The sequence below is a fragment of the Mauremys mutica genome, chromosome 20, assembly GCF_020497125.1.
Source record: "Mauremys mutica isolate MM-2020 ecotype Southern chromosome 20, ASM2049712v1, whole genome shotgun sequence".
NCBI classification, from domain to species: Eukaryota; Metazoa; Chordata; order Testudines; family Geoemydidae; genus Mauremys; species Mauremys mutica.
In genome coordinates, this window is record NC_059091.1 from 18,793,846 (window position 1) to 18,911,524 (window position 117,679).

A 117,679-nucleotide genomic window follows, 5' to 3' on the forward strand; every position below is an offset into this window, starting at 1 on the left:
AAAACTCTCGTGGGGCCTGGGCCCCCAGAGCGTCTTCCGCTCCGGGTCTTCGGTGGCAATTCAGTGGCTGGGGGTCCTTCCGCTCCAGGACCCACCGCCAAAGTGCCCCAAAGACCCACAGCGGGGGGTCCTTCCGCCCCAGGACCCACCGCCGAAGAGCTGGGTCTTCGGTGGCAATTCGGCAGCGGGGGGCCCCCGCCACCGAAGACCCCAGGCCCCCTGAATCCTCTGGGCAGCCCTGGTTAGGGCTTGGCTACACTACAGGTTATGTCGGTATAATTTATGTCGCTCAGGGGTGTGAATAAGCTGCGTTGCAGATTGGCCACTAGTGTAATGAGTTTCTCCCAGAGTTCTCAATTAGCGTAAGTTCTAGACATGTGTGAGTGAAATACAAGCACACAGCCTGCATCCAGACAGCTGTCATTCAGGTCCAGGTTCTCAGCAAAGCCTTCAGCAGGGAGAGATAGCTCAGTGGCCTGAGCATTGGCCTGTTAAAGCCAGGGTTGCAAATTCAATCCTTGAGGGGGCCATTTAGAGATCTAGGGCAAAATCAGTACTTGGTCCTACAAGTGAAGGAAGGGTCCCTTCCAGCTCTATGAGATAGGTCTAGCTCCATATTTATATTTAGCTGAACATAACCAAATCATAGAATCTCAGGGTTGGAAGAGACCTCAGGAGGTCATCTAGTCCAACCCCCTGCTCAAAGCAGGACCAACACCAACTAGTCACTACTTAGGGAACCAATACATGGATAAACATTGTTTCGCTACATCTCAGTTGGAGCTGGCAGGGTGGGCTGCCTTTCAGGGGCACAGTTGCAATGACTCAAGATTAGAGCTGGGTATACATTTTCAACCAACCCTTTTTTCCAGCAAAAAATACAAAGTCAGCCACAGCAAAATGTTTCAGAAATTCATGCCTCCTCCTCCTCCTCTTCCTCCTTGGTGCTAAAGGTCCTGGAGGTTTTAAGCAGCTCTCAGAATCTGCCCCAACCTCTTGGTGTCAAGGGCGTTCGGTCAGGAGACAGCTGATCTGCCTTCCCTCCCGACGTGCTGGAGCTGGGATTGCACTCTGGTTCCTAGACTTGACTTTCCACAGGCTTCCTGCAGTTCCCTATAAGAGCTTCTACACACCTGACTCACCCAAGAATTCATCTCCACACTTCCTTTTGGAAGGTGTTTACATGGCTTTCTTTCTTCTTCCTCAGTGCCCAGGTCTCACATCCAGAGAAAACAGGCCTCATGTAATGGTTGGGTCTCGCTGAAGCTTGGTCTGTTCTCAGTAGCTGTCTGGCACTCAGGTTTCTCTCGAGAAAAGTAACACAGTTTCCTGCTGCTTCAGATTGTTTCAGGACCCCCCCCCCCCATCCTCCCCGCCACCACCACCACCACCAAAAAAAACCCTCTAAAAGACAAACTCAGAATGTTTCGTGTTGACATGGTCTAAATAAAATCTTTCAATTCTTTGACTTAAAATGACTTTTCATGTCAAAACGTCCTTTACGTGCCTTAAAAACAACCAATCCAAACCATTTACAAATGGTCAGAACAGAAACAAAACCTTCCAGTTTTGTGGCAATGAACCATTTTGTTCAGCCCTGAAATGAATTTTTTGCTACTTTTCCATTTGCGGAAAATTTCAAAACAATTCCGTTTCCGTTTGACCCAAAAGGATTTTGTTTCAGCTGGAATTGGCGGCTAAATGAAAAGCCATTATTTGCCCAGCTCTGCTTGACACAGAAAGTCCCTTTGAGTGATTCACTCAAGGTGTACATCTGGACTCTCTATGCTCTTCTCAGATTTCACAGGGGTCTTCCTAGATTGGACTTTGAAAGACAGAGTTAATTGGATGCTTTTCAGTGACAACCTTAGTTGCTACCCAGCAGGGGGCAGTGTCTCTGGCCAAGCCACGATGGTCCTGGTCACAGGGTCTCTGGTCCATGTGTTTTGGTTTCTGAAAGCAACCTGTTGAGCAAAACAGGGCATGAGGTATCCATTTCTGGCAGAGCGCCTGGTTCCTCTTCTTGGCCAAGCTACTGTAAGCCAAGCAGAACGTGGCCCTGGTGAAGATCTGAAATGTCCACCCAAGGTATGAGTTGTGTCTCTCCTCAGAGAGAAAATGAGCTACCTCCTTTGTGGCTTCTTGCAACATTGTGTTTGAAAGATTCCACTATTGCCATGAAAAAATTCTCGGTTGGTGTAAGAGTGTTTGACCACCCGTTGGACGTCTGCTGACTAAGCTCCAGCCAGTAACTGATTCCCACAAGTTACTTCCTGTGGGCCCCTCTGCAGTGGGCTCCTTTGGCCAGCTCTGCACAACTCTGTGCTTTTTCCCCAGCACTCCTGGCTGTCTGCAGATGTGGTCCCGTTTGAGGTTAGCGGGTCTCCTCCCACTCCTGGATGGTTCTGTCTTGGTTTAGTAGCTCCTCATGCAGCCACATAAAGTCATTCGACTCATTTGTTTCATCAACAACAGGAAATAACAATGAGTGAAACACAAAACAGCTCTTCACGCCTCTGTACCAGTATGCGAGGATTCCCTCTGTACCCGTATGCCAGGATTCCCCCTGTACCGGTACGCCAAGATCCCCTACACCTCAGTGTTGAAGTTAGTAAGTTCACTTCCTATATGAAATTCTCTCTGTGCAGCTGCCAGTCATACAGATCAGGCTGGATAACGTTTTGATGGGGTCACCTTTAAATATTTACACTTCACCTTGGCTTTTCGACATACTACTTGACTGTATCGGCTTCTTTAATACCAAACAAACACCTTTCTGAAATCTCTCTCTATATATACACACCTCTGATGAAAAGTAGCTACATCTCGAACTGGATTCGTTCAAACTAAGCTTTAACCAAGGTGTGGGAATATATAGACATTATATATATATGGCAGCTGTCCAGGTCACTTAGAATGTCCAGCTGCAGCATCGCAAGTGGCTAAAAGGTCCGATTCTCGCGTGACAGCCTGTGCCCCGAAACGAGCAAGCGCAGGGCGCAGGGCCAGCGGATGAAGCCGGAGCATCCGAGGGCTTGAGGCCTGTCACACTTTCCTCTGCTCCCTTCACTTTCCTTCATCTCATCCACCTCTCCTCAGCCTCTTTGTGGCCGTGGTGCAGCTCAGCACTCCGGTGGGGCCTGTGGCTTTACATCTAAGGTAGCTTATTGATCACTCTTCTATTGCAAACTATTTGCAATCCTTTTTGGGATCAGGTTGCCTGGGAAACTAAACTTCCCTCCCACTGACTGGGTCTGGTACTGTCGAGGATGCCTTTAGGCAGCCTTAATTTCTGATGTAGTTTCTTATATCTTAATGGATTCCTTCTCAATTGATTTTATCTAGTAATAAAATGACACCTGATGATGCTCACTCGGCACCGCTCGGCCTTCTGTATCTTTATTACACATTGATGGGCACAAAGTGTATAAAACAGAAGAAAAAGGTAACTGAGGAAATTTCTTTCCACTTTAGCAGGAGTTTGTGGTTAACCCCAGCTATTATAGTCACCCCACCTACAGCTCCTTGAATCCCTTCTCCTGGAATCTGGGCCAGGTTTTCCCTCCAGGCAGCCACATACATGTGCAGTTTAGCCTCTTTTCTGGAACATCTGCCCTGCCATATGTCTATGGGGTCACCCAGGACTGGATTATCCTTAATCCCTTTATCTGGAGCCCAATCTCCTGGGACCCAGGCCTGGGTTTGCCTTCTCCCAGCTGCCAGTCCTGCGACTGTGCAGGGTCTATTCCTTAACAGAGGTATCCAGTCCGGATTTTGACTCCTTTTCAGCACTGATGAGCTGTAGTTTTCCCATCCATTCCCATGTTGTAAAATCCAGATCTGGTTTTATCTCCTCCTGGCTGCTACTCAGGGGTATCTGCCGCCTACACTCCAGCAGGTGGAATCCAGTCCAGGTTTTCTCTCCTCCCTGCCTCCCTCAGGTGTCTGTGCAGTAGGTCTCCAGGGCTGGGAATCCAGGCTAGGCCCTGCCAGGAGGAGTCGCTTTCTTCTTTGTCCATTCCCATGCTCAGGAATCCAGTGCGGATTTTGCCCTTTACCTGCTACAGGTGTATTTCCCATATCCCTGGTTCTGTGTTTTGTGTCCCTCCCCCATCCCCACCAGGTGTATTGCTCCTCCCTCCTTCCAGAGATAGGAACCCAGTCCGAGTTTTCCCTCCTTCCCCTTCCCCCCAGGTGTGCCCCTCCCCTCCGTCCTCCCTCAATCCACCCCAGCTATTCCTCTCCCCCAGGTGTGCCCCTCCCCTCCATCCCCTCCTCCATCCACCCCAGCTCTTCCCTCTCCCCCAGGTGTGCCCCTCCCCTCCATCCCCTCCTCCATCCACCCCAGCTCTTCCCTCTCCCCCAAGTGTGCCCCTCCTCTCCACCCCCCTCAATCCACCCCAGCTTCTCCCCTCCCCGGGTGTGCCCCTCCCCTCCATCCCCTCCTCCATCCACCCCAGCTCTTCCCTCTCCCCCACGTGTGCCCCTTCCCTCCATCCCCCTCAATCCACCCCAGCTATTTCCCTCCCCCCTCAATCCACCTCAGCTATTCCTCTCCCTGGGTGTGCCCCTCCCCTCCATCCCCCCTCAATCCACCCCAGCTATTCCCCTCCCCCCTCAATCCACCCCAGCTACTCCCCTCCCCGGTGTGCCCCTCCCCTCCATCCCCTCCTCCATCCACCCCAGCTACTCCCCTCCCTGGGTGTGCCCCTCCCCTCCTTCCCCCCTCAAGCCACCCCAGCTATTCCCTCTTCCCGGGATGTGCCCTTCCCTTCCATCCCCTTAATCCACCCCAGTTTTTCCCTCCCCCCAGGTGTGCCTCTCCCCTTCCCTTCCTCCCCCCTTTCCCGGACTCCACTCCGGCTTTTCCTCCCTCCCGTCTCGCTGAGCCCTGGCGCTGAATGAAGCCGCTGGCTCCTCATTGCTGCCCGGTGCCCGGACCGAGCCGTGCCGCGGGGCGCTCCGCAGCCGCCTGGCCGAAGGACGGAGGGGGAGGCAGAGGGGCGCTCGCACCCCACCGTACGGCCGGGCCCGGCTGGCGGCTGCTGCTTGGGGCGGAGCAGGCGTGACCTTCCGGCCAGCCTCCCATCGCTGCCGCCCGGCACCCTGCTCCCAGCCCCGCCCGGGGGACCGGCGGCGGAGAGGCACCGATCGCGGGGCTACCGAGGGGGCGGAAGATCGGGGCGCTGCGCCCCCATCCCGGCGCTGGGGGGACGGTGGAGGAGCCCAGCGGCTGCGAGGTCCCGGAGACGGAGACCCCCGGAGGAAGATTGCCGAGAAACGCCCCCGAACCTCCCCCCCGCTCCGTGGAATTGCGGGGTCCCCCCCCCACCCCGCAGCAGCCCCGCGTGTGCGCGGGCAGGGCTGGCGGGGCTGATTTCGCTTGCACGCTGGCTCCCCAGCATGCCCGGACTGCCTGTCACGCGTGGATCTAGCCAGAGACACCCCCTCGCCGCGCTGGAGCGGACTGGGCGCCCGGCGGAGACCTCCTGAGAGCCGGGAGGGTTTGAGGGGGGGATCGGGGTTATTCGGAGGGGGGAGCCGGCTTGGACTATTTTTCTCCCCCTTCCTCTGTTGTATTTTTGTGGGGGGGAGGGGATCCGTTTGGAGAAGCATCCAGCGGGGAGGAAAACAAGCCACCCGAGGACACCCCCCCTCCCCCGCCCCTGCACACTGCAGGGCAGAGGATCCGGAGCGATCCGCACCAGGTTGGAGCCGACCCCCGGATCCAGCCCGAGCTCGGCAGACGCTGCCCACCGGTCTCCATCGCTCGCTCCGATCTCGTAACACCTTGTGGGGGGAGGGCGTGGGGTGGTGGTGAAGGAAAGCGAAATGGCTGGAGCCGGAGTGGAATAGGACCAGCTGAATGGAGCAGCCCGCTGGAAGGAGACCCGAGGCTGGATCGCTAAAGGTAAGTCACTGGCTTGATTGTTTCTCGACTGGTGTGTGTGTCCTGGGTGGGGTGGGGGGGTTGGTGAGATCTGACAGGCCCCCCACCCCCAGGTAAATAACCGATCCATTGACCCTCTCTCGCTTTGGATTCTGTGCTAAACTGCAGGGAGATGGGGAAGGCTGGGGGGGGGGGTGAGATGATCGGGGGGGGGCAGGAAAAGGGAGAGAGGGAGGGTTGGGGAGACGGGAACGGCAGAGCGTTCAGATCTCTGGAAATATGGACCCCCCAGCGCTCAGACCTGGAATGGGGGGGGGGCTGTCATCTGTTTGGTGTTTTTTTCCCTCCTCCTGTTTTCCCAGACAGGGATCGTTTTGCGCCAGTCCCCGGGAGAGGGAAGGTGGGGGGGGGGGCGGGCACACATGCTTCCTAGCAGCGATGCTCGCAGGAAGGGATGCATCCAACCCCCCCTCTTCCTCGGGAGAATGGGTAGGAGGGGAGGGGGCGCCCCTGCGTCTGATCGGTGGGTGCAGCAGACAAAGCCACCTGCCCGGCACCCCGCGATCCGCTCCTACTGCAGTATTTTCTGTGTGTGGGGGGGGAGGGGGGCAATTACCCCTGAGTACCGTAATCTCTGGAGGGGGAGGGCAGGGATAATTCTTCCAGCTCTGGGTGGCTCTCGATCCCCTCTCGCTGCGGGGAGGTGGGGGGGGGGCAGGGGTAGATGTAGATACAGAACAGCTCTGACAAGAGATTGGGGCAGACCACCCCCCTCCATACGTGTCTTTATGTAACGGGCTTTATCACGGGAGAGGGGACACATTTTTTTCATATGTATCCTTCCAAGATGGTAGGATGCGGGCGGAATGGCTAATAAGGGAGGGGTGGGGGCTGTTGCCAGCCATGGGGTGGGGGAGAGCTGTGCCCAGCACCCACCTCTGGGGCCAATCCCGACTGGGGGGGCGTTGATTGGCCACCCCCTTAAAATGGGGTGGGGGCGCCCCTTTATTCCCCCCCCGACCGCCCTGTGTGGCTGAAACCGGGGCGGCCTCACCTTTTGGAGCGGGGGAGGGGCCCGATCCTGCTCCCCTTACGGGTGGGGGGCGCTGGTTCTGCTCTCTTCCCCTTCCCCCACGCCCAGAAAATGGGGAAGGGACTCCACGGTGCGGGGAAGAGTCGTGTCAGCCCTGGGAAGGATTCGGCCCCCTTGGCATGTCTCAATCCGGATTGACGTCGGAGTCCAGCCGGATCCGGCCCAGAGAGAAGTAAACAAAGCGAGGAGGCGGTTAATAGAGAGCGATCGGAGCCCCTCCTCCCCCACTGCACCCGCAATTATATCACCTCCTTTGCCCCCCACCCCGTCACAAAAGCCCTAGACCCCGGTGTACGCCCCCCCCAGCCTTGGCCCTTGGCGCGTCCGACGTGGGTGGGGTGCGGGGGGAGCGACTTCTGCGGCCGTGGCCGTGGCTGTGGCTGTGTGTGGTGGGTTTTTTTTAAAGGATCAAGTCCAAAAATTCCGCCGGTGGTGGGGAGGGGGAACGAGTCCTGGGTGGCTTCTTTAAAGCCCCTTTGGGTTTGGGGGGAGAGGGTCCCCGGATCTCGGGCTCGGTCCATGGATCCAGTGCACCCCGCTGGGCCGCCTCTGCTGCCTCTCTCGATTTGGGGGGAGGGCAGGGGGGAAGAAATAAAGCGGGGGGCGGGGGGGACGCTCTCGGGGGGGCTGAGCCCCAGAGCGAGGAGGGAGGGGGAGATGGATGGAGGGAGATGGATGAGTGGACAGAAAAACCTGTTACTATGCTCAGCCTCCCGATTCCCTCGCTCGCCTTGTCAATTTCACTCCCGTGCCAGCCCCCCACCCCCGCCCCAGGTTAATGTCATTTCCTGGATTTCGCCCCCATCTAGGATCTCAATCCCCCTCCCCCAATTGCAAACGCCCCCCCCTTCCCACCCCAAATCAAATTCGCCCTGGGTTTTCATAATAAAATGGCGATTTGCTGGCGGATGGGGTGGGAGTAATTGCTTCGGAGGGGGGGGAAATTGAGTATGGGGGGTCATCGTGGGGGTCCCTGGAGGTCTCCCCCCCACACCAACGAGGAGAAGGAGGGTGTGGGATGTTGCAGGAGGCAGCTGGTTGTGGGGGTTGTCCCTCCCCCATCTGCTGGGAAGGCGGTGCACCCCCCCATGCCAATGTGTGCATGGGGGGCTCCCCCACTGCACCCCCCGGTGGAGGGGACCAGTGCCCCAAGATGGGCACAGTGTTTGGGGGGGGAACTTCCCATTGCCATGCATTGGTTTCTCTGGCTTTCTCATCCCCCCCCCTCCAAAAAGCCTTAAAAATAGCCCCTGGCTTCTCCAGCCCCAGGGTGGTGGCCGGGGGTGGGCAGATGCCTCTGGAATATTAACCAGGCAGCAGGGCTGGGACCCTACAGCCGAGGTTGCTGCTGGGGGGAGGTTCCTTTGGAGGAGAGGTGCTGACTTTTGTCCCACGGGCCTGGCCACTGATCAGCCCCCACTCGTGTCATGCCCCCCACCCAAGCTGTCCAGCTCTGGGCAATTTGCTTTCTGCCCCACAGGAAAATTGTGCAGGGGAGGGGCTTCTGGGCCAAACTCCAGCTTTACCCGCCCCCCCAAAAAAGCACAAAGCCCCCCCCACCCAAGCTGGGAAGTGAATATTAAGGCAACCCAATAATTTGCTCCTTGCTTCAGAGGTTATTGCTGGGTCTCAAGGTGCCCGCTGAGATTGGGGCTGGCTCACCCCATTGCGCCAGTCCCTGCCCTGAAGAGCTCTCAGTCGGAACAGACCGGGAGAGGACAGACACTTCTTCCCATTTTACAGATGGGGAAAGTGAGGCAAGGAGCTAGCTGCAGGGACTGGCCCAAGGTCATGCAGGGAGTCAGTAGCAGAGCCAGGATGTGAACCCACAAGTCCTGACTCCTTGCCTGGGATCTTCCTCCCCCATCCCCTCCTACTAAGGCTTTTGGCATGTGGGGACCTTGGGGGAAGGGGTAACTAGAGCCTCCCCCCAGGAGGTATAACTCACAGACTACCACCCCCACCCCTGTGGGAAAGTCCCATCTGGCCTGGCAGAGCTGTTTGGGGGAGGGGTGGGGAGGCTCTGACCTTGCCAAGCCCCCCTCCACCACATCTGGATCAGTCCCACTGCTTTGGGGGGTGGGGAAGAGTTCATAGGAACCGGGATCTGGATCAGAACTGAGTCGGGTTCCACAGAACCAGGGAGGGAGTAGAGGCCTATTTTATCCCAGAACTTTGAGTAGGGAGGTGTCCAGATAAACTGGTCCCCAAGCACTGTCCCTGCTAGTTCTGGAGTCCCAGCTCCAGGCAGCCAGGACTCCTGGGTTCTCTGCTCCCCACTCTGCGGGGTGGGAGGAGGGGCTGAGGGTTAGAACAGGAGGAGGCTGGCAGCCAGGACTCCTGCAGTCGGTAGCCGGGAGGGGCAGGGTGGGTGCAATGGGTGCAGCCCCCAACTGGCAGAGGAGTGGGGGTGCCAAAGCAGTGGGGTCTAGCGGTTAGAGCGGGGGGCTGGGAGGCAGGGCTCCTGGGTTCTGTCCCCAGCTCTGGGAAGGCAGTGGGGTCTAGTGGTTAGAGCGGGGGGCTGGGGGCCAGGACTCCTGGGTTCTGTCCCCACCTCTGGGAAGGCAGTGATGTCTAGTGGTTAGAGCACTGGGGCACTGGAAGCCAGGGCTCCTGGGTTCTGTCCCCAGCTCTGGGAAGGCAGTGGTGTCTAGTGGTTAGACCAGGGGGCTGGGGGCCAGGACTCCTTGGTTCTGTCCCCAGCTCTAGGAAGGCAGTGGAGTCTAGTGGTTAGAGCACTGGGGCGCTGGGGGCCAGGACTCCTGGGTTCTATTCCTGGCTCTTCCGAGGCCACCCCAGCAAACTCCCATGACTGCCAACCAAAGGGCTGCACTTCCCCTGGGAAAAGCAGAGGAAGGGAATGCAACTGGCGCATGCCTGCTGCCCCCCCCTTTGAATACACCCCCAAACTTCCTTCCCCTTCACGGATGCCCCCCCAGCCCCTCAGTGTTTAGAACTCTCCCTGCACCGAGTGACTCAGCTGTGAGGGCCAATCTCTGCTAATCCCCGCCTGGCGCTGCCTGCGAGTGTAGCTGGGACCCCCCTGTGCCAGGTGCCCTGTGGCAGCCATCGGACTCCCCCCTCCCCCGCCGGGTCACTTTCCCTTGGTACCACGAGCCGTGGCCTCTTGTAGCAGGGGCCCACTGCACAGCTCGAGGTACCAAAGCCTCCTGCTCCCACTAGTGGCATAGCCAGGGCACGGCTGGGTCAGTCACTGATGAGGCTGCTGGACACAGACAGACCCTGTGGGCCCCTCTGGCTGCCCAGCCTGTGCTGTCTGGTGTCGCCATTAGGGGGCTCCCCTAAATCCCAGTCTGGACTCAGCCATGGAGGGTTACACTACACCCCGTCAGGTCTTTAAGGGACAGGGTCTTGCTTTCATGGGCGGGGCTAAGATTGGCTCCTCCTCTTGGGAACTGTCCTCTGGCTGGGGAGGGAGGTGAAAACACCCCCCCCCCACACACACACACTCCTGTGGGTTGAAGTAGGCAGTGCGTGTCCTGCTGCCGCCTCCTACCAATCATGTCCATCCTCCATGCCTCAGTTTCCCCTCGTGGACTGTGAGCTCTTTGGGGCAGGGCCTGTCTTTCACTCTGCATCTGTGCAGCACCCGGCACAACAGGGGCTCTGATCTTGGTCTCTCTAGGAGCTGCTGTAATAATAATAATTCCAGCTGTGGTGGCAAAGTGTAAATGAAGCAGAGGATAAAAGCCCTACTACTGCTGCAGTGAAAGGCAACTCCCCCATTTAGCTTGGGCATCTCGATAGGGCTGTGTTCAATGCCGGACGCTTGCAGAGCAGCCCACCGAGCCACATAAGGTGGCACTCGGAGTTGGGCAAACATCGCCACCTCCCTCCCTGCAGGGGGATTAGGGGCTGAATTTCCAGTGGGAGCTGGGAAAGGGGGGGAGCCCTCCAGCGCCCAATGGGTTAATTGAACAAGAGAAAGGAAGCTTGGTTGTCTGGTGCCAGTTCACATGCAGGAATCGCCAGCCTGCTTTAGATCAGGGGCCCGCCTAGCCCGGTATCCCGTCTGTGATGGTGGCAATTCTAGGACCGCCTGCCCCCAGGGAATATTTCCCCAGGTAGTAGGTAGCAGTTGGCTCAAGGCTATAGATCCCTGCCCAGTAGCTTGGTTCTATTTTAATCCTCGTTATTGTACCCCTGGAGAGTCTCCTGTTCTGTATAATTGGCCTGTTCTTCTTGGAGCGCGGCGTTCTGGTGGCAGTGAGTTCCACAGGCCGCCCCCCTCCAAGTTCCTGGGCTCCACGCAGGAGCTCCTGGGGGGATTCTCTGGCTTGGAAGAGGTCAAGAGGTCAGACTGGCTGGAAATCTAGGACTTGTTTGCCGAGGCCTTGAGAGTTTCATCCCCTTATAAAATGCACTGGGTGTTTTCGTCACAACCCATGTCCAGCTGTACGGCCTGACGCGTGGGGAGGGGGGCTCCCGTGGGGCAGGCTTTGGTGTAGCAGACAAGCGGGCCAGGCCCCCAGATGGTGTCAATCAGCCGCCACACCGGGTTTACATGGCCGGAGCGTCTGCTTTTCGTGTTGCATCCGCCCAGGCCGGGGGCTGTCCTCCGGCCAGAGCCTGCGCCCTGTGCCCACGGCCTGTTGTAGTGAAGCTGCCCCCACCCCCGGGAACGCCCAAAACAGACACCGCAGAAAGGAAAAAAAACCCCCCAGGAGCTGAGAGCCCTCACCCTCATCTCAGCCACCTTCTGCCCTGGCCCTGAACCGGCTGCACTGGGAAGCCAGCCCCGATGCCCCGCACGCCGGGCCAGGGTGGGGTGGGGTCATGCCACAGTCGGAGCAGGCCGTTAGCACCCCAGAGCACGGGGAGCGGAGGGATCCCAGCTGGTTACCAACCCCCACCCCACCCCAACACCTCGAGTCCTCATTTCCGGGGGAGACATTTGATGCTTTTCTACCCCTCCCCCCCAGCCCCCGGTGGCTGCCATCCAGGGGTGGTTCTGCAGACAGACAGGGCCAGGAGAGAGGAGATTTTGGGGTGTGGTTGGCAGAGGCGGCGATTTTTAGCCCCAATTCTGGAGCCCGGGGGCTGATCTGCTCCTCCCTGCTTTTCATTGTTATTATTTAGCCGGCGACAGAGCGGGGGCGTCTGCCACCGGTTTCTGGAGCCGCACTACCTGCCTGGCGCCCAGCTCCGGCGCACGGCGAGAGACGGGGGGGGATGGGGGGGATATTTCCCAGTGGGCCTTCTGCGGTAGCACTGAATGCATTACGGCCACCTCATCTGCTCATGCACGCACATCTCCGGGGCGGGTGGGGGTGAGCTCCCTGCCCTGGCAGATGTGCCCGGGGAATCACAGGTTTGGAACCACATCGGAGTGCGGTGCCTGCGGGGGGGTGGGGGGATATAGCATCAGACCGCGGGAGAGAGACAGAAATTAGGGATGGGAGAGAATTGCTGGGCTCTGCCTCTCCACTGATCTCCCCATCGCCATGTTATCGGCTCGCTCGCTCCGTCACTCCTGGGTGGGGGAGGGGCTGAAGCTAGGGGGGCTGGGGGTGGCAGCGCCCCTTGGCTTGAAGTGATTTCCGTCGAGTACAGGGTTTACAGTTCGGTTCAATGGCTCTCAGCACCTCTGCCAATGCCACGGCCCCCCATCGATCTCTGTATCTATCCATCCTCCCATCGCCCCCTGCCCCTCGATCTCTGTATCTGTCCCTTCCCCTAATCCCCCCACACCCCTCGATATCTGTGTCTATCCGCCCCCCTAATCCCCCCATGCCCCTCGATCTCTGTATCTGTCCATCCTCCCTTTTCCCCCCCACACCCTCGATCTCTGTATCTATCTACCCACCTATCCCCCACCCCACCCTGTCCCTGTATCTGTCCACTCCCATCCCCCCCACACCCCTCGATCTCTGTATCTATCCATCCTCCCATCCCCCCACACCCCTCGATGTCTGTATCTATCCATCCTCCCATTCCCCCCACACCCCTCGATCTCTGTATCTATCCATCCTCCCTTTTCCCCCCCACACCCTCGATCTCTGTATCTATCTACCCACCTATCCCCCACCCCACCCTGTCCCTGTATCTGTCCACACCCATCCCCCCCACACCCCTCGATCTCTGTATCTATCCATCCACCCATCCCCCACCCCACCCCATCTCTGTATCTATCTACTCACCCATCCTCCCCCACACCTCTTGATCCCCCACCCCACCCCGTCTCTGTATCTGTCCATCCCATCCCCCCCACACCCTGCGATCTCTGTATCTATCTACTCACCCATCCTCCCCTACACCCCTTGATCTCTGTATCTAGCCACCCACCCATCCCCCACCCACCCCATCTCTGTATCTATCCATCCCCCACCTCACCCCATCTCTGTATCCATCCACCCACCCACCCATCCATCCCCATATACCCCCATCAATTGCTGTACCCAGCTAGGGTGCCCAGACAGCAAGTGTGAAAAATCGGGGTGGGAGTAGGGGGTAATAAGCACCTATATAAGACAAAGCCCCAAATATCGGGACTGTCCCTATAAAATCGGGACATCTGGTCACCCTAGTACCCACCCCCCTGTTCTGTTGGGGGTGGGCATTGTCTACATCGGGGGGGGGGGGTGGAGCAAGGTGTGGGTCATCCTATTACATCAGGGAGAGAAGGAAATGGGGGGCTTCACCCCACATTTGCTGATGGGGATCCCCCCCATCTCTCCTCTGGTGCCCATAATCTGCTGCCCTCAGGTCTCACACTCTCCCCCCGATAACGCCGGTAGCCAGGACGAGGTGGATCCGAGCTCGGGATCGGATCTCCCGGACACAAGGGGCTCTTTCAGAGAGCAGGATCCAGCAGTTTACCCCAGCAAGGGATCTGCCCCATTGACTCCAATGGAGGGGGAGGGATCGCTCAGTGGTTTGAGCATTGGCCTGCTAAACCCAGGGTTGTAAATTCAATCCTTGAGGGGACCAGTTAGGGATCTGGGGCAAAAATCTGCCTGGGGATTGGTCCTGCTTGAGCAGGGGGTTGGACTAGATGATCTCCTGAGGTCCCTTCCAACCCTGATAGTCTATGATTCCATGACCCCAGCCGGGGATCTGGACCCATTGACTTGGGATGAAACAGAGCCTTTCTGAGCTCCTATCCCCGTCAGCGCCCCGTGCCACCCCCTCGAAACCTGCCGCTGGCACAGCGTCTGGGTGTTATTTAGATTTCTGCAGCACTTAGGTTCCAGCTGAGATTGGGGCCCCGTTGTGGTGCCAGGCTCTGCACGGAGCCTGATCTTGAGGGCCCCGCTGGGCGGGGCGCTGCATGGACACACAATGAGAGACAGTCCTTCCCTGACCCAAAGAGATTCCAGTTTAAACAAAGGGAGGATTATCCCCCTTCTGTAGGTGGAGAAACTGAGGCACAGAGCGGTGAAACCTCCTGTTCAAAGTCACTCAGTGAGTCAATGGCAGACCCAGGAGCTGAACCCAGACGTCCTGAGTCCCAGCCTAGCACCACGAGACCCTCCCTCCTCTTTTTCTGAGCACATGGCCCTGGCAAGATGCCCATTGTCTTTCCCGCCTCCCCCTCCGCAGCCCCATGGAGCAGAGCAACGGGCCCATCTTGCCCGGTATCTGGTCTCCACGATGGCTGGGGCTGTCGCCTTTCTCCCAGCAACTGCTTCAGGCTCTCTGCAGACTCAGGCAGGCACTGACACTGGTGATCCTCAGGTCTCCTGAGTCAACCGTGAAGGCTAGATTCTGGTGGCGACGTTCAGATTGTGACACTGAGTCACCCCAGAAGTAGAGGCCCTGGGAGCAGGCCCCCAGCGGGGGATCTGGCCCATTGACTGCAGTGGAGCCAGGGCTGGGTTACGCCCGCTGGGGAGCAGGCCGGGGGCACTCCCTGCTATGTACGTCTAGCGGTTGAGATGAGCAGCACTGGAGAAATGGCTGAGATGATTCTTGTCTCTCTGCCATCTTCCATCATCTCTCGCCGCTCCTAATTCAATCATCCTCCCCTCCCCCTCTCTGTTTCCCCCGTCCCGTTCCCCCTGCCCCTCTGTAGTTCCTCCACACACCCCTCCCGCCCCCTCCCTCCAGCCGCGGCAACCCCTGCCTGTCTCGCAGCCCAGCCCCCGTCCAAGGCGGTGGCTAATTGATATGATAACCCAGCGCAGACTTGATTAGGGAGATAATTGGCTGGTGCCGGGCCGGGGAGCACGGTCCCTGCTTAATTTGGTCGGAGTCCGCAGGGGCCGTGAGAGTTTGGAAAATGCCCTAATCGAATTTCCGCCCCAGCAAACCCAACCCCCGCCCCGGGCACCGCGCTGGATTCGGCCGCTCGTGCCTGGGCCCAGCAGCGCCCTCTAGGGGCGAGGGCTGTGGGGCCAGAGCTCTGGGAGTGCCGCTCCCTCGAGGACGACTCACCCGCTCGGGGACTAGGAGACTCAAGGTTCAAATCCCCGTTCCGCACTTGGGATTTTTCACCTGCCAGCTGTGATTGGCAGAGCTTCATTCCAGCTTCCTTTTGGCCACTGGTGTGTTGTCCCAATGCCAAACGTGGAGGTACAGCTGGGGAGAAACCCAGGAGTCCTGATTCCCAGCCCGCCCCCTCCCCTGCTCTAATCATTAGACCCCACTCCTCTCCCAGAGCTGGGGATAGAACTCAGGCATCCTGACTCTCAGCCCCCCCGAGCCAGGGGAGAACCCAGGAGGTTCACATAAGAGGATAATAGCCTACTACTGCTGCCAGTGAACAGAGTTACTCCTTTAGCTGAAGCAGTAGAACCCCGCTGGGAGTGCTGGTTGGCGTTCAGGGCTCAGATCTTAATATTAGGTGTATTGGGGGGTGCCAGCCAAGAGTGGGGTGCCAGGTGCTGCATAGACACTGAGCGAGTGAGTCCCGGCCTCGAAGAGCTGCCAGCCTGAACAGACCTAGGGTGGGAGGAGAAACTGAGGCACAGAGAGGGGAGGGGCTTGCCCTAGGTCACCCAGCCAGGCAGCAGCCAAGCCAGGAATAAACCCCGGGTTTCACGGCCTAGCATCTCCGCCCACTAAGCCTCGCAGCCACGGCCTGCGTTGTCTCAGCGCTCGGAGGGGTTAAGCTAAGGCCAGCAGCAAACGTAAATGCAGCCTCCAGCGCACACAGATCCTGGTGTCCCCCCCCAGCCCTCCCCACCATTCAGCTGGGCCTGTGTGTGATGCTGGCCCTTTAAGACTCCATGGGTCATTGAGTGGCACGGAAGCCTGTGAAGCAGGATGATAAAAGCGAGGGGAGTCCCCGCAGAAGCCAGCCTGGGGCTGGGTGTATTAACGATGGTTAATTAGCGGCATGTGGCCCATCGGAGGCTTCTTGGATAGGACTGAGCCAATCCTTGCGAGCTCAGACTCAATGCTGTCGCACGGGGAGGGAAACTGAGGCACGGGATGAGGCAGTGACTTGCCCAAGGTCATGCAGCAAGGTGCAGCTGGGGAGGGAACCCAGGAGTCTTGCTCCCCAGCCCCAAGCACTAAACACCACTCCCCTCCCGGAGCCGGGGACAGAACCCAGGAGTCCTGGCTCCTCCCACCACCACGACCCACTCAGCTTCATTCACATTTGCTATTGGGATAGAACCAGCAGCTCCTGGCTCCAAGCCCATCCAGATCTAACCACTAGACCCCCTCCCCTGAGGCGGGCATGGAACCCAGGAGTCCTGCCGGCCAGCCCAGCTCCCTCTGTGTATTCCCCGCAGGCCACCTCTGCCACTGAATCCCAGACCCTGGCCCCACATGGCTGCCTCCCAGCTTCCCACACCCAGATGCCACGCGAAACCTGGGAATTTTCCCACCATGTTTGAGGCTGACGTGAGAGACCAAATTCCCCCAAAGCCCATGAGCCCTTCCTCTCTGAGCGGTACCGGTGTCTAACACACCCCAAACCCCTCAGCTGAGAGCCCCAACACGTGGCCCCTACTAGCTCACTTGAGCTAAAGGAGGAACTCCACCGGCCAGTAGGAGCTGTAGGCTTTTATCCTCTCTGTGGAGCAGCCACTAGGGGGCAGACTGCAGGTTCTGTGCTGGGCTCTAGAGCTTTTCTAAAGCCGCCACAGAATTCTGGGGGTGTCCCAGAGCAGGGGGCACCCAGCTGGAGACCCCTGGGCCTGATCTCTCAGGGTGCTGACGTCCACGGGAAGCCCGACCCATGGTACGTTGGTTGGAGCAGGGATGAGCTGGGCCCAACCCCCTGGTGCTGAGCGTACCAGCCAGGAAGAGACACAGGGAGGGGGAGGCACAAAGTGCCCCAGGAAGGGGGGGGGGTCACAGCTCAGGTTGGGAACCCCATGGTTGAGGCACCCCAGGATCCTTTACCCCGTGCTCCCCCCCAGCAAAGGGGTGCAGTTGTCCCTGTTCTGTATCTGTAGCCATTAAAACCATTGTTCAGAGCCATGGCTCCTTTGTGCCCCCAGAGCAAGCTGGCAGTGGAAGGCTGGGCTTGGGAATAGGCTCTGGACTGGGATCCAGATGATTTGGGGGCAGGTCCCAGATCTGCGCCACCCTGGCTGGGTCACGTCATTGCTCTGTGCCTCGGTTTCCCCATCTGATAAATGGGGAAACTAATCCCTCCTTTGCCTGTTGAGATGGGGACGGACTCTCGCTTCCAGCGGCCCGGCTATCACAGTGCTGATGTGGCCACGTTATGCCAGCGGGAGGGAGCTCCCCCCAGCGACATCATAAAACCAGCTCAACGAGTGGGGGTAGCTATGCCAGGGGGAGAGCATCTCCCGCCGACATGGTGCTGTGCAAACAACCGCTTATGCCGGCAAAACGTATGTCTGTCGGGGGTGTGTGTGTGTGTTTTTCACACCCCTCAGCGACAAAAGTTTTGCTGACATAAGTGCTAGTGTAGACATGGCCTTAGTCTGTGCAGTGCCTGGCACAACAGGGCTCTGATCTCAGTCGGGGTCTGTGCAGCGCCTGGCACAAGGGGGCCCTGATCTCGGCCGGGGTCTGGGCAGCGCCCGGCACAAGGGGGCCCTGATCTCGGCCGGGGTCTCTGCAGCGCCCGGCACAAGGGGGCCCTGATCTCGGCCGGGGTCTCTGCAGCGCCCGGCACAAGGGGGCCCTGATCTCGGTGGGGTTTGTGCAGTGCCCGGCACAAGGGGGCCCTGATCTCGGTGGGGTCTGTGCAGCGCCTGGCACAGTGGGGTCTTGGCCCATGACTGGGGCTCCTAGACATGCCCCAGCACAAAGAATCACTAATAATAACAGCCCAGAGAAGGGGTGGGGCACGAGGGGCTCCGTGGGGGATGGGCTCCTGGGCCCTCAGTCTGGGAAGCTGTCACGTCCCCTGTGTGATCATTTCAGCCCCGGCTCCTCCGTCGGTTCCCTTTGCTGTGGCTGGGGATGGTGGCGTGGGGCGCTCGTCCCGTCTGCGCTGACGATGGCGGGTCTCTGAGTCAGGCTGTTCGCAATCCAGTCGCGCCCCCGCCCCAGAGCATGGCTCACCTGCCCACGCCCTCCTGTGTCACAGCCACGGGGCCCTGCCACGGGCCTGGCCGGGCACCTGGGTGCAGGTTCGCTCCACGGCAGGGCGGGTTCCGGGCCCTGTCGCTGGATCAGGAGCTAGGAAGGAACCGGCCAGATCTGCAGGGTTGTTCCCCACTTCATCAGTGTTTCTAGGAGCAGTGGAGACGTTCCCCCCTCGTGACTTCCCAGGACATTCATTAGGTGTATTATGGTAGCATCTAGAGACCCCAGCTGAGATTGGGGCCCCCTTGTGCCAGGCGCTGCCCAGACCCCGGCCGAGATGAAGGCCCCCTTGTGCCGGGCCCTGCACAGATTCCAGCCGAGATCAGGGCCCCATTGTGCCAGGCACTGCACAGACCCTGACCGAGCACAGACCCTGCCCCAGAGAGCCGACAGTCTAAATAGACAAGTGGTGGAAGGTGAAACTGAGGCACAGAGAGGGGAAATGAATTTCCCAAGGTACCTAGCAGGTCAGAGATGGAAATAGAACACAGGTGTCCTGAGTCCCAGGCTACTGACCCCTGGTGTCTCCTTTTGTGAATGGAGGGAGAATCTCTGTGCCTCATCATGTCAGTTTCAGCCCTGTTGCATCCTGGGGTTTGTAGTTCCCAGGGGTTCCAGGCATTAGGTTTCCAGCAGGATGAGGACAGTGCAGAGGAAGGGCAGAGTTAAGGGTATCTGGGCAACCTTTGAACACCCCATTTCCACCCTTGGCCTGGAGCATATCTGTCCACGGGCAGCTCAGAGTTCTCTGCCCACTGCAGCCACTAAGGGGATGGGCATTTGCCCAGTGTCAATCTTCAGTCCCCTCTAGTGGCCACTTGGCACAACAGGACAAGAGCCTACTACTGCAGCTGGGTGGAGGCACCTATCTGTTTCCTCGTGACGCTGGCGGCGCTTTTGGAGTTCCAGGCTTGCTGACGGCCCAAGCAGGGAGCAGCTTGGCATCGGCAGAGCTAATTAGACCCTCTTCCTTCCCCCCCGGCCTGTGAGCTGAAAGCAGGTATCCCGACCTCCCAGGCCCTCGCCACCCGCCCCCACCCTTAATGCCAGATTCATTATTTAAAAGCAGGGTGGAAAGAAGAAGGAAAGCAACCTTCATTATCATATCGAGAAAATTACCCCCATCCCCCTAACTAGCAATTTTCCTGCCACATAGTTCAGCGCTGACTAGCCCATTAATTATAGAGATGAAAAATCATTTGGAAACCAGGAAAGGAAACTAATTGGCTCTTCCCCCAGCTCAAATGAGCCGGTGCTAGTGGGAGAGGGGAGCAGGGATCCCGGTCACGAGAGGGTCCAGACGGGGTCTCCTCCTTGGGAAGATTTCTCGAGACTCTCCCTTTGCTCGGAGCAGTCTAGGGAGTATGGCATGTGGTCAAGAGGAAAGAGGGGCCTGTGGTTAAGGTGTGGGGCTGGGGGAGATCTGGTTTCACTGCCCTGCCTCAGGATGACCTTGGCTGAGTCAAGTCGCCTCTGTGCCTCAGTTTCCCCATCTGTAAAATGGGGATAATAGACCTTTCTTTGTGTATTCAGACTGTGAGCTCTTCAGAGCAGGGGCTGCCTCTGACTCTGTGTCTGCAGCGCCCGGCACAACGGGGCCCTGATCTTCATTGGGGTTTCTAGATGCAACCATAACGTGCATAACAACAGTGGATCTGAACGAGCGTCTTGGTTTTAAGACAGCTGGAGTCTAGGTTACTGAGCACTGGCTGAGGATCCAGGACTCCTGGGTTCTACTCCTACTCTGGGAGGGGAGTGGGGTCTAGTGGCTAGAGCAGGAGGGGGCTGGGAGCCAGGACTCCTGGGGTCATTCCCCAATCTGCCATCGACGTGCTGTGCATGCCAGGGCCTGCAGCGTGGTTTGCCCACACCCCAGCGCCGAGTGCAGATGCTCACCCCACAGAGCCAGCTCCCCAGAGCGGGGGTGGGGCAGCACATGCCCTCCTCCAGCCCCCCAGCGAAGGGGCCTGGCTGGCAGGGCTGCTCTCCGCTGCGAGGCCCAGGCCCGCGAGCACCAGGGTCATTACAGGCCAGGACCAAGGGGCATTAGCAGGGGTGGCTCTAGGGATTTTGCCGCCCCAAGCACGGCAGGCAGGCTGCTTCCGGCGGTTTGCCTGCGGAGGGTCCGCTGCTCCCGCGGCTTCAGCGGACCTCCTGCAGGCGTCCTCCGACACCGCGGGACCAGCGGACCCTCCGCAGGCAAACCGCCGAAGGCAGCCTGCCTGACGCCCTGGCGGCGCCGGCAGAGCGCCCCCCGCGGCTTGCCGCCCCCCAGCACGCGCTTGGCATGCTGGGGCCTGGAGCCGCCCCTGGGCATTAGCAGAGCAAAGCCCAGCGAGGAGGAGCCTGGTCAGCACGAAAGCGCGTCAGCAGCGCAGGGATAAGGGAAGGGGCTGCGTGTCGGGAGTGAGGAGCAGCGGCTGAGCTGGGGGAGGGGTTGGGGGGAGTCCCAGGCTGGGAACAGGGTGCTCCTCACTCCCGACCCGCAGCCCCTCCATCCCAGCCCCGGGCGCCCCTGAGCAGGGGACAGGTCCCTTCTCCAGCCTGACCTTCGCTCCGAGGGAAAGTGCTGAAGCGAGAGAACCTAACACCGGGCTGGGGGGGCCGAGCGCTGCCTGATCTCCACTCCCCTCCCCTCCTTGTCTTCCAATCCCTCCCCTGGGGGAGCCGCAAGTCAAGGGCATCCGGGCTCCTGTTTCCTGCTGCCGTGTCCCGTGGCCAGGTGAGGCGGCTGGGGTGATGGCCTGGCTCCCCTGGGGGCACCGCGCGATGACTCAGCCCCTCGGGGCCAGGCCTGCAGCTCTGGAGCTGGGGGGGACGGGACGGTCACTCAGTGTCCTTCCCAAGCTGCTGGGGTTTGGGCCAGGGGAGCAGCGCAGCTGGGGAGGAGCGCGTCTGGGAGCTGTGCACAAGGGGCCCCCAGGCTCCTGGCCTGCAAAGGGGGCCTGGATTCCTGGCCAATGTAAAGGGGCCAGGTTGGGCCCTGCTGGCGTAACAGGGATACAAGCCATGCGCCGCGTCTCAGGCGCCGCCATTGTGGCTGCAGCATCTGTAGGGGGCGCTCTCCCCCTCGCCGTCAGTGCTGGCCCCAGCCCAGCTCGAGGGGGTATTGGGCTGGGGGCCGCGTGCTGAGGTTTGGGGGTGGTAAAGCCAAGGGGTCCCCTCCCCCCACCTCAGGGTCTGTCTCAGAAGAGGCTTCTGGCCCCCCCCCCGGGATGGGCCCAAGCAGCTTTGCCATCACTCAGGGGGAAGGAGTCTGGTGGGGGGAGATGGCGGAGGAGTCTGGGAAAATGGACCCCAAATGGGGGAGCTGCCCCTATTCCGGCTGGGGGTGGGGGGGGTCCTGCCCCTGCTCCCAAACAGTGGCCCCGTCTGACCCAGATCAGAGCCTGTGTGAGGGTGTTGGATGGAACAGGGGCTTCCCGTGGGGGCTGCGTTCCTGGGGGGATCCCCAGGGGGCATGAACAGTGCCAGGGGCTCCCCACAGCATGGGAGGGGCCAAGATCTTGCTGGAGCAGGTCTGTCCAGGCGGCCCCCGCCTCCCCCCATTTCAGCACCTTTCTGGGCAGAGCCAGGTAATTGGGGCCGGACCCTGGGCCCGAAGCAGTGGCTGGAAGGACTTTAGTGGGCTTGGGCTCCCGTTCCTGTGGTGGAAACACAGGCGTGGCCCAGTGTGCCCATCTGCCCCGGCATCCTGTCACCACTAGCACCAGCTAGTCCAGTGGAAGGGGAAATACCAGCCCAGGGGAAGCGACTGCCTGACCCCAGTGTTCAGCTCCTGCCCAGAAGCAGGTTTATATCTCTGACCCCTGCCCCCCGCATACCTCCCTGCCAGGTGACACATTCCCCTTCCCACGTGAGCCTCCTTTCTGAACCCACCGTGACACCCTGCAGCAGGGAGTTCCACAGGTTGATCAAATGGAGCTGCTTCCAGGAGAGGCCACTTGGAGGCAGTGGCTCGGGATACCTGGGCTCTGTTCCCATCTGACTCGTTTGCAACCTCGTGCAAGTCCCTGTGCCTTAGCTTCCCATCCATTGTGTGTAAATGATTTGTCAAGGACTGTCTGTCTCACTGGGGGTCTGTGCAGCGTCTGGCGCAGCGAGGCCCTGATCTTGGTCCAGGTCTGTGCTGTGCCTCCATCCCCAAGGTGCTGCTGTGATATAAATAACAATGAGTTTGAAATGTGTTGCCTTTTTGCTGACGCTGTCTTCTCCTGGTTGCTTGCGTCTCTGGAAAGGCACCTTTGCTCTGCCTCCATCCGATTCCAAGTGGGGTGAGATCTGTTCCTGATGGGAGGGAGCATTGAAAATCAGCTGCCTCAGTTGTGTTGTTGTTTGAAATACGGGTTTACCAAAAATGCCAGCGACTCGGTTTCCTTTGTCCCGAGATCCCTGCTGAAGAGAGACAAGAAGTCAGGTGGCATTTTTAGGAAGAAAAAAAATATCAACATCTCATCCAAAAAGAACATTACGGTGGCAAAATCAAAGGGCTACAATGTTGGGAAATGCCAGAATTAAGGTTGCCTGGGTAACCTTAACTCTGCCCTCTGCTGTGTCTGCATGATAAGTCGCTCTTTCATGACATCCAAAGCTATTCTTTTCACAAGACCCCTGCCTCATCCAGTGCACAGGACAGGTGGCGTTCACTGGATGAGCAGTTATGCCAGCTTTCTTTTTGTCATCCTCATTCAATGTGTGGCCCCAGGCCCCATTCACTGCCACCGTCCAAACCCAGAGTTATTAACGTCCTCATTGACTTTTCTGTGGCACTCATCCTGGAGGGCTTCTGGGATATGAATGAATTTCTCTTCCCAACACCCCGCGAGACGAGTAGTATCCCCACTGCCCAGCTGGGAAACGGTGATGCAGAGATTGAGGTCGCCCCTCGCAGTCCCAGCACCCCAGTGCTAGCGGGTGCTGGGATCCTGTCATTCAGCTGAGTTCTGCAATCCTGGCCCCCCCCTTAACCATAAGACCTTCCTTGCTATTCCTACCAGCCCCTGCCTTGTTCACTCCACATCTTCCAGCTTCTGCAACAGATGAGGCAGGGTCCTACCACAGCTGCCTTCTCTCCCTGCATAACATGGATCCAGGCCCGGGGCAAGGCCAGCCAGTGCCCTGACTGGGACAGGGTCCTGTGAGTAGAACTGATGCGACTGTGTCACTAAAGAGCGTCTCTTAATGCAGATGCACAAGGCAGCAGTTACGGGCGCCTGGGTAGCCTCTGTTCTGGTGTTCCCGATTCATGGGTTGCTGCAGGGAACGGGGTGGAGGCTCAGCAGGGAGCGCTCTCCCCTGGCAGTGCTGACCCCAGGGCGGCGCTAGGGGACGCTGTGCTGCAGGGAGCGGGATGGTTGCTCAGCAGGGGGCGCTCTCCCCTGGCAGTGCTGACCCCAGGGCGGCGCTAGGGGGTGCTGTGCTGCAGGGAACAGAGTGGAGGCTCAGCAGGGGGCGCTCTCCCTGCACGATCAGGGACCCCCGTACCCCAGTGCTAGGGGGCGCTGTGCTGCTGTCTCCACGTGCAGCTCTGGACGAGAGGTTCTGGTTGCTCATGGTCATTAGAGATCGGGCTGGGGGTGGGGATGGAGGGGGACGAAGCTGGAGTCTCGGTTAAATCCGGCCGGGGTGATGGACATTCCAGCTGCAGAGAACGGCCCCAGCCAGAGCTGAGAATGAGCCACGACTGACAGTCCATCCCCATAGCCTCCTCTATCCGTCTGTCTGTCCACCCCCATCGCCCCCTCTGTCCATCCGCCTGTCCACCCCCATCGCCCCGTCTGTCTGTCCACCCCCATCGCCCCCTCTGTCCATCCGCCTGTCCACCCCCATCGCCCCCTCTGTCCATCCACCTGTCCACCCCCATCGCCCCCTCTGTCCGTCTGTCTGTCCACCCCCATCGCCCCCTCTGTCCATCCATCTGTCCACCCCCATCGCCCTGTCCATCTGTCCACCCCCATCACCGCCTCTGTCCATCTGTCTATCCACCCCATCATCCCCTCTATCTGTCTTTGTATCCATCCCAGTCACCCGCTGTGTCTATCTGTCTGTCCACCCCCATCGCCCCTCTGTCCGTCCCTCCGTCCACCCCCATCACCCTGTGTCCATCTGCTCTGTCCAACCCCATCACCCCCTCTGTCCATCTGTCTGTCCACCCACTATGTCCGTCCATCTATCCATCCCCGTACACCCCCTCTGTCTGTCTCTCTATCCATCCCATTCACCCCCTATGTCTATCTGTCTATCCAGCCCCAGTTACCCCCTCTGTCCGTCCGTCTGTCCATTCCCAGGCACCCCCTGTGTCTGTCTGTCTGTCCACCCCCATCACCCTCTCTGTCCATCCACCCCATTCACCCCCCTGTCCATCTATACATCCCATTCACCCCCTATGTCCGTCTGTCTGTCCATCCCCATTCACCGCCTCTGTCCCTGTGTCTATTCATCCCGTCACCCCCTCTATCTATCTATCTATCTATCTATCTATCTATCTATCTATCTATCTATCTATCTATCTATCCCTATTCACACACCCCTCACTGTAGGCTCTGGTCAGGGCCCCCCACCCTCAGCCCCATACGATTTCTGCGCCGCGGTGCTGCCCTGACTTGCGGGCTGGGCGAGGGGCACCCCCAAGCGCCCATGTGCACCGATGCCAGCAGCTGCCCGTGGCAGTGACTGTTACTCATCCCCATCTGCCAGGGACGCTCCGTGAGGGGGTTCTCAAGCCAGGCCCTTCCCACCACCGGCCCCCACCCAGCTGGACCCATGCTGGGCACTCAGCACCCTCAGGACAGTCACACAGAGCAGGGCAGGGACCAGGCAGGAGGACACAGTGGGGGGCTGCGGGTCGGGATTGGGGGGCACCGGCAGAGCTGTGATGGAGGAGCCGAGGCTGGGCTAACGGGGGGCTGTGGGTCGGGACGGGGGCACCGGCAGAGCTGTGATGGAGGAGCTGAGGCTGGGCTAATGGGGGGCTGTGAGTCGGGATTGGGGGGCACCGGCAGAGCTGAGATGGAGGAGCCGAGGCTGGGCTAACGGGGGGGCTGCGGGTCGGGATTGGGGGGCACCGGCAGAGCTGTGATGGAGGAGCTGAGGCTGGGCTAACGGGGGGCTGCGGGTCGGGATTGGGGGGCACCGGCAGAGCTGAGGGTGGAGGTTTCTCACTCAGAGCCCCCCCCCCCATTCTCGGGATTAGCCGGATCCCATTTCGCCGGGGGAGGCAGGGACATGTCGCTCGTGCTCAGATTTGTGATTTACGCTGCTCGCTGCTAATGAGGACACGGAGAACGGCCTGTTCCCAGCGAATTCGGCTAATCCTCCCGGCCGCGCTGCGATGCCCAAACAATGGCAGTGCGGCGCCGACAGGCCGGATCCCCCCTCAGCTCCTTCCCGCCCTGACACCGAGCAGCTCCCTCCAGCCCAGGCCCCGGCCCCGGCCGCGGGGCGTCCCATGCCATCTCTGTGGGATCGGCAGAGCAGGGGGGCAGGGCTGCAGGGGGCTGCGGGTCGGGATTGAGGGGCACCGACAGAGCAGGAGGGGGTGAGCCCAGAACCCAAATCCAAAATGTGGATGTGCCATTAACCCCCCCCCCCCCCCCCGGCTCTCGTCAAACTCTGGCCTCAGCCACAGATTGGAGGGTTATAAAGAGCCCCCAGCTGGGGCAGAGGTGGGAGATGGAGCAAAACTTCAGAATTTCTAATCCCCACTCGCAGCCCCAGCCCTGCCCCTGCCACAGCTCTGCCGGTGCCCCTCAATCCCGACCCACAGCCCCCTGCTAGCCCAGTCCTGCCCCCCTCCGCCCAGCTCTGCCGGTGCCCCTCAATCCTGACCCGCAGCCCCCTGCTAGCCCAGTCCTGCCCCCCTCTGCCCAGCTCTGCCAGTGCCCCTCAATCCCGACCCACAGCCCCCTGCTAGCCCAGTCCTGCCCCCCTCCACCCAGCTCTGCCGGTGCCCCTCAATCCCAACCCGCAGCCCCCTGCTAGCCCAGCCCTGCCCCCCTCCGCCCAGCTCTGCCGGTGCCCCTCAATCCCGACCCGCAGCCCCCTGCTAGCCCAGCCCTGCCCCCCTTCGCCCAGCTCAATCCCGACACGCAGCCCCCCCACCCATCCCTCCACAGCTCTGCCGGTGCCCCTCAATCCTGACCCCCCAGTCCCCTGCTAGCCCAGCCCTGGGCTCTCAGTCAGTCTGAAGCTGTCTGGGGCTGCAGACATTAACCCTTTCTGTGCCACCCACCAACATCTTCCCCACTTTAGTCTGCCCCGGACCTGGCTCCCCGCCGAGCTGTGCTGGAGGGCTGGGTTCCGGTGCCCATCTGCAGTGGCCTTTGGATGGTGCCTGGTGGGTGAAAGGCTGGGACCAGGAATGGGTCCCTGAGCTGAGAGCAGCGTCCCAGCTGCCCCACAGGGGTGCTGATAACAGGGGAAAATCCCCCCCCCCACGGGGCCCCGCTCCAGAGGGGCCGAGCCAGAGCTCTGTGCGGCCCTGAGGGCCTTAGTGATCTTTGCAAAGGCCTTTTGCTCCAGTCCGGTGGCTGCTGAGGCTGGGGGCAGGTGCAGGGAGGCTGCTGGGAGATCCCAGGCCTGTAGCTGAGACAGGTTTGTGCCCCACTGCTGAGGGCGCTGGGGGGGTCTGCATGTGACACGGTGCTGTGGGATATTGGGGGTACCTGCCCCCTCCTGCACTGCCTGGGGGCCGCTGCCTCTAGCTGCATGGAAAGATTAAAGGGAACTACATTTCCCAGCAGCCCTCTCTCCCTACAACACCTGGACAACCACAGCCCTGCCAATCACCGGCTGGGAGCTCTGAGCTGGCAGCGTAGCTTAGTGGGTAGGTCTCTGCCTTGGGACTCCAGACTCCTGGGTTCTCTTCCTGCCCTTGCTGGGTGACCTTCAGCAAGTCCCTTCCTGTCTCTGTGCCTCAGTTTCCCCTCCATTTAAAGAGTGAGCTTTTGGGGGCAGGGACTGTATCTGTGCAGCGCCCGGCACAAGAGGCCCTGATCTCAATTGCAGCCTCTAGGAGCTCGAGAGAGACTCATTGTGCAAATTGCCCTTTGCTTGGCTACTGCTTCAAGGCCAGTTACAGACATGGATTTCCCCGCCCTCCCCCCCCCCCACGTGGCACTGTTTGGCAGGAAGATTACAGCCTCGTGGAGTAGTTGGCAAATCCTGAGAAAGAACATTCCCACAGGGACCAAAGGGGATTGGCTGGACCATGGCGAGTGGGGCCAGTGCTGCATGGGCAGAATTGAAACTGACCAGCAGCCAAAAGTCCGGGGAGCCCTTCACAACCTCAGGGGCTGCTCCTGGGCCCTTCAAAGCTGCCCCAGCCTGTCCTGATGCTGCAGGGAAAGGTCTCTGTGCTCAGAGCGGAGTGCGAGGGGATGGGCTAAAAGGATCTGTAATAATGCCAAGTGGGGGGGGGGCGGGGAAAGGGGATTAGGAGATTTTGTTCACTGAAAGGGGCAGATTCAGAACTGACCAAAGAAAATCCCCTTTTCACACCAGGTGGCGTTAGCCTCTGGAACTCTCTGCCACAGGATGTTGGCGAGGCCGAGAGCCTAGCGAGCTTCAAAGAGAGGTTGGACATTTTTTGGAGAAGGAGACTATCCAGAGTTAATCAGTCCAGCCGGCAGTGTATTGGCAGGGAGATAAAACCTCCTGATTTGATGCTTAAGCCGATCTCTGTCTATTAGTGCCCAGGCTAAAACCTGATGTGGGCGCAGATTATCTCCCAGCTGCCACTGCAGGGTTCTTACACCTTCCTCTGCAGCAGCTGGCTCCTGTCGGATGTGGGACGCTGGGCTAGATGGGCCGTTCCGGGCTGGAAATGTTTCTATTCATCTCCACAGGAAATTGAGTCATAGGTTCCCAGGCCAGAAGGGACCATTGTGATCATCTAGGCCGACCTCCTGCATAACCCAGACCCTGGGGCTTCCCTGGATTCATTCCTGTTGGAACCGGAGCAGGGCTTTTAGGAAACCAGCCACCCGGGAGCCTGCTAGTGTAGACAGAACCTGCACAGGCCAGCCTCGATCAGGGCACTACAAACCCGCCAAGGGTCTTGCTGGGGGATGCCCCTAGCGGGTGATGGGAGGCTGATGTCACTGCCGAGAAGGTTGGGTAGCGAAGGAGAATGGGTGGGGAAGGGATGGCCCAGCAGCTCTGCTCCCAGAGCACGAAGCAACGTGACTCTCATCTGTCCTGTGTGGTTCGGTCTGTCTCCAGGGCTAGAGCCGGGTGTGCCGTGCACTGGTTTGCTGTGGGGGGGGGGTCTGTTTTATATGCCTGCGCTGCACTTACAGGAGAAGGCTGGTTGGAGGAACGCACCCGGCTCGTGCGTTTGGGCTGGTCCGTAGTTCATGTGGCAGGTAGTTCCGCTGTCCCAACCAGCCCCTGAGAAAGTTCTGTCTCCTGCAGACACCAGCTTTACCCTGAGGTTAGAAAGTTCCTCTCTGCTAAGAGCAGTGATCATGCTGGAGGGCGGAAACCGTGTGATATTCCAACAGCAGAGTTGGGACATACAGAGATTCCCAGCGGCCAGAAGGAACCATTATAATGAGATGATCTAGTCTGGCCTCCTGGATATCACAGGCCAGAGAATTTCACCCAGTTTCCCCCTCGATTGGACCCAATAACTAGCCCAGTTCCTAGGTTCCCAGGCAAGAACAGCCAAGGCCAGAGACTCCATCCCTGGGCCACTTGTTCCAATGGGAAATTCCCCCTCCCTGGTAGAAATTCACACCCAGTTTGGCCCGTTTCAGGCGTTGGATCGGGAGTAGCACAAGCCGGGTGTGAGCGAGCCCTGAACTGGTGATACTCAGCATAGCCAAGCGTGTGACACGCTCGTGCTTCACGATGAAAAATATTGGAGACCACATATCCAGACGAAGCCAAATGCGTAGTGGCTAAAGACAAAACAGCACAGTATGAAAAGGCCTCCCCAGGGCCAGATCGGCGCTGGGGGCTGCAGCCCGGGGCCTCGGATTTTGAGGACACCCCCGAAATACCCACCATTCACTGCATTGTTCTTCAGTTCCTCTCTCGCAGCATATTCCCCGTGCGCGGAGGATACGCTCCCTAAACCCATGCGTATTTACAGGACACGTTAGCAAGCGCCTTACGCCTCATCTAAGATCCGGCCCGCCAGGTTGTACCAGCTCCTGACCCTGTTCTGGGCTGGGCCTGTCTCCGCTGTGCTTTGGCTGATGCATGCCGGATACCGGTCCGTGATGGTTGCGCCGGGGGCAGGATATTCACAGATTTAGCCTTTGCAAGTTTTCCTCTCCGCTTAGGTCAAATGCTGAGCTGGCCGGTTCCAAGGTATTGTGGGAGATGCCAGTGAACAGCATTGTGGGAAAAAACAATTCAGTTGGTGTAAGTGGCCAACAGTCGTTCCTACAATATTCATGCCGGGCACTTACCGGGCGGTAATGGGGTGTGAGTGCTGCTATGTACGTGTGGTTAACATGGCCCCCATCACCCCAGGTCTGGGCACCTCACATTTTGTGGTGTATTTGCCCTTCCAACACCCCTGGGAGGCCAGGCAGTGCTAATAGTCCCGTTTGGGGAAACCGAGTCACAGGCCGACTCATTGACTTGCCCCAGGAGGCTGCGGCTGGGCAGGAAATTGAACCTGGGTCTCCCACGTCACAGACTCACACTCCAGCCACCGTGTCCCTTTCTCCTCTGAGATGTGCTGGCAAATGCTCTGCCAGCCCTGAATTGTTATTGCGAGGTAATGCTTCCGGGACCCTGCCGTACCCAGAGCCAGCTGCACCGTCTGCGTGGTCTGTCGTGAGTGGGTTTCTGGCTGCACACAGAGGCTCCGGCGTGGCAGGTACTGCACAGAAACAGTCCCTGCCCCAGCAGCTTTCAGGGAAACTGAGGCACAGAGCCAAGAAAGGACTTGCCGTAGGTCAGGTTTCGTAGGAAAAGCACATCGCCCCCTAGACCTGTTCCGGAGGGAAAAGCAGCCCCTTCCAGAGCCCCCCGCCCCCTCCTTTTCCTCACTCTCCCACCCAAGCACTAACCCCACCCAGCAGCCCCCAGCATGTCACAGCGACAAGAGCGGGGGTCGTCTGCTGCGGGTGACGGCCCCGACCGGGGATCCAGAGACAGGCCGGGGCTGCGAGCAGCCAGGCAGAGATGAGACAAACACAGGCCGGGCCATGTGCCCAGCAGGCCTTGCCTACAGACAGCCCCCAGCCCCCCAGATTTCGATGGACCCAGCTGATTCACAGAAGGACCCACCCCTGAGTGGCTGCCTGGGAGTCCTGGGCAGGGGCGGATCTCCTGATCCTGGTAAAGGTGATTTGGGGACAGTGGCTCTCCGGGCTCCCGGAGCCCATGGCTAAGTGTGGGAAGGACGGCGGAGCTGTGCTTAGACTGGGGGAGGACCTCGGAATCAGGACTCCTGGGTTCTATCCCCAGCTCTGGGAGAGGAGTGAGGTCTAGTGGTTAAAGCAGGGAGCTGGGAATCACGACACCTGGATTCCAGTCTCAGCTCTGCCACCTACTTGCTGTGAGACCTTGAGCAAGTCACTCCGGTGCCTCAGTTTCCCTGTCCCCCCAGCGCCGATAAGGCCTGGTTGCAGGGCACTTGGAGACCCGTGTGAGTGCTCGGCACTAATCCTGGCCCCCGGGGGCACTTTAGCAGCTCACTGAGGTGATTCACTGCCTTTCATTCCCGTTCCAGGAGATTTCATTTCCCTGAGTCATGGCTTTCAGTGAGACAAAACCCCCGGGTGGGATAGGAGGCAGCTCTCTTATCTCACCATGGGGTCCATGGTCTGGCCTCAGCTGGGGGGCAGAGGCCCAGAGTTTCCCAGCATGCACCAGCACAGCCAGGTCTGTAGTGGTGCATTGTGGTAGACTGCCTGGGGTGCCCTGCAGTCACCAGGAGGCCAGGCCCATTCCCTGGGCTGTGAACGGCTCCCGCCGGTGGTCAGTCGGCCATAGCCACGTGGCTGAAGCAGCCCCTGGCCAGGCTGTGGCTCCTGGCATGGCCGGCTCAGAATAGTCGCTTTCTGGGCACGAACCGCGGCGGGTCCAGCTGGGGCCGGTGGGTGCAATTAGAGCAGCAGTGGGAGGAGGGATCGCTCAGTGGTTTGAGCATTGGCCTAACCCAGGGTTGTGAGTTCAATCCTTGAGGGGGCCACTTAGGGATCTGAGGCAAAAATCTGTCTGGGGATTGGTCCTGCTTCAGCAGGGGGTTGGGCTAGATGATCTCCTGAGGTCCCTTCCACCCCTGATAGTCTATGATTCTATGGGACCCAAGGCCGGTGCCACTGTCTCGGCCCTGACAGCTCCCTGCACGCTGGGCGGAGGCATCCCAGAATGCATCGCATCTCCCCATGTTGTGGATATGGTGCCCTGCGGTCACTGGCGGAGGATTTACCCAGGATGCATTGCTGCCCCCCATGGCTATGGGACCCTGGGTGTGTGCACTGTGGGACGGCAGCTGGCATGCGGACAGACCCGCCGCCCCACACGCCGGAGGAGAGCGCTGGGAATTGCTGAGGCAAACACTGGAACCAGGACCCGAGGCCGCCCGCCCCGTTGTGACAGCTCCCTGGTGGTGGCTGCAGCCAGGGGGCCCTGCCTGGGGCGATCTGCAGTGCCCGGCGGGGGCTGCAGGCCAGAGGGCAGGGAGCAGCTGGCAGCAGGGCTGTGCCCGCCCGCGGGCGTGGGGGAGAGCAGGCGGCCCAGCCTGCAAATAGCTCTCGCCCGCTTCCGTAAGAGCCTCAGCAGAACATTATGTTTCCTGCATAATAAGGAGACTAAATCCAGCCCCAGCGACTCCTCACCCTCCTGCGCTGCATATGGGAGCAGGGAGCACTGGGAGGGTAGCGGGGGGGGCAGCGCCACACCTCCCTTCTAACGGCTGTGGGGCACCCTGCCATGGGGGAGGGCAGCGCCCATTGGCTTGGCAGGGGATAGAGGGGCCGGAGGCATCATCGAGACGTGCTGAGGGGAGTGAGGAAGGGGGGGCTTGTATCTACCCCTGTTCACCACCCGTCTGTCCCTGTACATCCCCCGTCTGCCTACTGGGCTGGCAGCCTGTCAGGTCCTATCAGCTCAGCAGGGGGCGCTGTGCTGCAGGGAGCAGGGTGGGGGCTCCGTAGGGGGCGCTCTCCCCACGCAGTCAGGGCTGACCCCAGTACCCCAGAGTGGTGCTAGGGGCGCTGTGCTGCAAGGACCAGGGTGGGGGCTCGGTAGGGGGTGCTCTCCCCACATAGTCAGGGCTGACCCCAGTACCCCAGAGTGGTGCTAGGGGGCGCTGTGCTGCAGTTTCTGGTTTTCGCACAAAGGGTCAAAGCAAAGCTGTGACTGTCGTTAAAGAGCCCTTGCAATAACCCGGGTGTAAAATTCTCTCCTTCTGGAAATCCTCAGCCCATCCCTGTCCTGCATGATAGCAAATAGGGCTGAGAGCCAGAACTCCTGGGTTCTATCCTGGCTGCGTGAGGGGAGTGGGTCCTAGAGGAAGCAGAAGCTGGGAGTCAGGGCTCCTGGGTTCTAGCCCAAGCTCTGGATGGGTTGTCCCATTTGAGGAGGTAACGGTCTAGGAGGCTGGACTCGTGGGAGGGGAATGAGATTTAGTGGTTACTGCAGCGGGCTGAGGTTCTGAACTCCTGGGTTCTGTTCCCAACTCCGCTGCTGACTTCCCTCGGGGCAAGTCACTCCGTGCCTCAGTTTCCCCATGGCAGTAGGAACCCGGGCCCTCTTTACGAAGCCGTTGGAGCTGTGCGGATAGATTATTATACACCGCTCTAGTTAAAATGGTGCAACCCCCTCCTGCAGATGCAGTCACAATAGTGTAAATGTGCTTAATTCAGTGTAACTCTTCCTCTTCCGGGGGGTGAATGGTACAAGCCAGTTTAACTGCGTCCACAGTAGAATTTGGATCACGATCACTGTCAGTAAAATAATCACATTCCTAAGTGCCCTGGCTATGCTGGTGCAAACTCTGTCTATAGATAGCCTGGGACGGATTCCATTTTCATCCATAAATGTTGGCAAACGTCCACTTCTCCGGACACACACGAACCCACGACCCCCCCCCCCCAGCGATGATATTTATGAGAGAGGCGGAGTAAGAAAAGTGCCGCTTGCGAACGTTTGATTGAAGGCAATTTACTTGGTGTGTTTTGAGATGTGACATTGACAATGTGCATTTGAATGGTTAGAAACCAGTTTGAATCTCAACCTCTGCTGTCATCGGAGAATGAGCATCTTTCACACACCCCCATCATTTCCCGTGAGTGTGAAAACTGAAATTGATAAAACTGGGGGGGGGAGGAAATGGTTAAAAATAAACATTGATATTATCTGTCGAAACGATAAAAAAATGGACTTCTGTTGTAGCCCAGGATTCACTGACACCTTCTGTAGTTTGGCCAGACAAAATCATTGTAAAAACCCAGCGATAGCTGCGATTGGCACTGGGGTTTTCATTTGAGTTAAGCTAGCTGGAGGGAGCTAACCTGACTGCAGGAAAGCTACCTGCGCCCTCCTCCACGTGGATTGCTAGCCAGATCCGCTGCGTTGGCTACGGCAGCTTGTTTTGTGGTGTAACCTAAGCTGTGAATTTATTGTTCTCTGGATCGAAATCCCTAGGGGAAGAAGCCCCGACCTGGGACTCTATTCCCAGCTGTGCCACTGGCCTGATGGGTAACCTTGGGCGAGTCACTTTCCTGCCCCCCCTGCCTCAGTTTCCCCATCTGCAAATTGATCCTGTCTCCTTTGTGAAGGGCTTTGAGGTCTACGGATGCTGGGTGATGGATGGGAGCTGGCGATTACTGTTATTCTAAGAGGGGCGGGGCAGGGGTAGGTGAAACCTACTGTAGTTTTTGCACCAGTATAATCAAGTCGCTCGGCGTGATTTGTGACAGAGAGAGTTATATCAACGCAGCCTCAGAAAACCCAGGGCCTAAAACGGGTGTGCACAAGACAATGTGGATTTTCAGCCCATGCTAACTGGTTGAGTAGGAGCAAATTCAACTCAACTAGCTAGTGCAGGGATGGGCAAACTACGGCCTGGAGGCCGCATCCGGCCCTCCAGACATTTTAATCCAGCCCTCGAGCTCCCGCCGGGGAGCAGGGTCCAGGGCTTGCCCTGCTCCGGTGCTCCAGCCGGGGAGCGGGGTCTGGGGCTTGCTCTGCTCCGGTGCTCCAGCCGGGGAGCGGGGTCTGGGGCTTGCTCTGCTCCGGTGCTCCAGCTGGGGAGCGGGGTCTGGAGCTTGCTCTGCTCCGGTGCTCCAGCCAGGGAGCGGGGTCTGGGGCTTGCTCTGCTCCGGTGCTCCAGCCAGGGAGCGGGGTCTGGGGCTTGCTCTGCTCCAGTGCTCCAGCTGGGGAGCGGGGTCTGGGGCTTGCTCTGCTCCGGTGCTCCAGCCAGGGAGCGGGGTCTGGGGCTTGCTCTGCTCCGGTGCTCCAGCCAGGGAGCGGGGTCTGGGGCTTGCTCTGCTCCAGTGCTCCAGCTGGGGAGCGGGGTCTGGGGCTTGCTCTGCTCTGCTGCTCCAGCCGGGGAGCGGGGTCTGGAGCTTGCTCTGCTCCGATGCTCCAGCCGGGGAGCGGGGTCCGGGTCTTGCCCCGCTCTGGTGCTTCAGCTGGGGAGTGGGGTCTGGGACTTGCCCCACTCCACATAGCTCCTGGAAGCAGCGGCATGTCCCGCCTCTGGCTCCTACGTGTAGGGGCAGCCAGGATGCTCTGCAGGCTGCCCCTACTCCACGCGCCACCCCCGCAGCTCCCATTGTCTGGGAACCGCGGCCAAGGGAAGCTGCAGTGGCGGTGCCTGTGGAGGGGGCAGTGTGCAGAGCTGCCTGGCTGCACCTCTTCATAGGAGCTGGAGGGAGGACATGCCGCAGCTTCTGGGAGCTGCTTGAGGTAAGTGCCACCTAGAGCCTGCCCCCCTGCCCCCCTCCCGGGCCCCAACCCCCTGCCTCAGCCCTGATCCCCCACCTGCCCTCGAATCCCTCAGTCCCAGCCCAGAGCACCCTCCTGCACCCCCAACCCCTCATCCCCAGCCCTATCCCAGAGCCCACACCCCGAGCTGGAGCCCTCACCCCCTCCCACACCCCAACCCCCAATTTCGTGAGCATTCATGGCCCGCCATACAATTTCTGTTCCCTGATGTGGCCCTCGGGGCAAAAAGTTTGCCTACCCCTGAGCTGGCACGTCAGAGCTGGTCTAGACTAGGTGTATTTTAAAAACGGGTTAGCTCCCATGTTTTAGAAGTCCAGTGTGGACAGACCAGGTTGTATTTTAGCTCCTGCTCTCTGCTTTGCTATCCTAGGCTTCATCCTGACTAGCTAATGTCGGTAAAAATACAACTTTCCCAGTCTAAAAGATGTTAACTAACATGGGTTAAAACAAGCCTTCTAGCCCTGTCTAGACACGCCCTTAACTAACAGATATTAGTGAACACGTTTTAACAACAGAGATTGAAATCAGAGAAAACAGCTTTAACTGGAAGGGCAAGGGGGGTGAGGTGTTGCTTCTTTATCAGGGACTTATTTTCTCCCAACTGCTCCTTGGGTGTTGGAGTTCAATAAACATCACCAATACTAAATGCAGACTCTGCTCCTGGTTTATCCAGGACATTGGGAGCTCACTTGCACCAGTGTAAGGGGAGTGTGAAACTGTTGTGTTTCATGCTCACCAGGCCCTGATGTAAAGGGGAAAAGCCGTGGGAGCGTCAGACCCTGGGATTTTAAACAGCTCAGATGTTTTTTCGAACCCTCTCACTTCCCGGCGTGAATAAGCTGAGGTGTGCGTGGAATCACTGCTCTCAGAATCCGGTCTGATCCCTAGTTTTCCATAGAGACGCCCAGAGTGGACGAGACTTGAATTTCAAGCAGAAAAAACAACCATTTCAGGCTTCCTGTGCCCCAGATAAAGGAGCAGGAATGACCCTGATTTCCCAGCTCAGTTCTAAGGCTCCTTCAGTACACGGTAACCAATGGCCCGGGGCTGTCGATAGTCCCATGCCAGGATGCCGGGCTAGATGGGCCTGCCGGCAGCTCAGCGAGGTGACGCTGCCATTTGCACAGGCTGGGAGAGTACGTTTGCGGGGCGGGGGCAGGCTCTGCAACTGGGCCGGGATGCTGCTGACAAGGGCTCGGCCAAGGAAATGGGTCATTTCCCTCTGGGCACCCCCAGATCTGGGGGCAGGGTGGATGCAGGCGGGTTTGATTGTGCCTGATGAGCAGCCGGGGGCTTGATTGCTGATTTCAAAACCATCCCGCACCCCCTGTCTTTGTCCCCCTCCCCCCTTCACCTCCCCCCCACCTAACATGGATCTGAGTGTCAAGGAGCTCCGAAGATGAGCTGTTACCATGGAGATGCGTCACGGGTTCTAGAGTAAGGGCCTTTGTCAGTAAAGATCCCACTGTCAAAGGGAAGGGGGGCTTGCCGGGGAGCCAGGACTCCTGGGTTCTCCTCCCAGGGCTGAGAGGGGAGTGAGGTCTGCTGGGTAGAGCTGGGGGCGAGGGGATGAGAGTCAGGACTCCTGGGTTCTCTTCCCGGCTCCAGGAGGGGCATGAGGTTGTGGGTAGAGCTGGGGGTGAGGGGCTGAGAGCCAGGACTCCTGGGTTCTCTTCCCGGCTCCAGGAGGGGAGTGAGGTCTGGTGGGTAGAGCTGGGGGTGAGGGGATGAGAGTCAGGACTCCTGGGTTCTCTTCCCAGGGCTGAGAGGGGAGTGAGGTCTGCTGGGTAGAGCTGGCAGTGGGGATGCTGGGAGTCAGGACTCCTGGGTTCTCTTCCCCGCACTGCCACTCACTCACACACAGGGTGAGCTGGTCCCCCCACCCTCCCCGGGAAAACAGGGAGCGCGATCTGGAGCCCTCCCACTAAAGAGCTCGGCATGGTGAAAGGACCAGAGCGAGAGCTCCTGCAGGCTACCGAGGCCGGAGGGCCGGCCACTCACCCAGGGCTGGCCAGTGGCCGATAGCACGGTCTGTACCCTGCGGCTTTGCTGTATCGTGTGCCCCATTCACGCAGCATCTCCCCGCCCCCTGCTTCGCAGCATTACATCGGCCCATTAATTGCGGCTTTTAATTGCAAACCCTGGTGGAGCTGCAGGCGCGAGTCTGCCTGGCAGGCTGTGCTGTGCCCGCTGGCCACATGGCGAGAGCTGCGGTGGAGGAGACTCTCTCGCCCTCAGAGGAAGGATGGTGGGTGGAGCCATGATCCACAATGGCCCCTCCCCCAGGAGAGGTCATATCCAGTGCATGTCCCCCAATAACCTCTCCCCGATGTAACCGGGACACCTAAATGTTGCTAAGCGACACTGGTTCTCCTTGGCTACCCCCTAGAGATGGTGCCACCCATGGAGTGGGTGTGCCACCCAGCCTCAGAACCACACAGCTGAGTGCCAGAGCCCCCACACTGCATAATGTCCATGGGGATTCCCTCCTCCACCCCCGTGAGGCTCCAGTGGTGGGGGTGGCAGTCAGCTCTGCTTGTTTGGCCAAGATTAGCTGCCCTGCTCCCTGCATACATGACTCCCATGTGGAATCGGGCTGGGCTCGGGGGGGTGCCGTCGCACCTGTCATCTGCAAGAGACGCCATGGGTTTGATTCTCAGCACAGAGCCAGAGTCATTTCTAGTCCAGAGACTGGACGTAGACTGTCGGCTCTTGGGGGCGGGGCCAGCTTTGTGCTCTGTGTCTGTGCAGCGCCTGGCACAATGAGGTCCTGATCCGTCACGGGGGCTCCTGGGTGCTACCACATTACAAATGAATAATTACTCTTAATCAGTCTTTTTCATCAGTCGGGCTCCAAGCACTTTACAAAGGAAGGTCAGTAGCATTATCCCCGCTTTACAGCTGGGGAAACTGAGGCACAGAGCGGGGAAGGGACTTGCCCCAGGTTATCCAGCAGGCCAGCGGCAGAGCCGAGAATAGAGCCCAGGGCTCCAGAGTCCCAGTCCAGTGCTCTCTGCACTAGGCCACTCTGCTTCCCCGAGAATAATAAAAAATGGCACCAACTGAGCTCGGCACCCGTTGTGCCAGGGGCTGTACAAATGTAGCGAGAGATGGCAGCATTGCCAACCTCGGACGTGAACCGGGCCCCCAACACTGCGAGATGGACTTAAAATCATGAGATTTGTTTTATTAGATAACAATGAATTCAGGATTCTTTTTTTCTCCTCTGAAGCCAGCTTTTCCCTGCTGCCCCCAGGGCCACAGGTTCTTCTGACTCCAGGAGCTGGGCCTTGAAACCCCCCACCACCGTGGTACTGAGGCAGTGCCAGCCCCTAAGAGCTCCCTTCCCATAGTATCTGAGCCCCCCGTGCGGTAGGGCAGGGACTGTTCTCTCTGTGTTACCTATGGGGAAATGGAGGCACAGAGAGACTCCCGCAGGGGTCACACACAATATTTGCAGCAGAGGGGAGCTGATTTCCCCATAGCCCATCTTAGTGCCATAGCTGCCTTCCTCTCTAAGCCCAGCACCGTCCTTCTAACAGACCAAGGGAGGATTTGCAGATTGCAGGAGAAATGGGGGTACAAAGCAGTGAACTGATTCACCCGGCCTGCTGGTGTCAGGAGTGGGATTCGAGCCCAGATTTCCCACATCCTGCCCCAGTGCTTTACCACATGACCACGCCGCACTTGAGTTTAACGTCTCCTCTCAAATAATTCCCCTCCCACCCCCCCGTTCGATATTTACATCCTTCAACTACTCCCAGACAATTATCTGAGTGCTCCTTAGCCGCCGTCTAGCCAAGCTAGTCGTATTTAGTTCTTTTAATCTCCCCTTGTAATTTAATCCTCCGAGACCCTTAATCATTTTCGCTGCACTGCTCCAAATTCCCTCTCATTTGACGGCAGCTTCCGTGCCCCGGAGCGCAGAGGCAGGATCCAGGCCGGAAGTGTCCCTGGAGAGCGGGTGGGGACCATCCTGCCCTCTGGGCACTGGGATATGGTGTGTCCTAAAATAGCCCCGGCCCTGTGGCTGGAGCAGCCAAATGGGCACACAGGGGTGCTGCAAAAGGCCCGGCCCGTCTCTGCAGGGCTAACAGGTCGTGACCCACTGATGCAGGATGGGCTTGTGGGTCAGATGCTGGGACTCAGGAGAGCTGAGCTCGATTCCTGCTCTGCCACTGACTCCCCATGCAGCCTGGTGTGAGTCACTGCATCACCTGGTGCCTCAGTTTCCCCTTCTGTAAAATAAGGGGGACCAATCCTTCCCTTTGTTTCAATTGTGAGCTCTATGGGGTAGGGGCAACCTCTCGCTGTGTCTGTGCAGCGCCCGGCACAAGGGGGCCCTGATCTCGGTCGGGGTCTGTGCAGAGCCTGGCACAAGGGGGCCCTGATCTCAGTTGGGGTCTGTGCAGGGCCCAGCACAAGGGGGCCCTGATCTCAGTCGGGGTCTGTGCAGCACCTGGCACAAGGGGACCCTGATCTCGGTCGGGGTCTGGGCAGCGCCCGGCACAAGGGGGCCCTGATCTCGGTCGGGGTCTGGGCAGCGCCCGGCACAAGGGGGCCCTGATCTTGGTTGGGGTCTGGGCAGCGCCCGGCACAAAGGGGCCCCCCACATCCTCGTCACAACCTTAATGTGGATAATAATTGTACGTCTTCTGCTGTAGAAAGGAGCCTCCTGTGTGTGCAGACTTGGCAGCCCTGTTGCTTGGGCGCTGCCCAGCGGATGGGCTGTGGGGAGTTTCCAGGGAACCCGCTGTTGCTGGGTCAGGAATCCAGGGCTCCGAAGGCCGATAAATCTGTTGGCGCTAGAGCAGGAGATTTCCAGATGCTTGTTCATCTTACTGCCCTTTGCTGTGGCTTTCCAGGGAGTTGGGAGGCACCTTTGCGAGGAGACGCTAAACAGGGACATGGCACAAGCAGGGTGTGGGGGTTTCAGCCAGTGTATTGCACCGTAATGGAGCTGGGGCGCTTGATAAATTGAGCATTGCAGCCAGCTCTGGGGTGGGGCGCGGCTGCTCTTTAAGAGCCATGCGGCCACACTGTACGCAACTCGCCTGCCCAGCGTCGAAAGGCAGCCACCTCTGGTGTGGAGCATGGCAGCTGCTTGGCAGCACACAGAGACCCCACATGGGGATCATTCAGCCAGCACTGAGGTTCCAGGGCTCAGCAGCTGTTTAGCAGTCACACAGTATTAGCACAGGGATCCTTCACCCAACCCTGAGATGCAGCCACTTCTGGGGTGAGGCGTGGCAGCTGTTTCACTGTCACGCACCATCACTGTCAGACACTTTAGAACAAGAGCAAGTGGCTAGTCCACGTGAAGAAGCTCCAGGAGGGAAATGAGGTGACCAGGATTGTAGAATTAATGCTGGAATTTGGCCCGGACCCCTCAGTTCCTGCTCCGACTCGCTGGGAAAGGGCTCTGATGCAGGGCCCTCAGCTGAGCGATTCACCTGGCCCTAGCTAGGTCATTTCGCCCCACAGCGACCCCTGCAGTAGCGGGAGGGTCCAGTTCTGGTTCTTCCTGATAACGATCAGGACCCGACTTGCATCTAGCAAGGGTCCCAAAGTGTTCGCATCACCCAAACCTTCCAGGTCGTCTAAGCGTCGGGCCCACCCTCATTAGTTCCATTCTACACATGGGGAAACCGAGGCACAGAAGGGGGCAAAGCACTTGCTCGTGAGTCACACCAGGATGTAGCAAGGGAATCCAGGAGGCCAGATGCCCAACCCCCCCTGCTGTGACCACTAGACCCCGCTCCCCTCCAAGAGCCAGAAATAGAACCCAAGAGTCCTGGCTCCCAGCTGCCTGCTCTAACCAATAACCCCTACTCCTCTCCCCGAGCTGAGGCTAGAGCCCAGGCTTGTGGATGAGCCACACACCAGACCCCTCCCCTCCCGGCTGATCTGCCATAATTTGGCAGTTTGAGATGTAATTAGGCAGTTTCTTAAACCGCGGTGTCTTCACCCAGGAGACCGAGCCGCCTCCCGGAGAGACCAGGAAGCCATAATTAGGAGCCTTGGAAAGCTCCGTTCACATGTGCTGCCTGCGCTCCAGGCCCAGCTCCTGCAGCCGGGCGGGAGGGAGAGATGTGCGGATGGCACAGCCGGGGTCCTGCTGGCCAGGGCTCCAGTCCACGGGGGCATCCCAGTGTCCGGGATCCCTCGACAAACCCAGCGTCACTCAGCCTGGCCTGTTCTCACTGCTACGCCCAACCCCCATCCCAGAGCCGGGAAAAGAACCCCGGAGTCCGGACTCCCAGCCCTTCAGCTGTCACCACTAGTTCCCACTTCTGGCTAAGCAGGGGTGAGCTGGGACCGCAGATGGTGGGGAGAGCTGCAGTCTATCACTAAGGGGTGAGGCCAAGGGCTCAGCAGGGGGCGCTGTCCCCTCAGTCAGTGCTGACCCCAATGCCCCAGTGTGGCACTAGGGGGCGCTGTGCTGCAGGGAGCGGGGTGGGGGCTCAGCAGGGGGCGCTGTGCTGAGGGGAGCGGGGTGGGGGCTTAGCGGGGGTCGCTGTGCTGCAGGGAGCGGGGCGGGGGGGCTCGGGGGGGCGCTGAGCTGAGGGGAGCGGGGTGGGGGCTCAGCAGGGGGCGCTGTGCGGTGGGGAGCGGGGCAGGGGGCTCAGCGGGGGGCGCTGTGCTGCGGGGAGCGGGGGGGCTCAGCGGGGGGGCGCTGTGCTGCGGGGAGCGGGGGGGCTCAGCGGGGGGGCGCTGTGCTGCGGGGAGCGGGGGGGCTCAGCGGGGGGCGCTGTGCTGCGGGGAGCAGGGTGGGGGCTCAGCAGGGGGCGCTCTCCCCTCACAGTCAGTGCTGACCCCAGTGCAGTGCTGCGGGGTGCTGGGTGTGGGGGGGCTCATTTGCCACCTCCCTGTGCCCAGGGGCTGGGAGATGAGCGGCTAGGACGTGCTGGCAGCAAGACCTACCCGGGGGGCCCCCTCCTTCCCAGCACCCGCTGTTCTTCCCAGGCTGTGATGGGGGGGGGCTGCAGCAGGGTTTCCCCCCAGCCCCACCCCCAACCGGCCTCCTTTGTTCTCCGCTGAGGGGCTGGGAAATTTATGAGGGGCTCAGCCACCCCCCGGCTGGCCCCGTGCCCATTGCTATGTGTTGGCATCCCTGGCTTGGCTCATCCCTGGGTGAATGACTAGAACCCCTGCTCCGGGGGGGGGGGCTGCTGGGGCCACCCTGTCCTCAGTCCCCCCCCCCGCCGCCTCCATGCCCCCAAGAGCTGCCTGTCTCTGACCTTCCCCCCATCCACCCCCTCTCCTGCCCAAGTGTCCCCCCCCGCACCCCAGTGCAGGGCTCTGGGCCCCCAGCCCCATTCAGTGCTACGAGGGGGGGGACACAGCTCGGGAGACAGCTCTAGTGTTACGTGACTATAGAAGCTCTGAGCGCCCAATCCCCACCCCCACTGGAGCTGGGAAGGGCTGTTCTTCCCATATCAGGGATGGGGAAACTGAGGCACAAGGGGCCCTGGACTCAAGTTCACTCAGCCGAGCTGGGAGTAGAACCCAGGTGTCCTTAGTCCTTATTCATCTTCCCCCCCCCCACCAGCCAGGGATGGAACCCAGGAGTTCTGACTCCCAGCCCCCCCTGCTCTCCGCACTAGCCCCCCCTCCCCGAGCTTGGGGGGGCGGGACCCAGGAGTCCTGTCTGAAGCCAGCTCTATGATCCAGCTCTGCTCTTTGCCCAAGGTGGTTCCACCTTCATGGCTCAGCTGTTCTCCCCCAGGGCCCCCCTTGAGTGCCAGGGTCCCCCAGAGCCCCCAGGCTGCTGCGCTGCGCTGGAGCTGTGACACTGATGAGCGCAGAGGCCCCGGCTGAGCTGTCAGACAGGAACCTGCAGGGGCTTTGCCAGCCGGGGCACTGGAGCCTGGCGCGCAGGTGTCAGCACTGCCCTGGGGGAGCTGGTATTACCCGCACGGCTGGGCCCCCGGGCCGCGTCCCCGGGGAGCCGCACTCACCACTAAGGCACAGGAACCCCCGAGCTGGGGAGGGAACCCAGGAGTCCTGGCTCCCAGCCCCCTCTAGTACCACTACACCCCACTCCCCTCCCAGAGCTGGGCAGAGAACCCAGGAGTCCTGGCCCCCAGCCCCCTCTAGTACCACTACACCCCACTCCCCTCCCAGAGCTGGGCAGAGAACCCAGGAGTCCTGGCTCCCAGGCCCCCCGCCCCGTTACCCCTCCACCCCACTCTCCCACGGAGCTCACAGAGCTGGGTTAACCCTTCCCGTGCCAGGGTTGGTCCTAGCTGGCGGTGGACTAGGGAAGCCAGTGGGGCTGGGTGTTGTCAATCCCTGCCCTGGAGAATAGAAGGTCCTCGAGGGGGGGGGGGCACCCGTATTGGCCCTGGGTCAGAGGGGGGAATTCCCCTCTCCAATGGTGGTGCTACTGGGCTGGGAGATAGAGGAGGGGGCTCTTGCCACACATGGGGTGGGGTGAACCCCGCAGCCCCCCCAGCTTGTTTCATGGCTTCTCCCCCCTCCCTCCCCCAGGCTTGCTGTCTACCGGATCGTCCCTCCTGTGTGATGCCGGGAGAGGCCCCGGGCTCGGGCCGCTGAGAGCCGTGCCAGGGAGCGAGCGTGCCAATCGCCCGGCCGGCACCATGGCCCGCCTCGCCCACGCCCTCTGGAGCCTCTGCGTCACCGCCATCCTCGTCACCTCAGCCACACAAGGTAGGACGGGGGCTCCACAGCGGGCGGGGGGAGCAGGGGGTCTGGGATCTCCAGGGGGCGCCCGATCTCCAGCTGCACCCGGGACGCAGATAGACCCTGGGTTCCCCCTGGGTCTGCAGCCTGCATTGCCCAGCGTCACCACTAGGGGCTGCGGAACAGTCTGGGCCTCCACCCTGCAGCGCCCCCCAGAGGGGAGACGTGTCCCCCAGTGCTCGCAGCGATAGGGAGAGGGGGGCGCTGCAGGCTGCGAGGGGGAGCGGAGGGACATGCCTGGCTCTTTTGGGGGTGGGGCTGTGGTCCCATGGGGGTCTTGGCTTCTCAGATTCTACCATCCAGCTTTAGGGTCTGACAGGGCCAGTGGGAAGAATATTGCCAGGGGGCCCCCCAGCTGTGCAGATCCCCTCAGCCCGACCCGCAGCCCCAGCCCTGGGCTCCCCCTCTCCCCAGCTCTGCCGGTGCCCCTCAATCCCGACCCGCAGCCCCCTGCTAGCCCAGCCCTGGGCTCCCCCCACCACAGCACCTCTGTAAGGAAGAGGCAGATGCAGTGAGGAAGACTCTCTCGTGATCCACAACTGGCACCATAGGGAGCCCCGATCTCGATCAGCATCTGGGCAGCACGTAGGGTTGACAACTTTCGAATTGCAGAAAACCGAATACCTTTGCCCCACCCCCTGCCCCGCCCCACCCCTTCTCTGAGGCCTCACCTCCCCGCTCACTCCATTCCCCCCTCCCTTTGTCCCTTGCTCTCCTCCACCCTCACTCACTCGCTCATTTTCACAGGCTGGGGCAGGGGGTTGGGGCGTGGGAGGGGGTGAGGGATGCAGGCTCCGGGCTTACCTCAGGGGGCTCCCTGGAAGTGGTGACATGTCCCTTGGCACCTAGGCAGAGGCATGGCCAGGCGGCTCTGCGCGCTGCCTCTGCCTGCAGGCACCGCCCCCACAGCTCCCATTGGCCATAGTTCCTGGTCGGTCCCCACTGATCTCAGTCCAGGTCAGTGCAGAACCTGGCACAACGGGGCCCTGATCTCATTCAACACCCTCAATAGCCTCCAACCTGTTACCTTGAGTCCCTGGCGGGTATCTCTGGCTCCGTGCTGTTCAGACAAGGGTCAGTTATTATCATTAAGCTCTTGTGCCTGGGTTGCCCATGCTCTGCTCAAGGGTGATCTGGGGGCGCTGGGTTCCCTGTGCGGGTGGGTCCTGTTGTCGAGCTGTTAACCCTTTGGGGTGCAGCTGAGCAAGGGGGGAGCTGGCGGGGAGCCAGAGGCGGCATCTTTGGGGGGCTCCCCTGGGGGGATTGAGATCCCCAGATGCTGCCATCCCCTGTGTTGTTCCTTTCCTCTACTCCTCCATTTCTGGCTGACACCCCGTGAGGTGCTCGCCGGGCCTGCCGGAGCAGGAGCTCTGGGCAGGGCATCAGAATGGGGGCAGGGCGCTAGGCCAGGAGACTTCAAAGAGGGCACTGGGAGGGGCACATGGGACCCAATGGTTAATCTGGTCCCTCCCCAGCTTCGATGGGGGTGTTGAGCAGAGGGAGCTGAATGCAGGGGTGACAGGGGGAATATGGGAGAGGGGCGAGCGATGACAGGCTGCAGCCCAATGTCGGTTACAGCTGGCTCAGGGGAGAGCAGGAGCTGGGCTTAGTGGAGTTCCTCTGGATTTACACCCCAGGGAAACTTCAATCCAGCTCTATCCCTGAGGCTCCGAGGTTCTTGGGTGACATTAATGAGAGCCACCAGGTCTGGTGGTCGGGTGAGTCAGTAGCACAGCTCTGTGTAGGCAGCCCAGCCTCAGTCACACTCACTGCCAGCTGCCTAGGGAAATGTCAGGGAGGGAGGAGGTGGAAATCATAGATAGAATCATAGATTATTAGGATTGGAAGGGACCTCAGGAGATCATCTAATCCAACCCCCTGCTCAAAGCAGGACCAATCCCCAAATGGCCCCCTCAAGGATTGAACTCACAACCCTGGGTTTAGCAGGCCAGTGCTCAAACCACTGAGCTATCCTTCCCCCCATTCATTTTTTTTCAGGGTAGTGGGGGATGACTCTGTGCTCAGAAAAGCGAAATGGGGAGCCCTGGGGCCCCAATGCTGGTGGGGCAAGGGACAGACATAGGACAGGTCACCACAGAGAAACGTCCCCTTCCCCTAGATGGTGGCTCAGGTTCTGGTGGTGTGTATTGGATAGAGGGTGGGGAGGAGTCAGGACTCCTGGGTTCCATCCTCGGCTCTGGGAGGGGAGTTGTGTCTAGTGGTTGGGGAGTGGAGGCTGGGAGTCAGGACTCCTGGGTTGTATCCCTGGCTCTGTCACTGTCTTGCTGTGTGACACTGGGCAAATCATTTCCCATCTCTGTGCCTCAGTTTCCAGATCTCTTTAGATTGGGGTAGGGACTATCTCTTGCTGGCACTGGAGGAAACCATGTTATGGGAGCTGGGGGTGGGGGGCTTGTTAAGAGGACACAGCAGAGATGGAAGAGCATGGAGGGGGCTGCAGCGCTCAGTACCCGCTGAGTGCGCTTTGCACGGGACCCTTTGCACAGACTTACGGCTGCCCCGTCCCCCCACCCCACCCCACCCCATGGGTAGCATCGTCATGGTCCCCACGCCAGGGAGTGGGGGAGATTCCTGTTTAATCTGATCATCTCAGCGCTATCTGCTTCCATTTCTAAAGTTAGATCAGGGAAGAGACGACGGGGGGGGGGGGAGGAGATTTAAAACAAGGACTCTACTGTGAGTGAGGGGGGGGCTGGGCCCCAAGGCTTGGCTTCCCCCAGCCCCACGGGAGAGCAAAGGCAGGACATAAGGCTGATTGGACTGATCCACCACTAGGGGGCACCACTCTGGGGACTGAGCTAAGTGATCAGTATCACGTCTACAGGGGATGTGGTCCTACACACCACACACGATGGTGTGTTCATGTATCTCAGGGGCAAAGTGCACCACAGATATTATTGTTATTCCCATTTCAACCAGAATCATTGGAGAATCCCCCTGGCTGGGGGCAGTGTAGGGCATAGGACACACAGCCAAGCAGTTCACATTGTGCCCACCTGAGGGCAGTGTTGTGCAGACACAAATGCATGCTCCCTAACCCCTACAAGCCCATGGACACACAGCCCAAGGCACACCCATGCCCAAGCACATACACATAAGTACACACACTCATATCCAGGCAAATGGACACACACACAGGGACTCACAGACACACACATGCATGCATAGGCGTGTTATGCCCAAATGGGCACACAAAACACACTCGCACACACAAATGGACAATTGCAGACACACACACACCTTTGCACACACAAACATGCATGCGCACACACACAAACACACTTGTACACACAAACACACACCTTTGCACACAGAGACACACGCTCCCCCACCCCCACATCACACATTCACAGAAAGATACTCACATGCCCCAGCCCCACCCCTCCCCATTCACTCGGCCTGTCCCCCCCACTTTCCCCCCGTCAGGCCCCGCGCTCGCCACAGGGGCCGTGCCGGAGACGGCTCCATTCTCCGCTCCCCTTTGAGGGGCAGCTGCCAAGGTCGGGAGAGCGTGAGCAAATCTCCCATAATGCACCTGCCATCCCTTTAATCACCTGCCTGGCTCTGTGTCCTGCGGCTCCCGCGTCAGTCCCTGGCTCCTGGCGTTTCAAGCCCCGGTTCAAAGCCGCCGACGCGGGGAGACGGGGGGGGAGGGGCTCACACTATGGCCCATGGTCTGCGCTGCCCCCTGCCCCGCTCCTCAGGATGCTGCAGGGCCTGGCGCCCGGACCCATCCTCCATCAGTGCCGTACAGGGGCTGCACATGGCCCCCTGAGAATCCCACCCCCGGGTGCGGAAATGTTGGGGGGGGGCCCTGCACGTGCCTTGCTCCCAGCCCCTGGCATAGGGGGCGGATCAGGGCGCCCTGCGCTGTGGCAATTCTCTGCCCCTGGGACAGGAGCACTGGGAATCAGGCCCCAGGTCTCTGCCTTGGGCTTCAGGAACTGGGATGGGGGCAGTTGTGGGGATCGCAGACGACAGGCGTTTGGGGCCGAGGTTGTTCCAGGGAGGTAACACACTAGCTAAATGCACTGTGCTCCCTCCCCATCAGGGCAGCGGCTGGTCCACATAGGGGATAACAACCTCCTTCAACTGCCAGCTAACAAAGCTGCTCTTTTAGCTCACGTGCTTTTAATGCTGGAGGTCCCAGGTCCAACCCCCTCCTGCCCCATTGGCCAGGGTGGGCCCCATCCCCCTCCCTGTCTGCCCATATTGGGCAGGGGACAAATCCCAATTCGGAAGGTTCCACCATGACAGGAATGGCCAGAACAATGTGGGGAATTTCAGGCCAACCAGCGCCTCCTGGTGGTGGGGTCTGGAACCAACAGCAGCCAGGGCTCCCCGAAGTCCTGGCAGAGGGAGACTGGTCTCCTTCCCGTACCACTGCCAGGGCACGAACTGCCCGCCCAGCTGCACCAACCTGGAGGGAGGGGGCCCCCTGCTGTGCACCGCCTCTGCCCTTCCCCTTCTCTGCTCACAGCACTGTGCGGCAGCAGGACACCTGGGTTCTGTCTGCAGCTCTGGGAGGGGAGTCTAGTGGTTAGAGCGCACCCCAACTCTTAGACCTTCCTTCACCCCCCTCTCTCTGCTTCTGCCTCAGCTGTGTATGTGGGGAAATTACATCGGCAGCAGCCATGTTGGTAGCCAGTCCCCACCTTCCCTTTGGGGGCACAGTCCCCCCTCAGGGAACCTCCCAGACCCCCCCAGCAGGACTTGAACCCACAGCCTGCAGCTCTGGAAAGGCAACACCCTCCCCAAGCAGCCACTGGAGGCAGCGCCAGACGCTGCCTCCAGGGGGCAGCAGCATGTGTCTGTGCAGCCAGCCGCCCCTTAAAGCAGCGCCCCCTGGTGCATGCATCAGGCATTGCATTTGTGTCTTCCTGTTCCACAGTCTGCCTCAGGGTCCCACAGCAAGTTAATATAAAGCCAGGAACAGAACCCAGGCCCCCTGGCTCCAAGCTCCCCCCAATCTCCCTGCTCTAACCACTAGACACCACTCCCCTCCCAGAACTGGGGATAGAACCAAGACCCCTGGCTCCCAGCCCCCCTGCTCTAACCCCTAGGCACCACATCCCTCCCAGAGCTAGGGATAGAACCAGGAGTCCTAGTTTCCCCTTTAAAATCCCTCTGGGTGGTTTTAATTCTCCTCTCTCCTCCCGGCTGGTCCTGGTCACATGGGAGATGGGGGGGGGATTCGGAGGGATTGCAGGGAATTTGCTCAGCACATTGGCGAGACTGTCGGCTCAGCCGCTGCCTGGAAAGTGGGTCACGGGCGGTGCGGGGAGCTGAGCGCGTGGTGAGAGACGTCTGGATCTGGGCAAAACATCCAGCCACACGTGAGCCTTTAAATGCAGCCCTGGGGCAAGGGACCAGATTCCCTCCATGAGGGGCCTGATCCCGTCTCTTTATATGGGCAGCTACACTCCCCACCCCGTTATCTGGGAAAGACAGAGGAACTTGCTCTTATATTATATGGATTACGGTAGCGCCTACAAATCCTAACCGATACTGGGCCCCATTGTGCCGGGTGCTGCATAGACACCCAAGCGACAGCCCCTGCCCCAAAGCCTAGCTAACCAAAGGGTGGGGGGAACTGAGGCACAGAGAGGGGAAGGGACTTGTCCAAGGTCACCCAGCAGGTCAGTGGCAGAGCCAGGAATGGAACCCAGGTGTCCTGAGGCCCACACCAGTGCCCCACTCACTAGATCACACTGCTGCTCAAACACTGGCACCGTCCTCGGCCTGTGAAGTCCTGGCAGGTGTTTCATTTGGACTCCGGTCCATGGGAACTAGACTGGACCCACGGGTCCCCTGCCACCCCCTGCTCTGACCACTAGACCCCTCTCCCCTCCCAGGGCTGGGGATAGAACCCAGGAGTCCGGGTTCCCAGTGCCATGATCTGGCTTCTCACTCCATGGGCAGATGGGGAGGTGAATTACAGATGCCACCTGAGCTTCAGAGGGTGGGGAAACTGAGGCAGTAGATGGGGGGGAGGAATGGGGAGCCGACCCACTCATGCCTCTCACCGTCTCCGTCTGTCTCTCTCCCCTAGGTCTGAGCCGCGCCGGGCTGCCCTTTGGCCTGGTGCGGCGGGAACTGGCCTGCGAGGGCTACCCCATCGAGCTGCGCTGCCCCGGCAGCGACGTCATCATGGTGGAGAACGCCAACTACGGGCGCACGGACGACAAGATCTGTGACGCCGACCCCTTCCAGATGGAGAACGTGCAGTGCTACCTCCCTGACGCCTTCAAGATCATGTCCCAGAGGTGAGCGCGCCTCACCCGCACCCCATACGGCACCCCCCGGGCAAGGGGACCCCTGTCTCTCCTGGGTGCCCAGGGCTGCACCTTGTTCCCCCCTGCCTCCAGCTAGAGGAAGAATCACTTGTGTTTAACTGGGTGCCAGCTCCTCACCGCCCCCAAGCCTGTTAGCCCCCCAGGTGCACCCCAATCCCTGAGCCCCTGTGACATCACTGGCTACCCCCCGAAATCCCCACGGGGGCAGTGCACACGCCAGAGTGTTTGAGTCACCTGCCCCTCAGCAGTTCCCTGCCCTCGCAGCCTGGAGATCTAGTCAGAGTGAAAACAAGCAGGTTTCCAGCTGGGGAACAAGGGTGGGGGAGAGCAAAGGTTCCCCAGAGAACGAAACCAAGACACGCGGGCTAGAGGCTGCACGTAACCTAAGCAGGCGAATTCACCGTCCACAGCCATCGTCTGTCTGTCTATCCCCATCCACCACCCCCACCTATCTGTCTATCTCTCCCCATCTGCCCCATCCAGCCATCCATCTATCTATCTACCTATCTATCCTCATCCACCCCCTCTATCTATCTATCCCCATCCATCCCCTCATCTATCTATACCCATCCACCCATTCTATCTATCTCCATCCACTCCTATCTATCTATCTATACCCATCCACCCATTCTATCCCCACCCACCCCATCTATCTATCTCCATCCATTCCTTCTATCTATCTATCCCCACCACCCCCTCTATCTATCTATCTCCATCCACTCCTTCTATCTATCTATACCCATCCACCCATTCCATCTATCTATCCCTATCCACCCCCTCTATCTATACCCATCCACCCATTCTATCTATCTATCCCCACCCACCCCATCTATCTATCCCCATCCACCCCCTCTATCTATCTATCGATCTATCTCCATCCACTCCTATCTATTTATCTATCCCCATTCACCTGTTCTATCTATCTCCATCCACCCCTTCTATCTATCTATGTCCATCCACCCCTTCTATCTATGTATCTATCCCCATTCAATATATCTATCTCCAGCCACCCATTCGTTCTATTCATCTATCTATACCCACCCACCCATTCTATCTATCCTGTCTATTTATTTATCTGTCCCCATACACCCTATCTATCTATCTATCTATCTATCTATCCCCATTCACCCGTTCTTTCTTTCTTTCTTTCTGTCTGACTCCATCCACCCTGTCTATTTATCTTTCTGTCTCCATCCACCCCTTCTATCTATCTATCTATCAATCCCCATCCACCCATTCGTTCTATTTATCTATCTATCCCTACCCATTCTATCTATCTATCTATCTATCCTCATCTACCTGATCTATCTATCTATCCCCATACACCCCTCTATCTATCTATCTATCTATCTATCTATCTATCTATCTCCATACACCCGTTCATTCTATCGATCGACCCCCATCCACCCATTCATTCTATTTATCTATCCCCACCCACCCACTCTATTTATCTATCCCCATCCACCTGATCTATCCACCTGATCTATCTATCTATCTATCTATCTATCTATCTATCTATCTATCTATCTATCTATCTCCCCATGCCAGGTCCATATGGCATCTGCCAGCGAGGGTTGCAGGCATTCCACACACACACACATGCGCCCCATGCTGTACACCTCAGTAGCCAAGGGGCTGTGGGGGAGGGGGTGCTCCAAGGCAGGCTAGCTGGGGGGGGAGTGGGGGGCAGTGAGATCTGGGGGTGAGGGCTAGGGGTGGGTGGAGGCCAGCAGAAGAAAGGGCAGGCCGGCGGGCATTGGGCGGGCACAGGCAGCGTGTGGTCAGAGGGCACACTCCGATTACCAGCATTTCTGGCTTTTCCAAAGAGGGTTTCCTTCCTGGGTACTGTGTGGCCAGGTCCTGGACCACCGCTCAGCCCCCAGGCTGGCAATGCCCCTGCATCTGGCACAGCTCTGCCCTCCCCCACCAGCCTGACACAGCCCCCACGTCTGGCACAGCTTCCCCCCAACCTGGCTCCACCCCCGCCCCCCCAGCCTGGCACAGCCCCGTGGAGAATGGCTACTTGGCTGGCAGAGGGGCTGTCTGCTTTAGGGAGGACCCATCTCTACAGCAGTGAGACATCCACAGAGATTGGGGGAGCGGGGTCTAGTGGTTAAAGCAGCAGGGGGTGTGGCTGGGAGTCAGGACTCCTTTGTTCTATCCCTGGTTCTGGAAGGAAGACGTCTGGAGCAGCTCAGAACTGCGGGTGCCAACCTCAGGGCAGAGACTGTCGCAAACCGGGCAGACCCCTCAAGCTGGTGGAGTGTTGTATAATGAGATTTCACCCAGCCAGTAACAACTGTGAACTCCCGGATTGGTCGCAGACACTTCCCGTAGTCTCTCCAGTCTATCCTGCCGCCCGGACACACAGGACTTAGTGACAAATGGTCACTCACACCCAGGAGCGGCGCCAGGGTTTCTGGCGCCCTAGGCAGAATTCGGGGTGGTGGCATTTTGTGTGCTGCCCACAGGGCGCGCGGGAGCTTCCGGTTCCACTCCCGTCGCGCCGCCGAAGAAGGACCCTTCGCCGAAATGCTGCAGGCGACAGTGGCAGCCATTGAGTTGTCAATTGCCTGCCGCTGTTTTCCACGGCACGTTGGCAGAAGGTCCTTCTTCAGCGGCGCGACGGGAGCGGAACCGGAAGCTCCCGTGTGCCCCGTGGGGAGCGCACAAAATGCAGCTCCCCGAATCCTGGCGCCCTAGGCGATTGCCTAGGGTCACCTAATGAAAGCATCGGCCCTGCTCACACCAAAACTCACCACGCTCGGGTTGCTTCCAGCCCTAAGAGGCCAGTCACTGACCACAGATCATTGGTACTCTAGATCCTACACCAACGACAGCGCCCGTAGCCAGGCCTGGACCAAACTAGCTAAAGGTTTATTAACTAGGGAGAAGAAATCCGAGTTAGTGACAGAGTAAAGCAAGCGAACATACACACACCCGTGAGTTCCCAGCTAGCTCCTGAGGGTTGTCGTGATCTGTCAATTCGAGGCGTCTCTCAGGGCGGACCCAGGAGGCAGCCCCTGGGGAGCTCTGGCTTCAGTTTGCTTTCTCTGACCCCCCAGAGTTCAAACAGCCAAAGAGATGGAAGATTTTCCTGTGGCTTTGTTAAAACAAAATAAATTTCCTTCATTCAGCTTCCAAGCAGCATTTCCCAGGTGCCAGTAACCAGCCTTTGTACTGCGATGGTCCTTGATGGCCCGGCTGATCTGGCTAGTCCTGCTGGATGGGTGGCAGACCAAGGCAAACATTTTCACCGTTATAAAGCAAAGTCAGGACTCCTGGGTTCTAGCCCCGGCTCTGGGAGGGGGTGGTGCCTAGTGGTTAGAGCAGAGGGTGGCTGGGAGTCAGGATGCTAGCTTCAATTCCCACCATTGGGCCTGTGAGCCAGACTCCCAGAAGCCCTTGCAGCAGGAACAGGAGTGTTGCAGGGTGGGGTGGGTGGAGAGATCACTACCTTCCTCCTCCTGGCAATGCCACCCCCCATCCCTGCTGCCAGGGAGCTCCGACAACCCCCCCCATACCCACCCCCCCGATCCCTCCCTCGTTAGCTCCTGCCACCTGCTCTCCCTGGCAAGGCTGATGCAATCGGAGAAGGGGTGGACGGGGCCGTTCCCTGGGGCCGTCGGCTGCTAGAGCAACCTGGGCTCGTGTCCCCGGGACCCAGGCAGGGCTCCCCCGGGGCGGGGCAGCTGCCGCCTCATTAGCCACGGCTGTTTGCCAGAGATGGGCAGGGAAGGGAGGGGGGCCCTCTCCAGGCTCCCACCACCTGCTCCCCCAGCTGGTTGGCACCAGGCAGCTCCCAAATCCGCCCTGGCTCCAGCCTTGGCTAGGGCTGCAGGAACTTCCGGGGGGTCAGGGTGTGGGAGCAGGACTCCTGGGTTCTGTCCCCAGCTCTGGGAGGGGAGTGGGGCCTGGGGGTTAGTTCAGGGGGGCTGGGTCCCACACTTTTGCTGTGGAGGTCACAGGAGACTTTGAACCCCCTTACTCCTGCCCCCCCCTCCGATTTGATGCATCCCCCAAGGGGCTGGGCCATATGTTCATTCATTTCCACTCTCTCCCCAGTTCTTTCCTCTCCCTTCCATTAGCCGCCCCCCACGACCTCTGACGGGAGGTGAGTTGGCCAGTCCTCAGCTATGACCTGGGGGCAGGGAACAGAACCCCCCACCCCCACCCTGGTATAGGCAGGTCAGGGGTTCAGCAGCCTGGGGCAAAGGCTGCGGAGGGGGGATGAGTGGAGCAATGTCGCCCTCCCATGGCCGTTCTCCGCAATGACAAGAGCATGCTTGACTCCCAGCTCGGGGAAGCGACTCCGGGGGCTCAGCTCCAGCTGCCTCTGGACTCTGCTCGGTCCTGAACACTGACCCCTCCCCCAAGACCTCCCCCTCCCCCTCCCCCCCATGGCCTCCTCTTGGACCTGGGACATCAGACTGGCCAGGACACCAGGGTTCTTTCATCTTTGACACCAGAGGTACCCTCAGGTTAACGTCTGGTCAGAGAACTCCCAGGAATCACCCCCACACACACACAAGGGATCTGCTCCCTGGGGCACAGGCACCAGGAATCACCTCCCAGCCCCCCGAGGGGTCCATGCCCCAGGGCACAGGCGCTAGGGGGAGGAGGGAGTGGGTCTTCGCCCTCCCACTGGGAGAACAGAGGGAGTCTTTGAACCCTACTTAGCTTTACTGGGTGACTCCCCCGGCCCCTCCCCGCTCCCCCTTTGGGGGCTGCTCGCTGGGTCCTGAGCCCCAGGGGAGTCCCAAGCAGCCGTGAGCTTAGAACCCCCAAAAGGAAACGTGTTGCCTGTTACCCTGCGGGACTCCCTGCCACAGGAGGCAGCACGGCCAAGGGGAGCTGGGCAGGGTGGGCCTGAAGGAGGGTTCCCTAATTCCCCTCTTCTCTCTTTATACCCCTCCTCTTGCCGTCCCACCTGTCCCACCGCTCCCCCTCCCCCTCCCGCCTGCACGCTCGCCTCGTTCGTTCTTACATCCGTTCCTTCTTTCCCGCCCTGCTCCTCTTTCTTTCTTTTGTTCTTTCTTCCCTTCTGGCTTCCTTTCATGCTGTTCTTCTTTCTCTCTCTCTCCCTGGCTTTGTTCTCTCCCGCTCTCTCTGCGGTTCTAGCTGTGGGACTGAGCCGGAGAGGCCGTTAAAGGTGAAATACCATCAAGGAAGCAGCTCTTCCTGGATATTTATTACTCCACTCTTGGACTTTCAGCCTCGGCTCGGTGACAATAGCGAGCCGAACAATGAGGGGCCCCCAGCCCGGGGCTCTCAGCCCCCCAGGAAACCCCCTCCACAGAGCTAATGTAGTTTGGGCAATTATCCTGCAGTGCTTGCCGGGAAAAATACCCCTGAGCCAAACCTCCCCCTCACCCACATGCGGCCTGCCACAGAGACGTGATTGTAACAGGCAGCGTGGCGGTGAGAACCCACAACCCCGAGTGGGGGGGGGGGGGGAGGGGGGAGGGGGTGTAGATGGGGCCATGCTGACATGGGCGTGCATGGAGGGGGGTGCAGGTGTGCGGGGGGTGGAGCTGTATGTAGTAAGTGTGGGGGGGTGAATCTGCACACATGGGAATGAGTAGGTGTGTGTATGTGTGTGGGGGTGTGTTTGGAACACAGGAATCACCCTCCCGATGGGCCCATCTACCCTGGTCTCCCGGCTCCAGCCACTCACACCAGCAGCTTCAGAGGCTGGTGCAGGGAGCCCCCTAGAGGGCAGTGATGGAATAACAAGCCTAGGTGGGGCCTTTTACCCCTTCGCTCAGGGGCCAGGGTTCCAGCCCTGATTTCACACTTTTTTCTCCTGCCTGGGATGCTCAGGTGACCCAGCCAGGCCCGACCTGGCCTGTTGCGGTTTTGGCCCCTGTCTCATTCTGTGGCAGTGGGTTCCACAGGCCAATTCTGCCCCCTAGCTAAAGCAGCCCCTTCTTTCAGCCTGGTCGTGGGTGCCCTGTTTTACACTGGGCTCAGGCTGAGATACTCAGTGGGAGGGGGTGAAAGGCGAGACAGCCCTGGGGATTGTCTGCCCTGGATTGAGACCCCACAGACACAGGCCGATGTACATCCCGCCTTGCAGACGGGGCTTCTTCGGTGCCATCTCCACATTTCACAGTGGTGGAAACTGAGACACCGGAACGGGAATGGGTTTCTGCACGCCAACTCTGTGTCAAGGCCGGGAAGAGAACCCAGGTGTCCTGACCCCCAGTTCCCTCAGCCTCACTCTAACCCCTAGGCACCACTCCCTAGATGTGGGACTAGAACCCAGGTATCCTGACCCCAACCTCCCTGCTCTAACCCCTAGGCACCACTCCCTAGACGTGGGAATAGAGCACTGCTGTCCTGACCCCCAGCCCTCCCCGCTGTAACCCATAGGCACCACTCCCTAGACGTGGGACTAGAACCCAGGTGTCCTGACCTCCAGCCCTCCCAGCTCTAACCCCTAGGCACCGCTCCCCTGAGCTGTCCAGACTCCCAGTCTGAGGCTTGAATGAGCTGCCTTTAGGGCAAGACATAAAACCAAGGCCCTGATCCTCTGAAGGTCACTGAAGGACCCCCCGCGCCCTCCCCATGTTTCTCACAAAAGTCAGGGCATGAAGCCCAGCTTCCTGGCCCCATCCCAAGGCCAGCCATCTCCTCGTCGCTTCCCGACATCCCTCTCCTGCCCAGCCCTGCTCCTGTTTCAGCCAGGGTTCTGCGCTGCCCTGACACGCCCCAGAGGTGGCCGCATTTCGGCACTGTTATGTTGCATCACTCCGGGACTGTCTTTAATGTATCGGCCCCCCGGGCCCCCTCTCTCCCCCAGGTGCAATAACCGGACGCAGTGCGTGGTGGTGGCTGGATCGGACGCCTTCCCGGACCCCTGCCCCGGAACCTACAAGTACCTGGAGGTCCAGTATGACTGTGTCCCATATAGTGAGTCCCATTCTCGTTGCTCTTTACAACCGTGTCCGGGTCCGATTTGTTCGCTTCCCTCCTCGCTGTGAAAAACCTCCCACCCAAAGCGGGGGGAGACCCCCCAGAACCGGCTCCCTGATCCCTGGCGCTGGGGGGAGGACTGGGGGTGGGGAATGACTGGGACCAGGGCTAAAGGATTTGGGTGCCTCGCTTTGGCTCCATCCTTTGGGGGAGAACATGCCCCGGGGCTGGAGGGGGAGATGCTAATGGAGGAGATGTCCCTGCCCCCCGCTGTCACTGCTGGCCCCAGTGTGGTGCTAGGGGGCGCTGTGGTGCAAGGAGAGGGTGTGAGGGGCTCGGTAGGGGGGACCCCCCGCACAGTCAGTGTGAGCCCCTAGAAGTAATAGAGAAGCCAGCAAGCCCGGGGGGGGGGGGGGCGCGTATCACACGTCTCGCCACTGAGGCTGCTGGACACAGACAGACCCTGCGGTTCCCGCCGGCTCTCCAGCCAGTGCTGCCCAGCGTCACCATGGAGGTCACCTCGCGTCCCAGCCACACCTAAGGTTACACTGCAGTACCCTGCCCATCCCAAGGGGGCGCTGCGGAGCGAGGCTAGGATGAGGACCTGCCCTGCTTGTTCCGGGGTGGGGGGGATTGTACCGGTCCCAGGAAGGGGCTGAGTGGGGAGAAGTGATTGGCGACCCACGTGTCCCCATGCGGTGGGAGGGGAGTGGGGTCTAGTGGTTAGAGCAGTGGGGGAGGGTGGAGGTCAGGACTCAGGTGGGAAGGATCCTGGAGCTACGTTTGAGAAGGGAGCGTCCTTCTGGGGCAGGTTTCTGGCAACGGGGGGCCCTGGGTTGGGCTGGGTTTGGGGAGCACCTGCCCTAGGCCAGAGCGGGGGGAGGAGCAGAAGGGAGATCTGGAGTTGGGGAGGGAAGAGAGACTCTGTGTGTGTGTGTGTACATGTGTGTGCTCCACATGTGTATGCATGTGCTCCCTATGTGCTGTGCGTGTGGATGTGGGCACATGCGGGTGTGCTCTGCATGTGTGCACACCCCTCCGCCCCCACTCAGCTCCCCTTCCCAACACACACCCAGCAGCAATCGGAGCCGCAGGTGTGTTGGAAACAGGACAGGCTGACAGTCCCCTGCTCCTCTTGGGCCTGGGAAATTCCCTCCTGAGGAGCAGGTCCTCCTGTGTGGAAACAGGAAGTGGGGTTCAAGGAACAAACAGGAAGTCAGGGTTGGAAAAAACAGGAAGTCAGGTCTGGAAAAAACAGGAAGTCCCACCTTGGCAGGCTGAGCTGGCTCTGTGACAGCTCCTTGGCCTCCAAGGGAACCAGGTCTAGGGTTACCAATTTTGGTTGGACATATTCCTGGAGGTTTCATCACATGACATAATCTTTAATTCCTGGAGACTTCAGGACAATCCTGGAGGGTTGCCAACCCTAGCCAGCTCCCAGCATAGAAAGCAACAGGAGGCGCTCTGCCCCCCAAATCCTGCCTCTGTAGGTTGCTCAGTGCCTGCCCCCACTGGGTTCCCCCAAACCAGAGGAACCCCAAAAGGATCCCGGGAGAGTGATCCCAACTCTGGGGTGCACAGTAGGATCTTTGCTCCAGCTCATCCATGCCTACTGGGGATCAAAAGAGAAGGAACAGCAGGCTGGGGGGGTGGGGTTTGAAGCCAGCGCTGCTGTCTAAGGGAGCCGGTTTTGGAGCGCCTCTCTCCCTCTGGGTCTGCAGCAAACACCCCCTGTCCCCTCCCTGCCGCTTTGTGTAGCGCGAGCCAGGGCATGTCATTTCAGGGGTGGGGGGCGTTGCTTCCTGTTGTTTGACGCACTGTCTTTTTCTGGGGGGGCTGGGCTGGGGGGAGGGGAGCCCTGGTAACACCCCCTTTGGTTTCTCCTCGCAGACAGAGCCGGAGCCGAGAGGACGTCAGAGTCCAGCGCATCCTCTTAACCGTTTTAACTCCGATTCCTGTTCCTTTTCCTTTCAGCTCCGCGGGGGACGTGCCCAGACAACCTCCCTCATCTCAGGATATAACTGACTCTGCCCCCCTCCCAACAGCACGGGGGCACCCCGCTGAGACTGGGCTGGGATCTCAGACAGGCTGGGCTGCGAGCGGGATGGGGCTGCAGAGAGGGCTAGGCGGGAAGGGTGGAGGGGCCAGCACAAGGGGTTGACGGATGGCAGGGGGAGCGACGGAGCATGGAGAGGAGAGAGCTGCAGAGATGGAGGGCTGGAAATTGGAGCCTGCCGGGCTCTGCTGATTTCCCCCAGCTAAGGGCCTGGCCCTGAGGTCCCAGCTGAATGAGTTTTCACGCACACACACACACATACACAGATGCAGGTGTATACATCGCACATGTGCGTACACTGCACACACACATGCACACAGATGCACACATTGCACACGTCTGTATCCCACTCACACACATGCACACAGATGCACATGTATGTGCATTGCACATGTCTGTAGCATGCCCGTAGCATGCACACATATGCATACACCTGCATAATGCACACATCTGTACACAGCACACACATATGCCTGCACATTGCACGTCTGTATCCTTCACACACACATGCACACAGATGCACATGTGTGTACATTGCACGTGTCTATACACAGCACACACACATGAACACAGCTGCACCTTGCCTGTACACTGCACAGATCTGTAGCATGCACACATATGCACACGCCTGCACATTGCACATGACTGTATCCTGCACACACGCATGTACACATATGCACACCCCTGTACATTGCACACGTCTGTATCCTGCACACTTGCAAGCGCACAGATGCACACGCCTGTACATTGCACACATCTGTACACAGCACACATGCATGCACCCAGAGGCACACCCATGCATGTTGCACATGCCAGCACTCACACCCGGTATCCGAGAGGCAGAGCATTCCTGTCCCTGCCTCCTCACCATGTGGCTGCCTGTGTCAGCTGGGCCAGATCCAAGGCGTTGTGATTCGGCGTAGGGTTTATCCCTCGCCCGTTTACACCAGCTGGGCCCCTCTGCCACTCCCCGATTTCCATTCCCATCTGCCGCTCCTTCCTTGGGAGAAATGGAAATTGACATGTCTCCCCCCCCCACACTCCCACCCGCTCATGCAACACATTTCAAGGCGACATACGCACTGCCCAAATGCTTGCCGGGTGGCATCGCTGCAGCGGATTGGCCACCCCTCTCCTCACATTTCAAGGCGCGGCTGTTCTCCTGGCGCTGGCTCGGTGCCCACCATCTGCTCTCCCCCGCGCTGCCACTCACCCAACAGCCAACGTCAGCAAGGGACAGGCGAGGTTCGCGCCGTGGGACTAGCGACGAGAGAGAGAGCGGGGGTGGAGCTCAGCAACGCTGGCATGACGGTGCTGAATCCAGATCTGGCTCTCAGTTATGCTGCGGTGTAAACCCAAAGTGGCTCCCTAGAAGTCCAATTCTGCTCCCACCGTGACCAGCGTGGAAAGCAGGAGTTAGCGCCACCAAAACTGGAGCGTACATCCAGAGTAACTCGGATGAAGCAAAATCCCGCTCTTGCTTACACCAAGGTGTAGATCTGGAGTCACTGCCAGGAAGCTGGACTCTGATCCCAGTTACACCAGGGTATAAAGCAAGAGTTAACTCCATCCAAACCGGATTCAAACCAAAGTAACTCAGATGAAGCAAAATCCTGCTCTCATTTACACCAAGCTGTAAATCTGGAGTCACTGCCTGGAAGCTGGACTCTGACCTCAGTTACACCAGGGTGTAAAGCAAGATTTAACTCCCGCCAAATCAGATTCAAACCGGAGTAACTCAGATGAAGCAAAATCCTGCTCTCATGGACACCAAGGTGTAAATCTGATGTCACTCTCTGAAAAGCAGATTCCCAAGTGGGGAATTGACTTTAATGGCTCTACGCCCGTTTACACCAGCTGGGTGTCTGCACCTCTGATTTCATTGACTCGGGTGTGTAAATCCAGAGCTAGCTCACCGTGGGTCTGGCAGGACAGGCCAGGGAGCGGCTTTCTCAGCTCCAGAGCCCCCTGGCTAGGGTCAGAGGCACTTTCTGGGCCTAGTGCTGAGGCAGCAGCCAGCTGGGAATCACTGGGAAGTGGGCGCGTGGGCCCCAGGTTTTCCCATAGGGAAAGGAGGATGGCCAAGGCGGTGGGGCAGACCGAGGGATCTGGGGCAGAAGGGGCCAGATCCAGAGCTGGCGTAAAGCGATGCCACTCCATTGGCGTCACCTGTCTGCTCCGTCCCTGCTCAGGAGGGTCCAGCCAGCCCAGGCCGGGGACCAGCCCATCCTGGAGTCCCCAGCACGAGGAGCTGAGACCCGGCTATCAGAGGGGCCTCGGTGTCTGCTGTTCCCCATTGCGAGGGGGCAGCCCTCCCGGGTCAGACGTGGGGCTGGCAACCTCCGATGTGGGACAGGCAAGTCCTGGGGTGGGAGGACCCCAAGGTAACCCAACAGGGCAGGCTGATGGCTAGGATGTAAGATTCACTGCCAGGCCTTGAACCGGCATCAAACCCCCGCTGGAGGAAGAGGCAGCGGAGCCTCTCCTCCACCCTGAGTCGCCCAGGGCTCAGGGATGCGCCAGACCCAGGGTCAAGCTGCTGCTGTGAATCAGGCCGAGCAGGACCTTGAACCCGGGTCTTCATCTGCCAAGTGACGGCTCAGCCACAGGGCTCTTGGCCCTTCTGGGAGCTCGCCCGAGTAACCGTCCCGACCAGGTTTTCATCATAACCGAGCCGGGCCCGTGCCATGGGCTCATTTTGACCTCCCTGCATTTTTTAAATGGCGGGGGAGAGATTTGGGGAAAAGCTTTCAGCCAGCTCGGCTGCGTGTGCAGGGTTTGGGCCTCTCCCCAGCCCTGGGCATAACACTGCGGGGGTGGGCATCGGCCCCATGCTGGGCACGGGGGAGTGGAGAAGGCGACAGCACAGGCCAGCGAGCTAGGAGTCAGGACTCCTGGGTTCTGTTCTCAGCTCTGAAAGGGGAGGGAGCCAGGGCTAGATCCCAGGAGGCCAGGCCCAAAGCTGGGCACCACCACGGCATTGTGGGAAGCAGCTGTGATTTCACACAGCTGCATGCCCAGCATGTGCCCCCCAACTCCCACTGCTTAACCACAAGGTGGAGCATGATGGAAGTCGTGCTAACATGAAGCAAAGCATGATGGGAGTCACACCAACCCTGCCAGGCCTCATTCAACTCACCACGACAAAAACGTGCTTCCATCCCGGAGCGCGTCTGGCGCCTTCTAACCCACAATGCTTTGCACCGGGCCGGGATAATCAGCAGCCAGACCTCCCCCCCAACCATGCAGCTCCTCCTCTCTCTCTGCGCTCCATGCGGCCCCATGCCATCCGTCTGTCCCTTCCTGCTCTCCCAAGGGGTGCCCCAGTGCTGTTGATCTTTGGGGGTTGGGGCAGGGCAGGGGTTCAGAAAGCGGGGAGATGGGGGAGGGGGACGGAGGGTGTGTGTGTCAAACTCCCCGCTTTCTTCCTTTGCAGCTGCCTCCGTTCTAACCAAACAGCCTATTTTCCTTCTTCAGGTGCCAATTTTCCTTGCGTTAATTGAATGCCTCTAATTTTGGTTGGGTCTTTTTGTTTGTTTTTTTCTTATCTATTTAATTTATTTTGGAGGGGGCAGGATTATAAAACTATAACTGTTATAATTGTGCAAATAGAAAAAAAACCCAACCCTTTTTCTCAGCCCCCCCCCCCCGCCTCTCTCTTTTATTTCCTGTCACATTGTTTCTTTCCCTTCCTTCCCCCGGGATCTCGAGGGGGCGCCTCTGTTTTTTCCACAAGGGATTTGTTAGTCATTGACAGCAGCTGTGTATATTTCAGGCCAGGCCCGGGCTGCCTTTACTCAGTTGGATGAGCAGTTATTCACTAGTTATTATTATAGCAATGCCTGGAGGTCTCAGCCAAGATCCAGGCCCCCCACCCTTCTGCCGGGTGCTGCACAGACAGAGAAGGGGACGGCCCCCCTGCCCCAAAGAGCTTCCTGAAGCAGCCAAGAAAAGGGGCACAGGCCCATTCTGATTCCTTTGCTCTGCCCCACCCCGCCACCCCCCCACACCCCGCCTGGTTTACAGCATCATCAGCCCTGACGGTCAAAAACCCAGACCCCAAAAGGCGAGATCAGCTTAGAAATCATTTGATTTTAAAACCGGAAGGAAGCCTGGCTCTGTCTAGCTGCCGTCGGCTTCGGGAGCCTCCCCGTCTCCGGGGCTTGTTTCTCTGCAGCCACAAGGGCTACACGTCGAGGGGCAGATTCTCCGCTGGGGTTAGGGCGCTCTGAGCTGTTGGGCCGGCCAACGTGACGGGGGCTGCCCCGGGGCTCTTCAGAGCTACGGCCCTAGAGCTAGAGAGCTCGTTGGCCTGGCCACAACAGACTCAGCCCTTAGCAGAGTGGCACGGGGGAACCCGTCACTCTCAGCCAGCACCTGTGTGGACCAGCCGACAATCTCGCCCCAAGTTTTCCATATTTTTTATCCACCCATCGTCACGGGAGCCGGGTTAGGGTTAAGCCCCAGGTCTCATGCGGCTCCGTTGGCAGCAAGGCCGTTCGCGCCCCCTCCTCCCCCGCCTCCGACCCCACAACATCCCCAGGGTGGGGCACCAATTTGCCTCCCGCCCTGGCACAAACGCATGTGGCTGGAGACTGTGTCACTAAGGCCCCTGCTGAGCGGATTGGCGGATGTTAATTTCCGGCTGGAGCTGTTTTTTCCCCTTCCCAAGCACTATTTTTAACTCGCTTCCCCCTGTATTTAATATCCCTCCCCCCCCCCAGTTCCCTTTCCACAAGTTCGCCAGCTTGGCGTTAGTGCTGCAGCAGGATGCCGAGGAGGCCGGGCCCAGGCCAGCCCTCGGGGCTCCCATGGAGCAAGGCAGGGGGCCACCTCGCTCCGCACCGCCTTAGCCCCGTGCCCTTCCGGAGCCATCTCCAGGGCAGGAGTTCAGCCGGGCCGGCTGTCAGCGCCGCCCCACAGAACTCGCCGCCAACGGCCACGGTCTTCTGCACTGGGGAGAACGGCCGACCCCAGAGCCAACCAGGGAGGGGCAACGAGGGGGTGAGAGTCAGGCTCCAGCACTACTAGATTGTCAGTCTGTCCATCCCCACACACACCCCTCTGTCTGTCCATCCAGCCCCATGCACACCCCTGTCTGTCCACCCAGCCCCATGCACACCCCTCTGTCTGTCCAGCCAGCCAGCCCCATACACACCCCTCTGTCTGTCCATCCAGCCCCATGCACACCCCTGTCTGTCCACCCAGCCCCATGCACACCCCTCTGTCTGTCCAGCCAGCCAGCCCCATACACACCCCTCTGTCTGTCCAGCCAGCCAGCCCCATGCACACCCCTCTGTCTGTCCAGCCAGCCAGCCCCATACACACCCCTCTGTCTGTCCATCCAGCCCCATGCACACCCCTCTCTCTGTCCAGCCAGCCAGCCCCATACACACCCCTCTGTCTGTCCAGCCAGCCCCATACACACCGCTCCAGCCAGCCCCATACACACCCCTCTGTCTGTCCATCCATCCATCCATCCATCTCCCCACACACCCCTCTATCTGTCCACCCAGCCCCATGCACACCCCTCTGTCTGTCCAGCCAGCCAGCCCCATACACACCCCTCTGTCTGTCCAGCCAGCCAGCCCCATGCACACCCCTCTGTCTGTCCAGCCAGCCAGCCCCATACACACCCATCTGTCTGTCCATCCATCCCCATGCACTCCGCTCCAGCCAGCCCCATACACACCGCTCTGTCTGTCCATCCAGCCAGCCCCATACACACCGCTCTGTCTGTCCATCCAGCCAGCCCCATACACACCGCTCTGTCTGTCCATCCAGCCCCATGCACACTCCTCTGTCTGACCATCCATCCCCTCGATCCAGCCAGCCAGCCCCATAGACACCCTCTGTCTGTCCATACAGCCCCATGCACACCACTCCATCCATCCATCCATCCATCCATCCATCCCCCATACACACCTCTCCATACAGCCAGCCAGCCCCATGCACACCCCTCTATCCACCCAGCCCCATACATACCCCTCTGTCTGTCCAACCAGCCCCATACATACCCCCCGGTCTGTCCATCCAGCCCCATACACACCCCTTTATCCATTCATCCCCCCCTATCCATTCATCCATCCCCAGGTGCACCCACCCATCCATTCCATACACACCTCTCTATCCAGCCAGCCCCATAAACTCCCTATCTACCCTCAAACACCCCTTCTCTGCATCTACTCAGCCCCATACACAGCGCTCTGTCTATCCTCACACACAGCTGGTAGCCATCTGTCTATCCCTTTTCTCCCCCTCTGTCTACCCAGCCCCATGCAGCCCCCGCTGTCCATCTGTCAGGCAGCAGTAACCTCTGGTGGGGCACAGTTCCATAAGCCCAGCCCAGGCCCAACTCCTCACACCGCCCCCCCCTCCCGGGTCACATCTCACACCCAGGCCTGAATAGACGTGTAGCTAAGGAGCCCCTGGCAGGTTGGGGTGTGAACCCCGGTGTCTGTCCTGGCCAAATGCCAGCCTGGAGAATTCCCTCCTCTCTGCCTGAACGGCGCTGAAAGCTGGCGCCAGACAGAGAGGGATCAAAAGTGGTGCCCCCTAGAGGGGACAGGCCCCGTGTCCCATTCCCTGCCCCCCTGAGCCAGCTAGTCCCCTGCCCTGGGGTCGGATCAGAGCCAGCGCCCCCTAGAGGGGAAAGGCCCCATGTCCCATTCCCTGCCCCCCTGAGCCAGCTAGTCCCCTGCCCTGGGGTCACATCAGAGCCAGCGCCCCCTAGAGGGGAAAGGCCCCGTGTCCCATTCCCTGCCCCCCTGAGCCAGCTAGTCCCCTGCCCTGGGGTTGGATCAGAGCCAGCGCCCCCTAGAGGGGAAAGGCCCCATGTCCCATTCCCTGCCCCCTGAGCCAGCTAGTCCCCTGCCCTGGGGTCACATCAGAGCCAGCGTCCCCTAGAGGGGAAAGACCCCGTGTCCCATTCCCTGCCCCCTGAGCCAGCTAGTCCCCTGCCCTGGGGTCACATCAGAGCCAGCGCCCCCTAGAGGCGAAAGGCCCCGTGTCCCATTCCCTGCCCCCTGAGCCAGCTAGTCCCCTGCCCTGGGGCCACATCAGAGCCAGCGCCCCCTAGAGGGGAAAGGCCCCGTGTCCCATTCCCTGCCCCCTGAGCCAGCTAGTCCCCTGCCCTGGGGTCACATCAGAGCCAGCGCCCCCTAGAGGGGAAAGGCCCTGTGTCCCATTCCCTGCCCCCCTGAGCCAGCCAGTCCCCTGCCCTGGAGTCAGATCAAAGCCAGCGCCCCCTAGAGGGGAAAGGCCCCATGTCCCATTCCCTGCCCCCCAGAGCCGCCCTGGGGTCAGATTGAAGCCAGCCCCCCTGCCCTCCCTCCCCCCCGCAGAGGAGGAAGTTTCCATTCAAAGTGTAGTTAAAAAACAAGGTAATTTGTATGTAGTTGGAGGCAGAGCTCTCGGCACAGCGCCGCGACCAGTGCAGCTCACAGTGCCCCCTGGATTTCGGTGGAGCTGTGTGCTGCTTCCCCAAGCTCTTCAGTGGACCAAGCAGACACTGGAGGGCTCTGTGGGCTCTGAGCTAGGAGGGCACCAGTCCACTGCTAACAGGATCAGGAGGGCAGCGTGGTCTAGTGGCGAGAGCACTGCACTGAGGCGCAGAAGAGCTGGGCTCTATTTCCGGCTCTTCTGGGTGAGCTGGAAGGAGTTGCTTCCCTGCTCCGTGCCTCAGTTTCCCCACTGGTATACCGGGCGGGGGGGCATTTAGGATGCTGACCAGGGATTATCGTCACAGGGTGGAGGCATCAGAGAGCAAGGAGCAGATGGAATGTGGTCGAGGTGCAGTGGGGCTGGGGTGACCAGATGTCCCGATCTTTTAGGGACAGTCCTGATTTTGGGGTCTTTTTCTTGTATAGGCTCCTATTACCCCCCACCCCCTGTCCCAATTTTTCACATTTGCTGTCTGGTCACCCTAAGTGGGGCGTGGGAGGGCTGTGTCTGAGCAGGGGATGCGGGACAGGCCCGTCAATCATGACAGAAACAATCCTGGTTTACGGAGCACAGAGGGTTTTCCTCAGTGGGGTAGGAGCTTTCAGAGGCGATGAGAAAGGGAGCCTGGATTCCCAGCGCGTCTGGGAGTGAGAGACAGGGGCTTTGGGACAGGGACGTAGGGGTGTGATGGGTCTGTGCTTAGGAACTGCTGAGCAGCGTGCTCGAAATACACCTTTATAGACAGCTGAATGGGGGCAAGGTGGGTGGGGATAGATAGGCAGTGGGGGGGGTGGAGAGAGAGAGAGGTGTATAATCCAGGGCCGCCCGGGGGGGGGGCAAGGGGGGCAATTTGTCCCGGGCCCAGCAGGGGCCCCCACAAGAATTTTTCGGGGGCCCTGGAGAAGGGTCCTTCACTCGCTCTGGGGGCCCCGGAAAACTCTCACGAGGCCCGGGCCCCCGGAGCATCTTCCACGGCAATTCAGTGGCAGGGGGGTCCTTCCACTCCGGGACCCACCGCTGAAGACCCCAGGCCCCCTGAATCCTCTGGGCGGCCCTGGTATAATCCACGGTGCCCCCACATCTTGGATATTCCCTGCAGTTCCGGTCTCCCCATCACAAAAAAAAAATACATTAGAACTGGAAAAAGTACAGAGAAGGGCAACAAAATTGATCAGGGGGATGGAACAGCTTCTGTATGACAAGAAAGTAAAAACCCTGGAAGTGTTCAGCTTACAAAAGAGACGACTATGGGGCACATGATAGAGGGCTGTAAAATCATGGCTGGTGTGGAGACAGTGACTCGGGAAGTGTTACTGACCCCTTCACGTAGCACAAAAGCCAGGGCTCACCCGACAAAACGAACAGGCAGCAGGTTTAAAACAACCCTAAGTACGTCTGCAAGCCCCACCCAATCAGCCTGTGGAACGCACTGCTGGGGCTCTTGGGAAGGCCAAATCGATTGGAGGTGTTCCTGGAGGATAGGTCCATCAATGGCTATTAGCCAAGCTAGCCAGGGACGCAGCCCCATGCTCTGGGTGTCTCTAAGTAAGCTTTTGATGGCCAGAAGCTGGGACTGGATGACAGGGATGAGTCACATGATAATTGCCCTGTTCTGTTAGTTCCCTTTGAAGCACCTGGAACCAGCGTCTCTCAGAAGACAGGACACTGGGCTAGCTGGACCATTGGGCTGACCCAGCCTGGCTGTTCTTATGGGATAGATAGATAGATAGATAGATAGAAGGGGTGGATGGGGATAGATAGATAGATAGAAGGGGTGGATGGGGATAGATAGATAGATAGATAGATCTGATCATCTACTCAGACCTCCTGCATGACTCAGACCAGGGAATACACCCATTTAGATCTAGGGTGATGAGTGGGCTGATATTGACAAGAGAGGATTGGTGTCACCTTGAAGCTAAGCAACAGAAGATCAGCAGTTGAGGGTGGGGGCGGATGCAGGGCTGACAGGGCCGGGGGCGGGGGGGAAAGCTGGTACAAATTACCGGGGCCTGGCGGTCTGGAAGGGGGCCTGGGGCCCGGCTTCCCCAGCTTCGTCTGTTTAGCTGGGGGGCCCGGAAAATTTTTTTCACCGGGGCCCAAACACACTCTCAGCGGCCCTGGGCAGATGTCTATGGGCCACCTGGGCCTCTTAGTTCAGCTGAGATCCCAGAATTCTGGATCCTTTGACTGATCGATCAATCTGTCTATCCCCATACAGCCCCTCTAGCTATCTACCTGTCTATCCCCATACACCCCCTCTATCTAACTGCCTGTCCCCATACACATCTATCTATCTATCTATCTATCTATCTATCTATCTATCTATCTATCTATCTATCTATCTATCTATCTAACCCCATACACAATCATCCATCTGTCCATCCCTATCTATTTCCTACTGTCCTTTCTGTTCCTGGGGTGCTCAGAGTTTTGCATTTGGGTTTTTTTTTAAATTCTTATAATTTTGGGTTGTTGCAACATTTCTTATTATTTTATTATTTACATTGGGGTGGGGGGTGTCTTGATGTTTCTCTTTCCAAGGGCGTCGCTGCTGGAGCAAAAAAAAAAAAAAACCCGTTGAATCCCAAAAGCAAATCAAACCTGATTTATAAAATCCTCCAACAAAAACCCAACGCACGTTTCTCTCTCTCTCTTTGCCTAAAAGAAGCAACAATTTTACCAATTAAAAAGGGCGGGGGCGGGCTCTGAAAAAACGGGGGTCGGAAGGGCGGGGCGGGAAAAGTTGCGGTAAAGAAAAGGTTTCTTTGGGGCGGGGGGGAAAAGCAATTTAATCTCTTCTCTCTTTTTTTTTCCTTCTTCCCTTGCACTTTTTTTTTTTCAATCTATTTTTTTTCTTCTTTCTTCCGATGCTTAAAGTAGAAGTGGAACAAAAAGGTAAACAGAACATTACCACTGACCCCCTAAACCTAACACCTTGTTATATTCTCTGTGGCCATATTAAATGTGAACTCCATCTCCTCTGATCCTACCCCGGTCCCTCTTTTCCTAACTTACCTTTTTCCTCCCAGACCCTTCCCTCTCCCCCTCCTCCCCCCCCCCCCAATTTTCTCTCTCTGGTCTTGTTAATTCCAATTGGCCTCCCGAGCTAAAATACAGGCCCTTTCGCCACCTGCCCGATGCAAAACACAGGCCAACCAGCTCCAATCTGGAAAGGATTTTTGTAACCAAACTGGAATCCAAAGTCTGATCCATGATTCCTTGGCTCGTCTGCTCGTGGGGGGCTGGGGGGGCAACCATTAATGTCTGCTCGACTTTTTACCTCCTTCAGGGGAACTAGTCATGGGGGCTTCCTCTCCGTCTTTTTTTAATCATTCAACTGAGTTTCTCTGCTCCTCTGTTCATGTTTCCATGGCAACCAGTCGGGTATCTACCTCAGTCACCGGCTTTCTCTTTCTCCTCTTGATTTCGGTTCTGTCTCTTTTTTATGATTATGATTTCCTAATTCCTTCTTCCCCCCCTCCCTTAACACGGGATTTTAAAAAACGTGCTTAATATGAGCGGGGAGGGAGCTGACAGGTCAGATGGGCTTATTGATTGGTTTAAAAAAAAAATTCCGTCCATTTGATTTCAATCGGCAAATTCCCTTTTTGACTCCCTCTGCTTCGTGGCCAGGCGGTTGGCCAAGGGAGGGGTGGATCTCCATGGATTTGGGTGCTTACATTGGTTCAGCATGGGCGTGCAGCTATCCCTGTTTGGGACAGCGCGTGACCCTGTGTGCAAATCCCCATGAAGTCAATGGGACTTTCACTCCCACTGAAATTTATTTCATTAATGGTAGTGTTATTTATTGTACTGATCATTAGTACACAAGGAGACTTCAAACATTAGAACAGAAGCACATGCTTAAAGTTAAGCACCTGCTTTACCAGGGTGCCAATTCAGAATTCTTTCCCACACCCCAAGCAGGAGCTCCTAAACCTCTTGGGTTCTTTTAGTAAAAGCCTGGCTTAAAGTGCCCACTTTCATTTCCTTTGACTTTGTCTCATTCCTCCCGGCTTGTCCTCTCTGTTAACCCCTGGAGCGCTCTGCTAACGAGACGACGCACAACTAAAAAACACAACCCCGATTTGTTTATATATATATTTCTGTCTACACACATATATATAAACCAGCTTTTTAACACTTAGCAGTAGTAATTTGTTGGGTACGTTTGTTTGGTTTTAGTTTGTTTTTACTAACCACTTTAATATGGAATTTTATGTTGTTTCTTTTTATTCTTTTTTCGTTCCTTTATTTCTTTTCTTCTGATAAATCCTGGGTTTGGGATTCTTCTTATTTTTTTCCTGCCTGTTAAAAGAAATTAAATTAAGCAAAAGCTGCACTCATGGTCTTTAACTCGATCTGTTATTGCCAGAAGGGGCGGGGATGCAATTGATTTTATATACACCTCTACCCCTATATAACGCGACCCGATATAGCACGAATTCTGATATAATGCGGTAAAGCAGTGCTCCTGGGGGAGGGGGGGGGGGCTGCGCACTCTGGCGGATCAAAGTAAGTTCGATATAACAGTTTCACCTATAACACGGTAAGATTTTTTGGCTCCCAAGGACAGCATTATATTGAGGTAGAGATGTATATATATATATATATTTTTTAATTTGACCATCTTGGACCTTTGTGGAGGTTTCTAGTTCAACGTAAGTACCAGGAACGGCAGGGAGAAAACGAGATTTTTCTAACGAGCATTGGGGCTGTCAGAGGCAGCAGTAGGAAGCCAGTAAATTAACAAATTGATAATTGCTCAAGAGACAACAGAAAAAAAAAAAAAAAGCCAGGCTTGATTCTTTCCAATCCATGTTTTTCTCTCTTTCTCTCGGCTTATTTTGTATTTCCAAGTGCACTGGGGTGGGGGGGGGCAGATCTATATTTATTTTTGCTGGGGGGCTAAACATGCTTTTTTCCCACAGGTCCAGCAAGGATCCCATGGTTCTGGGGCGTTAAAAACCTTCCTGATGTGGCTTTTTTTTGTTTGTTTTAAGTTGATTGTTTCCTTGTCCATTTCGGCCCCGGCTGCCTCAGACTGTGGACAGCCCACTCCCATCCCCTGTGCGCCCAGGAGGGATAGAAACCAGCTAACCCCCCCTCACCCCATCTTTAACAATGTGTTTCTCCTCCTCCTCCTCTCGCCAGGAGCCCTCCATCCATCCCACCTCACCACCCCCAGCCTGGGCCGTGGGGCCAGCCCGACTGAACCTGTGAGTCTCAGAGAGGAGTCTGTGATCACCCCGAGTGGGACAGGAACGGGGTCAGATCACACAGCTGGGGCGAGAGCCCCCAGCCTTGAGTAGCAGCATGGACCAACCCCCTCCACCCCCCCAGCACCCACGCTAAAGAGCAACTCTGCTGGTTTGCACCAGCTGTCGATCCTTTATCCGTCCGGGGCCTGGGCCACAAGAGGGCAACGCACACAACTGCACACACATACTCAGACATGCATGCGCAGAACACAGGAGACCCTGCTCACATATGTAAACATGCATGAACATGGAACATGCACACGCACGCCAACAGGCAAACACAGATGCACCCACCCCCATGCATGGCCATGCACACACATAGGAACATGAATGCTAACATGCCCACATACATGGGAGCACATATATGTACCCATGCACACACACTCTCTGATTGCATCGCCCAGTGCAGCTCTCCCTCGACTCTCAGAGCATTGGCCTGGATTTACCCCTAGCTCCGGATCTGGGTTCATCCCAGGCCCCGGGAAGCTGGGCAGCAAAGATGGGCCGAGGGTGGCACCAGGTGGGTGAGACGGGAGTGGGCGTGGGACAAGTTTCAGAGCAGGTGCAAACACTCCGGAACCAGCGCTGGCTGGCTGCCATCAGGGACTGAGGCCATCCCCAGCACTGGCCTCGGGGCAGGTAGGGGATGGCAAAGGCAGGAACATCTCCCCTCTTCCCCTGGGCATGAATCCCTGTCTCTCTGCTGCCCCTGGCTGGCAGGAACTGGGCAGTGCACTAGGCAGGTGGGATGGGAGCCCCTCTGGGGCAGCGCAGGGGGCAGGTGGGGCTGAGAGCAGGGAAAGGCCTAGGACTGCCAAGGGCATCAGGATGAGCCCAGAGGGTCCCCGCAGCTGGAGCTCACAGGTTCAGGCGGAAAGGTCCCACGTCCCGCTCCAGCTCGTCCTACCAGGCTCCCTCCCAGCTCGATAACGACCTGCTGTGCTGGCAGAGGAACCTCGGCTCGGATCCCGGCTGGTGACGTGTGTGTGTGTGTGTGTGACACACACATCGGGGTTCAATGGACACACCGGCCATGCTAATGCAGGAGAGATGTGGGCGGGTGCTGGGAGAGACACCCCCAGCGTGGGGCCTGAACTTGCCTCCCCCCAGCTGTGATGATTCCATGCAGAGGGGGGGACGGGCTTCGAGCAGGTTAGCTCAGACCTCAGCCCCATGCTCTGCACTTTGGGGGACGCGGGGAGCTGGATCGGGGTCCTCCCGCTGAGTCATGTGGAGTAGATGGATCGTCATCTCCCAGCTTTCCCCATCCTCCAGTTAAATGGGAGTTTGCAGCTGAGCACAGAGGAGGGTCAGCGGTGACTTGCTCATAGCACATGGGGAGACGGGCGCCAGGGAGGAAACGTGGCCCAGTGGTTAGAGGCTCGAGATCAGGGCCGGCGCTTCCATTTAGGTGACCTAGGCAGTCGCCTAGGGCGCCAGGATTTGGGGGGGGACGGCATTTTGCTGGGAGGGCGGCAGGCGGCTCCGGTGGACATGCCGCAGGCGTGCGGAGCCCCGGGACCAGCAGACCCTCTGCAGGAACGCCTGCAGCATGTCCACCGGAGCCGCGGGACCGGCGGCGAAATGGGTAGAGCCGGCCCTGCGCCTAGGGCGCCTCGAGATCCAGGATCAGCTCCCGCCAGACTCCCTGTGTGACAGGGGGCAAATCCCTCAGGCTCTCACAAGTGTAGTGGGAGGATCGATCTATTAGTGATTGTGAGGTGCTCAGATACTATGTGAATGGAGCCACAGAGTGTAAGTAGAGGGATGACGTGTGGGGATGGCTGGCTAGAGAGGTGGGGTGTATCAGGATAGGTACATAGAGGGGAGTGTACAGGGATAGGTAGATGGGAAGTCTGGGGATGGATGAATAGGGATAGGTGGGGGTGTTTAGGGAAGGCTGAATAGAGGCATGTGTACAGGGGTATATGGGGGGTATATGGGCATGGTTGGATAGAGGAGCATATACAGCAATAGGTAGGGGCTGTCTGTGGATGGATGAATAGAGGGGTGTGTACAGGGATAGGTACGGGGTGTATGGGGATAGGTGGTTCGATGGGCGTGTACTGGGATCAGTGGGGGTGGATGGGGATTGGTGGATGGGGGTGTGTACAGGGGTGGGTAGGTAGGGGGTGTATGGGGATAGATGATTAGAGAGGTATGTACAGGGTAGATAGGGGGTGTATGGGAATAGGTGAATGGGGGGTGTACTGGGATCAGTGGGGGTGTATGAGGCTAGGTGGATGGGGGTGTGTACAGGGGTGGGTAGGTAGAGGGTGTATGGGGATAGATGGTTAGAGAGGTGTGTACGGGGTAGGTAGGAGGTGGATGGGGATAGGTGAATGGGGGCGTGTACTGGGATAGGTGGGCGTGTATGCGGCTAGGTGGATGGGGTTGTGTACAGGGGCAGGTAGGGGGTGGATGGGGATAGGTGGATGGGGGGTGTACTGAGATCAGTGGGGGTGTATGAGGATAGGTGGATGGGGGTGTGTACAGGGGCAGGTAGGGGGATAGGTGGTTAGAGGGGTGTGTACAGGGGTAGGTAGGGATGGTTGGTTAGAGGGTGTGTACAGGGGCAGGGAGATGGGGATAAAGGGGCATTTACTGGGGTAGATCTGAGTCCTTCAGGAGCCTGTAATCTAGCACTGGCTCTGAACAGCATGGAAGCTCGTAGTGGAACCAGAGCGAGGTGAGTCCCCCGGGTTGCTGTGACTTATCAGGCCCAGTGTGAACCCTGCAGCAGGAGCAGTGAGTGAGGAGCTGAGCAGTGGATTCCCCTGGGGGCAGCGTTGGTGGGGCAGACAATGGGTGTCGTGTCCAGTTGCGGGGGCCTCGTTGGAAAGAGGAAGGGAGGCAGGGAGAGATGCCAGGACGACGAGGCCTGGAACCCTGCCTTGGCGAGAGCGTGGAGGAGCTTCAGCTCCAGGCTTATGGGAGAGCCGGGCCGAGGTGACTCAGTCACAGCCACGGGCAGAGAGCAGGTGGCTGGTCAGTCTCCCCGACAAAGGCAGAGCAAGAGCCAGCGGCTGGAAGCTGAAGCTGGGGAAATTCAGACTGGAAACACAGGTCTTGTTTTTAGCGGTGATGGGGAATTAACCGTTGGCTCAATGGCGAAAAGGCTGGGGTGGGTTGTCCATCACTGGAGCTAGACAGCTAGATACTGTGTATAGGGAGAGATGGGGGGTGGTGACTGGGGAGAGACTGGCCCAAGGGCAAGCAGCAAACCCAGATATGGAGCCCAGGGGTCCTGATTCCCAGCCCACCTGCTCCATTCACTAGCCTCACTCCGGAGACTGTTTTGTGCTTAGAGCAGGAGGGGCTGGGAGCCAGGACTCCTGGGTTCTCTGCCTGTCTCTGGGAGAGGAGTGATGTCTAAGTGGTTAGATGGGGATGCTGGGAGCCAGGACTCCTGGGTTCTACCCCCAGCACTGCCACTGAGTCCACGTGACCTTGGGCAAGTCCCTTCCTCTCTCAGTCCTTTCCCCTGTCGTTAGACATGAGGTCACAGGGCAGAGTTCGATGGAGTCTGTGCTCAGCAAAGGGCTATTTATTACTCACAAGGCAGTGGGTAATGAGCATTGTGGCAAGCCAAGTAGAGGTGTATTGTGGGAAGGGGCGCTGGGGTGACCATGCTTCGAGAGGTTCAGAGACCTCCCTGGGTCCTGTTGCCCAGTCCCCTCATGCCAAAGGCTCCAGTTGTGATTCTCATTGGTACAAACACCCACAGCAAGGGGCAGGCAGCAGGTGCAGTGACCAGGAGGGGGTTAATTCCTCCGGGGGCCAGCAGGGGGCGATGTAGCTGGCAGTCTAGTCCCGCCATGGAATTATTGCTGGGAGATTCCTTCTGCCACACGTGCCAGGGCGCAGGGCTCCCGGCTTGGTGTAGCCAACTGAGCCTGCTGGCACCACGGGCACTCGGCCCATCCTGCGCGCTAAACCCAGAGCAGAGGATTCGCTTGGCACTGGATCGTGCCCCTCTAAGCCCCAGCGATGCCAGGATGGCTGCCAGCCATGGCCCTTTCCCCATCCCCCCATGCCACAAGGTGGTGTCTGCAGCAGGCGAGGGATAAATGGCCCCTGTCTGAGGGATGCAGATGGGAGATGGGCTGGGCATGGATGGGGGGGTGACGTGAGGCCCCCAGGACCAGCCGCCCCACCCTGACAGGGTGCTTGATCCCCCCTCACACTCCCACCCCCAAGGGAGGCGGTGCCATTCATACTGACTCCGCCTCCTGTTGACTCTGTCTCCCCCTCTGGCCGCCTGGGGGTTTGCATCCAATCCCGCCGTGTTCGGCACCTGCAATCTCTGCTGTGGATCCTCTGCTCTGGCCCGTGGCTTCATTTCTCTCCTTGCAGCACTAACCCTCCCCACCCCTGTTTTCTTCCCCAGCCTCTCTCCAGCTGCCCCAACACACCCAGAGGACGATCGCTCCTGTCCCCTCCACCACCTTCCCTGCTCCATTTTCCTCGCTAACAACTTTTTCCTCTTGGCTCGGAACCCAAGTTCCTCCCAGGTCATGTCTGGGTCAGGAGGGGAGGGGAGGGGGTTCTGCTCGCTGTCTCACCCCACCCCCTGCCCTCCATCTCCCCTGGCTGTCACTTCACCACCCCACCCCATGTGCACCAGTTCTCATGACTCATGCTGATCTGAATCAAACCTGGCTGTTAAGGTCACTCCAGAGACGTCCAGGGTGGGGCGAGATGTGGGAGCGTGGGGGGCCTGGGGGTGGGGAGCAGACCAGACTGCTTTGATCTTCTGTCCTCCTTCCATCAGCTGTTCGTCCCAGGAGGGAATCCGGCACCGTCTGCTAACCCCACAGGCTGCTGATCCCAGAATCTTTCCAAGGGGCAGGATCTCTCTGCAGGGCTCTACACTAACCCTTCCCTGCCCCACAGGGCCACGGGACACCCCCTTAGCTCCCCCACACCCAGCGAGACGTCTGCTGGACACAGGATCCCAACCGGGGCTCTGCTGCTATTCCTTTTGAATTGGCAAAATGTTGGATCTTTTGCTTTGCTTATTTTTCATTCCAACTGTGTGTTCCCACCCTCAAATCGGTGTCACTCCAATCAGTGTGTAGGAACAGGGGCTAGAGGGGGACGCATCTATTACCCCCTCATCCCACCTTCCGAGGGGAAAGGATTTCTCGCCTGAAGAATATCTGGTGACAGCGGGAGAATCTGGAAGAATGTTAACCAGAGGGGAGTGGGGTCTGGTGGTTAGAGCAGGGCTGGGCGCCAGGACTCCTGGATTCTATGGAAGTTCTGTGGGAGTGTAGCCTAGTGATTATGGTAAGGAGCTGGCCATCAGGATTTCTGGCTTTTATTCCTACCTTCTCAAGGAAGTGGGATCCTAGTGGAGAAATTAGAGGGGCTGGAAGTCAGCACTCCTGGGTTCTATCCCCAGCTCTTCCTCTGACTTCACTTTGCTCTGCCATGCCTCAGTTTCCCCACCTATTAAGATGCAGATTATAGTGCTGACCTGGCTACCAGCCAGGTGGGAGAATCAGCTAAGAGCTAGGCAGGGTCCTTCCAACCACTGGCTGATTGCTCCCTGCCTTTTCACCAGCATTCTTCATTTACCGGAGCTAAGCTGGGGTCCCGCCGAGAAACCCTGCATCACAAAGCCGGGGCCCAGACTTTGTGCACCCTGCAGCCTGGGCAGTCACTGGCAAATGGGCCAGATCTCATCGCTCCATTGGAGTCCATTGGAGTCCATGGGATCCTGCCCAGCCGAGGGTCTGCCCCTCCCCCCAGCCCTTTCTGACACGGTGACATTTCACCCTCCCTTTGTGCCAGTGTAAATTAGTGAAACCAGACCCAGTTCCAGCAGGGCCGGCCCAGCCCGTGCCACATCTCTCACCAGCTGGGCGGCTTTACCAGCTCTCCGGAGCAGGTGCCCACGCTGCCTTTATGCTGAGATCAGGCAGGCCACACCCTTCCAAATTCTTTTCTTTCTTTAGATCTGGGTTCCCCCCCAACCCTTGTCCTTCACAATGCCCCCCTGCCTTCCAACGCCCCCCCAAAAGTACCCCCCAAGCACTCTCTGCCCAGTAACAGAGATGAATCACCCATGACTGCAGCTGATCTCCGAACCGAGCATTGATTTTCATTCCTCCAGCCGACAGCCTGTTACAAATTTATTCTTTCTTCTCTTTTCTCTCTTTCTTTCTCTCTCTGTCTCTCATTCTATCACTCGCTCGCTCTCTTGATCCTCCTCCCCCCCTCCCCACTTGCCCCGATCTCCCTCCCCTCTCTGCTCCCACCCCCCCACCCCAGTATTCGTTTGCCCGGGGACCCTACAGAAGGTGCTGGAGGCCACGTCCACCCACGAATCGGAGCATCAGTCGGGCGCCTGGTGCAAAGACCCGCTGCAAGCCGGTGACCGGATCTATGTCATGCCGTGGATTCCCTACCGGACGGACACGCTGACAGAGTACGCCTCATGGGAGGACTACGTGGGCGCCCGCCACACCACCACCTACCGGCTGCCCAACCGCGTGGATGGCACGGGCTTCGTGGTGTACGACGGGGCCGTCTTCTACAACAAGGAGCGGACCCGGAACATCATCAAGTACGACCTGCGGACCCGCATCAAGAGCGGCGAGACGGTGATCAACACGGCCAACTACCACGACACCTCGCCCTACCGCTGGGGAGGCAAGACCGACATCGACCTGGCCGTGGACGAGAACGGGCTGTGGGTCATCTACGCCACCGAGGGCAACAACGGGCGTCTGGTGGTGAGCCAGCTCAACCCCTACACCCTGCGCTTCGAGGGCACCTGGGAGACGGGCTACGACAAACGTTCAGCCTCCAACGCCTTCATGGTGTGCGGGGTGCTGTACGTGGTGCGCTCTGTCTACGTGGATGATGACAGCGAGGCCGCCGGCAACCGCGTGGACTACGCCTTCAACACCAACCTCAACCGGGAGGAGCCCGTCTCGCTGGCCTTCCCCAACCCCTACCAGTACGTCTCCTCGGTGGACTACAACCCCCGCGACAACCAGCTCTATGTCTGGAACAACTACTTCGTGGTGCGCTACGCCCTGGAGTTCGGGCCCCCCGACCCCAGCACGGGTGAGCGCGAGGCCCCACACACCCCCACTGGGCACCGCCAGCCCCGCGGGGGGCAGGGCTTGTGAGGGAGCTAGGAGAGCCACCCCCAATGGTGGGGTCACAGCCCAGCCCCACCAGCGGGGGAACCCAAATGTCTCCTCTCCTCAGGTGGGGGAGGGGGTGCAGCCCTTCAGAACTTGGGTTTGGGGGCTATTCGGAGGGAGGCTCATAGGGTGGGCTGGAGATGTCTGGGGGTTGGGGAGGGCTCCTGGGAGGCCTCAGAAGGGCTCGGAGCTCTGTGTGGAGTTCAGGGGGTGTAGGGTCTCAGGGGGATCCTGTGAGGGGGTTTTCAGGGGGCTGGGGGGGGCTCCAAGGGAGTCATAGTCATGGGGGGGGGCTCTGTAGGATTTGTGGGGGCTCAGAGGAGGCTGTAGAGGGAAATTGTGGTGGATCATCATTGGGGGGTGGGTCTCATGGGGAGGGACCCACAGGGGCTCATGGGGGGTGTCTCAGGGACTTGGGTGTGTGGTGTCAGGGGGCCTGAGTGGGAGGGAGGGTCTCAGGTGTGCGTCTCGGGGGCATCACAGGGCTGGCGGAAGCGTCAAACGGGGGTGGAGCCCAGGGGCTGGCAGAAGGGGTCCAGGTGGGGGGGGGTGGGATTACCAGGGGGTTTATGGGGACAAAGGGGGTGCATGGCGGGACATGGGGTGTGGGGGGGAGGGGGGAGTTCAGGGTTGTGCCTGATCGTGTCAAGGGGAGGGAAACCAGGCGTGTGCACAGGGTCCATGGAGCCAGGGGATGTCCAGATTGGGGGTTCCCACAGCTGTGCATGGGGATAGGGGACTTACGGGGGTGGTTCCCAGGGCTGTGGATGGGAGTGGGGGACTGGGATAGAGGGTTCCCAGGACCATAACGGGGTGGGGGGAACGGAGGGCAGGTAACCAGGGCCATGAGGGTGTGGGGGACTCAGGGGGTTACCAGGGCTATGGGGGGAAGGACTAGGTGGGTTCCCAGGGCCGGAGGGAGGGAGGGGGAGTGGGGGGGTTCCCAGGGCATAGAGTGAGCAGGGCACTGGGGGGATTCCAGGGCCATAGGGAGGGAGGGGGACTCCGGAGGGTGTCCCAGGGCCGTAGCAAGGACGGAGCACTTGGGGGGGTCACAGGGTCATATATGGGGTGTCTGGGTCTCTAACATCCCTCCTCTCACCCCCAGGCCCCGTCACCTCCACGCCGCTCAGCACCACCACCACAGTGCGGCCCACCACGGTCACCACCACGGCCTCGCCTGCCGCCACCACCACGGTGCGCAGGGCCCCCCTCACCACCCACCCCATCGGCGCCATCAACCAGAAGGGCACGGAGCTGCACCCCATCACGGCCGCCGCCCCCAGCACCCGCAAGCCCCCCTCCTCCAACCAGCACGTCTCCCCTGAGCTCTTCTGCGAGCCCAAGGAGGTCAGACGGGTCCAGTGGCCGGCCACGCAGCAGGGCATGCTGGTGGAGCGGCCCTGCCCCAAGGGCACCAGAGGTAACGGGCAGCTGAGGGGCAGCGGGATGGGGTGGCAGGGGGCATTGACCCCCCTCAGAGTCTGCCGACCAGCAGGGAAGACGAGAAGAGGGGGGGGGATAGCTCAGTGGTTTGAGCATTGGCCTGCTAAACCCAGGGTTGTGAGTTCAATCCTTGAGGGGGCCATTTGGGGAACTGGGGCAAAAAATCTATCTGGGGATTGGTCCTGCTTTGAGCAGGGGGTTGGATTAGATGTCCTCCTGAGGTCCCTTCCAACCCTAATATTCTATGATTCTAAGAGTGGAGTCTAGTGGGTAGGGCGAGGTGCCAGGACTGCTAGGTTCTCTCCCCATCTCTGGGAGGGGAGTGGGCTGTAGTGGTTACAGCGGGGTCTGGGTGCCAGGACTCTGGGTTCTCTCTCCTGCTCTGCCCCAGTTTCACTGAGCTGAACAGCATGGGGCTGAGTCTGCCCCGTGTGGAGAATCGTGGTGTGGGAACTGCATGGTAACTTCCAGCCTGACCCCTAGAGGGCGACGGGGCCACACAAAGGGGGAAAATGCCTCTCCAGGCACTGCACCCCCCCTCCCAAGAGCAGAGCCCCCCCAAAGCCAGGGGGCATGGATGGGCCCTGCCTACACTGGGGAATCTGGGGCTGGGCTAGGCTGACAGGGGGCCCCCGACCATCTCCCTTCTCCCCTTCTCTGGTGCCTCCCGCCTCCCTCTCTGCCCGCAGGAATCGCCTCCTTCCAGTGCCTGCCAGCCCTGGGGATCTGGAACCCCCGCGGCCCCGACCTCAGCAACTGCACCAGCCCCTGGGTCAACCAGGTGGCACAGAAGGTACCGCTGCCCCTGCCTTTCCCCCACCCTCCCTGTGCCCACCATGCCTACTGTGCCCTCCATACTCGCCTCTCTGCTTTGGAGGGGCACCACTCGTACCCTATGTGGGAGCTGGGGGGCATCACTAGTACCCTACAGAGTGGGACCCAGGGCATGGCTTGTTCCCTACAAAGGGCCTGGGGGGAGCATGGTTCCTACCCTATGGGGCAGGATCTGGCAGGTCGCTTTTACCCTGCGGGGGCAGGGCAGGGGGCACTCCTACCCTATGTGGAGAGAACTGGGCCCGGCACCCGGCTCCCCTGGGCTGATCGGGGTCTCTTCCCCCTGTCCCGGCAGATCAAGAGCGGGGAGAACGCAGCCAACATCGCCAGCGAGCTGGCGCGGCACACGCGGGGACCCATCTACGCCGGCGATGTCAGCTCCTCCGTCAAGCTGATGGAGCAGCTGCTGGACATCCTGGACGCCCAGCTGCAGGCACTGCGCCCCATCGAGAGGGAGTCGGCTGGCAAGAACTACAACAAGGTGCAGGCGACTGGGATTCAGGGCTCCTGGGTTCTATCACTGACCAGGGCCAGCTCCAGACCCCAGCGCGCCAAGCGCGCGCTTGGGGGCGGCATTTTGCCGGCAGGGTGGCAGGCGGCTCCGGCAGACCTTCCGCAGTCATGCCTGTGGGAGGTCCACCAGAGCCGCGGGACCAGCAGACCTCCCGACTGCGGAGGGTTCGCTGGTCCCACGGCTCCAGTGGACCTCCCGCAGGCATGACTGTGGAAGGTCCGCCAGAGCCGCCTGCCGCCCTCCCAGCGCACCCTCCGCAGGCACGTCTGCAAGAGGTCCCCCGGAGCCGCGGGACCGGCAGTGCGCCCCCTGGGGCATGCCGCCCTGCTTGGGGCGGTCAAATTCCTAGAGCCGCCCCTGTCACTGACAGTGACCTTGGGCGAGTCACTTCCTCCATTCTGTGCCTCAGTTTCCCCATCTGTAAATGAGGATAATGCTCCCGAGGCAACAGGCTGTAGGGAGGTGTCCGTGTAGGTTAGTTCTGGGGTGCCCAGGCTGTGGGTGCTCTGACAGGGCCTGTGTGGTTAACCTCCTAAGGGGGAGCCCTATGGAACCACCCCACCCCATATGCCAGGGCATCTCTCACATCCCATCACACAGAGAAAGGTCCCTTCAGGGCATCTGCATCCCGGTCTATTCCTCTGTGCCAACCCTTGCAGTGTCCCCATGCGGGGCCATTTCTGTATGATATCATCATGACTTCTTAATGGCATCATCATGATGTATGATGACATGAGAGGTCTTTGTGATGTCATCACATGGTGCTGTGATGGGAGGGTGCCCACCTGTGATGTCATCACATGGTGCCGTGACGGGAGGGTGCCCACCTATGATGTCATCACATGGTGCCGTGACGGGAGGGTGCCCACCTATGATGTCATCACATGGTGCCGTGACGGGAGGGTGCTCCTCTGTAGTGTCCTCACATGCCATCAGGACATGAGGCTTCCTACTGGAGCCTCCTGCATTATGTCACAATGTGATGGCGGGTTTTGTGACGCTGCGTCACGTCACGAGATGACAACTCTTCATCCGACGCCATGACGTGGTGACGTTCCTTCACGATCTGCTGTCCCACTGTCGCGGGGGGCCGGCCCGCTGGGTCACAGTATGATGCCCTCTCTTCAGGGGGTCGTTCTCACCAGCCACTGGCCGCTGGCTGGCTTTTGAAAGTCTGGGCCCCCCACTCACTCAAGGGGTCACAGCTGGAATTGGTGACAGGCTTCATTGCACTCAGCCAGTTACCCAGTGGTCATCGGCTAGTTATCAGCTAGTTATTGAACAATCGTTGGCTAATTATCAGCTAGTTAGCCAGTGGTTATTGGCTAGTTATTGGCTAGTTATTCAGTGGTCGTTAGCTAGTTACCCAATAGTCATTGCCTCTAGTTATCAGCTAGTTATCCAGTGGTTATCAGTTAATTACCTAATGGTTATTGGCTACTTATTGGCTAGTTACTCAGTGGTTATCAGCTAGTTACCCCGTGGTTACTGGCTACTTATTGGCTAGTTACTCAATCATTAATGGCTAGTTACCCAATGGGTATTGGCTCGTTGTCAGCTAGTTACCCAATGGTTATCGACCGGTACTTGTGACTGACACTGGGGCTAGCACGGATCTGATGCAGGAAGCACAGATTTGGCTCCAAGGCCCCAAGGTGGGAACGTATCCCAGAGAATCAAAGCCCGGACCCTCGGTGCTGGGATCTGGGCCTGACCGTTCCTTCTTGTCTGTTCCCCTCTTCCCCTCCTGCTCTGCCTTCCGCGTGTCTGGCGCCTTCAGATGCACAAGCGAGAGCGGACCTGTAAAGACTACATCAAGGTGAGTGGGGGGCTCCTGGGCTCCCCAACCCTAATCAGCCCTGCATCTGGCCCCCGCGAAACCGCCACAGATGGGAAGCTAGTTATGGGGCTCTCGGCCTGGAGAGTGCAATGCTCTTACACCGGGTTGCCAGCAACATAACTGCTTTCAGGAGGGTTACTCCAGATTTACACCAGGGACTGAGCAGGGAGTCGCCCCCCAATGGATTTAGAGGCACCAGCCAGTCACCCCATAGCCCAGACTTGCACCCCAGAAATATACCATCTGACACTGCTCAAGGCTCCCTTGGACAGCGCAAGCTCATTGGTCAGTTCACCACTCCAGCCAAAGGGTAGTGGATCTGCAACAGCCCTTGTTAACCTGAGCTGAGATTCCCCCAGCACTTCAGCCAAAACCCCACTGTTTTAGGTCAAATTTAACCCGATTTGTTAACGACAGGGAGCCCGATCGTAAGTGATTAGAAGTAGCAGCCATAGAGCTCAACGTCAGTAGCCGGCATCGAGATCCAAGTTTGTTACCTAAGAAATAAAAACAAATGTTCCGTCTAAACACTAGAGACTGAGCAAGATCGTCAGTCTCCCAACCCCAGCTTGGCAGAGGTGGAGCCCCGGTTCCAGGACTAGCTATTGGCCAAGGCAGACATGAAGAGACACCTCCCCTAGCCCTGAGCCAAGGGGCCAGGAGGCCGAGCGGTTGCTCCGGGTGGGGTGGGGGTAGCTCTGGTGCCCTGGGGCATCGGGGCAGGCAGTCTGGGGGGCTGCGGTTCTAGAGGGGAGCTTGCTCCACCCAAGGGAACCCCGGGGTCTGCCTGAGAATCCCCGTTGGCTCCCGGTCCCGGCTCCCCTCTCGGGTGTGGGGCCCAGCGCGGGGCTGAGCCGTGTCACCCCGGCCCCCCCCAGGCTGTGGTGGAGACCGTGGACAATCTGCTGCGGCCCGAGGCGCTGGAGTCGTGGAAGGACATGAACGCCACGGAGCAGGTGCACACGGCCACCATGCTGCTGGACATCCTGGAGGAGGGCGCCTTCCTGCTGGCCGACAATGTCAAGGAGCCTGCGCGCTTCGTCACCACCCGGCAGAACGTGGGTGAGTGCCCCCCCCCGACGCCCGGATGCCTGGGTCCTCCAGAGATCCGTGAGAGTAGTGATGGGGGGCAGGAACGCTCATCCTAGCTCAAAAAGGCAGAGACCCCAATAATCCCCTTCTATCCTCAGCATCCTGGTCCCCAAGAGGCAGAGGGGAAAGCTGATTTTGGGTCAGGCCTCTCACCTGGATGCCTGGGTCCTCTAGGATCAGGGAGGTGGAGGGGGATCCACAAGGCTGATCCTGACCCAGAGTAGCAGAGACCCCACTATCCCCAATACCAATAGGCAGGTGGGGAAGATGAGCTTGGGCTTGGCCTCTTGCCCGGATTCCTGGGTCCTCCAGGGATTGGATCGGTGGATGACCCCGATTCACAGCATGGCAAAGGGGAGTCTGGTGGGTGGCTGGGGCAGCTGATGTTTCTCAGAGCAAACTCCACCCATGTGCGGGACAGATGTGTGTGCAATGCATATGCTGGATGGATGCATGTGCAAGATGGATGGATGTGCGGGACAGATGTGCGTGCAATGCATGTGCTGGATGGATGCATGTGCAGGATGGATGCATGTGCAATGTGTGTGCAGGACAGAGGCGTGTGCAGGACAGATGTGTGCACGGGTCAGCTGCATGTGCAGGATGGGTATGTGTGTGTGTGTGTGTGTGATGCGTGCTCAGTATGAATGTGTGTATAGGATGGATGCATGTGCAATGTGTGTGCAGGATGGATGCGTGTGCGTGTAATGAATGTGCAGGACAGCTGTGGGTGGAGAATGGATGCATGTGCGGGATGGATGCTTGTGCAGGATGGATGCGTGTTCAATGCATGGGCAGGACGGATGTGTATGTGGGGTGGATGCAGGATGGAAGCGTGTGTGGGGGATGCGTGTGCAGGGTAGATGCGTGTGCAGGACACATGGGTGTGCGTGTGATGTGTGTGCAGGACAGATGCATGTGCGTGCAATGCATGTGCAGGACGGCTGCAGGTGCAAGACGGATGCATGTGCGGGGCAGATGCGGATGCAGGAAGAATGCATGTGCATGCGATGTGTGTGCAGGGCAGATGTATGTGCATGTGATGCTTGTCCGGGACAGATGTGTGTCCGGGGCAGATGCGGATGCAGGATGTATGTATGTGCGTGCAATGTGTGTGCAGGATGGATGTGTGTGCGGGGCAGATGTGTGTGCATGGGATGCATGTGTGGGATGGCTGGGCTGCATAACTGAGGCAGCACGTGACCCCCCCCACGGCTCTCCCCCCGCAGTGCTGGAGGTGACGGTGCTGAACACGGAGGGGCAGGTGCAGGAGCTGGTCTTCCCGCAGGAGTATGCCAGCGAGAACTCCATCCAGCTCTCAGCCAAAACCATCAAGCAGAACAGCCGCAATGGTGAGTGGGGGTCTGGGGCACGGGGGGGGGGGACCCCAGGGAGCAGCACTAACCGCCCCCTCTCCTCCCCAGGGGTGGTCAAGGTGGTCTTCATCCTCTACAACAACCTGGGCTTCTTCCTCTCCACCGAGAACGCCACGGTCAAGCTGAGCGGGGAGGCAGGCGCTCCCAGCCCCGCCCTGGTCGTCAACTCGCAGGTCATCGCCGCCTCCATCAACAAGGAGTCCAGCCGTGTCTTCCTCATGGACCCCGTCATCTTCACCCTCTCCCACCTGGAGGTGAGACCCAGCCCAGCCACCAGGGGGTGCTGTGCTACTGGGGTGCTGCCCCCACTGCCCTGGCTGTGCCCTGCCCCCATACACACCCCAGCCTGGCACCAGGGGGCGCTGGGGTGCTGGGGTACTACCCCCACTGCCTGGCCTGTGCCCTGCCCACACACCCCAGCCTGGCGCTGCCCTGCTGGGGTTCTCTCAATAAGAATCTGGACGTATGAATTCCAGTGTATCCCTCTGTCCTTCTATGCCCCCCCCATACCTGGGTCCCCTGTGATTCTCGTGCTCCCGTCACCCCCGTCGTCACTGACGCGTCCCCCCCGGCTGCTCCCCACAGGCGAAGAACCACTTTAACGCCAACTGCTCCTTCTGGAACTACTCGGAGCGCTCCATGATGGGCTACTGGTCGACGCAGGGCTGCCGCCTGGTGGAGACCAACAAGACGCACACGACCTGCGCCTGCAGCCACCTCACCAACTTCGCCGTGCTCATGGCGCACCGCGAGATCGTAAGGGCCTGGGCTCGGGGGCAGGGCGGGCACCTGCTCCTGCAGCCCTCGGCTGGTCTGAGCACAGTGTCCCCCAGTAGCGTAGCTAGTGGGGTGCAGGGGAAGCAGCCACTTCCCCTGAGCACATTTTCCAGAAGCAGAGCACCTTAGTTAGGGGTTACTGGTGCCGAACTCCTGCAGGCAAGGAGGGGGGCAGGGGCTGGTCCCTGCGGTGGGGCGGGGCGGCGCCGCACCTGTCAAAGGAAGCGGAAAGCAGCGGCGCTAGCAACTGCAGCAGCGGGGCTGGTACTGGGAGCAGCATGGAGCGGCCATGAGAGGTGGGTGCAGGCAGCCCAGCTCCCCCTGCCTGGGGCTCCCCTCGCCCGCCGCGGGGCGCGGGCTCCTTCTCTGCAGCACTGCCCGCCACGGGGCTGGGGCTCTGCCCTGCACACACCCAGCACCCCCGGGGCTGCTCCTGCCTCCCCGGGCTGGCCCCAGATCCCCTCCCCCGGGGGGCTGGGGTCCTGATGCAGCTTGCGCCCCTCTGCCTCCTCTGCGGGGTAGGCAGCCCCAGGAGGTTGAGGCCGTGTCACCCCTTCACCAGCTTCCCCCTCCAGCAGCCCCCGCACTGCCCTGCTGGGCCTGTTCAGCTCGGCCCCACCGGGTCCTGCCCTACCTCATGCAACCCGCCCCTACTGTGGGGCGGCCCGGCCCGGGGGCACTGGGGGAGCCGCAGCAAAGCCCCACCCGGAGCTGGTGCAGGAGACGAGCCTGGCTCTCAGCCAGGCTCCGGCATCAGCCTGCAGCGGGGAGCGGAGCCACCCCCCGCCGGCTCGGCTCAGCCCAGCCCCACTCTTAAAGGGACACGGACCCACCGCGGCTCGGCCCGGCCCAGCCCGGGGCACGTGGGGGTGTCACCTCACCCCCCACCTGGGGGGCCCGGCGAGGGGGGTGCTCGGCACCATAGCAGAGCAGAGGGGAGGCCAGCGTGGAGTGGACCCCATGAGGAGGAGCCAAGGGGGGCGTGGCCAGAGGAGGAGGAGCCAAGGGGGTGTGTGGCCAGAGGAGGAGCCAAGGAGGGGTGCCTTTTTTATGTTTGCTCCCCCTGCTCTTAGAATCTGGTTATGCCACTGTGTCCCCCGCCCCCCAGTGGCTGGTCGGTGTGCACTGTCCCCTCCCCTCCCCGAAGAGATTGGTCTGGGCACACTGCCCCCCTCTAGTGGCTGGTCAGAGGATAACAGCCTACTGCTCTAGCTCAAGTTGCAGAACGTCCCAGCTCCAATCCCAGCTGATGGCTCCTGCTGGGGCGTGGGGGGAGGATGTCGGCAAAGGGGCAAAGAGGAAGGAGGGGGAGGGGAGGCATTGCTGGAGCAATGGCAGAGGTGGGGGGGGATGCATCTTTGAACTGTCTAGGTTAGGAGGGGAGGGGGAGAATCCCCAGGGGGATGGGGGAGGGTGTGCCAGGAGTGGGGAGGATCCCTGGTGAGATGGAGGAGGGGTGCCTGGAGGGGAGCACCCCAGGGTGCTGGGGAGAGCTCCAGCTTTGGGCAGGGGCTCCCCCGCAGCACAACAGCCCCGGGGGCGCCCGTCCTAACCCCCCTGCTCCTGCCGCCCCAGTACCAGGGCCGCATCAACGAGCTGCTGCTGTCAGTGATCACCTGGGTGGGCATCGTCATCTCGCTGGTGTGCCTGGCCATCTGCATCTCCACCTTCTGCTTCCTGCGCGGGCTGCAGACCGACCGCAACACCATCCACAAGAACCTCTGCATCAGCCTCTTCCTTGCTGAGCTCCTCTTCCTCATCGGCATCGACAAGACGCAGTACGAGGTGGGGCCCAGCAGGGGGCACCCTGCCCTGGCCCTCACGGCTGACCCCAGGGCCCCAGAGTGGCTCTAGGAGGCACTGTGCTACAGGAATGGCCAGCAGGGCATTCATTCCGCCTCCCCTAAAAATTCCCTGCAGTTTCATTCTGGTGTCCCCTCTTTCATTACTGTGTTGCTGTAAGGCTCTTAAACAGGTCCCGTACTCCACCCCAGAGGCAGCTGTATCTCAGCACCGGGCGAGGGATCCCTGTATAAATAGCCCCCACATGCCGCACCCCAGAAGCAGCTGCATCTCTGCACTGGGCGAGGGATCCCTGTGTGTATCGCTAACCCCCTTGTCCCTCTTCCCCCTCCCCAGATCGCCTGCCCCATCTTTGCGGGGCTGCTGCATTACTTTTTCCTGGCAGCCTTCTCCTGGATGTGCCTGGAGGGCGTGCACCTCTACCTCATGCTGGTGGAGGTCTTCGAGAGCGAGTACTCCCGCAAGAAGTACTACTACCTGGGTGGCTACTGCTTCCCGGCCCTCGTGGTGGGCATCGCCGCCGCCATCGACTACCGCAGCTACGGCACCGACAAGGCGTGAGTGCGGGGGCAGGGCTAAGGCACTGATGGGGCGGGAGTGCCAGAGTCGGGGCTAACGCACTGATGGGGTGTGAGTGATGGGGTGAGGCGGGACTAAGGCAGCAATGGGGCATGAGTGGTGGCAGGCGGGGCTATGGCACAGAAAAGGCATGAGTGCTAGTGGGTGGGGCATGAGTGCTCAGATGGGTGGGGCTATGACACCAAGGGTGTGAGTCCCAGCAGCAGATTGGATAAAAATTAACATAAAAAAATTTAAAATCTCATTTTTTAAATTAATTCCGTTTCTCTATAAAAACAAAGCTATTCAAAATTGAATTTGAAATTGACAAACTGATGTTAAGGCCTAAACTTATTCTGATCTATTACAGTAATTGTAATCAAATTACAAAAGCAATAGGCAGCAGTAAACGTTTGCTGCCAAACTTTAAAGAAAGTCAAAATCCCTGAAGTGGTGGAAGTCACTGGTTCAGCATTTGGAACTGGAGTTTGTTGAAGAACTAAACCAGCTCATGACAGCAGTAGCCTTATCTGTGTCCTTCTTTGCATTTTATCCAACGAGTTCAGCTTAGTTCATTCAAAGTTGAAAACCCAACTGGGAGTTGAAAATGTGGGAGAGTTTGTTTTCCTTTTCCAATCTGTGAATAAAACCAAGTGTGAGAGGATGAGATCTACTAGTTCTAAAATCTCAGCGCACAAGGTGACCAGCACCAATCACTTTGATTCACTAACTGCGGCTAACGCTCCCTTCGTTTCATAAATCAGTTTGGTTTAAATGCAAACCAGGGTTTGAGAAATTCACTTTTTTCCCAGCACGTTTAAGGGAGTTTTATTTAACTAAGTCATGAAAACCATTTTAAAAATTGTGCCTTTTTAATTGAATTCCAATTTCTAGCCCAAGGCAGCTTGACAGAAATCCCAAGTAAAAAATGACTCTGGTGAATAAGAAATGCGTCATTCACCATTTTCTAACATCATACAAAAGTGTAAAAAGCAAGAGTCTAAAGAGACGCATGTGAAGCTATAGACTTGCTTCAATAAATTCAGCTAGATCGAGCGAATCGTCCTGCTTAGCAAGCCCAATGGAGTGTAATAGATACATTTAAATGCAAATCAACATGTTTTAAGGGTTGCCATCCAATGAGTCTTCACCGTCCTTTAGGAAAATACCAAAAAAGTACAAACTCGTATGCCCCGGTCAGGGTCAGGGCACTGGCATTGATGTGGTATGAGTGCTGAGGCATATGGGGGAAATCCAGAGTGGTCCTTGTGCCCCAGAGCTTCTCTGCAGTGCTCAGCCTCCTGGGGCAGCCCCAGAAGGGGTGAGGGAGATTTAGGTGCCCTCCCCCATGGGGCCACCAAGTCAGCTTGCCTGTAGCTAACACTCCCTCCCCCACTTCCCACAGCTGCTGGCTCCGAGTGGACAATTACTTCATCTGGAGCTTCATCGGCCCCGTCTCCTTCATTATCGTGGTGAGTCCAGAGGTGCTGTGGGGGGAAGCGCAGAGATGTCCCAACTCCTGCAGTGTGACAGGCCGCTCCCCCAGCCTGAGGCAACCCCCCAGGAAGGGATCAGCATCATTATCCCCACTGCCAAGGCAGGGATAGAACCCAGGAGTCCTGGCTCCCAGCCCTACCTGCTGTAACCACTAGACCCCACTCCCCTCCCAGAGCCAGGGCTAGAACCCAGGAGTGCCAGCACCCAGCCCTTCCCACCAGCTCCAGCCACTGGCCCCTCACGCAGCAGGGAGCGCTCTCCCCTAAGTCTAACTCCAACACCCCAGCTCAGAGCTCTCAGGCTCATTGGCTTGGCTCTGATCTGTTCCTGGGTAAAGCCCTTCCCAGAACCCACTAACCCGCACTGGGGAATAAGGGGCCAGTGGAGCCATATCCTGGCTCACAGAAATGGGCCTCGGACAAACAGCAAAAGAAACCCTCCTACAGCCCTTCTCAGAGTGGGGCAGAGGGGTCACGGCACGGGGGGGAGGGGCAGAGACACAGCCCCTCCCAATGTGGGGCAGCTGGGGGAGTGATTGCAGAGTGGTTGGGGGAGAGGAGGCCTCGCAGCCAGCAGGGGCAGGGGTCGGAGGGGCAGGGGGTGGGTCTGTTGCAGAGCTGGGGTCTCACGGCTCCCCCGCCCCCAGGTCAACCTGCTCTTCCTCATGATCACGCTGCACAAGATGAGCCGCAGCACGGCTGTGCTCAAGCCCGACTCCAGCCGCCTGGACAACATCAAGTGAGTGAAGCCGGGTCGGCAGGTGGTGGGGTCCCCCCACTGACGCCCCCGCCTCCGGGAGGAGCTGGGGACACACTGCACTGGCCCCAGCCCAGCTGGACAGGGCACGGGTGACCCCCGAGGTGGCTGCATCTCAGCGCCAGGCGAGGGGTCCCTGTATAAACAGCTGCCATGCCTCACCCCAGAGGTGGCTGCACCTCAGCACCGGGCGGAGTGTGTGGATGCCATGGGTAACTCTCTGTGTCTCTCCCCTGCAGGTCCTGGGCGCTGGGCGCCATCGCTCTCCTCTTCCTCCTGGGACTAACCTGGGCCTTCGGCCTCCTCTTCATCAACAAGGAGTCCATCGTCATGGCCTATCTCTTCACCACCTTCAACGCCTTCCAGGGCATGTTCATCTTCGTCTTCCACTGTGCCCTGCAGAAGAAGGTCAGGCACTGCCCTCAGCCAGGAGAGGGGCAGCGGCAGAGCCGGGGGGAGCCCAGGGCTGGGGTAGCAGGGGCTGCGGGTCGGGAGTGAGGGGCAGCAGCAGAACTAGGGAGGGGGAGCCCAGGGCTGGGCTAGCAGGGGGTCTCCCAGCCCAGTGCACTAACCCCAGTCGTCCCCCTCCCCACCACCGCCTCCACAGGTGCACAGGGAGTTCAGTAAATGCCTGCGTCACGCGTCCTGCTGCCTGCGCAGCCCCCCGGGGGCCACACTCGGCTCCCTCAAGACTTCAGCCATTCGGAGCAACAACCGCTACTACACGGGCACGCAGGTACGGGGGGCAGAGCCCTGCCTGGGCTGGGCGGGGGGGGGGTGAACGGAGCCCTCCCTGGGCTGGGGATGGGATCGGAGTGGGGGGGCAAATGGGGACAGATGTACAGAGCCCCGTCCTAGGGCTGGGGACAGATGGATAGAACCTTACCTAGTGCAGGGGGTGTGATGGGGGGCAGGGGACAGCACCCTCCCCTAGGGCTGCAGATGGACAGACAAAATCCTCCCTAGGGGTGGGGGCGGGGCGGGGGGGAGGTGCCAAACTCTCAGGCAGGGCTGGGGTCTCTGGGGGTGGGACAGGCAGCCAGGGGTGTCAGTGTCTGAGCTCCCCCACCGACAAACACCCCCCGTGTCTCTCACAGAGTCGGATCCGGAGAATGTGGAACGACACAGTCCGGAAACAGACAGAGTCAAGCTTCATGGCGGGGGATATCAACAGCACCCCCACCCTAAACCGAGGTGAGACCCCCCCCACCCAGCACCCCCTGCCCAGCACCCCCACCATGATCCGAGGTGAGCCCCCCCACCCAGCACCCTCTCCCTGAACCGAGGTGAGACCCTCCCACCCAGCACCCCCTGCCCTACACCCCTGCCCAGCACCCCCCCGGGAACCCAGGTGAGACCACCCCACCCAGCACCCCCAGCCCAGCACCCCCACCCTGAACCCAGGTGAGACCCCCCCAAGGGCCCCCACCCTGCTCTCTGCAGCCCCTGGACTCTCTCTTTTGGGGCGTCAGATCCCTGCACTGCCCCAGCCAGCCCTGCTCAGGGTGGTGTGCTGGGTCGGCTCTTTGCCCAGCAGGGGGATACGTTCCCCATTACCCCTTGGGCTTCGGGGGCCATGGGGGGCCCCGCAGGGGAGCTGACACCTGCCTCTGCTGCCGCTGCAGGGACCATGGGGAACCACCTGCTGACCAACCCGGTGCTGCAGACCCGGGGCGGCACCAGCCCCTACAACACCCTCATCGCCGAGTCCGTGGGCTTCAACCCCTCCTCGCCCCCCGTCTTCAACTCCCCAGGTAAGACCCCCGGCCCCCCTCGCTCTGCCCCAGGTGCGAGGACACACCCCGCTACCCCCCAAAGTCCCCCAGTCTGGGGACATCCCTGGAGGGGACCCACTCACTGGGATCCCACTTTCCTTCCTGCCCGGTATTTGGGGGGAGCCCTGTAGGGGTGTGGTGTGGTCTCCTTAAATCTTCTCCCAAGAAGGGAGTTCTTGGTTCTTGCGTCTTTCTCAGCAGGGGGCGCTGTGGGGAGCGAGACAGGAGCACTGGCTGTGGGGAGGGTTCCTGGCTACTCCAGCCCCGTTGTCTCCCAGCAGGAGGTGCCGTAGGGAAGCACAGAGAGGTCCATGGGTGGGGGGGGGGTCAGTGTTTGCTTTGGGGGTGCTGCCCCCTGCCTGCCCTATAACCTTCTCTCTCTTGTCTCCCCCTCTCCACTCGCTGGTGCCACCTGCAGGGAGCTTCCGAGAGTCCAGTACGTCCCTCCTTTCCAGTTCCATTTCGCAGTAATGTTTCCTTCATTGCTAGTTTGACTGGCAGGCTGGGGGTGGGGCAGAGCCAGGACACGACGGTGCAGGCAGCCAGGAGCTGGCGTGGAGCCTGGCCTCTCCAGCAGGGGGCGCTGTGGGGAGCAGGGCGGGAATGTTGCCTGTGGGGGGAGCTCCCAGCTACTCCAGTCCCAGCCTCTCCCAGCAGGAGGCGCTGTGGGCAGTTCTATAATGGGGTTCAACTCTTGCATTCACTGCCTTGGACAAGAGAGGGGGACTCTGAATAATTGTCGCTGGGACCGTGTCTTAGTGGCCTATGGGAAGGCATCTATATTGCCCTCCTGCTGGGCTTGATTGTACCTGTGGTCCCTATAGTCCTGTATCGCCCTCCTGCTGAGCCGTATCGGACCCCTGGTCCCTATACACCTGTACTGCCCACCTGCTGAACCAGATCAGCCCCATGGTCCCTATAGTCTCATATCACCCTCCTGATGGACCATTTTGGTCATGTAGTCCAGTATCTGACCAGCAGTCAATACTTGGTGTTTCAGAGCAAGGAAGCCTTGTCCCTTATGATGCGCCTGAGCAGCAGAGGACGGGGGGCTCCCCAGCTCAGGCGGTGGGTCCCCCAGATCTCAGCACTAGGGGTCCCAATGCTTTGGAGCTGGAGATGGGGGGAAAGGGGCCCACTATCTCAGACCCTCACAGACTTGGTTGCAGGTTGGGGGGTGGCAGGTATGTGTGTTGGGGGAGGCGCACAGGACTGGATTGGGGAGTCAGCCCCCCATCCAGCAGGGGAGTGGGGCTCTGCTATGTCTGACCAGCTTGTGCCCCGCCCCCAGATCTGGGGGGGCTGGGTTCTCAGCTCCCATCAGAAAGCCCAGCCCAAAGCAGCACCTGGCTGTGGCTGAAGATGGGGGCGTGTAGGGGGGGGAACAGCCGTGGCCGATTTCCACCCCTGAGGCTGGGTCCGACCTGGCACCGGGAGCTGATGAGTCTTGGATCAGACACCACATGGGAGCTCTGGGCCAATCACACCCCCATAGTGGTGATGGGGGGTGGGGGTATGACCTCCGACCCTGCCATCCAGCCCTCGCTGAGCTCCCTGCTCACGCCTACCCCCTGCCCTTTTCCAAAAATTCCCGGGAGCGCCCACCCCGGTGCCTCCCTCCCGCCCCCCACTAACTCCCCCTCTCTCTCTCCCCTGCCCCGCCCCCGGCAGAGCACCCCCTGAACAACAGCCGGGACGCCTGCGGCATGGACACCCTGCCCCTCAACGGCAACTTCAACAACAGCTACTCCCTCCGCAGTGCTGACTTCCCGGCCGAGGGCGCCAAGATGGCCGACTGCCGGCGCAACCTCAGCGACGCCGCCGCCTTCGAGAAGATGATCATCTCGGAGCTGGTGCACAACAACCTACGTGGGGGCGCCGGCGGCACGGCCAAGGGGGCGCCCCCTGCAGGAGGGGCCGGCCCGGCCGAGCCCAGCAACCCCTCTGGCCCGCCCGCCCCCCCCAGCGGCGGCGGGCCTGGTGAGGAGGAGGCGGCGGCGGCGCCCGAGGGCCCGGCCCTGAGCCACGAGGAGAACCTGGAGATCGAACTCATGTACAAGGCCCTGGAGGAGCCGCTGCTGCTGCAACGGGCTCAGTCGATCCTCTACCAGAGCGACCTGGAGGAGTCCGAGAGCTGCACGGCCGACCTGACCGAGGGCGGAGACGGCCAGGCCCCCTCCCCCAACAGGGACTCCTTGTACACCAGTATGACCAACCTGAGAGACTCCCCTTACCCGGACAGCAGCCCCGAGGCGGTGGGGGAAATCCTCCCCCACACCCAAGCCATCAACGAAATCTACTACACCAACCGGCCTGCCCTGGTGCCCCGCAGCCAGCTCCAAGCCTACTACCAGGTCCGGAGACCGAGCACTGACGGCTACTTGGTTCAAGCCGGCTTAGAGGGCCCAGTGCCGGAGGGAGACGGTCAAATGCAGCTGGTGACCAGTCTCTGAAAGCCAGGAGCGGACTGAGGAGCCGTCCCAAGCCGCCGACTCTCCCCCCACCTCATCCCACCTTTGCCAAAAGGAGCCCCTCCCCCCGGGCCATGGCCTGGCCTTTTTAATTTTTGCCCTGGGATGCTGAGAGAGAGAAGGGTGGGGCGCTGCAGAAGGACACAGGCCAGGGGAAGGAGGAGAGGTGGCGTGACTCTCCTCTGGGAAGGGGGGCCGTCTTGTCTAGCTTCCTCCTGCCCACCTGGTGGAGACGGGAGGGTGGAAATCAGGGGGTTGCGACTTTTGTTTTTGAAGGGAAGGAAAGGAAGGAGGAGGGGCGGGAAGGAAGGAATGAAAAAGGCACCGGGCCGGACACAGGAGCTCAATTTTTTCGTTTTTTAAGGTCGTCCCTCTTCTGTTTCTTTACGTTGGTTTTGTGGGGAGAGAAGATCACAAAGAAGTGGAGCAGGGAAACCAATTTTCTTTTTAAGGCGTGTTAAGAAACAGATCAGAACCATGGGGGAGGGGCCGGCTGGGCCTGTATCAGAGTCCCAGAACAACCCCCCACACACACCGGCACCCAGGTGTAGGCCATCCCTGCTCCCCCACATGTGCACCTTGGCGATGTCAAAGAGGGATCCGATTGGGCCGGAGAGAGAGGGGCGGATGGAGCATCCTCCTGTGGCCTCCACTGTCTTCTATACGAACTTTGCCAAAAACCATAATCTGTATAGATATATAGAGAGTTATAAAGAGAGAGCTATATCGAGAGAGAGAGAGAGAGAGAGAGAGGTGGGGGTGGGGATTGTTTGGGGTCTGGATAGAAATTATGTTGAATCCAGTGCTGACCTTCCAGTATTTGTCAGCTGGGGGAAACTGAGGCATGGTGGGGAAGGGACTCTTAAACTCACTCATTGACAGGGTTTTGAGTTCGGTTCTTTTTTAATGCCAAGCCATCAGCAAAGTCTGCAGGAGACCGGGGGAGGGGTGCATTTCTTTTTTCTTTCAAAAGCATCCTGGGCACCAGGAAGGGCTGATGCACAACCTTGTTTCCAGCAGAGGAGGAGATGGTGCTGAGGTGGCCATCTTTGATTTGGATTTTTGTTTTCCTTTGCTGTGTGGCGTACACACACACACACACACACACACACACCCTGCCCTTCACAGCTCACACATCAAACACACATCACCACCCTGCTCCGGGAGCTGACAGAGGAAACCGGGAGCCGAGGGGTTCTTCCTGGGCCGTCGGTGTAATTGTTCAATACGCATTCCCCACTCGCGCCCGCCGCTGCTCTGCTGCTGCCACTTTGGTCACGATGCGCACGTCATTTTCCTATGGCTCAATGGGAAGCTCGGAAACTCCTGCAGCTCTCACCCTTTCTGCGTTTTCCAGCTCTGCTTTTATTTCCTCCTCTGAAGACATGCAGAAGTCAGGTGCCTCGTGGGAGCTGCTGTCTGAACCCGGTTGGGTCAAGATGAGGGTGGGGAGGATTTTTTTGGGGGGCAATTTGACAATTGAACCATTTTCCTCTCCAAATCAGTCGGATCATCTTCGAGCAAAAGAACAACAGAAACCCAAACGGCACTTTTTTTTTCTTTTCTTTCAAAGGACAAAACAACAAAAAAACAAAAATTTCTCCCTTTTCAAGCACAACTCTGAATTCTCTCGCCCTCTTCTTCCCGAGAGAGACCATGGGAGCCAATATCACATGAATACGTCATTTCGCCGGGGGGGGGGGGGATGTCTTAGGGTGGGGTGGAGGGTTAATTCGGGGGAGGCGGGTTGGGATACAGATTGAAATGCTGTAAATATGAAATTTCAGACAAACAACAAAAAGGGGAATTGAAGAATCCCTTGAAAAATGAAACAGGGATTTAAAAAAAAAATACAACCAATCAACCACAGTCCCAGGGAACAGTTTGTGTCCTGGAATTAAAATATATATCTATAGATATATAGATATATACTGAGCTCTGCTCCAGCCCCATTGACTGTTGGGGGGGGCAGGTGAAGGGAACAAGGAGACCCCCTCCCGTTTTGACGAAGACAGGGGAAGGGATCGCAAAAACGAAGAGCAGATTTTTACAATCAAAACAAAAAAAAGAAAAAAATAACTGTTTTTGGCACAATTTTTATGTAATATATACATATAATGCGTCATTTCTGTGACTTTCTCAACATTCCCTTTTCCTGCTGGATAAGGTCCTTTTTTCATACATCTTGACATGGATCGGTCATTTTCTCACTCACTGCCACTGTGGAATTGTGGGTAAAAAAAAATTTACTGTAAGACCCAAAGATGCTGTAACTGTAGGTTAGGAACATTGTTTGGGGTTTATTTTGCTTTCTTTCTGGCCGGGGCTGTTGGGTGTCGGGAGTTTTTAAGTCTATGGTTATTTATTTGCATCCCTCTGAGCTGGAAGGCATTTGACGGGGTCGAGTTGAAGGGGCAGGTGGGCGTGTGGCTCAGATTCATGGAGTGTGGAAGGGTTTCGCTTTCTGGTTCCTTTTCTCCCAGCCTGTGGAACTACTGGAGAGTGTGAGAGATCATGGGGGGGTTTTAGGACGGTCCTGGGCTTCATCGGCTTGGATGTAGTGATTTAAACGTTGGATAGAAGGGTGGAGACATAAGAGGCAGGATCCCTAGCTGGTATGAATGGATGTTGCTCCATTGGAGTCCATGTAGCTATGCTTATTGGCACCCCGCTGGGGATGGGGCCCAAGGAGCTTGGGAAACTCAAGCTCCCACTCCCAGTGGCCAGCAAACGCCCTGGGTGAACTGCAGGGTGTAGGTGACAAGTGGGTGATATTTACCATGTTGCCCTGGCCAGTGGTCTCTGGCCAGACACAAGGCCAGCAAAGGGCTGGATAGGCCCTGAAAAGCTTTTTCCCGCTCTAGGCCTTGGTGGGGGTAGATGGACCACCCACTAGTGTCATTCCCCTGCCCCATGCAGACAGGGCCGGTGCTTCCATTAGGCAACCCTAGGCGGTCGCCTAGGGCGCCAGGATTCGGGGGGCGGCATTTTGTGCGCTCCTCATGGGGCACACGGGAGCTTCTGGTTCTGCTCCCATCGCACCGCCAAAGAAGGACCTTCTGCCTACGTGCCGCGGAAAACAGTGGCAGGCAATTGAGCAGCTCAATGACTGCCGCTGTCGCCTGCGGCATTTCGGCGGAGGGTCCTTCTGCGACGCGACGGGAGTAGAACCAGAAGCTCCCATGTGTCCCGTGGAGAGCGCACAAAATGCCGCCACCCCGAATTCTGCCTAGGGCGCCAGAAACCCTGGCGCCGCTCCTGCATGCAGAGCAACCAGCCCTCACCCACCAGGGCCATCGCTGAGAGCTGAGCGCCCGTGAAACTAAGGGGTTTCAGCGCCGCCACCGTTCCACCTCGCCGGAGCAAAACCCACAGGCAAGATGGCTGGCAGCTCCCCGCCCAAGCCAAGTGGCCAATAGGACAGCTGAGGCATGCAGGGAAACTGGCCTGCAAAGCCTCCTGGGATACTGAGGGCTGCTTCAGTGGCTCCGTTGGAGCTGTATGCCAGGCCACGGACACCCCCCCAGCTCCCCCCTGAACACTGCGGCTTACACCAGAGTCAATGCAGCGTCCAAGTCTGTTACTCTAGAACAGTGTTTCCCAAACGTGGGACGACGCTTGTGTAGAGAAAGCCCCTGGCGGGGCCGGGCCGGTTTGTTTACCTGCTGTGTCCGCAGGTTCAGCTTATGGCAGCTCCCACTGGCTGCGGTTCGCTGCTCCAGGCCAATGGGAGCTGCTAGAAGTGGCGCGGGCCGAGGGACGGACTGGCTGTCGCTTCCAGCAGCTGCCATTGGCCTGGAGCAGCGAACCGCGGCCAGCGGGAGCCGCGATCGGCCAGACCTGCGGACACGGCAGGTAAACAAACCGGCCCGGCCCGCCTGGGGCTTTCCCTACACAAGCGGTGTCCCAAGTTTGGGAAACACCTCTCTAGGATATGTGAGTGTTTTATTCAACAACCGATGACTTGCCCCCTCATTCCCCCCTCAGCCTCCTCCTTTTGTCCAATGCCCAGCCTGGGCCCTGGGCTCAGCAGAGCCTGAGCCGAGAGGGTGGAATGGGGGTGTCAGCTGCACAATCCCTTTTGCAGCTGTGGGATAACACAGCACAGCTTCTCCTGCCCGTCCTGGCCTTGGCATGGGAACAGCTCCAGTTCCCATTGCACTGAGGGGAGCCACTCCCAGCCACCCCCCAATGGGAACTGCCCATCAGTCCCCTGATGGGAGCTGGGCTGGGGTCTGGTCTCCAGCCCTCGCTGCACAGTCAGGGCAGTCACGCCCTTGTAGGACATTCCTGCCTCCCAGTCTGCGCCAGGAGCCTGCATTTCACCCTCCCGTCACAAGTGCAATGAGTTTGTTAGCTGAGCCGGGCTCAGCCCTGCTGGGCGGTGGGTTTTTCAGGACACTGGGGGACATTTGAGCAGCAGGTTTGTTCTCTTGCTGGATGTTGCATTTGGAGGCTATTTGAAAGCTGAGCGTGGGGGCGATTGGACTTTTGCGCCTATGAAATCTTTGCAGGGCGATTGGGGGTTGGGACGGCTGCCTCGCGATGCCTCCCAGGGAGCAGCCGTCCAACCAGGGCTCGCGTCCGTGTCACAGCTGGATTTGGTTGCGTGGGCTGTTACTCACATGGGGCTTAGCGCCCAGATCCGCTCGGAGGGAGAGGTCAATTCTGCACCTCCTGTTCTGTGGGGGTTGGAAATTCCTCTGCTCACAACCCGGCAAACCAACCAGCCTTATGCCCTCCCGTCTTGCCCGTGGCTGGTGCCGCCTGGACGTTTCTTCATCCGAGGTGCAGCCCTTTGGCAGGCCTAGCCCCACCCCAAAACCAAAGACATACCCGGCGGAGCAAGGGGCTGGCTGCCTCCAGCTAGCGCTGGTGGGAGCCAACAGTGCTCGGGGAGGGAGGCTCCCGGGTTGGCAGGTTATCGCGAGGGTGGGTAGAGCCTGGCACGGCCCAAACGATCCCCCAGCAGCCCAGCTGGGCTGGGTCCCGTTGGCCTGAGCCCCATGAGCTGTACCTGGATTAGCACGTAATCCCGGGTCTTCATCGCCTTGCACTTAGTGCAGCCTTTACCCCCAGTGCCCACTGCGAGCGTGAGGGAGTGGCATGTGCCCACTGGCACTCGTAGCCACGCCCTGCGCCATGCGCGGCAGCAGCGCTCCGTCCCGCCCCAGCAGAGGGAGCTGAGAGCTATTGGTGGGTTTCCTCCACAAGGCAGGGGCCCAGATAGTGCAGTGATGGCTCCTAACGTGCTCTGGCCAAAGAGACCCCAAGGCCAAAATCACTGTGTGGGGGGGTCCCGGGGCTGGGGTATTGCGGGGGGGGGGGGGAGTCGTGTGTTGGGGGGGGCAGTTCCTGGGGTATCGCAGGGGGGGTGCAGTGATGTCTGTGGGGGGGTGCACTTGTGTCTTGGGGGGGTGGTTCCTGTGGTATCACAGGGGGCTGCAGTTGTGTTTCGGCGGGGCAGGTTCCTGGGGTACAACAGGGGGGTGCAGTCGTGTCTCAGGAGGGCGGTTCCTGAGGTATTGCAGGGGGGTGCAGTTGTGTCTCGGGGTGTTTCTGGGGTACAACAAGGGGTGCAGTCGTGTCGCAGGGTGTTACTAGGGTGCAACAGGGGGTGCAGTCGTGTTTTCTACCAGAGTGGCTCTAACGTGGCTTCCTATCCAGGCCCTTGAGCTGATCTGGCACCGGTGCCCCTCCCCCATTTCTTTACATTTTGCTGATGCCTGCGGGACCCTTGTCACTTGGCTGCACCTGGGGGTTGGCCCCAGCTCCCCATCTCTGGGCGGGGCCTTCGCAGGAACCCTCCTTTCAGTGCATCTCCCCGGCTCAGTGCATGTGACTGTGTCACCCCCTGGTGGCTGGCAGCGGCTCTAACAGCCTCCTGCTGACCCTCAGCAGCATGTATCTGTTCCTGGGGTTTGGGGGGCAGGTTCTGGGGTGAAAGTCTCTGGGTCTAATCCCAGTGGTGAAGGCAGCGTGGTCTGGGCTTGGACCCAACAGCCCCCCCCCCCACACCTCACTGACTGATGAGCCAGCTGTGATCTGAGGGAGGGCAAGGGGGTGTCTGTCAGTGGGGGGTCAGGGGGACCCTGCCTGTGCTCCGATGTATTGAATGTTGCTCGCTCTCTTTCTACGTGTCTCTTTTCATTTATCTAGGGGGGGGATTAGCCCTTCTGAGAGTGGGATCGGGGGTGGGGGTACAGTGTATCGGGGGGTGATTTGTGGGGGTGACCTCCCTTTAAGCCCCTCCACCCATCTCCCCCATTGGCCTCCACGCCCGCCAGCCTCTTATTTCATGGGTGGTAGGTCCTGGTAGGACACTCACCATCGGGGCAATATCTCGCCCCAGTTCGGGGGGCTCCCCCTCTCTTGCTGGTAAACTGGCCCCCAGCCATGGGGAGCCCTGCTCTCCCAGCTCAGCCTGCCCCCCATCTCTTTGGGACCAGTGTTACGCTGAGGGCCTGGGCAAACTCCCAGCTCCAGAGCCTTTAAAGTCGGGGAAGGGGCCAGTCCCTCATCCCCCAACCCATCCTGGCTGCCCCCCTCTGACCCACGCCCCAAACCCATTCCCAGCCCCCAGCTGCAACTGAAGCCAGAGAGCCACAGAATCCTGCTGCCATCCACACCACGGAATGAGCCCCCACCCCCCAGCCAGCCATGATCCCCACCCCAGTCAGTCCACCCCCTCAAATGCCTTTATGTATTGGGAAGGCGGAGCTTCAAGCTCTCCAATCAGCTTCCATATCCAGCTCCGCCCACCAATGAGAAGCCTGTGCCTCCCCCTTTCCATGAGAGATCTCCTCCGTGATTGGCTAGCTGTTAGCCAATGGCTAGGAAGATGTGCTTATTTGGTGACTCCATTTCCCTTGGGGTCATGGGCTAAGTTGGGATAGAGCAGCTGCAGCTCCACAGAGTCCACAGCCCCATGAGGGTGATTAGAACCCACGACTTGCTGAGCCTAAAGCCACCTGTGCAAATTCTGCACCCAGCCAGTAGGGGGCGGTGGTGCAGGCACCATCGCATTGCAGCAGGGAATGAGGGAGATGCTGCTGCCCCTCTCCTGCCCACTGCCCATGGACAAGGTGTCTCTGAGCCCTTCCCTCACCAGGAGATGGCACAAGGTGGGGAAACCCATAGTCACACCACATGGCCAGCCACCCATGGAGACCCTCCTGGGGCCCTTCAGGCACCCAACCCTCCCCCCCTCCTTAAGCTGAGTGTGCAGCTCTCCCAGCTGGGAGCTAGTAGAAGGTTGTTGTCCTCATTAGTGGGTGTTTCCTCTGCCAGGCCCTATGGGTTTAGCTCCCCCTTTTCCCATCACACCCCTTGTTGGCCCAATGCCTCCCCGTGTTTCCAGGGCTGCCCAGTGGGTGCCTGCAGAATAGCACCGCCCTCCTGCCTGCTGGGTCTTGGGAGGGGCCTTCCATGGCAGCCTGGGCTGGGGAGGAACCTGTCTAGATTTTCTGGTATCCTCAGCACCACCTGGTGGTGACTAGAGAAACTCAAATACCAAATAATAAGAGCATCAGATCTACAGCAACCCAACTGAGCTCGGGGTCCCCATTGTGCTGGGTGCTGCACAGACCTACAAGACCCCCCCCACACCCCTCCCCACACACACACCTCAAAGACCTGACTCTCTAGATAGCCAAGAGTTGGGGAAGGGAAACTGAGGCACAGAGTGGGTGGTAACTTGCCAATGGGCAAAACTGGAAACAGAACCCGGCCTAGTGCCTCATCCAAACTGCCCAGCCCTGGTTCCCATCGCCAATCCGCCTGGAGCCGCAGTGCATCCTGGCTGGCTGAAAAAGCCAGAAGAGTCCCTGTGCCTTTAGACGTGACCTCGCCTCCCGCACCCCGCGTCACCCCAAACCACGGGCCAGTGAGATCCTCAGGGCTGCACACTACAGGCAACTATTTCCTGTGGGGAACTCAGCTTCCTTTGTGCGCTGGGGCCTGTTCTAACCTCGCTGCGTGTCGGTGGTTCCGATCTGTCTCCTCCCCTGTCTGCGCTTTTCGTTCCTTCTTTTCTTTGGTTCTTTCCTGCTCTCTCTGTCTCTCACTTGGAATTCCGTTGCTCCTTCCTTCCTCTATTCAATATGCCAAACCAATTTTGGGTCGAGTGCATTAAACAGAACAAAAGACAAAAGAATTATAACAATAACGACGATGCAGATCATTTAAAAAAAAAGAACAAAAAAATACAAAAAAATGGCAACTATTGTTGAGTTACAAATGAGAAATTCAAACAATAAAGGAAACAAGAGTTCTTGGAACCAAGGGGCTGAGAGCTGGGTGGTTTTGTTCTGGTGGGCGCGGTAGGCAGGGCGGGGGGTCGAATGGCGCGGTGGCAGGGCAATGAAAGTCTGGGGGCAGGGATGGTGCCAGGGGAAGGTGCCAGGGAGTGGGGGGTGATGCCAGGGGCTGGGGAGGGGATGCTTGAGGCGGTGAGGTGATGCCAGGGGGCACAGGGGTGCGTGATCAGCTGTTAAGGGCTATTCCTCCCACACCCCATTCTCTGTTCATTAGCCCCTTCTGTGTCAGCCCAGCATCTAGGGAGCCCCCTAGTGGTGGTCCCAGGACGCTGCTGAGCCAGAGAACAGCTAGGTTGGGTCAGGGTCCATCAGCCCCAAGACAGAATCCGCCTTTATGGTCACCACCGGGGAGGCCAGGCTATTTCCACCACCAGGGGGCGCTGTGCATGCCCACACCTCAATCACACCCACCCAGACAGACAGCTGTGGGGGGATGGGGGGCTCGGGGCACAGGGTGGCCCCATCACTGTGGATGTGAATGAACGTGGTCCCCAGGGGTCAGCGCCCGGCATCGCCTCAGCCTGGTTCTGGTTTCCAGAGGCCCATTGGGAGCTGGCAGCCTGGCAGCCCCTCAGCTCCCCCCAGCCCCACGTTCTGGGAGCCCCGTCTCTGTGGCCCTGGCAGCCCCAGTGCCCCTCTGCACAGACCATGGGGGCAGCTGCCACCTCCACACACCCTGGAGCTGAGACCCCCTCAAACTCATTTCATAGTCAGGCCCAGGCCCCATTCCCTGCCCTGGGGCTGTATCAGAGCCAGCGCCCCCTAGCGTGGCAGGGCCCTGTGTCCTATTCCCGCCCCCGAGCCAGGCTGAATTTCATAACAGTGATTAGATTGGGGATGGGGGGGGGGAGGTTGGGAGTCAGGACTCCTGGGTTCTATCCCCAGCTCCGGGGAGGGGGAGATGAGACTGCGCCAGCCCCCTGCAGACAGCAGCTCACCTGCACCAGAATCAGCCCTGGCTTGGAACTGGGAGACTCCCAGGGAATTTGGGGGGTGGGGCGGGGCATAGAGATTGCTGGGGGGGAGGGGGGCTGTGTGAAAGGCCTTGGGGTCTCCATCCTGCCTTTTCTCTGCCGGCCAGGAGATGGCAGCAAACCCCAGCAAACAGGACCGGCCCTGCCAGGGTGAGCCAGGAAGGGAGGGATGGATCAGATACACCCCCAGGCCTGGGTACGGCCAAGCTAGCAGCCACCCCCCCCCCCCCGCTTCTCCCGTCTCCCCATCCCCTGAGGCACCCGTGGGGGCAGCTGGCAGGAGCTGGGGTCCAGGGTGGGGAACTGGCCTGGCAGGACGAATGGGGAGAGGATGGCAGGTCTGTCTGTGCCGTGTCCTTCTGTCCTTTGGAGGGTCTAGCCCTACTCTAACCACTAGACCTGCCTCCCCCCCGCCTCCCTTCCATCCAGTGGGTCCCTGCCCCCCCCCCCAGTGTGGGGGTGTGAGGCTCAGCCCCCTGCTCGGCTTGGTTGCTGCATGGCTGCCTTGGGGGCAGAGATTATCCCCATGCTAACTTGGCACCAAACTGAGAGAGGGGGGGTGACTCATTCAAACCATGGGCTGGGACTCAGGAGCTCTGGCTCTGCCACTGACTTCCCTGAGTGACCTGGGTCAGTCCCTCTGCACAGGGCCGGTGCAACCATTTAGGCGACTTAGACGGGCGCCTAGGGCGCTAAGATTTGGGGGGGGTGCCATTTTCTTCGGCAGTGACCGCGGCGGCCGGATCTTCGGCCGCCCTGGTCGCCGCCGGCATTTAGGCGGAGGGAGCTGGGGCAGAGGAGTGCAGGGAGGGCTGCCTGCAGCAAGTAAGGGGGGGGCGGCACACAGGGGAACTCCCCACCCCAGCTCACCCCTGCCCCACCTCCTCCCCGAGCACGCTGTGGCCGCTTCACTTCTCCCGCCTCCCAGGCTTGCGGCACCTAAACTGATTGGCCCCGCAAGCCTGGGAGGCGGGAGAAGTGAAGCAGCCATGGCGTGCTCGGGATGTTCGTGCTTGGAGCAAGGGTGAGCTGGGGTGGGGGGGGGGGGTGCTTCAGGGTGGAAGATGGGGGGTGGGGAGCTGCCACAAGGGGGGCGCCTCAGGGCGAAGGGGGCGCCTCAGGGCGGGGGCGCGGGGGGGGGAGGGCACAAGGTGGAAGTTTCGCCTAGGGCGCGAAACATCCTTGCACCAACCCTGCCTCTGCACTGCAGGTTATCGTCCCTGGGTCAATGGGGAGCTCTTTGTGCAGAACTTGGCACCATGGGGGCCCTGATCTCAGCCGGGGTCTGCGCAGCACCCAGCACAATGGGGCCCTGATCTCAGTTCTCATCTGCCCTGTCTGGAGAGACACAGCAGGGTTCTGGCTCTGTGTGATCAATTCTATTGCCCTCCAGTGACCAGGACTGCTGTGTGGTTAAGAGACCTACTGCTGCAAGCTGCTGAGGGAGCGCTCCCTCAGCTCAGCTGGCTCGGGACCCGTCTCAGTCTCCCCTTGTGGTCTCTGACTGGAGCCGTTACTTGTTTTCTTCATTTCCACACTTCTCTGTGTTGTTGCTCCATGGCTGTTCAGTAGCCCCTGCCCCCCGCCCCAGAGGTGGCTGCATCTCAGCGCTGGACAAGGGATCCCTGTCTAAACAGCCCCCGCACCCCACCCCAGAGGTGGCTGCATTTCAGCGCCAGGCGAGGGATCCCTGTATATCCCCACCCCAGAGGCGGCTGCATCTCAGTGAGCTGGGAACTCATCCCTCTATAAACAGCCAGAAGTGTCCCTAGGTGCCGCGGCAGCGCCGGCGAGTTCTGAATGTCCCGGCCAAGAGCTGACCCGAGGACAGCCCAGCTGGGAGCAGCAGCTGGGCCCATTACCCGTCGCAGCCCCGCAGCCTGTGACAGGCCAGCGCTTCCGTGTCACCCCCCTGCAGCTGACAGCGCTCTGTCCAGAGCCCCGCTGGGGCCCTGCTGCAGAGACAGCTGATTTCCACCAGCGAGGGCCCTGGCCCCATAGACACCAATTTCCACCAGCGGGGGCCCTGGCCTGCTCTCTGCTCCCATCCCCACAGCCCGAGCACTGAACTTCGCTCCAAGATTGGCCACAATAAAAACAGCTGGATCCTTAGATGGAAAAACGATTCCCGCCCCCACAGCCCATGGTCCCTGCATCTCTACAGCAAATTGCACAATATTTATGGGGTGGGGGGGGCAGGGCCAGCTAGCCATGACATCGCAGTGGCAGTGCAGCAGAGCGTCCCTGAGGGCTGTATGCCTGCTGCACTCCACCCCCTGAGCTACAGGAGTCGCTCCCTCAGCCAGCATAAAGACTGAATTGGCTGTTATCCTCCATAGGGTGCAGGCACTGTGCACCCCCATGTTCCCTCAGTGCTGTGACCCCCTTTGGTCTCCAGCCATTGTGGTGCAGAGGAATCCCCAGCAGTTGTGGCTCTCAGGGATCCCCCCACCCCAATCTGGACCCTGTTCCCCAGATCAGGGCGCAGGTCTCCACCCACCTCCCAGGAATCACCCCACTGCTCGCTCAGGGGGCAGCCCCCCAATTCCCCAGCAGGGAGTGGGGCCAGGGTCAGGTCCAGAGCGGAGGATGCTGGGGAATGCCCTCTGGCCAGACACAGAATGGAAACAGTTGGGGAAAGCCCCATCCCAGAGCCCACACCAGCTCGTCAGCCTGCAGCCTGCCCCATGTGGACCCTGGTCTTCCTCCATGAGCCGCGCCTCCATGGCCCTCACTTCCCTATTGGGGCTGCTGCCCGGGGCCCCCATTGTCAGCCACAAAAGAAGCAGCATTGCAGGGTCAGACCCCTCCGTACCAACAGCCCTGACCCTCTGGGCTACAGGGAACTCGCTGTGGGCCATATAGGGCATATGGCACATAGGCGGCATTCTGACTCTGTCCAGAAGGGGGCAGACTCGTGCTATAGCTCACACCCGCAGGGTGTCACAGCAGCTCACTGAGAGCCAGACCAGAAAATTCCCCCCTGAGCTAAACACCTTCCAGCACCCCTCTAAATTAAGAACTGCACTCACATGTGCCAGCCAGCCCGGGGGCAGGGTAGGAGTCAGGATGCCTGGGTCCTTTCTGCTGCTTTCTGAGCGCCCCACCCCCCACCAGCGTCTTTTTCATGTTTCCACCCAGGCAGGCGAAATTGCCAACTCAGCACAAGAAAAAAATAAACTCAGAGCGGAAAAAGCTCTTGTGTGGGTGAAGCTGGCGTGACGCAGACGGGGAGGGAGCTGGGGAGGGAGGGGGCTGAGGAAAGGTGGCAGTGCCAGGCCGCCCTCTGGAGATGTTTGTGTATCTTCTTTGACAGGCACATGCACCTTCCCCAAAAGGGAAGGGGCCAGATCCCCAGCCGGTGTGAATGGGCGTCGTTCCATTGGACCCAATGGGCCAGGCCAGATCCCCAACTGGTGTCAATGGGCATCTCTGCACTGCAGGGTGGGCTCTGGGGCACTTCGAGGGACGCCGCAGGTGCTGCTGGAAAGGCTGGTGGGGAGGAGATTGGGGGGGAACTCGTCTTGCTGAGTCCATGTTAAACCTGATGGGCACTGTGCTGCGGGGAGCAGGGTAGCGACTCGGGGGGGCTCCCTCCTCGCAGTCAGCGCTGGGGCCAATACCCCAGCGTGGCACTAGGGGGCGCTGTGCTGAAGGGGGCAGAGCGGGGTGACTGTCTCCTCATTAACCCTTCATGTCCTGGACAATTCCACATGTGCTGTGTCAGTCCTGTTGTTTCTCTTGACAGCTATTTTCAGGGGCACCTGCCTGGCTTTGCACTGCCAGCCAGTTCCATTCAGCCTGGACTGCAAATCGACAAGGGATTCTGCTTCACTCCCTGTCTTACTATGTTGCACCGTGTAGCTGTTAAACAGCCCCTGTGCCCCACCCCCGAGGCAGCTGCATCTCAGCACTGGGCAACAGAACCCTGTATAAACAGTCCTTGCACCCCACCCCAGAGCCGGCTGCATCTCAGCACTGGGTGGGGAAGCCTTGTGTTTATAGGACTTTGGTTTAATGGACTTCGTGATTCTCCCTGGCCACCCCACTTCTGGCAGTGAGTTGCCTAGTCTGCAGCTCAGCAAGTTCACCACCCAGCCCCCGGCCCATCTGTCCCCAGAACTCCCCTCAGCCTCCCCCCGGTGCCCCAGCCAGCAGCCGCAGGTTGGTTCCCGATGCCAGCTGAGCCTGCGACCTGAGCGGTGTCAGAGCTCCCTGGGTCGCGCTGGCTCTGGGCAGGCGGGCGCCCGGGCGCAGGAGGCGGAGGGTGCAGAGCGAAGCAGGTAGTTGCTAGGTACGAGAGCTGGGATATCCTGTACCGACCAGGTAGGGGAAAGCAGCAGGATGTGGGTTCTCGGGTCTGTGCACTGCACTGGGGAGCGGGTACAAACTGCCAGTTCAGCAAACAGATACTGGAGCCCCAGAGCTCAGTGTAGGGCTCCGGGCCCCAGATCCCCCCCCACTAGGGTTGAATTAGGGGCTTTGCACCCCAGACCCCACCACACTAGGGCTGAATTCAGGGCTCCAGACCCCAGACCCCCCCACAGTAGAGCCGAATTCAGGGCTCTGGCCCCAGATCCCCCCAATCAGAGATGATTTTAGGGCTGCGGGCCCCAGAATCTCCCTCCCCCCAGACCTGACTTTAGGGTTCTGGGTCCAAGCCGCCACCTCTTCCCATGCGCCCAGGTTCTGCCACACAGATAGTTCCCTGCCCCGAGGGCTCCCTGCCCCCTGCTGCTCCAGCCTGTGCCGCTGCCAAGCAGGCAAAGCAGAGCAGGACGAGCGAAGGTCTCCGCGGCGGCTGGGGGTGCAGGAGAGTCCTGCAGCGAGGTGGGGGCGGGGGGGTCAGAGGGCTGCGAGCGATCAGGGCTCTGAACTGCCTGGGCCACAACTTCCCCACAAGACAAGAGCACCAGGGCCTCTGGGCTTCTGTGCAGCAGGGGAACGAGCTGCGCAGCCAGAGACGAGGGGAAGTGTCATGGGAAGGTGTGACGGGGCGGTTCTGGCGGGACCCAACTGAGAGAGCCAAATCAGGACCAATTGCTCAAACAGGGCACTCACATCCCTAGGCTGGGGTTTTTCCACCTCTAAGGCAAACCAAACCAGCCAGACAAAAGGGACTTCGGTCTCACCCCACTGGCTAACCACAAATCACACAAGCAATTTCCTTAGACACTCCAGTCTCCCAGTATCACCACCAGTGCACTCGTCCTGGGGATGAATGGTTATGAAAACCAACACCCCAATAAAAGAAAAAGGTTCTCTCGATCCCAAAGGACCAAGCCCCAGACCCAGGTCAATATAGACATCAGATCTTACCCACAAATCACGCTGTTGCCAATCCTTTAGAATCTAAAATCTAAAGGTTTATTCATAAAGGGAAAAAGGTAGAGATGAGAGCTAGGATTGGTTAAATGGAATCAATTACATAAAGTAATGGCAAAGTTCTTAGTTCAGGCTTGTTGCAGCGATGGCATAAACTGCAGGTTCAAATCAAGTCTCTGGAGTACATCCCACGCTGGGATGGGTCATCAGTCCTTTATGCAGAGCTTCAGCTTGTAGCAAAGTCCCTCCAGAGGTAAGAAGCAGGATTGAAGACAAGATGGAGATGATGCATCAGCCTTATATAGGCTTTTCCAGGTGTAAGAACCTCTTTGTCCTTACTGTGGAAAATTACAGCAAAATGGAGTCTGGAGTCACATGGGCCAGTCCCTGCATACATCGCTGAGTCACAAGGCGTGTTTGCCTTCTCTCCATGGGTCAATTGTGTAGCTGATGGTCCTTAATGGGCCATCAAGCAGGCTAAGCAGAGCTAACACCAACTTGTCTGGGATATCACCCAGAAGCACATCATCAACTTGAAATACAGACAGTATAGAGCCAATATACATAACTTCAACTAAAAATGATACATGCACACAGACAGCATAATCATAACCAGCAACCCATAACCTGGTCTTAGACACCTTATATGACCCCCTTTACCTAAGATTTGGTGCCACTACAGGACCTTGGTTGCAACCCATGTTCTATATGGTCCCAATTTATATCAATAACGTCACAGAAGGGCACCTGGCACTGGCATCCTGGGCAAGCTGCCCAGGGAAGCCGGCAAACCCCAGGTCAAGGCTTGGATGGGAGACCTCGAAGTGCAGCAGGGATCAGGGTGGGGGTCCCTGGGGTGGTGATCCTGGGCATGGAGCTGAGAGCAGAGCCCCAGGCACAGTGCAGGAGTGAAGCTGAGTGGTGCTCCCTCCTTGCCCCTCTTAGGGGCTAGCCCAGGCCCCAGCCGTGCCTCCCCAAACATTCCTCCGTGCCCTCCTAGGAGGGCGAGCCCCACAGATTGGGGACCTGTGAACTCTCCCCTTCTCTTTGACCTGCGGGTACTCAGCACCATTGAAAATTGAGCTGGGGTTATCAAGCCGTGCACCCCAAAAATGAAGGGTCTAGTTCTGAAAGCATCACCCGCTCTCCTGTGCCTCAGTTTCCCCTGCTATACCACAGGGAAGAGCCCTGCACCTGCCTGGCTTTGTGTCGCTCCTTGGGCAGGAAGGGCTGAGAAGGCAGCTCGCCATTAGCGATTGCACTGCAATGATCAAACAGCAGCTGTGAATCGCTAACGGTCGGTGCAGCGTCCCCAGCTCTCGCCAGCCACACGACTTCAGCCAGGGCTGGAGCCACTGTTCATCGGTCAGCCCTGCAACTCTCTGATTGGCTGCCCTTCTCCACTTCCCCGCCTCCTGGGGAAGGGCAGCCAATCAGGGCTGTTGCAGGTTGCAGGCTGAGCTCTCTCTCCCTCTCTTCAAGGGCCAAGAGGAGTTTTGGGGTGGGGGAGGGGAAGCAGCGGACAATATTCTCATTGGGCAGGAGGGAGCAGGAAGAGCCCAGCCACTCAGGGCAGCTCCATTCCCCCCTTCTCCTCCCATGAACAATGGATCAGTCCACTCTCCACTATTTACCCCCTCCCCTCCTGTGAACAATGGGTCAGTCCGCTCTCTGCTCCACCTCCACCCCCTCTATCCTTGCAGCCCCTGGCAGGGGAAGGGGCTGTAGAAGGGGCCTGGCCGGTCCAGAATTAATTGATGACAATGCTGGAGACTGAGACAAAGCTGGAAACCTCTGCAGCATCAGCAGCCAATGAGCTCCTGCAGTGGGGCAGAATCACCAGTGTTACTGCCCCATATACACATCATGGGGGGCAGGCAGAGTTCACACCCTGTAACTGGCCCCACACACACCTGGGAGGGATAGGGGGAGTTTACACCCTGTAACTGGCCCCACACATACCTGGGAGGGGGGACAGGGGGAGTTTACACCCTGTAATTGGCCCCACACATACCGGGGGGGGAGACAGGGAGAGTTCACACCCTGTAATTGGCCCCACACATACCGGGGGGGGACGGGGGAGTTCACACCCTGTAACTGCCCACACACATGCCTGGGGGGACAGGGGGGAGTTCAAAATAACTACAGACAAACCCCCAAACCACAATCTCATCTTTTTTTTTACTAAAATCTCCTGATTTGGGGGCCGATCTCCTGATTTTGGGGTTTGTCTCACTTGATCTCCTGGCACTGTTAATGATCAGCTCCCACCCAAAGCAGAGAGAGCCTGACCCACCTGGCCTCTAGGGGGGGCTGTTTGCTTGGTGACATATAATATCTGATTAGTATCAAGCCTTGGTGATTATTTCCCATTTGCCCTGGCTGTTGCAGGCCCCACAGAGGCACCAACATGGCTCAGGCTGATGGTATCAGGCTCTCGCTCATTCGCTCCCTCTGTGTCGTTCTCTCACTCTGGGTGCAACTTCCTCAGCCGGTGCCGGCCTTATAAATGCTGCTATTTCCAGCCTGCCCCGCTTGTGCCCCGCCTCCCCCCACCGCGGCACCCATTGGCTCTATGAGAAAGAGGAACTGGCCTGGGCCACTGCAAGGGAACGTGGGTTTGAGGGAACAGGTTGTACTTCTAGGTTAAGTACAACTGTATAAACACACTGCCACAAATGCAATTGTGTGACTGCAACCATGCAAGCTGCTGTAGCTACAGCTGTGCAAACACAATCTGCTGCAAGTACAACTGGACAACTGTCAAGGTCTAGTGCAACCACCACGTAACTACAACCTTGCAGGCACAATCGGCTGCAAGGGCAACTAGAACCAGGGAAGTACGCTACACCACAACTACAACTGGGTAATGCCGGCAAGGCAAGCACACAATGCAGCAAGTACAATGGTGCAGCTGTACAAATGCTACCCTACAGGTGCAACAGCTCCACTACAGCTGAACAAAAGCACAATACTGCAAGTGCAATGGGACAACGGTGCAGCTAAAACCGCACAAGCACACAATGCTCCCAGTGTAACTGTGCAACTACCACCGAGCAACATGACACTGCAAGGAAAATTGCACAGCTGTGCAAGTGCACTATACTATAAGTGCAACCAGGCGAGCATCATACGCTGCAAATGCAATGGTGCGACTGCAAGCACTTTTCTGCAGAAAGTGCAATTGTACAACAGCCTGGCAAGCTCACAAGTATAATGACAGCAGTGCAAGCACACCACACTGAAAGTACAAGTGTGCAAACACAATATGCTACCAGTGAAACCACACTAGGCTCCAAGGACACTGTGCAACTATAGATGTGCAAGCACAATACACTGCAGCTGCCTAAGCCCATTGCTCTGCAGGAGACTCATTTGTGTCCAGCCCTTGTGCCCCGGCTGTGACTCTCTCAGCTGACCCACTAACAACACGCAGGCTGGTGTCCACACAACATCCTTTCCCACCTGCCTCGTCCTGGCTGCTGGAGTTTGTCCCAGTGCATTCTGGGAAACTCTAGGCTGCGATTGAGAATTACTTGCTAGCTCGGGTCCAGTCCCCCTCCCCCAATGCGGATTTAAGTATTTCTACAGAGCAGAGCGGCTCCAAGAGGAGCGGGTGAGAACACCCCAGCTCTGAATATCCCATAAGGGGCTTGCTTGGGAGCCCTGTGCTGCATCAGGCAGAGCGGAGATTAGAACCTGGGTCTCTCATATCCTGGAAGAGGCTCTGACCACTGGGATAAGTGGGGCAGCCCCCATGATGCTTTGTGCAGGACCCAGTTTGGGCTGTAAACTGACTGGGAGGCAGATGGCAAATGAACAGAGCCCAGTGGTTCAGATTTTAGAGGATCGCCCGGTTTGCAAGCTGCGCTGGTGATTCTCTGAGGGGCTGAGGTGTGACGACCACATGCAGCACCGAGGAGACACAAACCTCCACCTTCCTTTCATCTACAGCCGATGGGCGGCTGGATTTCTGGGTGGGGGTTTGTACAGCACCTAGCACCATTCGTACGTTCTAAAGCCAGACGGGACCAGTGTGACCATCCCATCCGACCGCCTGCATAACACAGGCCCTAGGACGTCCCCGTCTTAATTCCTGTGGGAACTGGAGCAGATCTGCTAGAGAAACATCCAGCCTTGATCTAAAAATAGCCAGCGAGGGAGAATCCACCATGGCCCTTGGTAAGCTGTTCCAAGGCTCTGTTCCCCACACTGAAAAACGTGCCCCTTATTTCCAGTCTGAGTGTGTCCAGCTTCAACTTCCAGCTTTGCTAGACTGACGAGCACATGGTCAATATTTTGTTCCTCATGGAGGTACTTCTACACTGTGATTGAGTTTTCCCTTAACCTCTTTGTGGGGCTCAGGGAAGGGAGCAGGGTCCAGTGGCTAGACCAGGAGGGAGCTGGGAATCAGGACTCCTGGGTTCCATTCCCAGTGCTGGGAGGGGAGTGGGGTCTAGTAGTTAGAGCAGGGGGAGCTGGGAATCAGGACTCCTGGGTTCCATTCTCGGTGCTGGGAGGGGAGTGGGGTCTAGTGGTTAGAGCAGGAGGGAGCCGGGAATCAGGACTCCTGGGTTCCATTCCCAGTGCTGGGAGGGGAGTGGGGTCTAGTGGTTAGGGCAGGAAGGGGCTGTGAGGCAGAACGACTAGACCCCACTCCTCCCCCAGAGCTGGTCCATGACTGGCGTGTCTACATGTACAGTATTAAAGAGAAATAATCCGTGAAGTTACCTGGATCTGAACTGGCCCCATTTGAGTCTGTCAGGGATGCACTCTGGTCCCCTGTATGTTGAAACTGTCACAGCTGCCTGTAGTGATAAGGACTCAAACAACAGAGAAATCATGACTAACCCCCAGCCCATGTAGTACAGATCTTCCCCCAGATAAAGCAAACACCAAATGTGCAGCACTGGCTAGTTTTGGCCTCTCGGCCTGGGCTGTCCCGTGCTGTGTTGTTGTTCACACACTATGGAAGTGCAGGGTGGGGACTAGGCGACCAGTTTATTTAATAAAACAAACTCTTCCCTTCCATCCGCACCAAGGAGCAGACAGGGCTGGAGCCATCCCTGCATCTCACTGGGGGATAAGGGGGCAGGGCAACGGGCTGATCAAAGGGATGATTTGGGGTGGGGTCTAGAGGTTAGAGCAGAGGGGCTAGGAATCAGGACTCCTGGGTTCTATTATGATCCCATTCTGCTTCCAGAGCTGGGAATAGAACCCAGGAGTCCTGACACCAGCACACTCGCCCTGCCCCCCCTTCTAACCCAGCAGACCCCCTATGTCATTTGCACCAGAAACGTCGAAGATGTTAGACAAAATGAGACCCTGCTCTGCGCGGGTAGATAGATCCGATTTGTGGCTCTGATTTCCCAAGACTGCACCCCCCCGGCCCGTTTGTGGGATCCCCTGTTTCCCCCACCCCCCGGCTCCTGGGCGGGAGCTACCAATGTGGCATAGCAGAGCCGGCTCCAGGCACCAGCTCAGCAAGCAGGTGCTTGGGGCGGCTAAGGGGAGCGGGCAGCACGCTGGGTTTTTCGCAGGTTTTTTTTTTTTTTGGTTCCACTGCTTGAGGCAGCAAAAACCCTGGAGCTGGCCCTGTGGCATGGACACGGGCTGAGCACGGCTACCAGAGGAAGGAGCCGGCCCACGCTCCAGCACCACAGTGGTCTGGCCCAGAGCCAGCGTCAGGGTGTCTGAGTGCTGGCACTGCAGCCAGCCCAGGGCAGCCACTTCCCCAGAACAACAGCGGGAGCCCACGAGTGAGGAGGGGCCCTGGTTTGTCGGCGCTTTCACTTCTCCTGCTCCTGATTTTCCTGCCCATTGTTCAGCTCGGGAGCCATCGCCGACGCTTCCTTATGGCAACACAGCTGATATCCCAGGAGAGCCAGGGCACATGTCCAGCTGCATCTCCAGCCTGGTGCCAATGCCCTGGCTGTGCCCTGTCCCCAGACACACCCCAGCCTGGCACCAGGGGGCGCTGTGCTGCTGGGGTGCTGCCCCCACTGCCCTGGCCGTGACCCATCCCCATACACACCCCAGCCTGGCACCAGGGGGCGCTGTGCTGCTGGGGTGCTGCCCCCACTGCCCTGGCCGTGACCCATCCCCATACACACCCCAGCCTGGCACCAGGGGGCGCTGTGCTGCTGGGGTGCTGCCCCCAATGCCCTGGCTGTGCCCCGTCCCCAGACACACCCCAGCCTGGCACCAGGGGGCGCTGTGCTGCTGGGGTGCTGCCCCCACTGCCCTGGTCACGTCCTCTCTCCTCTCTAGTCACTGGGGCCCCATCCCAGGATTGGGCCCGTGGGCATAGCCGCAGCATTTGGCGCTCGTCTCTCATTGCTCTCGGCCTCTCTCGCTCCAGTGAAGCATGAACCCCTGGGGCCGGGCTGGTTTGTGGTTCGATTGCCTGGTTCCGGAGCAGCAGGGTCAGCGCCAATTCCCACCCCCTGGAATCCAGGCCGGCCGGGGAAACTGATCCCCTTGGCATGAAACTGCCCATGGAAAAACCCTGGGGCCGACTGGGGCAGGAGGGGGTTTGAGGAACTCCACAGAATGACAATCGCAATCAGGAAACCTGCCCCCGACTGGACGGGGCCCCGGGCACCCGGCCTCTAACCTCACCCTGGGGAGAGCCCTGCTGCTGGGGCCTGACCCCCAATACCATGAGGAGAGGGCTGGGGGGGCACAGGAGATGGGGTGTATTTGAGCTGTTGGTGGGGGGGGTCAGAGTACACTTGGGGGGTACCAGGGGTTGGGGTCTATTGATGGAGGGTCTATTCCAGCCCTGTCCCCCAACTTTGCTGATGCCCCTCAGTCCTGACTCACAGGCCCCTGCTATCCCAGCCCGGCGCCCCACAGCTGGACATTCCCCCCACCCCCATCCCGCCAGCTGATCTCACCCGCCAGTTCCTGTTTCTGCTGGGGCAATGTTTCCATGAGATCTCTGGTGCCTGCCCAAGGGGTGGCCAGGATATCCCAGCAGTGACACAATCCCCCGGGCTCCAGCCACAGGGCTTCAGCAATCTGACCTCAACCACCCCCACCCCCACCCCGCATCCCAAAGGGCATGACCCTG

At 59.0% G+C, this 117,679-nt stretch overlaps 1 protein-coding gene and 1 long non-coding RNA gene across 7 annotated transcripts; one reads left to right on the forward strand and one right to left on the reverse strand.

Moving 5' to 3' along the window:
- Positions 1–4,983: 4,983 nt before the first annotated feature.
- LOC123353516 (adhesion G protein-coupled receptor L1) lies at positions 4,984–98,958 on the forward strand. Of its 6 annotated transcripts, none has more exons than XM_044994648.1 (24): positions 4,984–5,911; positions 43,875–44,054; positions 50,161–50,374; positions 57,210–57,319; positions 69,705–69,719; positions 78,365–79,165; positions 80,357–80,671; positions 81,384–81,487; positions 81,824–82,009; positions 83,823–83,861; positions 84,761–84,944; positions 86,204–86,326; positions 86,399–86,604; positions 86,936–87,106; positions 88,703–88,912; positions 89,267–89,487; positions 90,894–90,960; positions 91,632–91,723; positions 91,981–92,149; positions 92,349–92,477; positions 92,839–92,935; positions 93,367–93,495; positions 93,935–93,983; positions 95,188–95,420. In XM_044994648.1, exons 2-24 carry the CDS (start codon positions 43,985–43,987, stop codon positions 95,279–95,281), a joined length of 3,795 nt encoding a protein of 1,264 aa, XP_044850583.1. In that variant the 5' UTR covers positions 4,984–5,911; positions 43,875–43,984; the 3' UTR covers positions 95,282–95,420. The 6 variants fall into 6 exon arrangements, with proteins under 6 accessions (XP_044850583.1, XP_044850578.1, XP_044850582.1 ...); XM_044994643.1 differs by having other exon boundaries at positions 4,985–5,911; positions 93,935–93,952; positions 95,188–98,958; XM_044994644.1 differs by lacking the exon at positions 4,984–5,911 and adding an exon at positions 6,986–7,155 and having other exon boundaries at positions 93,935–93,952; positions 95,188–98,958.
- On the reverse strand, positions 89,947–92,137 carry LOC123353518. The gene is made up of 3 exons (XR_006574521.1): positions 92,029–92,137; positions 90,919–90,975; positions 89,947–90,125 (listed from the first exon to the last, which is right to left on the reverse strand). It is a non-coding gene; the product is annotated as an uncharacterized LOC123353518 (long non-coding RNA).
- Positions 98,959–117,679: the final 18,721 nt, after the last annotated feature.

Bases quoted from the DNA above. Each gene is read 5' to 3' on its own strand.
- LOC123353516 (XM_044994643.1), top strand. From the start codon at position 43,985: ATGGCCCGCCTCGCCCACGCCCTCTGGAGCCTCTGCGTCACCGCCATC. The intron at 90,961-91,631 runs GTGAGTCCAGAG...CCCCGCCCCCAG, and splicing joins CCGTCTCCTTCATTATCGTG to GTCAACCTGCTCTTCCTCAT. The intron at 92,150-92,348 runs GTCAGGCACTGC...CCGCCTCCACAG, and splicing joins ACTGTGCCCTGCAGAAGAAG to GTGCACAGGGAGTTCAGTAA.